The sequence below is a fragment of the Microtus oregoni genome, unplaced genomic scaffold, assembly GCF_018167655.1.
Source record: "Microtus oregoni isolate MIOR12 unplaced genomic scaffold, Mior012 000140F_ref0000409, whole genome shotgun sequence".
Classification (NCBI taxonomy): domain Eukaryota; kingdom Metazoa; phylum Chordata; class Mammalia; order Rodentia; family Cricetidae; genus Microtus; species Microtus oregoni.
The window spans coordinates 1,385,573-1,529,751 of record NW_024544790.1 but is presented as its reverse complement, the minus strand read 5'-3'; the positions used below and the strand labels follow the sequence as shown (position 1 = coordinate 1,529,751).

Genomic DNA, 144,179 nt, shown 5'->3' with positions numbered 1-144,179 from the left:
GAGAAAGACGGATTATTTGATCATGGATATAATTTCAACATAGGGAAATGAGATATTTCTAAGAAAGTAATAAGGAAGTATATTTATAGCATCTTAAAAATAAACCCACGAATCTTCTAGAGGAGATTCAGTGTGTACCAATAGAAAGGTGCTCTGCGTCACCACCCTTCAGCATGTACACCTCCTTCATTCACCTCTTCCTGTCCTCCTCCAGGTCTTAGTGGGCACCTCAGGCCAGCCTATTGCAGCCCTCTGTCCAGTCAAAAGCTGCCTGGTGTATCTTTCATGGTCACTTAATTTTTGCCTTACTTTATATTCTTACAAATGACTATTCTTACCTACTTGCCTTATTTTGGATATTTACATGTGTCTCTGTTGTTTTTTTTTTTTTTATTGTTGTCTTCCCAAACAAACAGTAAACTTCAGGAGGTCAGGAACTTCCATAGTGTCTTTACTCCTATACGCTAAGTGTGTATGATTATCTAATAGATTTATGGGGCATTTCTCTCTCCTGTTCTAGTTTTTTGACATCAGTTAAAAACAATACAGGGCAGCCACTGCTCCTATCACTTATTTTCTCCCTTCAGCTTCTGCTTAGAGTGCACTGCCTGCCGACAGGGCAAATGCACACACCCTATGCTACATCTCAGAGAACTGCCATGCTTTCTGAAGTTAAGGACTTGTGTGAATTTATGGCTCTACAGGGTCCCTTGTTGCCTGGATAAACCGTGGAGCAATTTGTAAGAAGGCTATTGAATTAGCCTGTTGAAATAATCCCTCAAACTTAAACCTGCTTCATTAACTCAGTAAGTATAACCTTCTTACCAGCATGAAAATACAGTGGTTGCTTTCCAAATTGCACATCCAATAGCTACAGTGTGAGCATTTTGAGTTTCCATTTGAATTTTGAATATTCCAGAAGAGCATATTTTTATGCTTACAAGAGGGGACTGAATTTAAAAGTTTGGCCAATCCCATTTTAGAACATGAACTACAAGACATTGTAATTATTAGGAATCACTTTGATGACAGATGAAAGCAAATTCTAGATAGTCTTCGGGTGTATGAGAGCTGAGATTTCAGAATTCTTCAGACTAGATGTGTTTAGAAGATGAATGAGAGGCAAAGATAGAGAAAGGGTAATTTGTAGAAATGTGAAAAATTCACAGGAAAGATCTCACTGTAGACTAGCGAATGAAATTATGCAAACAGACAAGAAATAGATGTGATGAGCGCTCACACCTCAGGACACTCATGTAAACAGCTCTGTTTCAGTCCATTGAGTATTCATTAATACTGGATCCTCATCAGGGCCATTCCATCTCCAACAACACGCTTCCCACCAGTAGGCCATGCTCCTGGGAAGAGGCAGCAGTGACAGGGCCTGCTGGGGTTCATGAGTAGGGCATGACTGCTTATGGCTACTCAGCGGTAAGTTGAACATCTAAAGGCAGAGCGGACAACAGGTGTATCAAGGATGTGGCTTTTGGCTCCAATGGTGAAAGAGCCACTGGAGTTGTTAAACAAACACACAAACTTAAAAAGGATAAAGCATCTGGGAGACACTGGCATTTTCTATTATCCTTATAAAATCCCTTCTGTTGTTAGAAACAAGCATTCCGAGCACAAATAAAGCCCACTGATTTAATTTCTTTTTGTTGTGAGCCTCTTGGCAACTGACAGGAAATAGACAGTATACTACAACATTAGAGGGTAGGAGACTGTCACTTTTGCTCCAAGGCATCTATCTACTAATAGAATCAAGACACACCTTGAAACTGAACAAGTTGTGCATACATATCATATTTTTCTTAGTCATTTGTTGATGACTTTTTGGACTGGTTCCATATCGCAGTTGTGAACAAAGCAACATTAAACATGGATATGCAAAGACCTCTGTGATAGGACTTCATTGTGATAGGACTTCATTGACTATATACCAAAGTGTGGTACATTTGGGGCATAAAGTAATTCTATCTTGAATATATTTTTTAGAAAACTCCACACCAATTTCAGTAGAGACTACAATCATCAACATAGCCAACATTAGGTAAGATTCCTCCTTCAACTCATCCTCAGCAGTGTTTGCTGTCATTTGATTTTTTTAATTTTAGTAATTCTGACTGGGATGAGGTAAAATCTCTAAACAATTTTAATTTGAACTTCCCTGGGAACTAAGCGTGTTGGACACTTTCCCAAGTATTTATTAGACATTTGTATTTCTTTGGAAAACTGTAAAGAAAAATGCAATCATGACATTTGCAGGAAAATGGATGGAACTGGAGATTATATCACACATAAACACAAACACTGTGGTACTTTTACATGGAGGGATCTGTGCTGTTTAGCTTTTATTTGCTTTTGTTTTCTTATGTTTAGTTGGTTTTTCGAGACAGGGTTTCTCTGTGTTGCTTTAGAGCCTGTCCTGGAACTAGCTCTTGTAGACCAGACTGGCCTCGAACTCACAGAGATCCTCCTGCCTCTGCCTCCTGAGTGCTGGAATTAAAGGTGTGCGCCACCACTGCCCGGCTAGTTTTGTAATAGAGTTACTTGGAAAGAGAGATCTTCAACTGAGAAAATAGATTTATAAGACTCATCTATAGGCTAATCTGTCAGGTATTTTCTTGATTAATGATTGATATGGGAGGGCCTAGGCCACTACAGGTGGTTGCAACCCCTGAGTAGGTAGTTCTGGTGTATATAAGAAATCAAGTTGTGCAAGCCAGTAAGCAGTGTTTCTTCATTGCTTATGCATCAGTTTCTGCCTTCAGGTTCTTGTCTTAAATTCCTGCCCTGGCTTCCCTTTGTGCTGGAGTACAACTGTAAGCAACTCCCTACATTGCTTTTGATCATGTTGTTTTATGACAGTTGTAAAAACCCTGGGATAGGATCTTAGATCTCTGTATGAGTGTGTGTGTGGGGGGGGGGGGGTATGAAACTAGAAAGGTTACAGGATTGTGAGAGGAAATGTAAGTGGGGAGAGGCAAACAGTAATAAACTCCATGTGACACGAAAGCGAAAGGGAAGCTGTTATGAGAAAGGACCAGCAGGAGGGGTGGGGTGGGGATGAGGAAGGAGGAAGGGAGAAGAATCAACAAAAAGTATATGAAATGCTATAAAAGACAAAGAGTATCAATGTGAAAATAAATATTAGATCAATGTTGTTACCTCAAGTAACTGAATGTGTAGTCCCCAAATTAACTCAGCATACGAGGACGGGCCTATAATCCTAAGTACTTAGGAGGCTAAAAACTATCATAGCTTCAGGGCTTCCTTGGGTAACCTTTCCCCAAAATAAAAAGAGAATTGGGTATGAATCATAGAGTCATAGAGCACTTGCCTAGCATGTGTAAGGTCTTGGGTTCGACTTTCAGCAGGGTAAAAAAATGAGTGAATAGATAGAGACAGGAAACCTACTGGAGTGGTTCTTCTCAAGCTTCGGCGGTGATTGGATACGGTGAGAACAAGTCAAGTACAATCAGAGGAGACATTCCTCCATTCTCTGGGGCCGCCAAAGCTAGATGCAGACCCAGCTTTCCTCCTCCTGGTGGGCCTTCTCAGTTTTCCTTCTAGCTAATTCTCATTCCATTGTGTCAGCCTCAGAAGCACTTTCTGCCTGAGATCTCCAGGGACCACACCAGGCTGGGACTCAGGAGGCGACTTTCCATCTCCTTTCTTTCCTCCATTACAGTCTCTCCAGTTCCACCAGAGTCTTCTAGCGATTTCTGTCAGGTGCCTTTCCTCCCACCTCAACTCTATTCAACAGAGAGTCAAATTTTTGGTACAGACCCAAAGTCCCCATAGCCCCTTCATCCCTTGTAGAAGTCATTCTTCCCATGGTTTTCAAACTCCCTTGGGGACACAGTCTCTTGTGGTGGATAGAATTTCCCCAGATCTTTCCTGAAGCCTCTCTGCTTTTTCTCCTAGCTTTGCTTTTCTTTTTTTAAATTAAATTCTTTGGGATTTTCACATCTTATATCCAATTTTGCTCACCTTCCAGTCCCCCATATCCTCCCCCTGCAGTGTTCCCTACAAAAGAAAACAAAGAAGACAAGAAACAAAAACAAAAGAAAACAACAACAACAAAAATAAAACCTCTTCTTTCCTGCTTCTCCAACACCTGTTCATTCATCCTAGTGACATTGGGGGTCTTGGTGTGTCACATAGCACATAGTATACCCTTTTGTCCTGTTAGCTTTCCTAGCGACTGTTCGTTTCAATGAGTCACTAGTCTTGGTCAAGGCCTCTGGTTTCTGGTACTGAAAGACCCCCACTCACTAAGCAGCAGTAACGCCATTTTGCAAGGCTTAAACTTTGCAGCAACGCAAGTAATTAGAGCAGGGAAGTTCGACTTGAAAATGAGGGCGGAGAAGCCAGGCAAGATATCCGCGGTCAGCCGGTCAGCCATCTGGCCTCAAGCGATAAGGAACCCGCAGCTGGCCTGCTCTAATGAGAACATCCCGGTTGCTTAGGGAAACAGGATGCCTATAGTCAGTATACGTGCCCAATTTAGAATATCAGTAATTCACAGAAGAGACAACTCCCCCTATGAAAGATCCCAGCTTATCTGCTGTAACGTCATTTCACAAAGCTTTTGACGTACGACTGTAAGTGCAGAGTAAGGTCAGGGTCCCTGGCTGCAAAACAGGATCTATATATCCATAGATTAGGACAGGACATCAATTAACAGGATGTCTGTTCCCATACATCTGTGCTGGGAAAGGGGTTGCTGCAAAACAGGATCTTTATATCCATAGATTAGGACAGGACATCAATTAACAGGATGTCTGTTCCCATACATCTGTGCTGGGAAAGGAAAAACCCCCTGTGCCCCTTGCCCCATTCCAACTGACCACTAACGATGCATTTGCTTCTGTAATCTGCTTCTGCTGCCCTCTTTCCTATAAAAAGACCTTCCCCCAGTCTGCAGGCGCGCTTGTCTCCCGAAAGACTAAGCCGCCCCAGGTACCTGTGTACTCAATAAAAGCCTCTTGCTGTTTGCATCCGGAGAGTGGTCTCGCTGTTCCTTGGGAGGGTCTCCCCGGTCTGAAAGACTGCCTACCACGGGGGTCTTTCAGTACTCCATAATCACTGGATCCTCACCAGAATTCCTCTGGGATAGCCTTTTTCAGCCTCGTGTCTTGGGGATTCTGAGGGTATCATTCCACAGGACCAGTCCCTTCATGAACTCCAGCAGGTCCTAGATGGGGTAGATGTTAGAGTAGGCCAACCTAAGGTCCGGCTGTGGGCCTGGGTGATACCTGAGCTGGTCAGTCCATGCCCTCAGGGTCAGTTTACCCTCACCTCTCCTGAGTACAGAGACCAGTTCTCTTTTGAGGGTTGGGGCCAGTTCTCTTGCTGCAGTGTCCAACGAGAGGCAAAGTCAGCTTTTCTAGGGACATCATAGACCTCTAATTTCATCTCACATGGTTCCTAAGACCCCCTGAGGTGACATGGACCACAGACATCAACGCAGACCCCAGCTGTAACTGAACCATGAACTCAGACATGACTCTCAGTAGCAACTTGGGCCTGGATGACATTCTGGCTCTGAGTGGAGGCACTGGCACCTCAGGTAGGGATGGTTCTGGTGGCCACATGGCCACCAGACACAACCAAGGCCTCAGGTTGTGGCACCAACCCTGGGTTTCTATGTGACCTTTAGTGGCAGTATGAGACCTGGACTTGAACACAGACCCCAGCCATGGTAGGGCCACAGACCCAGACATAGTCTTCAACAGCAACTGGGTATGGATATCACCATTGCCCCAGGTTGATATAGGTATAAATACTTTGCATTGGTATGGATCTTGGTTTATTGATACAAATTTTAGGTCAATTTTGTTATATGTGTATTTCTGCTCTTGATTAAGTTATTGTTTGTGTAGCTCATTTAAAAACGTAATGTATAATTAAGAAATATAGGTTAATAGATAATCATCTATAATAGTCGAGCTTCTAATCATATTAGTTAGGTTTTCTAGATATATAGAGATATATTGCAGTTATATAGGGATTCTTCAAATCTTTCAGAGACTTTCAGAATATGGCATTTAAATTGTTTTAAGAACTTAGGACTTTTCATGACAATGAGACACTGTAACACCTGCGTCTGTGTTACCCTCTCAGTCCAGTTTGCACACCACTGTACTGTATGCGAGCCAGACAAGGGCCTGGAGATTGAAAGAACACACAAGAGACCTGGGTCATTCGAAAGGAGATCAGCCAAATGTCGTTTATTCAAATTTAGGGAAACCTTAAATACTTAGCTGCTGCACAATGTAATACCCCCTAGGCAGGTGGGAAATTACCACGCCCAAGGTGGAGTAAATGCCCTGTAGCTAATCACCAGGTAGGGCAGAGGGAACACAGCAACAAACGGGAAATAGTGGCTGGCCAGAAACTGTCCTCAAAATGAACCCAGGGAGCAGGTGTAGACCCATGGGCCCTACAAGACACATCTGCTCCTGGCAGCACCAATTACTTCAAGAGGAAAATGGGTATTGAAGAGGCTCTTTATGGAATTGGTTAGCCATTTGGGAAAGAAACTGTTCTTGCCTGGACTACTTGATGGTATGCTATGTGAACTGGACATGCAGGACCCGCAGAGAACTTACTGCTGAACTTGCCTAAAGGTGAGACGATCCTTCTGGGTTCCTGCTTCATGAAAGAGTCTACCAGACTTTCCTTTTATTTAAACAGAAAAGGAGAAATGGTGTGGGTGGTCCTTCTGTCTATGTGTTGCTTTTACTGGTTAATGAATAAAGAAACTTCCTTGGCCTGATAGGGTAGAACAGAGCTAGGCAGGGAAAACTAAACTTAATGCTGGGAGAAAGAAGGTAGAGTCAGAAGAGAAGCCATGGAGCTGCCACCAGAGACAGGCATGCTGAAACCTTGTTGATAGGCCACAAGCCTTGTGTTAAAATATAAAATAACGGGAATGGGTTAATTCTAAATATTAAGAGCTAGCTAGCAATACGCTTAAGTAATTGGCCAAACAGAGATTTAATACAGTTTCTGTGTGGTTATTTCAGGAGTCTGGGTGGCCAGAAAACGAACAAGTGGAGGGTGGCCAGGAACACACTAGCAGCCTCTTACTACACCAGGTGGCAGTGCAGGCCACCAGATTGGCAGAGGCCTTAATGCAGTATCCCTCAGATAGCAACATGCACCCTATCTCAGATGTCTGCATGGCCTTTGATGATAACAGGAGCCTCAGACATCAGCAAGAACCCTGACTTCAGAAGGACCACAGATCCAGACATTTCCCTCAGCTGTAACTCTGGCCCAGATGCTATCAAGACACTGAGTAGCACCACAAGCCACTCAGGTCTGCATGCATCCCAGTTCTCAAACACCAACCTGAATTCAGGTAGCTGATCTGACCCTGGCCATCCTAATGGCCACATACATTAATTCAGGCACTGGCTACTATAGGGCCACAGATCCAGACATGGTCTTCAGCAGCAGTCTGAATCTGAATGACATCATGGCCCCAGGTGGCAGCACAGGCCACCCATATCTATATGACCCCTGCTATGGCATAGCTCCCAGATCTCAATCAGGTTTCAGGCTCCAGCCCAGATCCCTGGCCTCTGTGTGGGCCCTAGTGGCAATCTGGACCACAGACTTCAATGCAGACCTTGGTTACAGCTGGGCCATGAACCTAGACATGTCCCCAGACAGAAGCTGGGTCTGGTTGACATCCTATCTTCAGGTACCCATGCCCACTTGGATCAGGATGGCTCTGGCAGTGGCATGTCCCCTGGATACCAACAAGGCCACAGGTTGTGGCCAAGACCCCAGACTTCATGTGGCCTCTCGTGGCAACATGGTCCATGGGCATAAACATAGACCTCTTGGTTGCTGTAGGACTATGTACCCAGATATGGTCCTTGGGAACAGCCTGAGTCTGTTTGTCACCATGGCCCCTGGTGGCCATGAAGATCACCTAGATTGTGATGGCCCAAGTGGCAATGTGGCCCCTGGACCCAAACATGGCCTTAAGAGACAACCCAGACCACTGGAATAAGCATGGCCCTCAATGTCAACAGGAACAATGGACATCAACACAGATCCTAGCTACTATAGGGTCAGAAATCCAATTATGGCCCTTGGCAGCAACCTGGCCTGAATATCAGCATGGCCCCAGGTGACAAGCAGACATCCTCCATCAGTCTACTACACACCACCTTCACAATGGCTCCAGGTGGCAAGCAAGCCTCAAACATCTGTCTATTCCTTGCCTGTTGGAGGAAGGTCATTGGTTAATTAATAAAGAAACTGCTTGGCCTGATAGGTTAGAACATAGGTGAGTGGAGAAAACAGAACAGAATGCTGGGAGGAAGAGGAAGTGAGGCAGACGCCATGCCGCTCCTCTTCAGGGCAGATGCGATGAAGCAAGCCTCCAGGTCAGACATGCTGAATCTTTCCTGGTAAGACTGGTGCTACACAGATTACTAAATATGGGTTAGGCAAGATATGAGAGTTAGCCAAGAAGAGGCTAGAGCTCATGGGCCAAGCAGTGTTTAAAAGAATACAATTTGTGTGTTGTTATTTCGGGTCATAAGCTAGCCAGGCGGCCAGGAGCCAGGTGGCAGGAATGCAGCCCGCAGCTCCATCTACACTTTCCATCTTGATTTCTTCCTTTCTGCATCTTTCCACAGTGCACAAATCATTCTGCTTCTTGTTCTCTCCCATTTCTCCACTACATATTTGCTTATCATAATGAGGCCCACCTGCCTAGCTCTACAAGGCACTGGGTGGGCCCATGGATACCTCCCCATCAGCCAGGGCATGGAGGACCCCAGCTGTCCTAGCCTTTCTTTATTCCACACATCCACCCACCAAACTTGCAGAATCACTCTCTACCAGGCAACCCATAGCCACCACACTTCCATAAGGTCTAGAAAGGGCAAAAGAAACCAAACAATGGAACACTCACACAACAAAAACAAGAGCAGGTATCTCCTGAAGTCATCTCAATCATCCAAACTCCAGGTGCCTAGACACAAGCACAAAAACACAAATATTAACAGGCAAGACAATATGTCTCCACCAGAACCCAGTAGCCCTACTAAAAATAGACCCTGAGAAATGTAATACAACTAATGCACAATACATAAACTTTAAAATAGCAATTATAAATGTTCAAAGAACCTAAAGAGGATATGAATAAATCCCTCAGTAAAATCTGTGAAAATACAACAAAGCAGTAGAAGAAAAAAATGAAAATGGCTCAAGACATGAAATTAGATATAGAATCATTAAAGAACACCCAAACTGTGATAAGACTAGAAATGGAAAACTTACAAATTCAAACAAAACCTTAGAGGTAAGCCTCACCACCAGAATACAAGACACGAAAGAGACAATCTCAAGCATTGAAAATAAGGTAGAATAACCTCAGTCAAAGAAAATGTTAATTCAAAAAAAAAAAGAATCTAGCACAAAACATCCAGAAAACCTGGACAGTATGAAAAGACCAAATATACAAATAATAGAAGTAGAGAAAGGAGAAGAAACCCATATATGCATTACAGCTCAGATGGAAAGGTATCCCAACAGTTAGGAGCCAAGAAATACCATAAAGTCACACACACACACACACACACACACACACACACACACACACACACACACACACACGATGGAGGAAGGTCATTGGCTAATAAAGGAACTGCCCTGGCCCATTTTATTGGTTAGAGGATAGGTGGGAGGAGAAAACAGGACAGAACGCTGGGAGGAAGAGGAAGTGAGGAAGTGAGGTCAGAGTCTCGACCGCTCTTCTCTCGGGAGCAGACGCCTGAGAGAGACGCCATGCCCCGCTCCCGGGATGAAGCTCCGACCCAGGATGGACTAGGCTAGAATCTCCCTGGTAAGCGCACCTTGGGGTGCTACACACAGATGATTAGAAGTGGGCTAAATTAATATGTGAGAATTAGCCTAGAAGAGATTGGGCCAAGCAGTGTTTAAAAGAATACAGTGTCTGTGTAATTATTTGGGGGCATAAGCTAGCTGGGCAGGCGGCTGGGGTGTTGGGGATGCAGCCCCACCACCGCCCCTATTACTACACACACACACACCAGATCTCACATAAAAGATTTATTGGGAGGGAAAAAACAAACAGGAGGGTGGCTGCCTCTGCTTGGGTGAGAAACAGCAGAGAACTGAGCAGAAGACAGGGTTTATGCAGCTTTCCTTGCAGGTGGAGTGGGGCAGAGCTTTCCATGGTAGGGATTGGTGAGATTTCAAGTTCAGAGCTTGGGTATTTTACTCTATAGGGTGGGGGCAGGGCCCAGGCCTTAGGACAGACTGTTCTTCTGTAGGTGAGACCTCACAGTTGGAGGTCCTCAGGGGGAGGGGCCTTGACTGGCCTATGCTAATTACCCCTTCTTTGCTAATTATTGATAATCAGGTTACAGGAAATGGAAACTGTCAAGTTGGGAGCATAAGCCCTAGCCCCTCGCATCTATCCCAGCCCCCAGGCCTGGTCTGGACTCCAAATTCTAGCAGGCCAGGTCCTGACCCCTCCTTGGGGATGGGGTCAGAACCACTCCCCAGGGTATTTAAGTGATCTCCAAAAAGAGGAACAAATGGTCTCCCTTTCTTCCTCCCGGGAGTCACATTCCCATGACTTTCTGGTACCCCCTCAGGGCTACCTGAGAGTGTAGAACTCCCATTAAGCCTGGATATTTCTTAATTTGGCTTGTTTTGATTTGGCTTGATTGGGAATTTTTGCGTCAGCAGGGAGCTTGCCTTAGGAAATATTCCTAACATTTTGGAGGTTCCACCAAGCTAGGGCAGGCACTTTCCACGCAGCAGGCCACGTGTTGAAAGGCCCCTAGTCTACAATTTGAGCTCTCTATGCCATGCTTAAAACCTGCTTCTGGGCTACAGCAGCTGTGTCTTGGTGAGTCCCTTTTCTTGTCTATGCTATAGGGGTTTGTGGGGACCCATTCATACTTATTTTTGTCGTTTTCAGATTCCTCTTGAAGTCGTGAGCTCACACCAGGAATTAGAGTCCCAGGTGGCAGGCAATCCCACGGGGCCAGGCTTGGCTGAGGCAGAGACCTGTCTGTATTGGGACACTGGGCATTCAATCTCCATGCCCCTTTTGGACTTAAGAGCCATTTTGGTGGATGCACTGAAGTGGACATAGATTCTAAAATGGATACTTGCAATTCAAAACCAGATCCGCTGTCTCCCCTAGGGTGCCTTCTACAAAAACCTCTTTAAACTGGGCTTAACGGACACAATTTGTCCCGAATGGCTAATTTCCCTGTGCTCTAAGATTTGCCCTCTATACGACCTTGACAATGGGACACGTTGGCCACCAGAGGGAAGTCTTGAGCTTACTGTCCTCTGGGACCTAGAAAATTTTTGCCATTGTAAGGACAAATGGGCAGAGCTTACAAATATCCACAGGTTTTGGGCTCTGTGCTCCTGCCCTTCCCTCAGTTGCCAATGCCTTGTGGCACTGATCTTGGTCGCTAAGGCTACAATGCCTCCAAATTTCAGGTCATCTGAGAATTGGGACCCTGACAACTCCAGCTGGACCATGCAGCCAGAGGCACTGCCCCCTCCCCCACTTCCTCAAGCCCACACTACCCAACCCCCTCCTATGGAACAATATTCTTCACATTCCTCCCTTTCCTCACCTACCCCCTCCCTTCTTAATCCAGAGGCTCAAGATCAACTTTTACCTCACTCACCTTCTCCTCCCCCTCCTATCTCCTCTCTCCTACCTTGTACCCCCTCTGTGCACTGGGCTAGCCCTCCCAGTCCTCCCCAGTCTCTTCCCATACCAGATCCCACTATAGTTCCGCCCTTCTCTTCCCACTCCAGGAGATGGCAGGAGCTAATGGTCCATGCTCCTTTTTCTCTTCCAGATCTCTCTCAGATAGAAAAGCGACTAGGTTCCTTTTCCACTAACCCTTCTGCTTATATCAAGGAGTTTCATTATTTGTCCCAGAACTATGCTCTTACCTGGCATGACTATTACATCATCCAAGATTCTACCCTCACTCCTGAGGAGCGAAGTAGAATTCGGGTAGCAGCTAGGCAGCATGCAGAGCAGACTCATTTAATAGACAGTACAGTCCCTGTGTGAGAAGTGGCTGTGCCGGCCACAGAACCAAACTGGGACTACCAACCTGGCCAAGCAGCCCACAGAGGCGGGACATCATGGTCCATTGCCTCCTTCAGGGTATGGAAATGGTCTCAGAAAAAGTGGTTAACTTTGACAAACTCCAAGAGATTACACAGTTAGCAGATGAAAATCCAGCCATTTTTTAAAATCGGTTACAAGAGACCATGGTCCAATTTACCAGGTTAGATCCAGCTTCCCGAGCAGGAGCCATGGTCTTGGCCACCCATTTTATTTCTCAGGCAGCACCAGATATTAGAAAAAGCTAAGAAAGGTTGAGGATGGTCCCCAAACCCCTATATGGGAATTGATGAAAATGGCCTTTAAAGATTTTAATGCCTGGGAGGAATCAACTGAGTCTTTCCAACAGACAAGGCTACATACAGCAGGCAGCTAACCTACAGGCCCAGGCCTTAGCAGCTGCCCTAAGGTTACAGGAAGGGGAATAAGGGGAAGCCAAACACAAGGCTCTACCCTGGTGGAGCCCAGACTAAGGTAACCTCTCAGGCAAACTGCTTCAAATATGGCCTAAATGGTCACATGGCACAATATTGCACTACACCTAATCTGAGGTTGTGCCCTATCTGCCAACAACCTGGACACTGGAAATCACAATGACCCCATGTGGGCTTGTCTTCTCTACTGAGACATGGAGGTCTCAGCAAGTGAAACCATTCCAGCTCTCGAACTTCTCAGCCTTGCAGAGGATTAACGCTGCCCAGACTTGGTATATCCCGTAATCCTCTCCGAGCCTAGGGTCATGCTACAGGTAGCTGATACGTCCATTATTTTCTTATTAGACATGGGAGCTACCTATCCTGTTTTAACATCTCACTCGGGCCTTAAGTTTCCCTCACCAATTTCGGTTATGGGGGTAGATGGGACCCGTTCCTCCCCACTTAAAACTCTGCCACTGCCCTGCATTCTTGCAGGACAATTTTTCTCCCACTCTTTCTTAGTGATACCTGCTTGCCCAGCACCTTTACTGGGTCAAGATATCCTTAGCCACTTCTGGGCTACTCTCACTTTAGTCCCCCCGACACACACACTCTCCTGAGTCACACTTTCTTCTTACTTTAACAGCCTCTCATGTTTCTAACCTAGACAGCTCTGTCCCTATACTCCCTTATCCAGTAAATCCCCAGGGATGAGACACCTCTACTCCTGTATTTGCTACTCACCACCAGCCTGTGCTAGTCTTCCTTAAAGACCCTTCATCCTTCCCTTCCAGACCCCAGTTTCCCATTTCTGAAACCCACCGCTGAGGCCTTAAGCCTATCATCACTATCTCCTGTCTCAAGGACTTTTAATTCCTACCAACTCACCTTGCAACACTCCAATTCTTCCTGTGCGAAAGCCCTCTGGCGCTTACTGCCTAGTTCAAGACCTCCGCCTCATAAATGAGGCAGTCATTCCAGTTCACCCAGTAGTTAACAACCCTTACAATCTCCTGTCTAACGTTCCCCCTACTATCTCCTACTTTACAGTTCTAGACCTAAAAGATGCCTTCTTTACTGTCCCTTTACACCCTGACTCATACTTCTCTTTGCCTTCCTGATTCCCAGTCCTCCAGACAGCTTACATGGACTGTTCTCCCTCAAGGTTTTCGAGACAGCCCCCATTTCTTCAGCCAAGCTCTGGCTGGAGATCTCTCAAACTGACGCAGCATGCTCCTCCAGTACGTGGACAACCTACTTCTTTGCAGTCCTTCATTGTCTCTGTCCCAACAGGCCACCTCTGCACTCCTGAACTTCCTCGGATCCCTGGGATATCAAGTTTCACCAGACAAGGCTCAGCTATGCTCTCTTACAGTGGTTTATTTGGGTGTTCAACTTAGCCCGGGGTTTAAGAACCTCACCTCTGACAGGGTCTAGGCACTGCGGGATTTACAGCCTCCAACCACAGGGCTCAGATCCTCTCATTTTTGGGTTTGTTGGGGTTCTTTCTCCATTGGATTCCTAACTTTTCCATTACAGCTAAGCCTCTGTACCAGGCAACTAAAGAGATGCCCACAGGATCTCTCACCTATCCGGCCATCATCCATCTCCACTTCTCTCTACTGTGAGATGCCTTTCTAATAGCCCCTGCCCTTGCTCTTTCAGACCCCACAAAGCCTTACCATCTCTATACAGATGAGAGGTCAGCAGTGGCCACAGGAGTTCTAACCCAACAGGCTGGGCCTTCAAATCGGGCAGTCACCTTTTTATCTAAACAGCTAGATGTCACCATCTGTGGATGGCAACCATGCCTGAGAGCCCAGGCGGCGGCAGCTGAACTCACTCAGGAGGCTCTCAAGATCACCTTGTCTGGGCCAATCATGGTATATTCCACCCATTGCCTCTCAGACTTTCTGAGACACCCTCTCTCTCCTTCCTTGGGCCTTCATGAGTCCAGACTTTTCACTTACTGTTTTTAGAAAACCCCCAAAGTACTTTGGCTTCCAGTCCTGCCCTAAACCCTGCAACTCTCCTCCCTGTTCCCTCCCCCTCTGGTACCTCCTCTCACTTGTGCCCAGAGGCTGTAGAGGCTTTAGCCTCACCCTGGCTTGGTCTCCTAGACCAGCCACTTACAGATCCCCAACTCACCCTGTTTGTTGTCGGAAGTTCCCTTATAGATAAATCAGGAAACGGGCAGGCAGCGTATGCCGTGGTCACTTCCACAGATATAGTTGAAGCCACCCACCTGACAATGGGAACCTCCTCACAAAAGGCTGAATTAGTTGCCTTGACCAGGGCACTCCAAATAGCTAAGGGCCAACGGGCTTATATCTACACTGACTCTAAATATGCCTTCTTAATAGTCCATACTCATTCTGTATTCTGTACTCTGGAAGGAAAGGGGCTTCCGTACTACCAAGGGCACTCCCATAGTTAATGGACCCCTTATACCCAACATTTTGGAGGCCTTCCAGCTCCCCACAGAAGTAGCCATTATTCACTGTCGGGGACATCAATCCTCCAGGCTGACTCAGTAGCCTGGGGGCTGGCCTCCAGCTCCTCGGACTCCACAGAATATATTTTGTACTTAACTCCCTCCTATCAGCCTGGTTACCAACCTAAAGAGAGGGATGAGCTTATAAAAAAGGGGGCCACAAAAACAGTTTAAATATTTAAATAACCGTCTCATCCTTCCTCAAGACCAGGCATTGTCAATCATTTCGAATATTCACCAGACCTTACACATAGGTCCCAAAGCTTTGTTCCGCTTCTTGGAGCCCCTTTTTGACCCCACCCATCTCTGAGATCGTATTTTACAGGTTTACTCCTCCTGTCAGATGTGTGCCCAGGCCAACCCACAAGGGGCTCTCCACATATGCCAGTCTCTACACCAGCTTCACCGACACCAACCAGGTGAAGACTGGCAGGTTGATTTCACCCATATGCCTACTCAAAAAAAAAATCTTAGTTATCTCTTAACACTTGTGAACACTTTTACAGGATGGATAGAAGTGTTTCTGGTCTCCAGGGAAGCATCAGATGTGGTAGCTCAGGTACTCTTGGACCATAACATTCCTCAGTTTGCTGTCTCACAAACCATCCAGACAGACAATGGGCCAGCCTTCACTTCCAGAGTCATGGAGCTCGTGTCAGAGGCTCTCAACATCTCCTGGAAATTCCACACCCCCTACCATCCACAATCCTCCGGAAAGGTGGAGAGGGCCAATGGACTCATCAAGCAACAGCTAACCAAGCTCTCCATTGAACTCAGGTTATCTTGGCCCTCCCTTCTCCCCATTGCCCTGACTCATCTCAGGGCCACCCCACGCCTGAGCCCTTTTGAGTTGCTTTATAGCAGGCCCTTTCTCCTTAACCATCACCTCCCAGTTCAAACTCCTCCACTGGCGGGATACCTAACCTACCTCTCCCTTTTAAGGTCCCTTCTCCATTCACACAGTGACAGTTGTCTCCCTGCCACCACACCAGTGGACCCTAATGCCCCAAACCTGCCCCGCTCTCCCCAGGGGACAGAGTACTCCTCAAACAGTTAACTCCTAGGTCTCTTGAACCTCGATGGACAGGACCTCACACCATAATCCTTACCACACCCTCAGCTGCCAAGCTCTTGGGACACCCATACTGGTACCATCTCTCCAGGCTCAAACAGGCACCTACTCAGGACACTTGGTCTGTTCAACAGACAGGACCTTCCACCCTCCAGTTTTAAAGGATGAAACAATGAAGGCCTACCTGCTCATTCTGGCACACTCATCTTTAGCAATAACATTTTTTTTCCTAGACACCTGCCATCTCATCTCCCCAAGGAATGACGCCTGCCTTCTCCAGGATGACAGTTCATGGGATGCCTTTTCAGCCATACCTCTTGCAAAACATGGACACCCTTCCCCACGCCACCCCCTGCCCTCAGAAGGTAGCCAGATTTGAGTCTACGCCCTTTTTTTTCCCAAAGAGAGCCTAAGTGTTTGTCATAATTACTATTCCAATTTTCTGTCACTCCTATATCCAAAGAGTCTGGAATGGCAAGTTGGGAGCCTAGGCCCCAGCCCCTCGCATCTATCCCAGCCCCTAGGCCTGGTCTGGACTTCAAATACCAGCAGGCCAGGTACTGACCCCTCCCTGGGGATGGGGTCAGGACCACTCCCAGGGTATTTAAGTGATCTCCTGAAAGAGGAGCACATGGTCTCCCTTTCTTCCTCCCGGGAGTCGTGTTCCTGTGGCTTTCCGGTTCCCCTTGGGGCCACCCAAGAGTGCAGAACTCCCATTAAACCTGGATATTTATTAATTTGGCTTGTTTTGATTTGGCTTGATTGGGAATTTTTGTGTTGGCAGGGAGCTCACATTAGGAAATATTCCTAACAGAAACAATATTATCATTAGGCTACTTCCTGTTGAATTGGGATGTCAAAAACCTTTGGGCAAACCTGATCTTCACCATTAGAGGACAATTGGAAGTTGCTGGTCCCTGGCTCTGTAGCCAGGGGCTGGAAATCTTTTAAGAGCAACTGTTTAAAAATCTGGTTAGAAATCTTTTGAATCCGTTGCTGAAGAAATCCAGATAAGAAGTTTAAAGGTAGCGTGCAACTAGTAAGATTAAGAAGAGGAGAAAGGGGTTAAGAAGGGTAGTATCAATGCCATAGTAGACTGTCAATGAGCTACCAGCCAGAGGTATCGTGCTGTTTCTTATGCTTTTGGAGATCCATCCATAGATGTTGGATCTTGTCATTTACCATACCTGATTGGTTCACACACAGAAGCAACATTCCTCCCTGAGGAAGAGACAAAGAGTACCTTTCTCTGCTGTTAGTAAAATCTCCTTACTGATTGGTGACTGTTTGGCCCTTTGGAAACCCTGGGTGAATGAGGAGGAAAGCTGATGGCAAACAGCTAGGGAAGTAGTCAGTTCTGCTGCTCCAGCGGGGACTCCAGCAGTTATACCCAGGACTGCCAGAGAAGGTAGCACCTGAACCTCTCTTTTGTCATGCCATGCCACTACAAACCCTTTGATGGGAATCGGCAAGGGTATTCACCAGATCCCTACCACCTCTAGTTTTGGGAAGATGGCACACCAGTGTACGAGTCCCAAACCACCCAGCAGGTAGCTTGAGTGGCACAGGAGAATCGAAATATTATGAATGTTTGGACATAGGGGCCAGGTGATAGTACTAAGGGTAAAGGTATTGTGGCAGTCTGTGGAATCTGGGGTGCCCACAAAGTCAGTTCCCGAGGAGTTAAAACAGTCTAGAGGAGAGATAAGGGGTAGTAGTGATATTTGACTCAGAGCAGTTAACGAGAGGTGGGGTGAGAGAATCTACTAAGACAATGGCCGAGGCCACAAATGGTAGTCACGAGTTTTACCCAGGAGGGACACACAACCAGCATTCTCCGAGGTGGTCAGGGAAAGAGAGATACAGTATACCTTCAGAATGTTCATTTGCATGCCCCTCCTGGGATCTCTTTAGGAACTTTAGTCCCATCACCCAGTGTCAAGTCTCAGTTTCTCTCCATGACCCCTTTGCATCATTTTTTTAATGGATACCACCTAGGTTACTTTGATATTACAAAGTTCGGTTGCCAGTATGTTCCGTTCCTGTGTGAGTACATGGAGGTGCGGTTCTAACACCTTATGAAACAAGCATTGTTTCTTAAATTTTATAAACCCCGTGTTTATGACTTTTGTTTTCAGGATAGGAATTATCATGCAAAAATAGAGGAAACAAGTCTGGGGGAAACACAGAGAAAACAGGGCTGGGGGAAAGCCCCGGTGAAGGAGAGATGAGTAAGGAGGTGATAGGAACTGAGTAGGCCTTTGACAGCCTGAGAGAGGAATTTCCTGACCCTATTAGGACAGGCTATTATTGGCTAAAGGCGGGGGTCTCTCAGGCGATAAGCATCCATTTATTCGTAGGAGCTCCCCTGGACAGGCGTAGGTAAGAAGAAATAGAAGAGAGAGAGCAGGTTTGGATAGAAAAGATGTGCAGAGCATTTGATCCTGCAATTGCGGAAGTCAGGGCCGCTGAGAAGTGAGCAGCACTCTAACTTCTGGCCATCGAAATGCACTGTGCCCAAGCTCTTCGTAGTCACGGGGGGAGGCTTTGATGAAATTTGAGGCTGTGGAGGAAGAGAGGCAAGGTCACAAAATGAACTCTGCTGATTTGAGCAGGTAGAGGGAAGAAGTAGCTGAAGACGTAGATTCCAGATTTCGAAATCAAATACGGTGGGTGGCAGAAGGCTGCAGTAACAAATGGTCCATGCACACCTTAAGAGACTCAGATCAACAACTTGAGTCAGTTTGTAATGTTGAGACATGGGCCTGGTTGCGAAGGAAGTGCAACATCTTCTACCAATGCTACCGGAAAAGAGAGAACTCTGGAAGGAGTTGGAGACACTTGTATGTGAGGAGATTGGACAGGTGGTGAAAAGAGAGAATATTAGTGGGTGACCCAAAGGTTAGCCCTTTTTTGTTTGCATATAAGAAGTTCAACTCTGGCCAGAGCACACAAGCCAGGTGCCCATCCTTGGAAACCTTGTTCTAAGTTTTGATAAGTATGCAACAGGTGCAAATGAGCGTCCCAGCTGGCAACCCAGGACCTGGAAGCCATACCCCTCCTTCTGTGTAGCCAGGGAGAGAAGGAGTAAGCTAAGTCCAGAAGGTGAAGGGCCGAGGCCTGGAGGAGGGCCTGTTGAAGCTTACAAAATGACCTAGTAATGGTGCAAGATGGGATTTGTGTGAGGGGCTGAGGGTTGCCTCATCATATAGCAGGCAGGTGAGAAGAGAGAAAGGAATCCAAGAGCATAAGAAGCTGGAATTTCATCCTTGGTGGCGGGGACTATGAGTGACTGAATTAAGTGTTTTCTTTCGACGGTAATGGCCTTGGAGCAATAGCTAATCCCAGAGAAGTAACCTGAGGGGCAGACAGTTGGACCTTAGAGGTTGAGACCCTATTTCCCTGGCTGGACAGAATATTTGATAAGGTAGAGGTGTCAGCCTGGCTGATTGGCAGGCGTGGACTACAGAGCAGAAGATCAGCTATGCATTGCATGAGCTTGAATTTAGGAAGAGACAGAGAGAACAACTGAGAGGCTAAAGTCTGGAACCTTTGGGGTAGGACAGTCCAGATTAGCTGGGTAAAACTGTGAGTGTCCTGGTCAGACCCTTCATGACTGGGGATAATGAGGTATGAAAAAGAAGGCAGCCTTGAGGTCTGGGAGAGAGAAATGAGAGATCTCTGAGGCATAATGAAGAGATGAAGAGGAGAGTTTAGGGCTTGGGTGTTATGGGGTGAAGGGAAACCACTGCTGAGTTGAGAAGTTGGAGATCCTGAACCAATTGGTAGATTCCATTCTCTCTCTCCCCCCTCCCCCCCCCCCGTGTGTGTGTGTGTGTGTGTGTGTGTGTGTGTGTGTGTGTGTGTGTGTGTTTGTGTGTTTTAACACAAGTATGGGGTGTTAGAGGGGGAAGAAATGGTGTGCAGAAGATTCTTTCTTAGAAGTTAGGGCTTAAGTGCCCTGAGGCTGTGGAGAGAGTGTGTATTGAGCCTGGGTGATATATTTGATGTGGTTTAGTGAAGGTGGTAAAGCTGTCCCACCCCTGTTCTGACAGTAGAGGGACAAGGTGTGGTGGATCCCTAAAACTCCATCAGGACTGGGTAGGTTGCCCCAGTGTCCAGAAGAAAGATGATAGATTGACCTGATACTATGATGTCTATCCAAGGCTCCTGGCCAAAGATGGTGGTGGTCATGCCAAAGGAGCCCAGGGCCCTCTTAGTCATCCATGGCCAAATCTAAGAGGCTGGCTGAAAAGAGATATAGGTTGATGTCCCCATGCCTCAATGGACATGGGGGCAGTCAATACTCCAATACTCCTCTTGATGACACCTTGGATATGGTCTGGGTGCTTTACAAGGGTTCAAAGAGGCCCAGGCCCAGTGACCACCCTGACTGCATTTAAAATAGGGGACCTGATGTTCTTAGGCTGTGGGAGGCTGATGGAGGAAGGTCATTGGCTAATAAAGGAACTGCCCTGGCCCATTTTATTGGTTAGAGGATAGGTGGGAGGAGTAAACAGAACAGAACGCTGGGAGGAAGAGGAAGTGAGGTCAGAGACTCCACAGCTCTCTCGGGAGCAGACGCCTCAGAGAGAGACGCCATGCCCCGCTCCCAGGATGAAGCTCTGACCCAGGATGGACTAGGCTAGAATCTCCCCGGTAAGCGCACCTTGGGGTGCTACACACAGATGATTAGAAATGGGCTAAATTAATATGTGAGAATTAGCCTAGAAGATAAAGGGCCAAGCAGTGTTTAAAAGAATACAGTGTCCGTGTAATTATTTCGGGGCATAAGCTAGCCTCCGAGCGGGCAGCCGGGGTGCTGGGGACGCAGTCCCGCTGCCCTTATTACTTCAGGAGGCTAGGAAGCCTAGGTAGTTGCTATGGCTGGTCAAATGCCTTAGGTATTTATTTTCTCAGGTTTTTTCATCTCACCCATGGTACACCTTAAAGACACTGATAAGACTTGTGCCTGTGAGTCTTCAGACATATATGTTCGGTCCTAATACCAGGGAAACTGGCAGAAAAGGTAGGTCACCATAAGGCATTGTTTTCCATCTGGGGTCTCAGGATTCTGACTGGTATATTGTAAGAGGGCCTATGTGAGGCAATCTAAGAATTGAGGTGGATTATCATGTTTATCCTGGATGACCTCTTGGATTTTCTCATGATTTACCACTTTCAGGGTGGTCTTGTAAAGAAGAGCCAGGAGGCAAGGTCCAAACTGATCCCTAGGAAGGATGCCACCAGGGATAATGTAATTCCATTCAGGGTCTTAGTCAGGGACTCCCTCAGCGATGACTGGGTGGGCAGCCTATCACTGAGGTGGGAGATAGGGATACCATAGAGGCTGGAGAGAAGGGATTGCGGGTTGAGGCTGATGAGGGGGAGGCTTGTTAGTGTTATTGAAAGAAGTGGAAGAATCATTTGGTTTGGGCCTCACAGATAGGAGGAGTTGTTTTGGTTGGCTTATTCCAAGTGATCACTTTTAATCAAGATCGGAGTGAGGTCACATGGAAAATTTCCTCCTTTCCAACCCTAGCAAAGATAGCTGTCAACCACATGGCTGCCTCCATTCTGATGTGGAGACAGCAGTTAAGATGGCAGCAAGTCACAGGCTTTCTTTAAGATTACTTAGGTACAAGGACACAGAATGAAATCCTCCAGGAGCCAGCGCCAGAGTGTACCATCATATCAAGTGCTGCCCAAGGTCTCTAGGTACAGGCACAGGAGAAAGGAAAGGCTTCAGCTCTGCACCATACCTTGTGACTAGTGTAGGCAATAATGAGCCAAGCGCTACCTGTGATCCAATCAAGATCCCAGGAGCTGGGCAATCAGGCAGTGTTGTGGTGAAAGTACAGAGTGGGGAGGTAGAAGAGAGGGAGTGGCAGAATGGTTCATGCACAGGGAGAATGGTGGATCTGGAGAGGTAAGGGGGCGAGGAATGGGCTGATGTGGATAGCCAGTTGACTACTTGAGTCCAGGGAGATGTCTGAGCCTAAAATAAGTTCAAGGGCTAGGACTTGTTCTGGGGTTCTGGGGCAGCCAAGGAGGCCTGTGGTGATGTCTATGGCTCTTGTCACTGCTGGGGACCATACAGAGCCTGTAGTCTGGGCCATGTTGGTGTTCAAGGGCTGTGCTTCTCAGAGGAGCCATGACAATCTGGGTAACTAATACAGCCACCTGAGACCATGGTGAGAGCTTGGCCCAGGTTTCTGCCAATAACCATGTCTGGGTCCTTGGTCCTGCCATGTTGCTGCCAGGGGCCATGTAGTTGCCCAGGGTCTGGGTCATAACATGTGACCAATTTGGTATCTGAGTGTTGTGCCATTGGGGCCAGCCTGATTTTGGTGGCTGCAACTGAGGGCCATGTCTGGGTCCTTGACCCTGCCACAGCCAGGGTCTGTGTTGATGTCTGTGACTCCTGAGACCATCAAAGACCATGCTGATTCTGGGGGTATGGGGTGCCACCTGGGGCCTCACTGGTATATGAGTACCACTCTGTTTCAGGGGTCATGCCAGTCTGGGTGGCCTGTGCTACCACCGGTGACCATGATGATATCCAGGCCTATACTGCTGCCATGTCTGGGTCCATGGTCCTACCAAGTCAGGGTCTCTATTGATGTCCATGGTCTATGTTGCCACCAAAGGTCACATAGATGCCTGGGGTCTGAACTGGCCAAAAGATATCACCCCATAGGGAGCAGCCAATCCCAAGTCTATGGCTATGAAAGTTTGGAATTTCCCAAGCATGCCCCTCTTTGCCTGGCCACTATAAAACCCCCCTTCCTGTACTGCTCCATGGCTCATTCCCCTCCTCCTCCTCTTCTTCCTCCTCCTTCTTCTTCTCCCCCTTCTTTCTGTTTCTTTTTCTTTGGAAGGAGAGGCCCGAGTTAACTCACAATAAACACTGTTTTTACATCAGATTTGGTCTCATGGTGGTATTTTGGGAATCCAAACTTTGGGCATATTAACAGCAGCCAGTGTCTGGGGTGGTGTCTATGGCTCCAGTTGCAATGGAGAGGAGGGCCTTGCAGATGCCTGAGGTCGGGTCAGCTACCATGAACCATGTTGGTGCCTGGGGTAGGGGAGCATGCTGTTTCTGGAAAAGTGCTGATCTAGGCAATCTGGGAGGACACGGAGCCATGGTTTCATCCAGGCTGGATCTATGAACTGTCATAGCATGTGAAAAGGATGAAATTACAGATCCAAATCAGCAGAATCTCCACAGCTCAGGGCAACAACTGCATATCCAAGAGCAGCCCCAGTGAGAGCCCATTATCAGTGGTATAGCAGAAACCAGGGGCCTGGAGCTGGACCAATGATGTGTGGCAATGATACTTGCAAGAAAAGATAAATGGACTAATGGGTGAACTGTGTGACTCAGTGGACCACATTACAGCTTCCACAAGATTCTTTTTTGTGTGTTTTGTTTTTGTTTTGTTTTGTTTCTCTTCGTTTGGTTTGGGTTTTTGTTTTTTTTTTTTTTAAATTTGGTTTTGATTTGGGGGTGAGGTTGCAGGGGCAGAGGGCAGATTTGAAGAGATAGGGAGATCAGTGAGATTGGAATGCGGGATGTGAAATCCACAAAGAATCAATAAAAGTTATAATTAAAAAAGATTGCCTATGTATAGTTTTTTTTGTTTGTTTTTTTGTTTTTTGTTTTTTGTTTTTTTTTTTTTTTTGAGACAGGGTTTCTCTGTGTAACAGCCCCGGCTGTCCTGGAATTTCATCTGTAGATCAGGCTGGCCTCGAACTCACAGAGTTCTACCTGCCTCTGCCTCCTGAGTGCTGGGGTTAAAGGTGTGTGGCACCACCATCCAGCTCTATGTATAGATTTTTAACTATCAACCCAGCATTATGAATTCTAAATTAATCCCTTTGTTACAGATATTACAGAGTTTTCATCATACTCAATATACTTACAAATCTTCAAGTGTGGAAAGTTTACATAATAGTCTTACAAATCTTGAAATAAGATTTATACCTTAGCAGAAGTTTTAGAGTTATACCAAACCAAAGAGTATGAGATGAGCAGCAATCATACCCACTGGGAATAGTTTGTTCCTTTATTTTGTTTTACTCTTCTTTCTCTGTCACACAGTCAGTTGCTTCACCTAAGATGGAGAAGAGATTTTGGAAGAAACCTTTAAACAGACCTGCTTGTGTCTAAAGGAGGAGGAGCCATACTCCAATCCTAGAGCTAGCTTTTAACTGGACTAGAGACAGCATAAAACAACAAAATGCCATTCATACCTACAAGACACCTGTGATGGAGGAAGGTCATTGGCTAATAAAGGAACTGCCTTGGCCCATTTTATTGGTTAGAGGATAGGTGGGAGGAGTAAACAGAACAGAACGCTGGGAGGAAGAGGAAGTGAGCTCAGAGACTCCACAGCTCTGCTCTCCGGAGCAGACGCCTCAGCAGAGATGCCATGCCCTGCTCCCTGGCAGACACACGTGATGAAGGTCCTACCCAGGATGGACATAGGCTAGAATCTTCCCGGTAAGCGCACCTTGGGGTGCTACACACAGATGATTAGAAATGGGCTAAATTAATATGTGAGAATTAGCCTAGAAGAGAATGGGCCAAGCAGTGTTTAAAAGAATACAGTGTCCGTGTAATTATTTCGGGGCATAAGCTAGCCGGGCAGGCGGCTGGGGTGTTGGGGACGCAGCCCCGCCGCCGCCCTTATTACTTCAACACCTGAATCCCCGTCAAACTGCACCTAGTGAGCTGAGAACAAGGAAGTCTTAGAGACAGAAAATTTTGGAGTCCTACCTATAGTCAAAGGATGCTGCAGGAGGGAGCTGAGAGAAACAGCAGACAGTGAAGAGTGTGTTCAGGGTGTGCGCATTTGTAGCTGGCCTACTTCAATGCTTTCTCTCCCTTGGGATAGGTCTGGCTCACAGCTCCCGCTTTGTAACAAACTTACAGATCCATCTATGGGAGCTGAAAAGATAAGGTGTTTACACCCTGGCAGGTGGGAGAGACCAGACAAAACCAAACAGGGTTTGGAGCAGAGACAAGAGAAATAGGGAACGGGGAATGTCTTCCACTTTCCCATTCACAGTATTTGTAAAGGCTCCAAATAATATTAGGAACTAGGGTTTCCTGAGGTGGGCCTTTGGATTGAGTATCTAAGGGGTATTGAGGCCAAATTTGATTGCAAAAGATAATAAATTTAGGGCCCTTCAGGTCGGATGTCAGGTGGAGAGGCTGGGTTTATCTATAAGGTATCCTAAGGGAGAATGAGAGGGTATGGAAGACATGTTCCCATAGATGAGAGAGGGAAAGGAAAACGTCACTGCAGCCTGTAGTTGTGGGCATCTCCAGGACTCAAGGAGGACTGAGCAAGGACCAAGCCTAAGAGGGTCATTACCACACTCAATGGGGTCAGGGACTTAGCCTGGCTAAGTCAGAGGAAGGACTCAGTGCCTGGAACCAGGGCTTCTGTGGAGGCCAAAAGGTAAGAATGAAAAGCGAGGTCTAGAGGAAGGGTCACATCAATAGGAAAGGGCTAGAGAATGGAATAGGTGGGAGGGCAGAGAAAAGGGCAATTGCAGCTCCAAGGGTGGGGGGATGGGGTCAGGGGAAACAGGTCAGCTCTAGCCTTAAAGACCATGATTGGGGTACTTCTGTCTCCAAGAGTAATAGAGGGGTGCCAGATACTCAGTGGTAACTTCCTCAGACTCAGAGTGTTCCGTTAGTGGAACCTGGTGGCAGTTGGAGGTCCTCAGGGGCAGGGGTGTGGACACTCACGTGCCTTGAGGGGCTTACAATCCAAGTCAGAAGCAAAAAAAACTATCTTCAATAAAACCAAAGAAGAAAATTTCCCAAACCTAAATGAGGTGCTTATCAAGGTACAAGAAGCATATAGAACACCAAATAGATAGGGTCAGAAAAGAAATTTCCCATTTTACACAATAACCAACACACTAACTGCACAGAATGAAGAAAGAATATTGAAAGTTGTAAGTGAACAAAATCCAAGTAACATATGAAGAAAGACCCATTGGGACGGTATTTGACTCCAAAAGTGGAGACTCCAAAAGTCAGAAGGGCCAGGACAGGTGTTCTACAAACTCCGAGAGACCAAAACGGCTAGCCTAAACTACTATACTGTAGCAAAACTTTAATCACAATAGAAAGAAAAACATTCCACAGTAAAATCTGTAAACATTATCTATCTATAAATTTATAATTGCAGAAGGTACTAAAAGAAAAACTTTAGTCGGAGGAGGTCAACCACACCTGAGAAAACACCCGAGAAATAAATAATCCCAGAGCCGTAAAACAAAAAGATGGAGGAAAACACACACTATAGTAACAAATGCATTAGCCTACTCTCGGTCTGGCCATTATTGAAGGGTTCTTATAATCTTACTTGACTTAATTAGCGTGATGGTTGGCAACTATCGTAAGTAGTTCCTTTCATTTGGAGGGCCTCAGCAAGATCCCCCCCCCCATGCCTCATGGGACTCAGTCTTGGTCTGGGCCTTCCTGACCAAGGAGATATTTCAGGGGAGGTAGCCCCTGACAAATAGTCTGGGGCCCCACTTCTCTCCCTGAGTTCATAGAGGTCCAGAATGACTGCTATGTTCCTGGGCACTAAAATGACTAGAGTCCTTCTCCACTCCTAAGTCTGTATACTCAATTCAGTTCTGGCTCTGGTTGAGGATGGCAAGTCCAATGAGGATCCTTCTAACTAAGGATAGGCCCTTTCTGGAGAGCCTTCTTCTGGATAAGAGGGGTAAAACTTTTGGGGGAGACCCTTTCCTGAATGGAGGATTTGCCTGATGAGGACCTTGCCCCAGTCTTTCCAATGCTAATTTGGGACTCTAGTAGCAGAGATCCAGTTTTCTGGTTCTGCCTCTCATGAGAGATCTGGTTGCAGTTTTCTTTGAAAGGGCGGCCAGCCAACTGTGTGAGTGATGGAACGCATACTGGGCGAGTTTGGCCGAGGAGGTTATGTAATTGATTTTCTTGATTTTGTTGCTGGTGTTTGTGGTTTGAATGTAATTGGCCCCCTAATCTCATAGGGAGTGGCATGCTTAGGAGGTGTGGCCTTGTGGGAGTAAGTATGGCCTTGGAGAAAGTATGTCTGCTGCTTGTGATTCAAGATCTAGAACTCTCAGCTCCCTCTCTAGCACCGCGTCTATCTGCATGCCACCTTGTTCCACCTGATGATAATGGACTAAACCTCTGAAACTGTAAGCCCAAAGGGGAGATAAGACCTCTGCACAAGTACTATGGGACATCATGTCCTCCACATCTGAGCAGGACTCTCTATTACTTCACAACTCCTCTCTGCCAGGGTCCCTTAGAAGGGCCATGACTCCGTATGGGCCTTAAGATCTTCCCCTCTTGCAGGCCCTAGGCTAGAAACTCCAGGCAGCACTTGGTTAAGTCCTGTGCCTCCCCTCTTCCCTGCCAGCCACATGGCATGGCCCAGAACTCTTACTGTTATCTTCTTGCTGCCTTGGTGTAGGAGGTCCTTCTGTCTATATGTTACTTTCATTGGTTGATGAATAAAGAAACTGCCTTGGCCTAGCTGATAGGGCAGAACTTAGGTAGGCAGAGAAGACAACTGAATTCTGGGAGTAAGAGAGCAGAGTCAGAGAGATGCCATAGATCTGCAGCCAGAGGAAGATAATGTTGAAACTTTTCTGGTAGGCCACAACCTCATGGTGCTATACAGATTGATAGAAATGGGTCAAATTCAGATGTAAGAGTTAGCCAATAAGAGGTTAGAGCCAATGGGCCAGGCAGTGTTTAAATTAATACAGTTTCTATGTGCTTATTTCAGTGCTAAGCTAGCCAAGCAGCTGGGACAAACAAACCGCCTCTCCTTGCAACACCACTGCAGGACTAGAAACCCTGGGCAGTGTACAGGGATGCCAGGGGTCTAAACTGCAACCTGTGGCCATGTGGCAGTTCAAGTGCCGTGACACTGCCAGAACCATGCTGATATGAGTGGCCTGCACTGTTACCAGGGCCATGGTGTCCTCTGGCCCAGGGCTGCACTACTGAGGGCCATATCTGAGCCCACGGTCCTACACCAGCCAGGGTATGTATTGATGTTCATGGATTCTGTTACCACCATGGGCTGAGCAGACACCCAAGATCTGGTCAGCCACCTAAGACCATGCTGGTGTCTGAGGGCTATGCCACTCCAGGGACCATACTGATCCAGGGGCCTGTGCTGTAGTAATTGGGATGTGGGGTGATGTCCGTGGCTCCTGTTACCACCAAGGGCTCTGCAGATGCTCAGGGTCTGTCTGGTCAGCCACCTGGGACCATGTTGGTATCTGAGGGCCATGCTGCTGCCATGGCCTCACTGATCTAGAAGGCCTGTGCTGCCACCAGGTCCATGATGATGTCGGCCAGAGCTGCTGCAGAGAGCCATGCCTGGTTTCATATTCCTGCTGCAGCTGGAGTCTATGTTGATGTCCATGGCCCTTGTTGCCATTGAAATATTGGGAACCAGGCATGTTGAAATCCAAGGGCCACAGTGATCTGGCTGCACCCCTCACTGGCCCTGGCATAACTGGCCTTTCATGCCCTCCCCCTACTGGACACTGCAGCAGGAGAGCTAGCCACTGCACTCTGGCAAGATGGAACCATCCCTCACTACGGGGTGTGTACCTCACCTGGGCTATTGTTGGAACACACAGGGGAGCTGGCCCTGAGGTCAAGAGTGGTGTGGGAGAATTGTCTATTCTGTCAATCATGTTTTAAATAAACGCTGATTGGCCAGGCAGGAAGTATAGGTGGGAAAACCAGACAGGAAGTGGAAATGATGTAATGAGAACAGGAGAATTCTGGGAAGGAGGAAACTGATTCCTTCCTCTCCTGCCCAGACCACCAAAGCAGCAGGATGTGATCTGCCCCACTGAAAAAAGGTACTGAGCCACATAGCTAACATAGGTCAGAAAAATGGGTTAATCAAGATGTGAGAGTTAGCCAGTGAGAGGCTAGAGCTAATGGGCCAATCAGCTTATAATTTATGGAGACCTATGTGTGATTTTCTTTGGGGCTAAACAGTTGTGGGGTACCAGGCAGGACAGAAATCCCAACAACAAGCAGGCCCAGCCCCTCATGTTACAGAATGGCACCCACGTGGATAACTGCATCCACAGAAAGCCTGAGAAAGCTTGGGAAAGACTAGAGTAAAACATTTCGGCTTTCAGCCGTAGCAGGAAAAAAGCTGCTGTTTTATTTATTTATTTATTTATTTATTTGGTTTTTCAAGACAGGGTTTCTCTGTGGTTTTGGAGCCTATCCTGGAACTAGCTCTTGTAGACCAGGCTGGCCTCGAACTCACAGAGATCCACCTGCCTCTGCCTCCCGAGTGCTGGGATATGCCGGCTTTCTGGGCCTTCCTGCTAGGGAAAACTCTGACTCTTTAAAGCGGGCAGTCCGGACTATGGAGCTATGGATACATTGTTGCAACTTGCTTCCTGGCAAGGACCTTAAAACGCCATAGAGTTGTGGCAAAAAAAACTTCTCCATATTCCTTAGCACATTAAAGACCCACGTGGTCTGGAGCAGGAGCAGCGAGCCTGCTTCTCTGAGTTTTGCTCCACTCCATGCAGCAGTTTGGATCCAGAGTGAGTGTGGCTGGGGCCAGAAGGCAGCTGGAGCAGAGCTTTGCCACCACAGCTACTGCTGCCGGACTTGCTCTCTCACAGACTGTGCAGACGGCTGAGACTGTCAACCAGCTTGCTGAAAAGAGTCAGCAATGCTTTGCACATATTCAATTAGGCATATTGACCTTGAACCAACAAGTAGCTCTGGTTCAGGAGCAAGTGGACTATCTTTGGACTTTTCAACAGTTAATCATGTTATGTGTGTTACTCATGGCACTGTATTATTGCATGCTTTTGCATGCTTCTGCTACTGTTATGGAACTCAACCATCATATGAGAGGGATTTGGAATACTGCTTTTGTTAATTTTACCACCCACTTAGTGCATGCTAGATGGTTGCAGTGCTGGTCTGGCTCCTTGGCACTGTCAGTCCTGGGGATACTTGGTTTAGGGCTATGTGTCTGGGTAGCCACAGACAGTCAATACTATGGGGGCAGGATGCCACCTAAGACAGGGGATATTAGAGGGCTATTCCCCATGACACACAAGGTATTATAAAATAAAATGGGGGGAGTTGTTATGATCCAGCTGCCCTCACTCCCTCTGACAGCAGAACTTCCTTGTGGTCTGTAATGTTTGTGTAAGGATGTTTGTGTTCTTTCTGGCCGGTGGGTCTCCACAGGAGTAGAGGTATAAAAGGTTGCTGGGCAAAATAAAGGTTGCTGTTCTTCCACCAAAAAAGAAGCCTCTGTGTCTCAATCCCGGCACTCCCCACCAGTCTTGGCATCTAGGCTGCGCTGGCTGCAGCAAGAGGCTAGAGCTAATGGGCCAATCAGCTTATAATTTATGGAGACCTATGTGTGATTTCCTTTGGGACTAAACAGTTGTGGGGTACTGGGCGGACAGAAACCCCAACAAACAAACAAGCCAGCCTCCATGTTACACAAGAGCAGCAGAGATGGCCCTGCCCACGATCTCTCATGTGGCAGATTGGGTGAGAAAGACGTCCCCCACCTCTATCCCTTGCTACCTGTGGTGGGTGAGAGAGCTGGCCCTGGGGTCACAGGACTGGGAGAACTAGCCCTATCCCTCACTGACTGCAGCACATAGGAGAGGGGGCCATACACCCTGCCTGGACAGCACCCTAAAGCTGACCATGCTGGTGGGGGCACAGGTGAGCTGGGCAAGGGTATGAGAGCAGGGGAGTTGACCCTACCCCTCCTTGTCTGCTACGTGGGAGAGAGGGCCCTGTACTTTGGCTTGACAAGGCAGTAGATCTGGTCCTTGTGGTATGAGTGTGAATGAGCCAGACCCCGGTGCTGCTCCTTGCTGCAGGCTGCCATGGATGGGTTGACTGAGGCAGTGCTGGAGAGTTTGACTTGGTGGTCAAGGTGGGGAAAAGCTGGGCGGGCTGACCAACCCAGGCCCAGAACCAGGGCTATGAGTTGAACCACCCCAACATCCACCTCATCTACGAACTGTTGGAGCACGAGAAGGGGACAAACCTACAGGTCCAAAACTGCAGGATCCCCACCACACAGGACAAGAGAATATCCAAGAGGAGCACCGGTGAGATTCCCTTAATCAATGGTGTGGCAGTAAGAAGAGACCTTAAACCCGACCAGTGACTCACGGCAATGAGTACTTGCGAGTGAAGCTGGAAAGATGAAAGGCTGAAATGTGTGACTCACCATGCTATGCTTCAGCTTCCGTGACTAGATTCTTCTCCTTTTTTGTTTGTTTTGTTTTGCTTTGTTTGTAGTTTTCTTTGAGTTTTGGTTTTTCTTTTAAAGTTTGTTTTGTTTAGGGGGGAGATTGCAAGGGTGGAAGGCAGATGTGGCAGGGATGGAGAGATAGGTGAGATTGGGATGCATGATGTAAAATCTGCAAAAAAGTCAACAAAAGTTAAATTTATAAAAAATTATCTTTCTTCTCCTTCTCCAGAGGCTACCAGGCATTGTACATCTACGCACTGGGTGCTAGATGCGCATCTAACTAACCAGGGCCCTTATAGAAGCCTGCCACCTCCAAGGGGTTCTGGTCAAGGAGCCATGCACACTTGAGGCTTAGACACTTTCATGTGGGAGCAGGACCTCCCCGGGGGGACAGCTGCCCTCAAGAGGACATGACACCTTTCATATCTGCCAAAGGGGTTTCTGGGTCCTGTGTATGTATGTATGTATGTATATATGTATACATATATATACACGTATACACACACACACACACACACACACACACACACACACACACACACACACACACACACATGTCTCAGGGCCTAACAAACTTGTCCAAGGGCTCCAAGATTAAATTCTGCCTTATTTACTACAGGGGCTAGTGCCCTTTCTTCATCTGCACCACGGTCCTTGGAACCTCTACAGTTCCTGCAAGGGCCTCTGACACTGTCCATACCAGCAGACTGGTCATTTGCTTTGTCTTTTTGTCTGCAAACTCCACAATTGATTCTTTTCCCCGCCTATATGGGAAATCTCGTCATACTCAACTGCTCCTGGAGTTGCCCGCTCTGACTTGGCTTCTCGCTTGCTCTCAAGGCAGAGGGGCCCTCTGACAAGTCTAACTTGGGTTTGCCGTCTCTTCATTGTCAGTGCTTCTGGCAAGCTATTAGTCTTCTATTTCTCTGAGTCACATAAATTCTCTTCTAATATGGGGACTACAAAATTCAAACTCTCACCCCTCAATGTATGGTAAAAAAAATTGCTCCCAAGGATCTGGAGAAAACTATGAGGGTTCACTCTCAAAGGAAAAGCTGTTCACTTCTTGTGAGATTGGCTGACCCTCCTATGAAGAGGACCATCCATTGGTCCACTGAATCATTTTGTGAAATCAGTCTGGCTCAAAGCACAGGATCCCCAGGGCACCCTGATCTATATTGGTCAATGGTTGAAACTTGTTCAATACCCACCCAGCTGTCTGAAGGTTTGCACTTTAGGGATTATCCTATTGTTTTGCTTTCTAAAATGTTTCCTGTCACCTGCATCCTGCTGTCTGTCCTGAGATCCTCTGTTGGTTTTTCTCCCCCAATCCCACAACTCATGTTCATCTCTCTCCCCTTCATCTGACCTATCTGCTCCAAATTCATTCCTCTTCCCCCAACGTCAAGCTAGTGTATTCTGTCCTGCCCTACTTTATCCATCTCTACCCCCATTCCTACTTCCCCACTACCCCTTCTGGAGCTATAACCCCTGTTGCCCCCTCCTTCACTTTGTGACCATCACATTGCCTCCTGAGGAGACATCCAGTTTCCCCCCATTCTCTGCACTTCCTTAACCAGTTTGGCATCCTTCTTGAAGGTCTGCCATTCTCCAGATTTGAGTCAGATCCCAGCCTTTGTCTTTCCCTTGCAGGAGGCCCACTTCTTCCTGGAGGTGAAGGCAGAAACTTTGGGGAAGGGCACCACTCTTTCTTAGTCTCTGTCCCTTTCTCTACTTCAGATTTGCATAACTGGACAACAGAACCTTCTCCTTTTCTGACAAACCCTAAATCCTAACTGCCCTCTTGAAATTTGTTCTCCACAGCCATTATGCACCCTGGGGTGATTGCCAGCAACTCCTGATTGTATTTACTCCAGAGGAAAGGTAACATATTAAAGTAGAGGCAAAAAGGCATTTTTTTTTTTTACCTCAGTCATCGGTATAGGTGCTGAGGCAGCTCCCCAATTCGTTCTGCTGTTCCCAGGGCCTGGAAACTTTTACCAGTGACTTATGACTGGAATTCTGGGCACAGCTCAAAACCCCACTAATTTATCTAAGCCTACTGAGGTTCTCCAGGGCCCAGAGGAATACCAAGGTATTTTTTTGAGTGGTTACAACATAGACAGTTTTTTTTTTAAAAAAAAAAATTCCATTTTATGCTGGGCATCCATTCCGGTACCCACTACTCCTCTGTCTCTGAATCCCTTCCCTGAAAGATAAGTTTCAATAACCTTGACTCAGTGATCCCCTCCCCCACCCTAAAATATACAGCTGTGACTATCTACTTGTTATGCTATGATTAACTGCTCTTTGGCTTCTGTAATCTGCTTATGCAGACATTTGAGAACTATTCTGAGGTCACCTTGACTACCAAATCTTGGGTGAGGAGAACAACAACTCTTGGCTGGTACAGATACTCAAGGTCTTCTTGTGTTTTCCTCCTTTAAAAACACCCCACTCTCTTTCTCGCATCAGTCTTAAATTTGGCTCAGAAATTATTGTCTTGTTAGTAGTTGTAATAAATTTAACTCACTGGATTGAGTCTATGTTTTTTTCACTGGGAATCACAAACTCCATAACACACACACACACACACACACACACACACACACACAGGGAGAGAGAGAGAGAGAGAGAGAGAGAGAGAGAGAGAGAGAGAGAGAGAGAGAAACTTTCTGAATTTCCTTTACCCCTTTTGACTCACTAGCTCTGGAAAACGCTAGGACACCAAATTTTCCTTTTGTCATCCAATAAGCCCCAGATAGTCTTACACACACACACACACACACACACACACACACACACACCCCACCCTCAAAAGCTGGAGGTCTTCTCTGGAATGACTGCTTCCCTGCTCATTGGAGTGGTTCAAAAGTTTCAAATAACTGACATACTGAAAATCAGAGACAAGGTGCCCTGATTGCCAGCTAAGCTGCCAGCCAATGTTTTGATGTCTGCTTTCCAGTCGACTAACCCCAAGTTCCCCACTGCTTGTCCTGAGGCTGGATCTCCCAAAACAAAAATGGGAGAAGTCCCCACTAAAAGCAGATCAATGTAGTAATAGGGGCGGCGGGGCTGCGTTCCCAGCACCCCGGCTGCCTGGCTAGCTTATGCCCGAAATAACAACACACAAACTGTATTCATTTAATCACTGCTTGGCCCATTTCTATCTAGCCTCTTCTAGGCTAATTCTCACATATTAATTTAGCCCATTTCTAATCATCTGTGTAGTGCCCCTAGGTGCGCTTACCAGGAAGATTCTAGGTCGGAGCTTCATCACGTGTGTCTGCCCGGGAGCAGGGCATGGCGTCTCTCTGAGGCGTCTGCTCCCGAGAGGAGAGCTGTGGAGTCTGAGCTCACTTCCTCTTCCTCCCAGCTTTCTGTTCTGTTTACTCCTCCCACCTATCTTCTAACCAATAAAATGGGCCAAGGCAGTTCCTTTATTAGCCAATGACCTTCCTCCATCAGATCAATGTACTTATTGTAAGGAAAAGGGACACTGAAAGAATCCCTTAACCATCCTAAACCATCCCAGCCTTAACCATCCCAGCCTTAATCATCCCAGGCAAGCAATGACCCTCTTGACCACAAGGGAGATGGATAGTGAATTAGAATGATGGACCAGAGGCTCTACCCTCTTAGGCATCCAAGATCCCTTGATTACTGTGTCAATAGAAAATCATCAAGTTAAGCTTTTATTAGACACTGGGACAGAGGTTTCTGTTTTTTAAAACTCCATCGTGGCTGGTTGCAAATAAAAAGAACAGTGGAGGAAGCAGGTCCAAGAAGGCAGTACAGGAAGACACAGGACTGATTAACTATGATCACCTCACATCTGAAAGAACACCTGAGCAATAGACTGATGACTCAGTCCTTTATGATAGTTCCAGGTTGTCCTTTCTCCCTTCTAGGCAGAGATCTTTGAAAATAAGATACCATCATGACCTTTACTCCTCAAAAGCTGAACCTTCCTTTACAGCTTCTACCAACTTAATTGCCCTTCTCCCTGCAGACTGTCTTCTAGCTTATCCAGAATTCTACAGATGAAACAAGTCCAGAACCAGGGATCCTGCTCCAGGACTTGCAATGACAGTTTCTTAAGGTAGCACACTGGTGACCCACTAACCATGGTAAGTCTCATGGCTGCAGCCACAAATATAAGGTCTGGTAATATCTCATAAACCAAAAGACTTGACTGGAAATTACTCTCATATTAAGAGGCTATAAGAAGCTAACAGCCCTGTCCCATGCTAGTCAGCTTGGAATATACCTTTCTTGCCTGTATGTAAACCAAAGATCTCCGATTACTAGTCAGTCCCTAATCTCTGGGATGATGTAGTATTCCCCCTCTGTATGCTGTGACTACCACTGATTAATAAAGAACTGCTTTGGACCTATAGAAGGGCAGAACTTAGATAGCTGGGGAAAACTAAACTGAATGCTGGGAGAAAGGATGTAGAGTCAAGAGAAGCCATGGAGCTGCCGCCAGAGAGAGACACAATGAAACTTCGCTGGTAGGCCATGACCTCGTGGTGATGCCCAGATTAATGGACATGGGTTAAATTAAGATGCAAGAGTTAGCAAATAAGAAACTAGAGCTAGAGCCGGGCAGTGGTGGCGCATGCCTTTAATCCCAGCACTTGGGAGGCAGAGGCAGGCGGATCTCTGTGAGTTCGAGGCCAGCCTGGACTACAAGAGCTAGTTCCAGGACAGGAACCAAAAAGCTACGGAGAAACCCTGTCTCAAAAAATCAAAAAAAAAAGAAAGAAAGAAAGAAAGAAAGAAAGAAAGAAAGAAAGAAAGAAAGAAACTAGAGCTAATGGGCCAAGCAGTGATTTAATTAATACAGTTTCTGTGTGATGATTTCGGGGCTAAGTAGCTAGAAACTAACAAGAGGCTTCCTTATAACACTGGGAGATATATAAGCAGACTGAAGTCATTCACTCTACTGTTCCAAATTCATATATATATATATATATATATATATATATATATATATATATACTCTGCTCAGTCTCCTACCTGCCAGAGTACCAGTCTATATGGTCCTAGACACTAAGGATGTTTATTCATTCCTCTGGCACCAGTGAGACAGCGCTATTTGCCTTTGAATTGATGATCCAATGTCCAATGAGACTAATTAGTTACCCTGGACTAATTACCTACCTTAAGGGTTCAAAAAGTATACAAAGAGACTTAACAGGATCCAGGGTGCCAAGCCCTGACTCTACTGTGCTTCAGTATGTAAGTGATTTTTTACTGGCAGCACTTATACTAGACATTGGGATATCATATCTCCATCAAAAAAAAAAAAGGGCTTAGCCCTGCAAGGGAGAGGTCTCCTCTCTTGGATAAAAGCTTTTTCAAGGTAGGAGAACTCTCAATGTTGTCCAGAAAAAAAGCTATTCTCTGGATCCCACTCCCCAAACCAAGAAACAGGCATGTGAATTCTTGGAGGTGAAAGAATATTGCAGTCTCCGCATTGCTAGGTTTGCTAAAATAGCCCAGCCCCTTTATTCTTCCACTGCAGAAGATCAGCCTTTGAATTGGGCTGAAAGAGAGGAACAAGGTTTTCAAGAACTAAAGCAGGTTCTAACTAGAGTCCCAGATCTGACTCTAGTAGATTTTACTAAATTGTTCCACCTTTTCATCCATGAAATTTGAGGCACTGCAAAGGGCATTTCAACTCAGACCCAGAACCTTGGCAGAGACCTGTAGCATATCTGTTCAAGCATGGCCTCCCATTGGTCATCCTGTTTGTACACCATACTCACAACCACTATACTAGTAAGGGAAGCTGATAAGCTGACTCTAATGGCTTCCCATGCTGTGGAAACCTCCAATGAATGGCAAATTCCTATATTACTCAAAATCAAGAGTCTGTTACTTGATCAGTCCTGCCTCACTTTTATTCTTATACATTTTCTTTTCTTTTTTTAAACAAAATAAAAGGTTTTATAACTTTATTACAGAATTTTATAAATAAATTCCATAGAACATCACAATTTTGTTTCATATCAGAATCAATTGCCTGTCCAGTCTTATAAGTTAATAAATACTGACAGAATAACCAGAAGATTTTTTTCTCAGTTGAAAAAAATTTACTTGTTATGTAATTACAAAGAAATATGTGGGAGACAAAATGTTATTATCATATATTATACAATCAGATAATCAAAGGTATAATTATTTAATACAAACTACTTTAATATTAATAGCTTACATTATCCTAAAACATATTACATTTTCATCCCCATAAAACTGATGTCTAATGTAACATGAGTGGGCAGGCCTGCTTGTTTGTTGGGGTTTTCTGCCACGCCCAGTTCCCCACAACTGTTTAGCCCCAAAGAAAATCACACATACGTCTCCATAAATTGTAAGCTGATTGGCCCATTAGCTCTAGCCTCTCACTGGCTAACTCTCACATCTTGATTAACCCATTTTTCTGACTTATGTTAGCCATGTGGCTCAGTACCTTTTTGAATGGTCAGATCACATCCTGCTGCTTTGGTGACCTGGGCAGGAGTGGGAGGAATCAGTTTCCTCCTTCCCAGAATTCTCCTGTTCTCATTACATCATTTCTACTTCCTGTCTGGGTTTCCTGCCTATATTTCCTACCTGGCCAATCAGCGTTTATTTATAACATGATTGACAGAATACAGACAATTTTCCTGTACCACTTCCCCCTCTTTTTTTTTTTTAAAAAAGGAAAATACCCATAGTCCATATTTTGGGAATGTGGGTGTAGTATTCCAGGCTACTTCCAGCTGGTTGAGGGAGCTGATAATCTTATGGGAACCTAAAGAAAATTTAGAGTTATGATCAAGTCCTGACTGAAGTATCCTGTGAGTCTTGATCATCTCAGGCAGCAATCTTGAACCTGTTCTGGATGAAGAACTCAGACATCTGGGCCATCTATTCCTGTTGGAGATTTCTCAGGTGGTCTTCCTTGAACAAAGCTGATTTTTCTTAACTCTGAATAAATCCACAATCTCTCATTTTCTGTGGGAACAAAAGCAAACTCTCTTCTCCAAAGTAACATACCTTTTGACTTCAATTTTGAAGCGGAGGTATTTTCAAAATATCTATCTTGGATTAATTCTCCAGCATTTATAAGCAAATATCTTTTAGCAGCTGTTGCTCCTTCCTCAGCATTCAAACAATTCAAAGAGAGCATAATAACATACAGTATCAAGATTCTCTGTGTATTTTTCATCTTTACATGGCTTTATTTTAACCTCTATTTCTTTTATTTTTACTTTTAACTTTTGGCTTTTTGAGACAGGTTTTCTGTATATCTTTGTCCTGGAACTCCCTCTGTAAACCAGGCTATCTTTGAATTCACAGAGATCTGTCTGTCTCTGCCTCCCAGGCTACTCTCTTTCTTTTTTTCTTAACTCTGAGAACTTTAACCTTTAGCCTGTATATATTTCTAATACACTGTAAAACATTTAGAGGTTTTCTTACTCTTTGAATCTCTCTTTACTGTATATCTCTCTTTTTCTGCCCACATGGGTCTTTAATGTGCTAAGGAATATGGAGAAGTTTTTGCCACAACTCTATGGTGTTTTTAAGGTCCTTGCCAGGAAGCAAGCTTCAACAGTGTATCCATCGGGATTGCCTGCTTGAAAGAGAGTTTTCCCTGGCAGGAAGGCCCAGAAAGCCGGCATTTTTAAACAGCAGCTTTTTTTCTGCTACAGCTGAAAACCTGAAATGCTTTACTCTAGTCTTTACCACATTTTTCAGGCTTTCTGTGGATGCAGTTATCCACATGGGCGCCAATCTGTAACATGGAGTGGGGGGGCCTGTTTGTTGTTGTTTCTGTCCCGCCTGGCTCCCTGGCTGTTTAGTCCCAAATAAAATCACACATAGGTCTCCATAAATTATAAATTATAAGCTGATTGGCCCATTAGCTCTAGCCTCTCACTGGCTAACTTTCATATCTTGATTAACCCATTTTTCTGATCTATGTTAGCCAGTCTAAGGTGCCTCTTCATGACTGTGAGGACTTGCTGGACATTTTTCAGGCCAGTCTCCCAGACTTCATGGACACTCACCTGCCTGAGGCAGAGGCTGATTTGCTTACCTATGGAAGCAGAGTGGCCATCAACTGGGGCAGTAATAACTACCCAATCGGTCACCATATGGACACAAGCCTTGCCACAGGGCACATCGGTCTAAAGATGTAGTTGATTGCTCTCACTCAAACCCTATACTGGGGAAAGGATAAATGAATAAACATTTATACAGAGAGTAAGTATGCCTTTGCTGTCATCCATGTCCATGGCATTATTTATAAAGCAAAAGAGCTATTAATTGCTGAAGGAAAAACTGTTCAAAATAAAGAGAAAATTCTCTCCTTAAAGTGGTCTGGCTCCCCAAGGAGGTAGTTATGATCCATGAAGGGGCACCAGGTAGTCAATATACATGAAGCTAAAGGAAATTGGAGGACAGACCAGGTGGCCTGACAAACAGTAGAGATGCCCGAGGAGCCCCTTTCTGTCTTTCCTGTTCCACAGGCCCACTTCCCAACTCACCTACTCCAAGGAACAAGAGGGCAAGGCCCACTCTCAAAATATGAAACAAGATTTCAACTGAATGGTATATCTTGCCAGACTTGAAAACTATCCTCCCTGAAGCTCTCAGACAGTTTTTGGTGCATCAATTACACCAGACCACCCATCTGGACATCACTACACCGAGTTATTTTCTTTCAGGTACCAGATTCTGAATTTCTGAGAGATGGCCATATAGGCTGCCTCTCAATGTCTCATGCACACAGTTTAAGACAAGACAGGTAATGGGCATAGGGGAAAATCAAATAATATTGTTTTGCTAAAGGATCAAAGAAATAAAATGGTTCCTAATGACATTCTTCTATAACCATAGTTCAACATCTCACTCAGCCATCCACAGTGAAGCTTCCTCCTGTAGTAGATGGGAACTAACACAGGAACACACAACTGGAAAATATGCAGAGTGAGAGACTTTCAAACAGTAATAAATGGAATGTCTTCATCAACGCCTTCCCCTCAGTGCCCAGAGAACTATTTGAAAGAGAAAGCAGAAGACTGTAAGAGCCAGACAGAATAGATTACACCAAGAAAACAGTGTATTCCAGACACAAAAGGACTGACACACAAGAACTCACAGAGACTGAGGCAGTATGCACAAGACCTGTATAGGTCCAGCCCTGATGAGGTCCCAGTGCTAAAAGGGGGAAATGGACACAGTCTTTCACCCCTTACCAGAAAGGATATCTCCAATTGACAAATGCTTGCAAAAGAAAATCAGTTTTCTCCAATGGAGTCCCACTGGTTTTTATAAACCACACATAAGGGAAGATTCCATGACCAGAAATAGACAGTCAACACAAAACAAACTCAATGGTATTTTTGTAGGTTTTTTTTCCCTAATATGGCTTTTTTGGTCACTTTTTTAACCTTACTTTTCTTTTGCTTGTACAGAATGGTTTCCAATTTTGTGTTTTTATGGTGTGTGTGTGTGTGTGTTTGTGTGTGTGTGTGTGTGTGTATGTGTATTGTGCTTTTTTTGCTGTGGTTTTTGATCTTGGTTTGCTTGATTTTTTTTATTTGCTGGGATGTTTTCTAAAGAGGAAGAAGATATGGATTTGGAGGGGTGGGTAAGTGGAAAGGACCTGGAAGGAGATGGGAAGAGGAAAACATGATCAGAATATATTGTATGAATTTTTAATTTAAAAAATCTAAGACACTGCTATTAATTGTTATAGTTCTTTGGCTTTATTATAACTTGAAATCTGAAAAATACAGAACACTGTTTTTCAAGATCTGAATCATGTTCAACTGTGCATAGTATCTTTATACACTTTGAAGAGTATGAAGTAAGGATTTCTTTATACAAGCAGGAATATAAATGAGTAATCCTCTAAACCACCTATTTTCAGTAACTAGTACACTTTGTTTTCTAAAGAGATAATGTAAATTCTTGCCCTTGGTGAACATTTCATTACCATTTTCAATTAAAAAAACCAATATTATTAGCACCAATTCTTAGTTTATCTTATTTCAAAAGTTATACAATATGATAAGCAATAACAAAATGGTAGTGACTCATGTTTATATTGAAAATTTTAATTATAAATATAAAATTCTAAACGTATCAGACTAGTATATCTTTCAATAGTGAACATCCTGGATGCCTGAAGATGGTAGAAGACAGAGCATTTCCATATATGGAAACCAGCCTCAGCACTGTTTCTGGCTCTCTAAGGGCTAACCTGAGAAGGACTAGTAAGGGCAAGTGGCACATACACAGTTCACAGAATAAGAGCATCTTGTTGATAGCTCATCATTCCCTTTGTATCAATGTAAGGTACCAGTTTAAATTCAAAATAAAATATTTACTTATGTGCAATTTTGGTACAGATATAATACCTGCACAAGGAATAAACACATAAAATAAAATACATATTTAAAAAATTTTTGAGTATGAGTATATTCGTATAGACATTTGAACAATGAATTCTTAGCTAAATATCCAAATTTCATAAAAAAATATAAAGACTTTAATATAGTAAATATGTGTCTTAAAACTATAGTCAGATTTATTCCAAACTACTATTGAGGTACAATTCTTAGGTAAAACAAATAAATACACCTTAAAACCTGTCTAAAAGCTTGGTAAGAATACTTAGTTGTCCGGAGCTCATTAGACATTTCATAAGTTTCATTTTCTCCTTCTGAATCTGAACTAGTATCTCGTTCTACATATGCTATGAAAACCGCTATATTTAGTTGTCTAGAGCTCATTAGACATTTCCCCTTCTGAATCTGAACAAGCATACCAGAAATGTAATAATAGAGAGGACAATATGGCTATTGTTTTTTCTAAAAACGGTAAGAGCATGAAAAGTATGCTAGAGTATTATATAGATAAAATATCCAAGAAGGGTAGCTATATATTCTCCTTTAATATCTCTTCTGCCAAAAAATTTCACCACTTTAATTATGTAAGTTATTAGTTCCTTGTATTTCCTCTTTAGTTGCTTTAAAAATATGTATTAATATAAACCCAAATCAAAGGTAGCATTTTGTTTCTTACATGAAGCATATTTTTAATCTATAAAATGAAAAATCTAAAGAAGACATATGTATATATTGATACTAATATGTCAAATAACTCAAAGCTGACTTTGACTATAATGTATTTTTTCAATTCTAGTTATAACATATTTTACGAGAACCTTCTCCAAAACAAAAACTAATAAACATAGGAAGTTAGTTGTGCATTAAGAAGGACTTTATGAGAACATTTAAAGTTCTACATTGTTTTACGGGCGACAGTTTACTCCTTTTTTAAGCTTTTGAATGTAGCTGATGAGCTTCAAGGCTACTCCCACCTTCATCCTCATATATTTTATCATTATATCAGTGTTGAGCAACAGCAAGGCTTTCCCATCAATGTCCTAGAGAGAGAAAAGGTTTAAAATGATTAACAACACTGTATATTTGATAAGCAGTTGTTTCTTTGTATATAAGAACATGCGAAACTAAAGCCTCTCATAGTTATAAAGTCCCTGAATATGTATCTCTGTATAAAAACTATGATAAATATCATTTCACAGTAATGTATCATTTTAAAATTTATATATTTATATCAATTTTAAGAAAAGCAAATTTAACTTAATATTTAAAATTAGCTATATCAAATGCCATAATTTTAAATACTGCGATGAATAAAATACTGTGTACACATGCAAAAAGTAAAAAGAATGAGAAAAATGAATTTCATGGCTATTAACTTTCTGACAGAGTCTAGGAATATATCAACATCAATGCAAACTGTAAATGTGTTCAATAGTATTGTCTTTATTTGAAAGTGAATTACTTGTCTGAAGCCAATTAGACATTAAGACTAATTATTGGTTTTCTTTCTTTACTGAAAATGGTGTATAGATATTCTACTACTTGACAGTCAAAAGGCATCTTTACAAAAATTCTTTATTGTTTTAATTTACCATCACCTTATGCTACTGAAGTATATATTTTTTTAAGTTCCAGCATAAAATAGAACTTTATTTAATCAGATATTCTTGTCTAAGAAGACACAGAATCTCTTATGATAGGAAATAAAATTAGAAAGTGAAGGAAGTAGAGCTTATTAAAATTTAGCCAATAACAGCAAGTTAAAAGAAAGAACTAAAAATGAATACAAATAGGAAACGAGAAATCAAATTATCTCTATTTTCTAGTCATAAGATCCTATACGTAAAAGACCCTAGAAATGCCAGCAGAAAACACTTAGATCTGATTAAACTTTCAATAGTCACAGAATATAAAACGAGTAGCTTCCCAGATGTGTCAGTTCATCCTTCCTTAGGTGATTCCCTGCTCCCAGGAGATCATCATAAAGATGCCCAACTTAGTGTGGGCATTCAATGGGCATAGCACACTACAGTACAGAACACCTGGACTCAAGAGATCCTCCTACTCCAGCCTCCCAAGCAGTTGGGAATATAGGTGTATTAGTGTGGATGTTATGGGAGTAGCCAACCACTTTCATATTGGATTAAAGCCTAGTCCATAAGACAGAATTTCATCTAAAATCTTATGGCTGGAGAGTTCATAGGATCTAGGGGAGAAATTTATTATTATCATTATTATTATTATTTTATTATTATTATTATTCAAAATGAACATAGCAATAAACTGCCTCCTTAGTTCACATATGTATATGTGTGTGTGTATATATATGTTTATATATTTATATATTAGTACATCCCTTGACCCTCAACAGAAAAGTTTTTTTCCAGAACATGGTGATCAATAAAGAGACCCACAACTCATCCAGGTGCAGAGATTCCCCCATGCAGCCACCCTATCATCCAAGACTCAGAAATCATCTTGAAAGAGTTGACAAAAAGAGTCTAAGGACCAAAAGTTGTGGAGATATGTGGCGAAATTCTCAAATCAGAATAAAAGCAGCCTGTATTCTCATTTAAAAAAAAAAGCAGTAGCTTTTCTATGTACTAATAAAAAAAATCTTGCCAAGGAAGGAATTAAAGGAATTAGAGAAAAACAAAAACAAAAAACGTATTCACAAATATTTTTAAAGGTACCTGGGAATAAACCAAGCCAAGAAATTAAAAGACCTCTGCAATCAGAATTTTAAGTTACCAAAGAAAAAAACTTAAGAAAATACTAGGAAAAGTAGAATTTAACCATGATACCGCTTTGTAAATTGTCATCACCATCACAGTTGTCAATAGTCACATAAGGGAAACAGAACTGATCATCTGGAATTAGTTTCTGGATATCATAACAAGAAGGCTACTCTCGTATGCACTGTGGGTAAACTCTTCTTACTTATAGTCTCTAGTATGGGAAGAATTTGTCCTTGCAAGGAGAGAGGTCTACCTAAGACTTGTAACCTTAAACCACCGAACTTGAGGCTATTTAGTGTATTAGAAATTTAGCTACCCATATAAAGAAGAGACAATTAACCTAACATTTAAGCACAGAAGGATGGACAAGGCAACCTTTTCACAAACAAAAATTAAATCAGATAATAGGGTTCCCCTACCATCTCAGTTGGTGACTCAGTATCCAACTGAAAATGCTCAGAGGTCATTCAACAGCATTAGGGTAGCAGGAAAATTGAATTTAAAAATACATTACATGTTCTCTGATGGTGGAGTAGAGTTGGTCTGCCAACGGAGGATCTAAACGGTTCAGAAATGTTACCACGTCATTCACAGACCAGTTTAAAGGCTTTCCAAGGCCTTTCATAACAGCCTTGGTACAACTGGATGACAAACCTGCAACAATGAGTGGGGGAAACATTTTTAAAAGCCCGATCAGCACCTTGAAAAGAAGAGATGTTAGGTAAAAGTAATGGTCTCACTCCTGGAACCTTCTCTTCAGTACCTAATTAAGAACTTAAGACTCCAACTGTAAAATCTCCTGAGAGCCTTAACGAAGATGCGCTACACAGAGTATGTCACTGGACCTCCCCAAAGAGCAGAACAGCTTTACACTAGAAAGTACAAAGCTTCCATGGTCATGAAACACGTGTAGCAATCCAAGGCCTCTTAGGTCACAAGCAAGTACAGGAAAAGGTGCTACTTGAATTAAATTGGGATAAACTGAGCTAACTCAGTACTCTCTTAGTTTAAGGGTTTCAGTGTATTTCTTGAAAATCTCTCTTAAATGTCACTTTCTCTAAATTAATTTATTGTACTAAATGTGGTGGAAATCCCTAAAGTTTACACTTTAAAACTGCTTAATTTTTGGTTATACCAACTAATTTCAATAACCTTAGTTATCTTAGGGTAACAAGTTCTTTGAAGCAAATCTGTCTCTTAAATCCAATATCACAATTTTTATATTCACACCTCTTGTAGTTTAAATGTAAATTTGAAAATAAAAATATTTTCTGATGAGTTCAATCAGAAGTGATTTTGACATTTTATGCAATTATTCTTTCATATTTAATTGAATAGCAATACATATTTTGGTTGAATATTTTAATAAAGAAATGATACATGAAACAATGTAAGTGCTCATATCTCAGCAGGTTTTGCTGAACTATTCACTAAGTGGCATGGAAACTTCTCTGTGCCCAAATATTACCTTCAGCAGAATGTTTGACTTCCTACAAGTGATATATGATGACAAATGAAGGGGGCTTGGTCATTTGTTGGGAGGATCTTTTTTCTAACCAAAGAGAATCAACAGAAATTTCATTTTTTCTGTTTGTGATTTATTCAAAAGTATGTCCTTTCTTTCTTAGCACCTTATCATCATGTTGGGCATTTACTATGGGAAAGATAAAGAAAATAGATTTTATAATCACAATGGTGTCATTTTGAAGACCACCAGAGACAATCCATGTTAGTTGATTAGCTCACTGCCTTACCCATAATACTTACTCAATAAATGCCCACCATTGTACATATAATTACAAACCAATCATCAAAATAGGAAACAAGAAGGATGTTAACCATTGGTACCATTCCAAACTCACCAAAAGTATTAGGGTCAATCACAGGTGTACTCTGGGCCTCCAGTAAGGCCAATCGCTTCATTTCAGGATTCCTAATGGGCATAAGCTCCGCTCGAGGGATGTGGCTTCCTCTCAATATTGTTGAAGCAGAAGAAATGGTGGTGTGCAAGTTGGGATTTTCAAAGTCACTGTAGTGGGTCCTTGTAGAAGAGCCAGGAATTCTGCAATGGTAGTTTTGGGGAGTATATACAGGACTCTGTGGAGTTTCTGGACGGTTACTCTCTGGTGAAGAACTGATACATCTCACTCCCAGGGAATCGTCAGAATGGAACACAGCATCGTTCTCAGTGTTCTGGATACTTTCGGTGTTGTCCATAGAATCAGCATACTGGTATGTCTGGGCATTGTCAATAGAATCAGGGTTCTGGAACATCTGGGCGTTGTCAATAATATCAGGGCACGGGTGCGTCTGGGTGTAATCTATAGTCTCTTCGTTCTCTACATCAAAGCTCACTTCATCCCTTGTGCGGACTGGTGAAGTTGGACTGTAACTTTGAGGGTAGGAGAAGGTATCATCATGAACTACTTGGCTCTCTTTCTGGAGTTTAACTCTTTTAGATGTCAGGTAATTGTATCTTCTAGATACTAATTTAAAAGGCTTCATAAGAAAAAGAGAAATAAAGAGTAGTCAGGACATTATGGTTTCCATGCAACATTATTTTACATTGGAAAATGGTGTTGTCTTTTGATCACATGATTTTTCTTTCTCTTCTGACCTACATTTAATTTAATGTATATTTTATAAGTACTTTTTAAAATGTATATTTAAAAATGTATTTTAAATATATATTTTTAAGATGCTCATTGCTCTATATTCATTAATCTTGAACTTGATTATTCTTTCAAAAAGAGTTGCAGTCCTCATCTGCTCCTCCAGGAAGTACAGATCAACCTTGATAAGCCCACATTTACTAACTCTCTATCACTTGAACTGACTGGCATCTTTAGACAGAATATATTTATTAAAGTTGTGATAATGTTTTTGTATACTTACAGGGTAATGCCAAAAGGATCTGGCACGAGAGTAATAAATTCTCGTTACTTTGTTATCTATGCCATCAATCTTTTTTTCCAGCCTTTGAACAGTTTTAGAGATAACCTGTTATAATAAAAGGCATTAGTAGTTGCTGTTCAAAATGCATAAAGCAAAGAGATAATTGCTAGACACAATGGAAGTTCTCCAGTAGTCAGAAACATCATGTTTTTATTTGAGGCCTGGTTTTAAGGGCCACAGGACACTGGCTGAGATACTGTCTCCTCCACCTGCCACTGCAGTAGCTGATTCATGCACATGTGCAAGTTTCTTCAGTGCCAGAAAGTGAGTGCATCACAACTCCTGATAACCTCCCACCTGTGTGTACTGCAGTGCTTCCCACTGAAGAGGGTGCTCACATAGGAGACAAGCATTCAAATCTGGTGACCATAAGAGTCAGCATCCACACCACAGCTTGTGAACATATAGTGAGTGTTCCACTCTGAGAAGACTATAGAGCCAAATAAAACATAGGTGATGTAGGGCTCCAAAGTATTCTAAAAATTAAGCATCCAGTGTTGATCTCACAATGGCACTGAGTACACCTTTATATGCCATACCAATGAGGAACACCACTGATAACATGCTGATGGGTTTTCTTGAAGCACTCAAAAGTTTCAGAGAATATATTTATAAAATACCATAAACTTTTTTTTCATTCAAGGATGAATGCCTTCCTCCTGTCAGAACTTCTTTGCTAGGTGCTAGGATCATAAATTTTAACACAAGCAAACAAACAACAACAAAAACTAAAAAAAAAAAACTGTCCTGGAGAAATGCTCTTTGAGAGAACTGCAAGCAAAGTGAGTGATTCTCAAAATGTGTTCTGGGAGCCCAGTCCCAATGAATACACGTATAAAAGAACTCCTGTGCCTAATGCTCAGGGAACATTGTGGAAAATGAGGCAGAAAGATTGTAAGAGCCAGAGGATCAGGGGTTTACTGTGATACCATGTCTCCTAGTGATGCCAGATGTTATGGTGTAGACCCATAACATCTCACCAACATCACCCGAACAAGAAGGATACCAATAAACATGCCAAAGTGGACAGGGGAAGCCCACAAGGCCTCAACTCTGCACAAAGAAATATAGGAAATTAAGAAATACCAAGAGTGAGAGCAATAGTCTTCCCCAGGGAAGAAGACAACAAATGTTTGTCCAGTGCCAAATGGTCAGCATTGAAAACATGCATACAAATAACACTGTACAGGCTGAGCAGGGTGTATTTATGAATACACACACGCATATATATGTATATACATATATATAAACATATGCATGCAATAGCAATTGATGAAAAAGGTCAAAGGTCATGAATTTGAAAGAGAGCAAGGAGAGGTCTATGGGAGGGTTTGAAGGTAGGGAAGGGAAGGGGGAAATGTTTTAATTATATTATAATCCCAAAAAGAGAGTAAAAACAATACGCTTTCACCAAATATTAAAAGACTCCTTTGCTTCTATGTTTTTATTTTTTGAGACAGGGTTTCACTGTGGAGCCTTGGCTGGCCTTAAACTAACTATATAGATCAGGTTGGCCTTGAACTGTGGCAATCCTCCTGCCTCTGAGATTGCATATTGTTATTGTTATCATCTCCTACACGTGTAAGAAGTGCATGCATATCAGCACACTCAGCAATGTGACAGGATTCTCAAGGACCCCTAAGGAACACAGCTTGGGATCCAAAGCACTGCTCATCCACAATACCATATCCCTTGCACAATTACTGGTCTCTTGGCTGAACACTACACCCTAGGCTTCAGGTTTGCCAAGATTTGGGCACTGCAGGTCAGGCAGCCTTACCCACCCACCCCTACTCCTGCACAATCTTAAGACCAAGGCCTGTGAGCATGGCTTCTGTCTTCACTAGTGTCAGTCTAAAAGGTAAGACACACATAAACTTTTACTTTTCAAATTATGTTAGTTCAGTCTATTCTGTAAACCTTATGGGACAAGAATCATTTATTTAAACTCTTCCATTGCCTCCAAGGTATACAGCTCACAAAATCCGCAGTAATTAGATATTTTTATCAGTCCCTATCCACGAGTTTATTTTTATGATTTCCCCTCAAAATTATATGAGATAAATTCATTGTAAGACACGAGTAGGCTGCCCTTTCATTTCAGTTGTGATATTAGGTAATTAATTAGGCACATATTAAAAGTGAATCCAAATCTTCCATTTCCTTTAAAAGTTGTATAGTGGAAATTAATACTAAGCAACATAGATGGAAAAAACATAAACCTGATAAATGATGTTTTTAATGTTCTAGAATACACATACTGATATTTCAAATTTTCACCTGAAAATATTATTCTACATAGAAATTGTCAAAATAATCACAACGATGTGAATAATCACAAGAAATTTGGTATGGCAAAATTTTGATTAATTATACACTTTCCCCTCATGTAAAGTAAGAAATGTTTACAATTTAACATTCTACAAAAGCATACTGAAAAGAGAAGTTGTCACACCTGGAAATGGTTCATGATATCCACAATGGCTTTTGGTTCTTCAATTTCACGAATTTCAGGTGGCTGAGGTTCTTTCTAAAATAGTTTTTATACCACAAGTAGTTAATGCTTTATTTCAGAAGGAGTCACATCAAATAGTGACCATACCTTATATTTATCTATATAAGTTGTTTTTAATTTTTACCAATATTTCAAAAGCCTTAATAAAATCAGAGATGAAATAAAAATTAACACTACAAGGAATGGAAATAATTGCCAGCCAAGTAAAAGAGAAACGAAAGACTTTACCAGAAGGATCTAGGTTTAGATCTCCAGTAAAATGTTGCTCAGAATGTCCTAATACATAAGAAAAGGGAGCATGCAAAATGGCTAAGATTTCACCGTCTAAAGAGATTCAGGATAGAGTATGTCCTTGAGTGTCAGTTTGGAGAAACTCCAGAAAGTAGTTGAGATTTAAACTTTTCTTATTAAAATGGTAAACCCTGATGTACTGTACAACCAGTTGCTTAATATTACTTACATAACTGAGATGTGTAATCTTTGGTACATACTCATAAAACATATTATCATTACCATCCTAAGGAGGCATTCATATTTGTATAAAATAAAAATTTCTTAGCAAATTAAAAGAAAATATAAAATAGCAAAGAGAAAGCTGAGGACTTTAATTTCACTTCACAGAGGTTTTGAAAACCTGTTGTGTTATCAAAGGACCTATGTTTTAAATACCATGCCTATGTAGAAAAGCATGTGTGACTAAAGCAAGTGGGCGATGAGTTCAAGAGCAGCCGGGGTGGGTCAAGGACCTTGTTTCAGGAAAACAAGAGAAAGAATACTTGCAGAACTATGCTCTCATTAATCTAGCTACACCAGAGCCCCCTTTTCCATTGAGTTTAACACCTTCTTACTTTAGGGCAGAGACATTAATCTTCAGTGTTAAAAATGCTTTCAAAGCCAAACAAACAAACAAACAAACAAAACAAAACAAAACCAACAATCACAACACAAACTGACCATGGTCAGAGCATTGCCCTGGTTTTGATTCCTAAATAATCCAACATTGCCACCATGTGGTCAAACTAGAAAACAGTTAAACACATCTTAACTAAATTAATTTCTAAAACACCTTAAAATGCTGTTGAAATAAGACAGGGTATAAATAAGAAAAGTTACCATAAATAACTGCTACATTTCCACAAAATAATTATTCTAAGAAATGAGGCAAAGAGATTTTAAAGTAAAAAGACTTGGTAGCTCTGTATGTGGTTAGCCTTCCACTGATTAGGTTACTAAATTAACACACACTTGTGTTATATAACATTCCTTACAAAAATATAGTAGTTTACCTTCACATGGTAGCTTGTGCTTTCAAGTAAATTGTCCCCACAATGACTTTCAATAACTGACAGTGAGCATTGTCTCCAATGATGAAAAGCATAGCAGTTGATGTAAGTTGAAAGCTGCCTAGATTACTTCAATGGCATTAATATGCGTGTCCTTATGTGACTAAAGAAATGTATTCACTGCTATGCAAGATTAAATATAGTGTAATAATTTCCATTTAGGGAGGGGGAGGGAAATGGGAGGAGGGGAGGAGGTGGAAATTTTTAATTAAAAATAAATAAAAAAATAATTTCCATTTGTGTTCAACTTCAAAGATTAAGAAACTCAGAATATGACAAAATTTTTAAAAGGCAAACCAATTTGCAAAGATGTTTGTCAGATTCTTATAAAGTTGAGTTTTATATAGACTCTACTTGTTTGCAATTCAATTTCAGAGTACCCAGAAGAAATGTTAAGTGTATGTTCTTAAATTTATACACAAGTGTTCATAGAAATTTTATATAGCATTGTCAAAACTGCACTTATTACCTAGTACATTTCACTTTATTTAATTTAACTCAGTTTAGCAAAACTACAACACCAGGCTAAAGAACAGAGACGATCAATTTAAAATACAAACCACAGCCATTTCTTTGGAGGCAGACATCACTGCTGTGCGGCAGGTTAGACTTGCTGGAAGGTTTACTTGTGAAACTGTTTAGTCATCTAAGAGGCAAACCTTCTACTCCTGAAAAGAAATGCATAAAAATGCTACTTCATGTACCTACTATCTACATCAACTTAACATGGGTGGCTTTACAGGGCGGAGGGTGAAACCTAGGATATTATCTATGGTAGGTTAGTGCCTTATTGCTAAGCTACATTTCCAGCACTAGAATAAATCTTTATACATAGAAGAGCAATGACTGGGAACACACAATGAATGAAGTTTAAAGAAAGTGCAATCTGTGAACAGTTGCTTCCAAACTACAAAATGAGCACTAAAAGCCACCCAAGAGAATATACTGCTAACACTTATGTCAAGGAGCTCAAAGGGGTTTTTGCTTAGGGAGACAGAATGCCGCCATACTGCCCCAATAATCTGTTATGATCTAAAGGCAGCTTCCACTGCCACCCTTGACACCAATGCTACGGCCACTACTGTCTGGCCACTAGGATCTCTGCTGCTATCTCAGATGCTGCTGCTGCTGCTGCTGTCACTTCAAGTCTCCATCTCTGGTGTCTCTATTAGTGATGCTGGTGGTGGTGCTGCTGCTGCTGCTGATACTGAACTGCTCCTGGTGGTGAGGCTTCTGCTTCTGGGCTGCTTCTGAACTGCTCCTTCTGTTAGGCTGTTGCTGCAATGTGAGTAGAGTCAACCAAGGAGGCTCCACCTCCTCACCTGCCCTGTAAACCCTTCTGAGGCTCCCATCTCCAGGGCCCACCGCAGCTCCAAAATTATGACTGCTTTATGAGTTAGACTTTTAACATTAAACCCAAATAAAGAAATGCATGTGAAATATAAGATGAAAATAAATTCTAGAATTTTTAAGGCTGGATTATAGCCCTGAGTCATTCAATATGGAACCAGAACCAGGCATGTCTACAATCCAAGGAATGACTTGAATTCCTGACGCAAAGTTACTAGAGGGACACCCTAGAGCAAAAGTTAATTCATTTTATTCACTCTGAGACAGAGCAGCAGGGAAAGACATAATAAAGGGACCAGGGTTTCATCCCTTTCCTGTTCTCCTTTAGTCTGCTGTGGGGAGACTAGTGACCAGAGTCTCTAAGGACGAAATTAAAAGGGAGATTAAAAGATGGGAGAGCTAACTCTCAAGTTAGACAAATGCAAACCAATGTTGCATAAAATTTTCAAATTGTAATATGCAACATGATTAATAAAATCCCAGAAACAGATATTGTGGTTCAACCTGAAGGTCAGAAAAGCCAAACAGCCAGCCACTGTCTCTTACTTCTACCTCAGTTTGAAATGGCCATCCAGGAATCTCAGAATGAGACTGTGTCTGAGAGCTGTCTCCTCCCATCTTATATTCCTTTCTAGGGTTGGGATTAAAGGCATGCACCACTACCACCCAGTTTCTATGGGTGTGGCTACTGGTTTTAAAGGCACGTGTGTCATCACTTTCTGGTCTGTAAGGCTGACCAGTGTGGCTGTTTTACTCTCTGAACTTCAGGCAAATTTTATTTATTATTAAAATACAAATGAAATATCACTATAGTAATGCATCTCAATTTGACCTATAATTTCTACTACATTTTATTTTTGTTTAGGATTTCCTGACTCTAAGATTGTCATGAGCTGTAAGTAATTAACCTGTATCTATAACCAAACAAAGAAAACTTTATAATGAAAATAAACTACTTACGGCTATTGCCAACAAGGATGAACTTCACAACCACAACCTTGAGAAAAAGAAGCCAGACATGAAAGATAACACGGTATACAATACAACTCAAAGCTCAAAATCAGGCAGAAGTAGCCTATGGTAGGAGAGGCCTTTCCAAGCTAACACTATGGTCACTTTAACAATTTCCTAGTGTTCTATCTTGGGAATAAACCATAAAATTACTTCTAAAGTTTTACTCTTACAATGAACGTTGTAGAACAGTGTTGCACTGGTACAAGTACTTCTAGAAGAAAAATTCCTAGAAAACAAAATAATAAAGTAAAAAATTTAAAAAAAGACTGACACATTTGAAAATCCTTTAGTACTTTCTAAACAGCCCAATTAAAGATGACTATTGGAGTCAGCCAGTTGTTTGAAAACATAATACAATGTTGACTCTACATCTTGAATCAGAAAAAAACAAGTATCAGATAGTATCAAATTATTTTTACCCTATGACTTCTTAAAAACACACAAAGTAAATCAAAGCATCAGGATAACTCCAATTCAAGTTATAAAACCCTAAACAGCCCAAATTAGGAGAGTCATCTGCCAACGACACATCCCATAAGGCATAGCTCACAATGTCTAACATGGCTCAAAACAACCTTTTACATGACAATTCATAAAGACACAAAAGCCAAATCAAAGCAGCTAGAAATTTCTAAGAAAGGAAACTCCAAATAATGCCAAACTGGAAGAGTGATCTGTATGAACATATCTCATTAAGTATAGTTGTAAATAATTAGGATGGCTAAAGTCTACCTTTTACCCAAGACTTCTTAAAGGACAGCAATTCACAACAGCAAGATCTTCCTAAGAAAACAACAACAACAACAACAACAACAAAAAAAAAAACCAAAAAAGTCAAAATCCACACCATCACCTGCTATCAACTTATCCCATAAGGCAGAGCTCACAGAGAAAAGGATGCTTAAAGATTTTTTTACCATAAAATTTCTTAAGAACCCACAAGGCAAATACATAAATTTCAAGTTTCAAAAATCTGAAAATAGACACCAAATTGGGGGTGGGTGGGAGATTCAAAGGCCACCAGTTGATCCCATAAGACATAAATCACAGGGGGTAGGATGGCTTAAAACCATGTTCTACTCAATGACTTCTTAAAGATACATGAAGCAAACCAAAACAGGTAGATATCTCCAAGTTATAAAAGACCCAAACAAATTAAACTGCAGAGTCACCTGCCATCAACTTATCCCATAAGGCATAGCTAACAATTATTAAGATGACTAAAAAGTACATTTTCTCCAAATAATTCTTTAAAACACAAAAGGCAAATCAAGGCAGTGAGATTTTTCTAAGTTATAAACCCCACACAACTAAATTGAGGAGTCACTGGCCATCAGTTTATTCCATACGGAATACTTCACAAATCTTGGATGGAGGAAAACAAACTTTTATTCTAAGACTTCTTTATTAAAAACACAAAATTCAATTTATAACATATAGGGTCTTTCAATGTTATACTAAAACAGCCCAAAATGGGAAAACTATATCCCATCAATGTATCCCATTAAATATAGGTCACACTGACTAACGGGCTGAAATCAACCTTCAACTCTTCCTTAACAACATACATGGCAAATTACAACAGTAACCTGAATTCGGAAAGAATCAGGAGAGAAGAAAGCCAAATGATTCCTAACAGATGAGAGCCTTTAAAACAAAACAAAAACAAATAATAATAATAATAATAATAATAATAATAATAATAATAAAAACAACCAAAGGAGCACACAGCACTCAGCCAGCCTCAGAAGCATATCCGGAAACTACTGGGCCTTACAGGGACGCAGACATTTTACAGTTGTTCCAGGATGCCATGTCTGCCCTCTGGATGCTTAAGCTAATGATAAACACAACACTCTAGAAGGTGCCCTCAACACGCCGCTACATCTTTTTCTTCCTTCCTACTAACATATTTACTATAAAATGGTAAGGTTTTACTGTCAACTAAAAAGCGGTTAAGCACCAAGGCCACTAACAGATCCCAAGCACTGGTAGCCTGGAGACATAAAAATTATTGAAGAAAAATCATCCAACCATAGAGCGTTCATCATCTGAGGCGTCAAAGTACAGATTCGCCAAACGTATCTTCTCACTCCGATGGCAAAATACTTCCGATTTACCACATTACTACACACACTCTCTCTCACACACACACCCATGACAACAAAGGTTAAAGAGGGGGCTAAGATACTCATAACTTACGTATTTTGATGGCACACCAGTCTCTAGAAAGCTGCCGGCAGGCCGCTGAGGAACCCTCTCGACGTCCGCCAGCTGGGAAACCACCTTCGATGGCCGTTGACGCCTTTTAACCGTCCGCGTGCCAGAAACCAGGTGCGCCTGATGCACTGCGTGTCGCAAAGCGCAGCACGGCAAAGTGCCTGACCGTAAAGCGATACGTGCTCACGGCTTGTGTGACTCAACAATGGCCCGCAAAATCCCTGAGTGACCAAAAGGATGTATAGACCCGGAGATTTTTCACACTGTAGACGGAGATAGGGAAGGTTTCCAGAGGAGAGGGTCTTTCTGCCTACTGAGAGGCAAGACCTCTGGCTTCGAGGGTCCGAAGTTGGACCTCTGCTCCTACACTTAACTGTAGCTGAGACAGTTGGCAGACAAGGAGCCTCTAGAGCGCTGTGGCAGACATTTTTTTTTTTTTTGTGGAGACACTGGGGCCTGGGCTAGCTAGTACAACTTCTAGCCCCAAAAGTGATTCAAAGGGCCAGCTTCCTAAGTGTGTGGCAAGCATTTTCGTTTGGTTATTAAAGCATGTTACTATTAACATACAACCATATACCCTTTTCCACCTCCTGGAATCCACTAGAGATGTCCAAGATGACTGGGCTCCGGGGATACACAGTGCTAAAACCTGAATGGGGCAGAGGGGCTGGCGTCTTAACACATTTTTTTTTTGTCGCCTGGGAACACTAGTAGTGTCATTTCCAGTCTCCAATAAGCACAGACTGCAGTATGAAACTAACATATTCCAGTGTCATAGTTGTTGGATTTAAACATCATGAATAAGTAAGTAACATAACTTACTTATTTGTGCAAGCTAAATCATAGTCGTGTTGCGTGTTGTCCAGTATAAAATGGGCTTCTCTTGGGAAGTATACACATTAGTGAGCTCAAAGCACATAGTGTATGATACAGGAGTTTTGCTATATAATAAAGTTGATGTAACATTAACTAGTGGCAATTTACCATATATATATATATCATATATTAGTGCTTTTGGATGTACAAGTATAATAAACTTTGAAACAAAGCAGTCAAGTGTTTCAAAAAAAAGTCACAAACCTTCATCTAGTATAGAAAGGAACCACAAAGTAGCTTGAGTATTGAACATATGTTGTTCTCTATTAAAAATGAAGCTAGATTAGTGTCCATTATAGATAACATGTCTTCCTGCTAATAAACCCCTTTTATATTTGGGTGCCTATAAAACACTTCCTGCTTGTGAAACCTCCCAACTATAGTTACATAACAATAAAGAAACAACGCAGCTCTTTAATTGCAGTCACGTTTATTTGCAGTCTCTATACACACTTTCTAGGGAATCAAACTGTTCTGATACATTTTTTGAGAGGGGTTCACAATGAAACTGTCACCGTTTTTCCTACAAATAAATACAAGACTTAAAGTGTTGCACAGCTCTAAAATATACAAAGGCTTGGATTGAATGTAAACGTTGAAAACATTTTACAAAAGAAACCATCTTTGCAACAATTTAAAAAGTTCATATTTACAAATGTTACAAAAATACAAAATGGATGCAAGTCCAAAAACCATTGTCTTTTCGGCCAGCACGAACTGGTTCTAGTACCAAAATAGTTACACCATAACCTTCAGAATTCAAGCTTTGTTACCTCAAGCTTTGTTACCGTCTTATCCTCTCAGCATCCACCACTAAAGAGATTGTACTCACTGGCGAGAGCAAACGGTGTATTTTGTTTGCTACTAGTCCATGTCCTCTACTGAGCCAAAACCAAAACAAGCAAAATCAAACCAGAATCACCAGAAAAGCAAGAAAGTAAAACAGAATTCCCACACACAACATAACCATGTTGGATAAACACAGAAGAAGAAAAAATTGCATCAGTGCAAACAACAGAAGAAGTTTCAATTGGTCTTGTTTGTTTTTATTTTTTAAACAATAGCTAATGTGTGTACCCTGCTTCAAGCTGACAGTGATGTTAAAGACAGCCCTACGTCTTGGTCTTGTTTAGTATATTATAAAGCTGTGAAGACTAATTTTTAAGGATTTGCTTGCTTTTAAAACTTTCTTATTCGATATTCTTGTCCACAGTGAATCTAAAATCCGTCTTTATTTGGGATTTCTTTAAATCTATGAAATACAAAATAGAGAAACTCTGATATAGATTTTTAGAGTAAACAAAATAAGTAAAACTATATTATAAGGGTGGTTCTGTGATCATCACATAGACGGTACCTTATTGCCTCACTATTCAAGTCAAATATGTATTTTAAAAATATATGATATGACTACTTAAATTAATGTCAATAATAAAAGGTGACATTTTTATTAAAGCCAATTTATGTTTTTCTATTCAAGATTTAGAATCACTTTTAAAACCCACATACCTTTCTTCACACTAAAAAACCCCCTACCTACACAAAAGCCATACTGCAAACGAACTGCTTTTATGAAAATTACAAATGATCACCTATTGTGACTGAAAACGATGGTTCCTTATCACATTTGTCTAAAAACTTTTATTTTTAAAATTTTGTGGAATGTACTTTCAAAGCATGAGACAGATTTGTTCATGACCCCACACGATGTCAAACCATGCTGGTTGTGTGTGTATGTGTATGTGTGTTGCTTGTTTTTGTTTTTTTAATGAGTTACATGTTCCAATGGTAAATGATGCTCAAATTTCTTTTAATCCCCAACATTTTCTTTTAACAAAAATTTAACACTTTGTATATGTTCAAACCCTTTACCAGGTAGTTTATCTATCCCCAGCACACACTTGCGCTCTCACTCTTGCTCTCTCTCTCTCTCTCTCTCTCTCTCTCTCTCTCTCTCTCTCTCTCTCGCTCTCTCTCTCGCGCTCTCTCTCTCGCTCTCTCTCTCGCTCTCTCTCTCTCGCTCTAGCTCTCTCTCATTCTTTCTCCCAGTTCTCAGTCTCCTCCTCTACCCCTCCACCCCCAACACCTATTTTACATACAAGAATGACAAGAAATTAACTAACACAGTTTGGTAGTAAAAACAAATAATAGAAGAAGCCAGACATTTCCCCCCAAACAAACAAAACACCGACAACAGATTCTTTAATTCTTAATCTGTAAATATTATCACGAATTTCTATTGAAAGACAGTGTCTTCTTAGACCATACTTTCTCCTTCATTTATCGTGAGTTAATCCTTTCATACATCTTCCTTTCTCAAATACCACTTGCATAAGCATAAAGCCAGCTGCTTCTCACTTGCTTGGTAACCCTGGTGTGTTCTGCCATTGTCTTTCACAGATCATTTTCTCCTTAGTTCTAATTTCTACTGCTCCCATTCAAAACCTATTCTAAGTACATAGGTGCTTATATTTCTGACATATGATTTCAAACATTAGTATCAGTTCATGTTAAAATCAGAGGTGTGAGAACCACTTGCAGATTTCAACTTGTTTCTATACTTTTTTTTCAGTTTTAAGACAAGAAAATTCAAGTAATTTCAAGTAATTCAGCTTGTTTCCCTGCCTTCATTTTATCAGGGCGCTTGCCCTGACGTTTCTTTTCCCACCCACCACCCTCCCCTTTTGCCATCAAGCAGTTCTAATAAAATCAGACCAAAAAAAAAAATGCTGTATGTAGCATTGTGAACCAGAGCTGCTCCCCATGCCCAGGTGAAGAGTGAATATAAATAATGCATATACACATACTCATTTCCCAACGACATTGTTCACAGTGTCACTTCTGTTAAGTTTTAGGTAGCATGAAGCTCATCAGCACAGAGAAAAAGCTTCGCTGAAAACTCATCACAGGGCGGGTGCTTACTGAGAATTCAATAGCTCTGTGGCATGCTTAGGTTCTATCTCTGTTAGTTTAAGAACCTGGAGCTAATCAAGAAGCTTAATGAGTATAGTCATGAGAGTATGACTGTTTGTCCCCAGTAGCCTTATAGAAAACATGACCTAAAATTAACTACTGGTTTCTCTACTCATTCTTCTTAAAGCAATTCACTGGAAAAAAAATTAGACTCTAAAGGACACTGTTTAACGCTATTGGGAGGGGGGGTTCTTTGCATTGAGAAGGATGATTTCTCTCATTGGTTAAAAAGATCAAAAGCATGCTTTTCATTCTGTTCAAATTGCCACATGGCAAGACACAGCCACAAACTCAGATTAGCTTGTTTCTGCTACAATTTGTCACAACAATGATTAGGTCTGAATTCGTTATTTTAAGTTAATCACAATTCAGTACATGACCTCAATATTTCCATTATTTCACCAGTTTTAAATTCATATTTGAGGTTTATCACTCAGAAATCATGTTGGTGGACATTTAAACATGGTATTTGATATGAAAATGGTATTCACAGAATACAGGTATTATATTTTGTGTGTGTCCTATAAACAGTTGGTGTGTGGTAGATAATTGGCCACTTGTCCACTCATCATTGATAAATCTATTTACACATTTTTATCAAAAATATGGTATTTACATATGTGTAGTTCTTTCTTCTAAATCTTGCTTTAGTTCATTTTAATGTAAAAAAAATACCAAACCTCCAGAGTAATTTCATCTTCTTAAAGTATGACAGTGAGGGCTTTATTTTCACAATAGGCAGCTCTGGGAAAACCTTGTCTAGGTTTCAAGAAAGTTAGATATTTTTGTATTCTTTATTATCACAACGAATGAGATCGGGTAAATCAAACTATGCTAAAGAAAACCACGACAGACAGAACTGCTACTTAAAACATGAAAACTAATAAAAAAGAAATGACTCAATCACTTTCTGTTTTTCCAGCACATATGTAGAAGCTCATGGCCAAGCAACGATGCGATTCCCCCACCCTGTTGCCACTTCTCCCAGTTAGTTCCTCTACGATATCACACAATTCATTCAACAATAAGGGGCTGTACATCTGAGGTCTGCTTGGCTCAGGCAAACTATGTGGAACTCTGGGAGGATCGGTCATCATGTGGGCTCCCGTCAGAGTTTTCAGTCTCTCCCTCGGAGATGGCCTGCATTGGCGTACTGTACAGCCTGCAGCGGACACTGTAGCGGCTGCTGCTGGCCACAGGTGGGACCCGGGAACGTCCAACCCGGGATGATGCTGAGGTGGCAAAGGTTTTCGAGGAAAACCCTTCTGCATTGACTCGTGGAGAGCACGGGGACAGAGGGGACAGCGCTTCAGCCCCGGGTGTGCCCTGGTGGGTATCATCAGGGCTCTGTGAGGACTCTGAAGTGAACTCTCCAGGAGGCTTGGGCAGGATGGGGCTCTTCAGGATTTCGGTGGCAGACATGCGGTAACTAGAATCAGAGCGACTGCCTTTCTTGAGAAGCAGTAGCTTAAATTCTTCGTTGGATGTGTTGGATTTTTTGGCATTTCGGTAGATGAGACCAGGAGACCTCTGGCTAGTCCCAGATGTCACATTGCTGCCGGTTGAAGCGACAGAACTGGCACTGCTGCTACTGCTGCCAAGGGGAACCCTGGATTTGCTTCTAATAGACATGTCCCCAGAATCTTTCCTTCCAAGGACTTTCCTCTTGGATCTTTTAAGAAAAGAGAAAATGGGGTAAAAATCTGAGTCCACATACAATTTATGAATTAATAAGTTTGCCATCTGATTCCCATATCTATTATATTTAAAGAGCACCCTATATAGTAGGATACTAAGCATTAGCACCATACAGAGGAAGCTTAAGATTCATTACTTGCCCCCCTAGAGTTTAAGGAGGGGGGGGGGAACTGCCAACTTCTATTTACAATGTGGGGCAAGACTGTTGCTTTTTCTCATTCAATCTGTTTGTAAAATACAGAGAAATATTCTCACGTCAACAATAAGCTTCCAAATAATACTAAGTACAGCAATTAGAAAATGGCATCGTTGGGACACGACTGGCCTTAGCTTGATACCTGATGGGCCTCAATGATGCATAGTGGAGATTCGTGCTACAGACTAACCTACATTTTACAAATTAAGTCGTTTTAATTCACTGCACATGAAAAATTAGTTTAGTGACTTTTAAAATAAATCAGTTTTTGAATGCAAATGCAGTAATCCTTAGTTACTCAGGGACAGCAATAGTGTATCAAGCAGTAAGTCAACTCTTTGTGAGGAATTGAAAACTCAAACCATCTCTGCAGCTCTTAAAATATTATAAAACCTAAGCTCTCAAGATAGAGAAATAACTCTTGTCACTGGGATGGAAATAAATAGGCAAATCCTCCACAAATACAAATCTAAGTTTACCAAACTCCTTAAATCTACCTAACCTCTATTTTGATCATGGAATTATTGATCTTATTTTGGATTAAGTGCGCCCAAACTCGATGAGTCTTCAGCCTAACTTAGTCATTCCTGACTCTGGTGGCATGTGTTCTCACCAACATAAAACCTTGTGTGGTAAGGAAAACGTGAGCTTTGCCCTTCCAGATTCCAGAGGAGTGTGACAGTGCTCAGAGAACCCCTGTGGTTGATATTTTTACATATCTGTTCTTGGTGTCACCTGAAGGTAGAATTTTCATATAGCAGGTCTTATCAGCATCTATAGTATTCTAGACACAAAATGATTTTTCAACAGAATCAAATATGTGAGGTTAAGTTTAGATGCTTAACTTATTCAAGGCAGCATAGGAAGCAGCATTGTCAGGATTCTGATTCAATATCTTTCTAATTCTACAAATGTGTATTCTGCCCACTCTTCCAGACACATCACATGGTTCTTTGAGGGCTCATTAACTTACATAGCAAATTAATAATTTGTTCTGGGTTTGAAGATACATTGTGAGGGTTAGAGGAATATGATTGGCGTTTAGAGAACAACTGTAGTTGAAGAACATAAACTGGCGATTCTTACCCTGTTTGTGAGGAAGCTTGACTGCTTACAGTATACACAGAGGCTGCTACTAATGGAACTCTTAGGAAAATGCAGTTGCGAAAGAGCAGTGCTCCTTCTTTGAGAAAAATAAAACCAAATGAAATAGCACTACCAGAAAAGAGAACCCTTTTCAAAAGCAGAAGCTCGAGGGGCGGGAAGAGAGATTAAAAACTGCTTGCGACAGCTTGAATTTTGCAAGAAAATGGATGGAGCTGGAAAACATTATTTTGAGTGAGGTAACCCAGACCCAGAAAGATAATTATCACATGTACTCACTCATAAGGGGTTTTTAAACATAAAGCAAAGAAAACCAGGCCACAAATCACAATCCCAGAGAACTTAGACAACAATGAGGACCCTAAGAGAGATATACATAGATCTAATCTACATGGGAAGTAGAAAAAGACATGATCTCCTGAGTAAATTGGGAGTATAGGGACCTTGGGAGAGGATTGAAGGGGAGGGGAGAGGCAGGGAGGGGAGCAGAGAGAAAAATGTAGAGCTCAGTAAAAATCAATAACGATAATAAAAAGCCCTGCTTGAGAAGAGTTTATTTCCCAAATGGTGAGTCTGTGAAAAGGGAAAGATAAACCCTGGCTTCTATCCTTTGGGAATTGCGTCTCGGTCCCCAAGGCCAGGTGGAAGAAAGGACTCATGTTAGTGGAAAGAGCACATTTAGCATCATTTGGTTCAGTGGCTAAGAGTTGGCTTTCAAGGATGAGTTCTGGCTCTGTTTCTCTGGTCAGCAGCTGGAATGGATTGTTACAAATATGGGCCACTGATTATAATGATTATATGGGCCACAGGTTAGAAAGGTACAAAAGAGAAAGTGTGCCTGGGCCAGCAAAAGCACAACCCTGTTCTGGGAAAGCAACCCAGAGAGCATCCGCTATTCATGGGCTATGGCCTTTCATTTTGGAGATAAAAGTCAGCACCATGAAAGAAATTCAATTTTTAAAGAGAAAGAATAGAAGAGAGCAGTTTTCAGTTGTTCCGAGCTGAGATGGGCTCAGATGGTTCTGGTAAATCAACATATGTTTGTATCAGCTAGTGTGAGGTTACGGCTTTGAGCATATTTTATAGACGTGAGGGATTACTTAAAAGCCAGGGCTAAAGAGTGTAACTCCGTGGTAGGGTGCTTTCCTAGCATGTCCTGAGTTTGATTTCTAGTACTGCATAGGTAAATAAGTACAAAATGTAATATGTACAACAGAGGTTATTCTTGAATTTGGGTTTTCACTCCAAGTCATTTAATAATAAATTGTTTTCACAGGTAAATTTGTTTCAGAATATCTTTCCTGGGGGGATCACCCAGTATTTCCCCTTTGGTGATTCTTACTGGGCTCTCTTAATTGAACTTTATATATCTGTCCATCTAGCTATAGCTATCTATCTAGACTCATATTTTCAAACATGCATACAATTCTATGAATTTTATTTGGAAAGATACTTCTTCCTTGGTTGCTTTTGTTTTGTTGTGTGTATTATGGATACAAAATGCTTCCCCATATTTTCATTCAAGAAGAGACACTTCAAGAAGCAAATTCTTTTCTGTGCCTTTTGTTTCTAGGAAATTGGCCCAACTCTCTCACCTGTGAATGACAGCGAATAGATCCTCAGTTGTTCGAGGTTTGTTTGGAGACACAAACACACCCTCAGCTTCAGCTTGAGAGTCCTCACTGAGCGGTGAAGTGATGGAGTCATCACTCGGTGATGATTCTTCAAACAAGAACAGAAACATCTTTAGGAGGGAGCTATACATCTCACCTCCCTGTTTCCCTGATGCCAGGACCAACCAGATAGAAGGAACCTTACCACCATCTTTAAAATGAGAGAGAGATCTGTCAAATATCAGTTCCTAAATAACAATAGGTTTCTTCTAAATTGTTTTAATAAATGAAAAAAAAATGGCAGAGGTAAACCGACACTCAGGGCTAGAGAGAACTACAGGGAATGCAGGAACCACCATAGGACACATTTCCACCCTAACAAAGGTATCATTAACTGACCTTTCAATGAAGTCTCATCCATACTTCCTTGGGTCTCCTCTGCTCTGCTGTTGTCAGAGGCACTTTTGGCTGAAATACCTGAAGCAATATTTTCCTGCTCAGAACATTTTTCAGGGAATGAATTTATAGTTGACATCTCTGACTCATGGCGGATGGTCACAGGCACTTTGTTGTGGTGACGGCTCACAGCTCGTTGATGCTTATGGTGACTGCTCATGTCTGTTACTCTAGTTGATGAGTTGGCTTGAAGTGTGATTCCATCCACAGATTCCAGTTTCACACCTTCTTCCCCAACTCCAGAGGGTGCCTTCGGTCCTTGTTGTGGGACTCCATCTGGGCTAGCTCCATACTGCATCATTTTACTGCCCAAATCAATGGGGCGGGCAGCAGACACCCTCTGAAACCCTGTTGAATAGCCACAGTTTTTACTTGCTATCTTTTCTGGAATAAGCTCACTTTCCATCTGTATTTGGTCTTTCATCACACTTGAATCGGGAGGATTGCTACCAGCTGAGGTTACAGTTTCTGGATCGCAGTGAGTCTTCACATCAAAAGTAGGGTTCTTTTCCAGATGCTTCTCTGGCCCCATTTCAACTGCAGAGGCATCTAAAAAGGACAGGAGGGTGTCTTCAGTGGAGTATTGGCGTGATACTGATTTCCTTGCTGGGTGTGGCCTTGTTTTACCTGGAGATACAGAAGCCGCAGAAGCTACTGTTGCAGTACTCTCTTCTAAGCCGGGGAGATCTGTATTATTGCCCTCCTTTTGTTTAACTTCCTCAGACTTACCGATAGACCGAAGGTTGACAGATTTCAGGACCGTTGGTGTGATTGCAAGAGACGGCGGAGGGTTTGACCTCAGCATATCTCCAACTGTGTTCTGTTTATGAGTAAAAACATGCAGCGGGTGGCGGTGGTGGAATGGTTTGTTCAAAACATTATGAAGAGCACTTAGGTCAAGATGGGTAGGAGGTATAATCGGAAGTTCCAAATCTTTATTCAATGACAGGGCTCCATCTTTCAAAGACGGTTGCTGTAGTGAGGATTTCCTTTCTGGGACTTTAGGTTTTCTTTTGCTACCTCCAGGAGACAATGGACCTGAAAAGAAAGCTGTTGGGAAAGAGGAGGTTGGTGTTTCTGACTGGCTTGAGTAGCCACTTGATGGAGATGCCAAGCCAGCCAGCTTTTCTGGTGAAGCCAGTTTAAATTCATTATCGACAGAAGGAAGAGATGGGGTGGTGGCCCTTGATTCTGACTGGGATGTTTGGGATTCAGAACTCTCCGGAGATTTGATGCATTCGATAACTGTGGTACCCGTAGCAGTGCTTGAATTAGATAAGGATCTGTAAGGATCATTTGTTTTCAAGTCATTTAGAAGCCAGAGGTCTGCATAGTGAGTTGATTCAGCAGCCCCTTCATCTTTGAAAGGTGAAATGTCTGTAGCATCCAGCTGAGGTTCCTTAACAGCGTGTTCACTCTGGTTTATCCAAGGAGAGTCCTGCTTTGCAGGCAGATTGGCATTTTCCACTCGAGAAGGCGTGTTGGAGAAATCAAGAGGCAGCTTCATTTCCCTGGAACTGTGAGGCAGATGCTGACCACTGCTTATCTTTGGTTCTTTCTTCTCAGAAATCTCTGTGTTTTCATCAGACTTTCTCAACGATGAGCTACGCTTAGGTGGAGTCGGCTTTGCCTTTGGTTTCCTGAAAGAAATGCTTGGTCTCCCCTGCCTCCTGTGGTCTAAGTAGTCTTGCCAGGCAGAGTCCGGAAGACCAGGAGGAACTCCTACACCCTGACCATTCTCTGGGCCCAGGCCTGCATAGTGACAGACATAGCTCTTATTACCTTTGAGACCACAGTCAAAGTGCATCGAGGTATAGTATCCTTCTGTATCCACTGAGAAATGAGAGCTAGTATCTGCTTTGTCTGAAGGAGACTTTTCCAGAAAGCTGTCATAGGTGCCCATGCTTGTGAAACTTGGGCAGCCCAGGCTATCTGCCTTTGGACGCTCAGGACTAAAATCTTGGCGGCAGGATGCGTCATGATGGTGGAGATAATTCCACTCACTGTCGCTTGCATTGCTGTTGTTGGGGTCATCCAGCAGATCTGCAACAGTGGAAGTGAAGGAGTTTGTCCGGTGGCCTCTTACTTTATCCAAGTGGTCATTGTACTGTTCTGTCACGAAGACACTGGTGTCTTCATTAGCATTCGGAGCAATGTTCAGTGACAATTCCGAGTCACAGTGCGAAGAGCCAGTGAGGGGAGGAGAAGCTGCAGGAGGGATTGTCTCTGAGGTCTGGGAGGGGCACGTGGAGCTGCTCCCACTCCAATTACCACTGGAGGACTGGTGGTCATCCTTCTGGTCCATGTGGCTGCTGAGGAGGACACTAGCTGTGGAAATGCAATGGATGGGGCTTCCAAAGGTGTCTGAGTTGGAGGAGATGTCACAGCTTCCAGAGTCAGCCGCCATTCGGGACAGACGAGACCTCCCCCTCTCACTTAACTTGTGCTGGGGGCTGTGATGATGCTGAGAGCAGGCCAGGCCCAAAGCAGGCTGGCGTTCCTGTGCACTTGGGCTGCTTGGAGCTTCACTACGATCATTAGGGGCTCTTTCATGGTCACCCACAAAAGGCTTTACTTCTTCATATGCTGAGGGTTTAGCACCAACTTTGGGTTCAGCATCTCCACCTCTATTTCCCTCCCGAGGAAGGCTCCGAGATCTCGTGCGGCTGCTCACTACAGGAGTAAACATGGTTTCGCCTTTGTCTGCCAGGGCAGAGATGTTGCCAGCAGAATGAGAAAGGGAAGCTGCAATGCTTTGACCCCTTTGAGCTCTGATTCTCCTTCTGGATGGGGCAGCAATCAGAATATCTTCAGTTTGGCATTCAGAGTCCCTGGTTCCGGACCTCCTATTGACAGTGTTGGAGGGGTCTGGGTTTGTGTGCACAATCACATTCCTTTCCCTGGCCACGGGTGATTCATCAGAATCTAGGGCACATGGAAAACACTATAAGATATTACGGATCGGCAGATTAACAGGCATTCTAAGGGTTGTTTATAAATCTCTGAGCTACCGTATTAAAACTTTTTCCTACAGAAAAGATTAGTATCTAAAATTAGGAGAAACTTTGAATGCTTTCTGTACCTCATTTGTCTCTGTTTCTATCTACATGCCTATTTGTATCTGTGCACACACACGCATCGTGTACACTTATTGAGAGAAGATATGCTTTTTGTTTTTAATGAATCATCTCTCTTTGTATTAATTTGCTCAAACAAGTGACTGCTTTCATAAAAGAAACATGATTTCAAAATTCAAAAGCCAAAAACAACTGAAATACAAAATCTAAAGCCCTGGCCACTACTTTTCACTGGTGTTTTGAAATACAAACATAATGGAATAAAATTCATAGACTTCATTAAAAAAATCAAAGTCTTATTTTCATGGAGTTGCTATCATAATATTTTGAAATTAGTATAAATATTATAAAATACATTGAACAGAAAAATTAAATATCCCAAAAGATATATTTTTAAGATTCCATATTTGAATATGTTTAAAATTTACTTGAAAAATAATTAATAGCACAAAAGTACATTTTTCTTCATGTGAAGTTAGAGTTTTCAAAAATACTGCATAGAATATTTATTCATATTCCCATTGCAATGAAACATTTGAAATGACAAGATATATTTCACCAGGAATGCTTGAATCTCTAAGGGTAAGCCTCTATATTCGAGAATAGAGTTTTAAAAAAAATGCCAAATCGTTTTCTGAATGTAAAATAAATACACAGTAGTTTAAAATGACCACAAGTTAAAACTTTCAGTATTTCTAAGGGATCTTATAGTTGAAGGCAGTTGAAAGTGGCACCTATTTCCTCTCCTTGTCACCTTCACTAGACAGAAACCATGAACATTTTTTATGCCACACCTATTTCTTGTTGAACTCTTCTGGGAATCCCCGAGATGGTTTTCCTTCTCCTCAATTTTCGTCTCCGCTGTAGGACGGATTGTGAATGAACAAGAGAACAGCGTATACTAGCTTCTCTGTCAAAGCCAACTCCTGCAACCCACAAAAAGGTCTAGTTAGCCTTTAAAATAGCAGACAAATTTTCATTTGCTTGGAACACAGTGATGTTTATTGATTGGAAGTCAGGGAAGACTTTGGATTAAATCTGTGAACCAATATAAGAAAGTCCTTTCACCCTTATTTAAATGATGCTATAGTAAGATTTACTTCTAAATTCAGCCTCCCACAACAGTTTGCAAAGCCAAAAGAAAGATGCAAAAGAGGAAAATGAAAAGAAATATAGAGAAGAGAGAGGGACATCAGCAAAACCCTCTCACGCTGACCTGGTTATAACCTTTAGTCAGTATTATTTTCTGTTCTATTTCTGGGCTCTTTGAAACTGATACCTTTTAATAGTAGATCAGTACCCAAGATGTGAACCTAGTGCATCCTAACCCATTTCTTTGGGTCACAAAGCGTCTTTGTGAGTTTTTCTCCCTTCACCTCCTATGTTCAATCTTCTCTAAGCATACACACACACACACACACACACACACACACACACACACACACACACACTGCTGTGAGGAGGAAACACAACATCACAACAGATTAGGGTTTTCTTCTTTTTGATAATCTTCTAACTCTACTTTTGACTTGTGAATAAACTGGATGCTTTTGGTTTGGAAATAAATATAAAGAGGAGTCCCCAGTCCTGCACTTAAAATGTCTCTACCTCTGATGCCAATCAGCTATATGTCAGACTCCCCTGTCTTCAAAGCATTGTTTGTTGTTATGCATGCAGGAACCAACCATGACGATTATTAGTTCTTCTCTGTAATCACATTAAGTAGCACTATATGTGGTTCTATTAAATTAGAACAATAAAGAGGAAGGTAAGGAATTCAAACTCTGTCTGGCACAAGCATGCACTGTAGAGTTTCTAGTGCAAGCTGTGGCTAAGGAGTCTGGAACGCTGTGCTTCAGGATTTGATCACCTCATCATTTTTCCTAGCTGTTAAACCTTGGGTCAGCTGTATAGCATCACAGTGCCACCAGTTTCAAGGCCCACTTTGAACTCTATCTGCCTTGTGATGAATGATTACAATGTTATCAGAGAATTCATAAGCATGATATTTTCCTTTCTTAGTTCCAATAAAAACTTAAATCCTCCATTTGAATCATAATAATTATTGAATACATGATCTACAGACACTGTGTGTTATATGGATGTCATTAACATTGTTCTCATTGAAGCTCTTGAAATTAACATCTAATGTGAGCCTTCATCTTGAGAGTTCCTGAAATAAAACTGAAAGAAAAAAATCTTCTCACATAAACCTCAAGGTCCAAATCAGGAGCAGAAGGAGAGAGAGCACGAGCAAGGAACTCAGGACCGCAAGGGGTGCACCCACACACTGAGACAATGGGGATGTTCTACTGGGAACTCACCAAGGCCAGCTGGCCTGGGTCTGGAAAAGCCTGGGATAAAACCGGACTCTCTGAACATAGTGGACAATGAGGACTATTGAGAACTCAAGAACAATGGCAATGGGTTTCTGATCTTACTGCACGCACTGGCTTTGTGGGAGCCTAGGCAGTTTGGATGCTCAACTTACTGGACCTGGATGGAGGTGGGGGTTCCTTGGACTTCCCACAGGACAGGGAACCCTGATTGTTTTTGGGCTGAGGAGGGGGGGGGACTTAATTGGCGGAGGGGGAGGGAAATGGGAGGCTGTGGCGGGGAAGAGACAGAAATCTTTAATAAATAAATAAATTTTAAAAAAAAAGAAAAAATCTTCTCTTTTTCCTAATCACAATATGATGGCCCATAATCACAGCATTACAGTTTGAAAACAAGAGTTTACTTACAGTACCAGAAAAAAAGCAGGGGCTGCTAATAGTCAGATGTTCCCAGGCTGAAAAATTAGTTAAAGGGGTGCCAGAATGATTCAATTTGGCAGATGAACTCCTCCAAAGCATCTCATTTAGATTATAGAGGTCCGATAAGTGCAAATCTTTAGAATAATTTATCCCATAAGTTGAATAGGTCAGCAGGAAAATTAAGTCTCAGCTCACGGCACTGGCCAATGCATTAGAGTATCTCTCATTCAGGAGGGAAAATAATATCTGTCCCAGATACCGAGTCCATTTGTTCCCCCACTCTAGGTGAGAGAAATCTGTGTGGAATTAATAATAGCAATGTCTAAAATGCTTCTCAGGGGACTTGCAATCTTTAGTTATGGGGAATCAAGGTGAAATCAGTCACAGCGTGGCTATTTTAAATTTTTCATTACATAAATAAGGTAAAAGGGAACTAGAATAGGTGTTTAATAAACATTAATGGGAGATCATTTAATTGGGGGGGGAGAATGATTGAGAACAAATATAACTCTCCCTCTCTCTCTCCTTCCCTCCCTCTCTCTCTCCCTCCCTCTCTTTCTCATACACACACACACACACACACACACACACACACACACACACACAAATCACATTATTAAACCTATCAGATTTATAACTAAAATTCCAAGCTCCAGCTCCAGAATTCACTCCCTCTGCTATCAGAGTCTGAAGAAAAGTCCAGCTAGGCTTCCATCCTACCTAGACTAATATGCAAACTTTGAATGCATACAATAGCAGAAAGTGAAAAGAAGTCAAGCTTGCTGGTTTTAAACACAATTCACCCCTCATCTCTGTATCTCAATATTTTCAGATCAAAAATCCCTAAAACCAATACAGAAGTCTAAATGGTCTTTTAGCAAAGCCTACCTTTATCCAGGGAAGCATAAAAACAGATTTTTTTCTAGTTGGTCGACAGGACCTTATTTGCAGTTTTAGAAACCTGGGTTTTGCTGTTTTCTTTCTTGCGGTGGCATACATCATTATCATGTGATTAATCACTGCCAACGAGCTATTTGGTGATTTTTTTTTCAAAAAGAAACTGTCCATCATTTACATAACAAGCAGTCCAGCAGAATATATGCAAATTGGTGTTCAAACCTGACAAAAGCATACTGAATTATCTCCTGACTTGTATGTTGACGAAAGATTTCTTGCTCATAACAAAACTATATTCTTAGCTGATAGGGAAGCTAACAGCACAGGTTTTGACCACACTGAATACATGGAATATTCAGACCCAACTACCCCTAAAGGAAAGAAAGAAAACGATACCAGTAACATTGATGGGAATAATGCAAGAAGAAATCACTTGAGCATCCTGTTTCATCTTCTCCTCAGGAGTTGGGAGAGGTAGCGCTTTGTTCCAGTTGGTCTGCTTGTCCAGTGTAGAGGGGACATTGTGTATTGGGTTTTTCGGTCTCTGTCCTAACATGACATCTGTGTCTTCATCCTCTGCAGAGTGGGACTGCAAGCAAAATATATTCAGATTCACATCCCATACCTTACATGCATAAGGAATTTCATAGTTCAGTCTTTTAAAACAAGGCTAGAAATAAGCATGTAAGACAAAGGAAACAGTCATAGAAAATAGTAAACAGAACTAATAGGAAGTTTTATTTCAATAGTGAAGAGGTACAGAAGGAAAAAAATGAGCCCACAAAACATGCTTTTCAGGTGAAACGGGATAAAGAGAAGAGACAAATTAGTCAGAAATCCTGTGCCTTCAAACTGAAGAAAACTGCCTGTCTCTAATCCACTGAAAGGTAAATCTCCTTTCTGTATCTTTATGTCACTATAAATTCCCGTCAAAAATCTTGAGAGCTCTAGACCATGCTGATCAATGAAGGCAGATGAGCTGAAAGCCTATAAAATTCCTCAGAGACTACGAAGAAAACCCGGAGACAGGAGACAGTCTGGAACACACCACCTGGAGGATAAACCACCAACATAATCCAGGAGGCCATCAAAAGTCCAGGAGTTAATTGCACTGCAGAAAGACAGCTTTGGTGAATGACATTTCATAAAGTCAGTTTAACTGACATTAGATGGCTGCAGAAATGCCAAGGAAAAGATGTGCCCCAGTATCCAAGTACAGTGGAATATACAAAGTCTGTTTCTGGAGGGAAAGATGGAAGCAAGTTTCTCTTTCGGATTTGGACTGGTAGAAGAGTTCTGGTTTATTTTCTTGCAGCTTTGTTGTGCAAAACTTTTCTTCCAGCTGTGTGAGTTAGAGGCTTTGATTTCTATATGACATTTGAAAATTGTCTGTCCAAGCCCATGATAAATATTAATGCCGTCTAACTTTTCTTTCAAGCTTGGGCTCCAGGCCCAGATTATTCAAGAGGCCCCATCCCACTTTGGGTTTCGGGGTTGGCTTTCTAAACCAGAGTCGTAAAAGACCCAATTTCCACCACTGAACCCAGTTCTCTTTCTTTAAACAGTTCAGAGGGAGATGGGTAACTGTGTAAAATAACTATTTCATTTCCTCTTATTTCAGTAAGGTTTTAATAATACTCTGTCCTAAAAATCGGGATTCAAAAAACAAAACAAAACAAACCTCTCCAGTCTTCTTCACATTGGAAACTGTACTATTGGCTCAGGGTCGCATGTATTGTCAAATGAACTGTCCTCAAGGCTCCTTAAAGAGTAGGCTCCCAGAGCCCCTTATTTAAAGGAAACCCCAGCATTTACTTACCTTACCAGAGATTTCCGCAAAGCCCCCTAATACACCCAACAGTCTAAGATATCCCCCCCCTTGGGAAAATTGTGTTCACCACGAACGGTTTAGTAAAATATTGAAACCTTCTTTCTCTCTTCAGCTTTTGTGCAGATTCCCAGAGAAGTGAATAGCTCAAATAAAGTTGGAGCACAAAAGACTTTGTTTCCTAGGTAACTTTCCAAAAAAAAGTTTTGTGTATGCAGAGAGGGAAGGAGAGAGAGAGAAGGAGGGGGGAGGGAGAGGGAGGAAGGGAGAGGGAGAGAGAGAGAGAGAGAGAGAGAGAGAGAGAGAGAGAGAGAGAGAGAGAGAGAGAGAGAGAGAGAGAGAAAGGTAAAGCTGAGCACCAAGGAAAGAAAACTCCCACCACTAGAGACCTCATTTTGCTGGCAATTCCTTCCTTGAATAACAATGGACTTGAAAGGACTAGAGGATAGTGACTTGACTCCAGGTTCTGACCTGCAGCCAAAAGTGCTTTTTATTTAATAGTGACAGGGACAATTGGCTGCCAGAGGATCCTCTTGTTTTGTTCTCTCTCTCTCTCTCTCTCTCTCTCTCTCTCTCTCTCTCTCTCTCTCTCTCTCTCTCTCTCTCTCTCTCTCTCTCATTTGAGAAGCTGAACCTTCACTGATCTGATAAATACAGGGGAAACTGTATTTTCCCCAAACTACAAAATCAAGAAGCAGTGATAGAGGATACCTATGCTTAGCAGAGCTGCAAAATGCCAGTCCAAGGGGGACATTAATGGGGACAAAACCAGTGACAGGGCTGTCCTTAATTCAAGTTAGGAAAAACCGTCCTTTAAATTGACGTAAGAGAAAAATGGTTAGTTGAAAATGGGTTTGCAATAAAGGTAAAAAGAGAGAAGAAAGGGAAAGAGTCTGAAAAAGAGCAGGATAAGGCTGCAAAGCAATGTTCTCAGAACCAATACCTTTCTACTCCATGGGGTCATGTGGCAACATTCAGTAGGGGAGGGCGAGCGGGTGCTGTTAAACTATGAAGACGGAATGCAAAAGAAAAAAATTAAAAATGTACACAACAGAATGCCTTAGTTAGACCAAACCTATGATCCTAACAAATACAGTTCTGGGAGACATTCTCTCTTAAATGATTCCATTTTGACTAGGAGGACAGATTCTGGACCTAGAGTTCTTCAATTCAAATCCTGACAACCTGGTATTTCTCCTACATGATCAGGTGCAATTCTTTAACATCTGTAGCAAGATAGGTGAATAACAGCCTCTACCCTCCAGGGCTATTTTGAGGAATAAATGAGTAAATACACAGAGTATCTTTAGAATTTGGGTACTTGGCATGCTTATATGTTAGTGCCGGCATGTGTGGATGTATTTTTGCATGTGTGCAGGTAGGTGTGTGTAGGCATACATGCATGCAAGTATGTACATGTGCATGGGGGGGGATAGAGGCTGGACTCAGGTATCATCATTTCTCATGAATTACCCATTTTCTGTTTGGTTGTTGTTTGGCTGTTTTTTTTTTGTTTTGTTTTGTTTTGTTTTGTTTTTGTATGTGTGAGGGTCTTTAACTGGCCTGAAGCTTGCCAAGTAAGCTAGGCTGCTTGGCCAGCGAATCTCAGGAATCTGCTTGCTTCTACCTCCCCAGGCCTGTAATTATTCGTGTGTACCACCACACCAAGCTTTCAGATTTAGGTCTTCGTGTTTGTAAGGCAAGCATTTAACCTACTGAACCATCTCTACAGATCCATAACTTTCTCATCTTTTCTATCTAAGTCTTGCCAAGTTGGGAAAGACTAAATTTTTTTTTTCTTCCTGTAGAATGACTTTCTTTTCCCATGAATTCTTCGGGGGAACATTGTCCTCTATGTCTCATCTCCTCCATACTGCTCCAATTTGCTTCTCTCTCATTCAGAATATTTAAAGATCATTGCTTCCCAAGGACTGCCCACCTCTATCCAGGTCTCGTAAGGTGAGCATCCAAACTGCCTAGGCTCCCACAAAGCCAGTACGTGCAGTAGGATCAAAAACCCAGAAATCAAAAAAAAAAAAAAAGATCATTGCTTCCATGAGAGTTTTTGCTTCACACCCACACCCACACAGGGTTTAATGCTGGGCTGCCAGCATCTCACAATACTTAAATTGAGGAAGAGAGCCTGTCTTTCATTTTGTATTGGATGAAACAAATCATATTGCCCATCTTGCTTGGAAAATAATTTGGTAATCAGTATTCTCTCTCCAGGATCTACTAAGACACTGAAGCTCTTTTTGTTTCTTTGTTTGTTTTGAGAGAGAAAGATTCACTATCCTGTCCACGTTGGTCTCTAAACCACACTCATCCTGCCTAAGCCTTCCAGGTGCAGGACTTACAGGCTTGCCCTACCGTGCGTGCCTGAAACTCTTGACTTCACCAGGTAAGAAACCCACAGGATGATTATGGGCAAGGATAGCTAGTTATGAATGTAGCCCAAAACAAAATTTTAAACTTACCAAAAATATTGTGATTTTATTATTATTATTCTCAGTAACTTTATTTGTATATCTGTGCAAGGACTCTGTAGATAGCAATGCCATATTTCAATGTCAAAGGCTAGACAGGCCTGTGAGTCTAATCTATATCAGCTTTAGATTCAGTTATGTAGATATTATAGTACTTACCTTATAGCAAGGCTTTAGTACAATACAAATTATCATTGAACACACACATACTGTGTTTATCTAGTAGATTGTGAATTCCTGTATTTAACTTTTTCTCTCAGTCTTTCATGATACTAATTGTGACCCCTCATAAGAACTCACCAAAATATTTGCCCACTCAAATGATATCAGAGATCTGTGTGTTTTAGCAGTTATGAGAAATACAACTAAAATTAGAGTCATGTCCAAGATCTCAGGAGGGATCAAATACCATGGAAACCTCTGTCTTACTAAAGTAAACACAGAAAACCAGGCAGGAAACCACCAGAAACTTCTGGTTCCATAAGTGGATTGGTATGGGTGGATATTGAACCTGGTTATTCTGAACCCTATGCAGGTATGCACTAATTAGTAATATGCAGGTATATTACTAATTCTAATTTAAGTTTCTAAACTTTATCTGGTAAGGTTGTTCCATTAATTTTTATGTAGAGCAAATGTCATTTCCTCGTGACCACTTCGTTTTGACTAGATCTTAAGACGAATGAGTTTAAAGAGTCTAAGTCTCCTCCACTGAAAGATGTACTAGGTATCACCTGAGCTCGGATTTCACTCTGGCTCTATCCTGAGACTCAGCCATAGACAACGTATATGTCTCATCTAAGAGACTGGGATATCTAAAATAGAGGAACAGTTCATAGAAGCAAGCGAAAGGGAGCCTCAAAGTATCACGGTGATATGGGAAAGGAATTGCTTCAAAGTAATTCAAGGCTCTGGTAGCTCATGAAGAAATTTTAAAAATACATAATAAGAGACTGCTTGCTGTTCAGGAAACATGAAGGATATTAATATTGACAAATGAATTTTGTTAGTTCATCATGAATCCTCCAAGTACTCTCTCCTGCTGAGTATTTTTTTTTTTCAGGAGTGAGAGGTGAGAAGTAGATTTTATTTTTTATCTGTTTGCAAAGCCCACCTACACATTAAACAAGTAGGAGGTAAAACCTGGCAGTGACTAAGGGTGGCCTTGACTGGATCCAGGCTGTGAAGACCACTGGTTTGGGCTACCTTAATCAAACCAAGGTCTCCTTGGATTCTACTCCCCAGCAAATTCAGCTTCAGTTAAGCATCTTTCTTTTTAGTAACAGTCCTAACCTATGGCATGCAAAGGCTGACACCGGGAAACCTTGAGCTTTGGAATGGAGAGGTAGGGCTCTTTGGGTTCTCCACCTAAACCTAATTAGGCTCCCTGTAGCATTAGAGTGTCCGTGCGTGTAATATTAACTGGACTGCGAATTACACACTATTTGAGTCTTGTATCTGAAACTGTCCTATCTCCTGGAGGTTGGTCAATGGAAGTAAAATGACTCTGAGTGTTTTGAATTATATTTTATATGATGAGTGCCCAGAGAATTTTTCTCTAAATTATCTAATAAATCATATTGCAAGCCATTGCTACCTCGGGGCATCTCTATTTGGACGAGAATGCCATTCCTTAATAGGTACTGATGGATAAGTTGAAGAAAAGCTGAGAATTGATCAAATTTGTATAAACCAAATTATTCTTTAATGGCTTTATGGAAATGTATCACATTGCTCATTCAGAGATATACTAGCCATTACTTATTCATAGCTGCATTACCACTGACTCGGTAATGTTTTATAAATATTTGTTGTGTTGCTAGCACCTTAGTGTGCCCGATATTAAGAAACAAGCTTCCTCTTAAAGAAATAAAATTCCTCTTAAAGACATGACATCAAATTATTTCCACCTACACATCCTTTTTCAGCATAGCTCTTAGTACAAAGTTAAAAATGACATAGCATAGGGGAGAATAAGACAGCATGAGAAAGATGCCTGTAAAACAACAGGTAATGAAAGAATACCCATTGGGACCCCTGCTTTTGGAAGAATCACTCAGTGCGGAAGTGGCAGTGAACAACACTTGCTTCTTTAAAATAACTGTGTGGGAAGAGTATTAGGAGACCACCATTTCATTCACTTAAGAGCATTTTTCAGATGAAGGCAAAAATCAGTTCCAGTGTAAACAAACTGTCAGACTCAAAATAAAAATAGTTTATTTCTCATGTACAGTGTGCTCGCTGTATAATTCTTTTAACTTGTCTATACTATTGATGTTTTCATAAAGCATGCTGGAGAAAAATGAAAAATCCATTTCCCTTTCCTTTCCTAGGCTTTCATTTTGCCCCTCCCACCATTGATTTTGAGAGGCTTCAGACTAAATTACTACATTGTTGAATAAGCCAGGATCAATCATGTCTATCTTGTTCCTAACAATAGATTCTTCTTTGATGCCTCACCTCCATTTTGTTCTCTGTGGGTGCCATTGTATTTTCAAGCCGTTTCCCCTAGCTTTTCATAAGATTGCCTCAACCAAACCCAGAGTTATACTTATGAACAGTGCTCAGAACAAGAAATAACAAATATTATACTCAAAAGTAGTCAAGGAAATTTCTCTAGTGAACACTGAAAGAATATTTTCAAAACCTTATCTTTTTTTGTGTGGTATATGTCAGAGAGAAAAGTTCATGCCTTGACTTTTGTGGCTGAGAGCAAGTATTTCTCCAAAGACTTCGAGATTTCCCCAATCTGTCTCTTAATGGCAGCAGGAGAAGAAAAAAAAAACCCTCTACTCCACATTTTATTTTCTGTTGGGTTTTATTTCATATGCTGATAGGGGATTATTTTGCTTCAAAACTTGCCAAAAGCCATCTGTTAAGATGTTGTGGGTATTCCAGCAGGAAATGTTTTGAAAAATTGGCTTTGGTTTGTGATCTAACTGATACCACATGGCATCCATAGCTGTCGAGTTTCAGAGCTGATTTACAGCCATCGTGCTATCTTAAACCTGAGATGTATTTACTGGAGATGAGGTATTGCTATATATTTGAACACAGGAGTAAAATCTTAGAGTGAAGACATCCTTTACAGTCCATACCAGAGTTCTAGGGAGCTGACCTGGACTTTTAATATCACTCTACCGCAGGTCTTGATTGTCCTTAGACCGGTCTGTGCATTGATGTACATACTGTGGCCCATCTGGAAGATGGAGAAGGCCCATCTGCCTCAGATTTTTCTGTGTAGGAGTGGTGTGTGTGTGTGTGTGTGTGTGTGTGTGAATGTATTGTACATAAACATGAGCCACTTTGATCATTCTCTGAGGCTTAAAGAAGTTTGGCGATGCCTTCTTTACATGTTACGAGCACAGTCTGTCCCTTGAGACTACCCCAGAGTCTTCCACTGGCTGGTAATGTGATCATCTTTCCAAACATGTTTAATAATATTATTTTTAATACTCATCCTGGGCTTCTTTCTCCCCATGTCTTCAACTCCTACAATCACAAAGCTGAATAAGCAATGGAAAGCAAAATAATGAATGAGGAAGAGGCTTAGGGGGCATCCTCTGCTTTTGTAGGGCTGAGCCCCACCCCAACCTTCAGTTTCCTCAAATGCATAACCACCACCTAACGTGCCACCCTGAACCCCAAAAGTCCAGACTCATTAGTCCATACTCCTAGCCAGCTCTGAGATCCAAAGCAAACCATACCAGCAAATACACACTTAGTAAGGTGTTAAAAACTCCCTGTGAGAACATGAGCAAAGAAGTCGGGACCACGAGGGGTGCACCCACTCACTGAGACAGTGGAGCTGATCTATTGGGAGCTCACCAAGGCCAGCGGGACTGTGACTGAAAAAGCATGGGATAAAACTGGACTCTCTGAGCATGGCGAACAATGAGGGCTGATGAGAAGCCAAGGACAATGGCACAGGGTTTTGAACCTACGTAATGTGCTGGGTTTGTGGGAGCCTAGCCAGTTTGGATGTTCACCTTCCTAGGAATGGACAGAGAGGGGAGGACCTAGGACTTACCACAGGGCAGGGAACCCTGACTGCTCTTTGGACTGGAGAAGGAGGGGGAGAGGAGTGGGGGGAGGGGGAGAAGGGTGGGAGGAGGGGGAGAAGGGTGGGAGGAGGGGGAGAAGGGTGGGAGGAGGGGGAGAAGGGTGGGAGGAGGGGGAGAAGGGTGGGAGGAGGGGGAGAAGGGTGGGAGGAGGGGGAGAAGGGTGGGAGGAGGGGGAGGGAAATGGGAGGCTGGGAGGAGGTGGAAACTTGTTTTTTTTTTTCTCCTTTTCTCAATAAAAAAAAATGAAAAAAAAAAAAACTCCCTGTGAAAAATCCAAGTGAATGTCATTGAAGCAGAATTTGGTACACAATTTTTGTAGGTCAGGAAGGGAGATCTTTGGAGACAGAATCTCACCAACTTATTCTTTAGCTACTTTGTGCATTCATATTCATATTTGGAAAAAGAAAACATACAAGATAAACAAGTGTTTACATTCACAGGGCAATTCGAATGTAAACCACAAGTCACTATGTATAATAAAGGGATTGAACTCAAAAGGAGTGGTAACATCTAGTGTTGGCAAAGATGGGAAGCAACTGGAATGCTTCTAAATTGAAGAGAGTTATTTAACATGGTACAAACCCTTTAGAGTGTGTTTGGTAGTATTAGTAAAGTTAAACATAAATCTATTTTTAATTCCCTGCTAGATCTATGGATGGAAGAAAAATGCGTATATCCACAAGAAGCCTTGCATAAAAATATCTACAGCAATTATATTTGTAAAAGCCAAATAACCAAATAAAACCCTACAATTGCAAACAACTAACCCAAATACCTGCCAACAACAGAATGATAACCAGACTGCGGAGTACTGTATTTATAAAATTGTAATACAACACAGTAATCTACAAAGTACATGTGGGCTGAAGAGATGGCTCATGCTTCAAAGCCCAATGACCTCGGTGCAGTCCTCAGTGTCCATGCAGTGAAAGGAAAGAAATGACTTGTGTGCAGGTTTTCCTCTAGCCTGCACATGCATGCTGTGGCATGTGTACCTATGTGCATGCATGCACCAAAATGAACCGAATATAAAAACCCACACTAATGATAGTTCAGCACAGTTTTTGAGAGTGTGTGAAACAAAGCTAAACAAGCTAGGGCCATATCAGTTACACAGCACTTGGGTTGAATATGTACAACTCTGGATTTAATCCTCAAAAAATAAAATAAGAAAAAATAAGGACCTGGTGCCAAAGAAACCACACACACACACACACACACACACACACACACACACACAGAGAGAGAGAGAGAGAGAGAGAAAGAGAGAAAGAGAGAAAGACGGAGGGAGGGAGGGAGAGAGAGAGAGAGAGAGAGAGAGAGAGAGAGAGAGAGAACGAACATGTACTCACTCAGTTTTTAATTACATTCTCTTGGGAGACATTTGGGGTGTGAAATCTACCCACAGTGAGAAAAGTTTGAATGACAAGGGCAATGGTGCAGTTTTTACCCAAAGACTGTCTCTCTGAAAGCAACTGGCCAAGCAAAAAACAGTTTGTCCTGGCTGAAAGGGAACAAAAATTTCTGGGGTAACAAAACACGAAAAGTATTTCAACGTTCAAGAACACTTTGTTTATTTGTGTGCTATTAATGAAATACCTTAAACACACGGAGCTTAACAAAATCATATTTGGAAGCATTTGTGGAAAGCAGTCCCACATGAATGGCAAGGAGGTCTACAGGGAGCCCAGGCAGGAGAACACTTTGTACCTAGCGCTCAGCTAAGTCATTTACTCTCAGGAATTGCTCTGAACTGTCAGGAACACAAAACAAGGCTCACTGACCATGATGACTGAGAAATTGGTGCCAGTAAGTGTCTTATTCATTCTCTGTGACCAGTTCTGCCAGTAAAGGGAGCCCCTGCCAAGGGTCACACAGCTCCATCAATCCACAAAGGTTGCTAACAGCAAATAAAAGAGATGAGGAAGGAAAAGGCAGGCCCTGCTTTGAAGCACTTGGAAGAAAGAGTCTTTGAACGGCTGCAAACACCACAAACCCTTTCACCCAAATCAGAGAGAGCAGCCAGGGGAGTCGGCAGAAGAAGCCAGAAGTGGGGAGATGTTACCCCATTTGGGTTCCATTCCCACTGAAGCTTTGTACAGGGAATTCAGGGCAGGGCAGACGTGACAAAAGCTCAACGAGTTGGCCTCGCCACAGCCAACTTTCAAAGAGTGTCAGAGGTAAGACCTTCTCTCTCCCACGCTCTGCACCTCCTACCTTTGCTCAGTCTACTATGCTGTTCTACTCCTACTCTACTATGGGTGGTATCGTGTGGATATACCCATGGAGCCACTACCATTAACGGAGCACAAACCTATTCTATGACCCATGCTGTGACTTTATAGTCACAATGTCCCCCAATTCTAACCCCTAGCAGCCCCTAACTTGCTCTCCATCACTTTGATTTTGTCAATTTGAAAATGTTATATGAATGAAACCATAGAGTATGTAACCTTTGGAGACTAGGTTCTTTCTCCCAGAATAATACCTTTGAGATCCTTCCAAGTTGCTGTGTATATCAATAATTCAATTTTTTATTGTGAAAACTATTCCATTGTCTGCCTATATTTTGAATAGTAAAAAAGTCTTAGGCATGCAAGATAATTCAACCCAAGAATATTCTGTAAAATGATGTATACAGACAAGTAATTTTATTGACAGCTCCACAGCCAGGCTAATATTTTAAAAAGAATTCCAAAACTAAATTCTGCAGCAAGGCATTTTCTTTCTTTTTCACAATGCTTAATGTGAACCAGGCTCACTGGTTAAAGCTTTCTTTTATCAGCTATTGTGCTGCCGAACAAGCGATTGTCTGTTTGCTATGAATCTATTCTCCTGTATTCTGCTCTATGATGCAAACGGTTCTGTCTTGTTAGCTGCTTCCCATTAGGTCATGCCAATATGCTACCAGAAAAGGAAGAGGAGACTTTCTACTCCCTCAAACACACTGTTCTTGTAGTGTCATCCTGGCAATGATCCCTCACCCTAGGCTGGCAGTTGGTTTCAGCTATCATCAGTAGCTGTGTCTACATGCCTGGCACTATGCTAATTTCCTTCAATACAAACACTACATAAGAATAGCAAGTACAATAACAGTCACCAGCAATTCGCAGTAAGTCTCCGAGATTCATCTAATTTCCGAGGCCAAAGAGGTGAGTTAGATGGGAGGGGTAATAGGCATCGCTGCTCCTGCAATGCTATATTAGACTAATACCATGCTCTTCTCTTCATGTTTATTACCTTTTTATTACTGTGACAAAATTAACTCAGCAAAACAATGTAAAGGATGAAAGGTTTCTTTTTTTTTTTAAATCTGGCTCATAGTTTCATCCCTGGTGGGCTTGGCATGGCAGAGTAGAATGCTCAGCTTATATCATGACAGACAGGAGGGAGAGATGCATGAATAGGAATAGGAATATGCCCCTCCCATTTATTTCATCTTAGCTTGGTTGGTGATGGAGCACTAGAGCTCAGAAATCCCGAGTGAAGCTGGAATGATTCTGAGTAGTGGGGCCTGCCTTGAAGATACTAATGTATCAGGAGCTCAAAAGGACTAAACAGAACTGGTGGGCCTCTGAGAGAGTGTCACAAAAGTGACTGGACTTGCCTGCTATCTCCAAGGAGGTGGGGAGACTGGCCATGGGAAGTACAGAGACAGATGACAGATGCGACCAATTGCCAGTCTGGGATGAGGGGCCATAGCAGGGAAGGTATAACAGTAGGCTCATGGTTTTGGACACTTGGTCCCAGTTGGTGGTGTTGTTTGCAGAGGTGGAGCTTTGTTGGAGGAAGCACATGGTTGGGATGGGCTTTGGGAGTGTGTAGGCTCGCCCCACATCCTGTTCTCTTTTTGCTTTCTCTGAGTGAATGAAAATGTGATCCGTTTCCTGCTCCTGTCATCCATCATGCTTTCCTTGATTGTTGTTATATCTTCCCTGCCATTATGGATGCCATCTCTCTGGAGCCATAAGACAAAATAAACCCTTTCTTCTTGAAACTGCTTTTGGTCATAGTATTTTATCACAGCAACAGAAAGTGACTAACAAAATACTTGTCATGTTCTCCATCATCTTGACCCATTTGGCTTGATAGAACTGTAGAATGACCTTTAAAAATACAGTTACATTGCCAACTAGGTAGCAGTAGCCTGGATGGTTGGACCAGGGTTCTGCAGAAGGCTGCCCATGCTTTAAATCAGTATCTAGTGTATAGTACGGTCTCTCCCATAGCCCCAATTTACAGATCTAGGAATAAAAGGGTTGATATGAGAATGGTTTTATTTACTATCACTCCTAGTTACCCACTAGGAACATTTTGCTTCCTATTCCTGGGACCTTGAGTTCCACTGGCTTCACAGTTTTGATTCCAGAAAGGAAAGTGATTCTACAAAGAGACACAACAAAAATTCCCTCCATTTCACCGAATAATACTTTCCACTTTGGGCTTCGGATGCCCTTAATTCAACAAGCTAAGAAAGGAATAACAATGTTAGGAGGGAGGGTGATTGATCCAGACTTCCAGGTGAAAATTTGATTGCTTCTCCACAGTGGAGGTAGGGAAGATTATGTCTGGAGTTTATAACATCCTTATGATGTCTCTTGGTGTTAACCAAGTCCTATGATTAAAGTCAATGGGAAACCACAATCTAATCCAGGCAGGATACCAAATGACTCAGACCCTTCAGAGAGGAATGTGTGGGTTCTCTAGGAAAAGAACCAAAACCTGCTAAGGTATTTTGCTTAAGGTAGAGGAAATATAGAATGGGTAGTAGAGATAGGTAGTCATAAATACCAGGTAAGGCCATGTGACCAGTTTCAGAAACAAAGATTTTAATGACATGAGCATTTCCACCCTATTTTGTTAAGAACATGTTTGTGCATATAGATAGATATATTAAGAAGATATCTGTGTTATATGCTGAAGCTCCAGGAAGACTATGCTGCTTCAATTGTACAGGGATGTTTTGGAGACAGTGCAGGTCATAACTTGGTGTTGCTCTGTTCAGCAGCAAATAGCCTAGAATATCATTATGTTCTGATGCTTTAAGGTTTCGCTATAATCTATCACTTATGGCACATATTTCTGGTCTCTTGTATAATACAAACAAGTACAGTAGGCAGTGAAAGTCAGAGGACATCCCTTCAAAGCAAAGATACAGAGCAAACTAGTTCTGAAATGAGGCTGGTGGCCAAGAGACCTAAAAACATGAAATTAAAGCCAAGCTGGTCTCTCCTACAATGTTTTGTTTCAATAAAAGAATGAAAAATACATCTGCCTTAACTAAATTGACAAAGATTCCATTTCAATGGGATATAGCAAAAAATAGGTAGATAAACACATACATGAATATGCTCATGTATGCATGTTTCCCTGATAAAGTCATAAAAATAAAAGATTAAAAATAAGGGTAGGGTAGTTATTTATTCTTTCTTTCTTCTATTTTGTTGGCATATAATGCAACACCAATTGAGATAATATCAGTGGTTAAGTGTTGTAAATCTATAATATATTAGGTTAAGAACTACTGCTTGAAATAATCCAGTTTTCGCATTCATATCCCCTTTCTCACTTGGGATATCATCCATGATCATCCATTGCACTTAGTTTTCAAACTTCTTTTATCTTCTTCAATTTTAGAAGTTCTTTAGTCTTTGTCCCAGGCCTCCATGCTACTATTAAGTGAAACACTTGTGGGGATCAAGAAAGATATCTGCAGTCACATTTTCTGTCTCTGCAGTTGTGCCATCGCCAGCCTGGACAGAGAGGAGACTAGGACTCTTAGCTGGCAAGATGTTCTGTAAATTCCAGAACTTGGCCTTAACTCACTGATCAGAGTCCTCTCTCCAGATGTGGAAGACCAGGTGAATTTCTTTGGATTCATTAGAATTTTGACTGATGTATGGACCATTGATGATGGCACAAAGAATAAAGATGCTAATGGGTCAGAAACATTCAACAGGGTAATCAACATTCTCCATTTTGTATTGCAAAAATGATCTAAATAGAGATGCCATGATAGCCATTAGTGAGCTATTTCAGGTGTTACACATGTTGAGATGAGAAATTGGGCATCACTGCAAACTGGATCATCCAAACGGCTGATTGGACAGACAGTTCCATAACTACAGAATTTGTTAGGGTTTTGGAAAAGGTAGACCCAGAGCAGAATCTGATCATCTAATTTATTTTGTTAAGATTTTATTTTTCTTTTTAAATTTTATGTTTATGTGCACATGAGTTTGTTCATGTGAGTGCAGTGCACAGTAGACAAGAGTGCAGAATCCCCTTGAGCTAGTGTTAAAAGTGGCTGTGGGCACTGAATGTGCTGGGTGCTAGGAAACAAACCCAGAAGAACAGCAAGTGCCCTTATCTGCCGATTCCATCTCTCCAACCCCTGAACATCTACTTTCTTGACCAAAAGATTGAAACTAAATTGTTCTTTGGGAGTAATACTTAAGAAACAGAGCATGAGAGTTGTCTTGTCCGGCCATTAGTCCCCTTCTCTTCTTGCTATTGCTGCCCCATATTGGCTCCAGATATGCTCTGGGAACACAAAGTCACTTTTAGTGTAAATAGGGCACATGGAATGATGCTCCTGGTCTGTTTTCTCTTTAGTATCAGTTTACTGGCTCTTTATTTACAAATGCTATCTGACCTATTCTGCTGATAAATGTCACATATCTACATGATCTGGGCAAATGGGAGAGGGAATCCTTCCAGGATCCATCCAGCTAAGGTCCTTCACTAAATATATATTATAAACATGATGCCTTCCCTGTAGTGATCAGCACCTCCTTCAGCCTTTTCCATACATCTTTTGCTTCCTGTTTCTCCACCATCTCCACCCTTCACCTTGGTCATTTAGTCTCCTGGATTCTTAATAATCCTTAAAAAAACAAAACAAAACAAACAAAAAACCCTCTATTCTATGTGGCACTCCCAAGCTATATCTGCTAAATATATTTCTAACTTGGCAAAATTCTTCTGTAGTCTACAAGTTTTTATTTACCTTCGCTCATGTACAAGTCTCTATGATATTGTCTCTCCAGAAGCTTTTGAGAAACCTAACTTCCCTGGGGAAAAAATGTGACCGTGTTTTGGTTCTCTTCCCTCTCTCTGCCATCAAAGGACTGGTTTTGGGAGATGTTGTGCTTGACAAATGAGAGGTACAGAGCCAAATGTTCAGGCGACTTGTCCAAGTCCCTCTATCTCAGGCTTCTGAGTCTGCATGCACACCTCAATACAGCACAGCTTCGTGTTGCACTGCTGATTATCAGGAAGCAGCCATGTGCCTAAAGGTTTGCTTAGTCTGGGGACACCACAGTCACCAGAATGGCTGCTCTGACAATTTGCTTGAGGACTTTCCAAACCCCCTGAGCTCATCCCTCTGTTGTATCATTTATGCCTCAGAGTTATGTTCATTAGAATGTTTTTCCCTTCATGTTTCTAAATAAAAAGATTGCTGCCTAGCGGGTGCTTAATTTCTTCTATTCAAAATTTATAAATGATTTTCAGAGTCCTTAATATTTTTATACTTGGCAAATGACTATGCTTCCTGTGGTCAGCTCCTAACAGCAGTCCAAAGCATCACATAGATTGTAGCATTAGTTACCTAGCTACACTGGCTTTCTTGCTTCTTATGTAGACCACTGTTAATCCCTTAGAAACGAGGCCTGCCACTGATGGCACAACCAGATTTGGAATGGCAAGCCTTTAGAAGCCAAAGCAGTGTCTTTGCCAAAGTCAGTTAAATGTAAACTTCACTGGACAAGGCTGTTGACATCCAAAAATCTGTCTGCATTGTCCCTTTTTTCACATACCTGCCTTCAACTGTTATTCTCGGTCTCACTATTTACTTACTTATTTCCTTGCTTATGAAGGAAAATACATACACAGTTCTTCAAGCAACGACTGAGAATGCCACGGAAAATCGATGGAGAATGGATAGCAAATGGGGAGCATGAAGGATGACACAGTATAAATGCATAAGGCATTCACTATGAAGCATCACTCAGACTTTATGGGAGGTGAGGTGATTAGAAACCGTACGAAATACAGGGATTGGCTAATAAGTCATGTGTTAGTCAACTGAGGCTCCTTAATGTGCACAGCATTCCTAAGTTTATTGCTTGCCCAATTTTAGATATATAGCAATACATTTTAAGGCCTGGTTGTGCTTGGTTGTTCCATTTAAAATTATAGCTGTAGCTCCATAAATAAATTAGTTTGATTGCCATGAAATGAAGCCAAACCCACATAATATTTTCTACAGCTATCAATATTAGGTATTTTCTTTCCCCTCCTCAAGGGTGGGTTTTCTATTCATTTGTGATATAGTTGGGTTTATTCATTACCATTTGCTTTCCACTTGGGGTTCTCCTCACATTCTAGTTGATGTTATTTATTTATGGGTAGAGGATTCATGAAATATTGCCTGGGCTCTAAGACTACAAGGCATGAAAAAAACAAAACAACAGCAATAAAAAAAAAAAACATATGCTCAAAGAAATGTCACTCCTCCCCAGCCTCACGGCTTCCTTACTATTCCCTCATTCTTATCTTCACCCATCCCCTGTAGTTAAAGCAACCTCATTTGTTCTGATTTATCTTTCCTCTCCAGCCAGTTCTACTGTGCTCATTTTGAAAACCTGCATTAGTTCCAAAGCAATTGGTATCTTAGGAGCGTGATTTGAACATAATGTAAATGTTGTGTTTGCTTATGCATGATTTCATACATGAAAAACTCTAAGTGAATGCAGGGATCACACCTAGCTGAACTGAGCTGCAGAAGAATGCAAAACACATTGCGCACATCCCCCAGCTACCACGTTCACTTTGTGGGATCGGGAGCTTATTCACGTGGAGGGTTCCAGCCTTCCCTCTAATTTCAAATCAGCCTCATTCTATCCTGCCCCAGTCACTCACCAATTGCAGCCCTTCTAGCGCTCCTTCTCATAAGAAAACTTCCAGACTTTTGTTTTTCTAGATGGAGTATCAGTTTGTTGTAGTATTTGTGTATTTCATAACCATTTAATATGATTTCTGGCCAGGCTTGTGGAGTAGGCCTATAATCACAACATCTCAGGATGCTAAGGTGAAAGGATTTCAACTTCAAGAACATCTTGGGCTATAGAGTGAGTTAAAGGCCAGAATGAACAACTTAGCAAGACCATGTCTCAAAATAAAAAGTAAACAATGACTTGGAATACAGTTCAGTGGTAGAGTGCTTGCCGGGGCTCACTTCCTAGTATAATACACATACACACCTACTCCCATACCCTTTTTAGGTTTCCTTTTCATGTGGGTGATGGAGGTCTATGAGTGTCATGTTCTTAACTCTGTTTTAGCTATAATTTTTAATTGTCTTTTTTGGCAGTTTGGAGGTTTGTGAAGATTGCAAAATTGACTCATGCAAATGTATGACCACTTATGTATTTCATGTACCTTTCTAACATGGAGAATCACATAAGGTAGATATTGTTTGGGGTTTTGCTTGGTTTTCACTTAAGAGAATGTCCTAGAAGCAACTTTCTTTTGGTTCATACGTGTCTTCCTTATTCTTTTATATCTGCATAATATGCCGCTGTGTTGATGTCCTGCAGCTTCTTCTATCATTCTTTAACACGTGCATATTTTGGTTGTTTCTAATATCTTATAAACAGTGCTCCAGTGAATCATTTTGTACCATCAGAAGTGTATCTTTACTGCAACCACTAGGGTAAGAAGTGCTTAGGAAAGTTTACTAGATATCGCCAAATTCATAAGGTAAATCAAATCTGAATTTCTAGCAGTAATACCTAGAACCAATTGTTTTCCCCAGTTTCACCAACAGATCATGCTGCCCTATGCTGTCTGTATTTCTGGTTGTGGGTGAGTTTGAACAACTTTTAAAATAAATGTTTATTAATTCATTGAAAATTTCAAACAATGTATTTTGATCATATTCGCCCTCAACTCCCTCCCTTATTTAATATATGGTACTATGTGTTTTTTCTTGATCATTTTTTAATTTTATTTTAGAGATTCTGCTACATAATACCTGCATTATCATTTTTTAAGAAATTGTGTAGTATCACTTCATATTCTTTCTTTTGCTAAATGTTTTATAGGAAGTTTTAAAATGTTCAGGTAGGAAGGATTTTCTGATGCTTTGGCTCTCTCTGTTAGTAATCTAGAGCTTTGCTACACTGTGGTCAGCAAGTGTTGTTGAGAATATTCTTACTTTAGGGAACAATGACATTTTGAATCTAGGTAATAATCAATTTTTATGATCCAAGGGTATGTTTGATAGTATTGTGTATTATCATGGCTTGAAGTCTCCTGACAATGGTTTTTAGCTTTTCTGTCTCCTATTTTTTATCTTCTTGCTCCATCTGCACTGAAAGTGATACGTTAAAGTTGCCTACTGGTACCATGTTTCTATCTATATCTATATACCCTAGAGTTTTTGCTTCATAAATGTAGCTGTGTTGGTCACATTAATACTCATGAGTTTTATATTTTAAGCCACTACTGATTTCTTATTTTATTCACTCGTTATATCTTTGTTCCTTCCTTTATGGAATCATCTTGATCATTTTATTTTTGGCGTGTTTCGTGTTTATAGTGTGTAGTTTGGTGTTGCTTGATTAAAATAAATTGAAAGGGCTTCTTTTAATGTGCAAATTAATCTCACATTAGTTGATATGAAAATTCTGATTATTTTGTAATTATGTGTATTTTGTTACATTTGTTCATTTCTTTCTCTTAGAAATGTGCCTTTGTTCTTCAGCTTTATCAAGCTGTTTTGTAGTATCTGTCCCTTTTCTATCATTTGAACTTTAATTACTAGATTTTTTTGGTTGTTTTTAACATCTTTTCAAATCTACTCATTGCCTAGACAAAAAGCAATGAGGCAAATTTATTTTCTTAGTTATTCCTCTATTTTCTCATGTTTAAGTTGTATCACTTCTGTTGTCACGCTTAACCTTTGTACATGAGCTCACTATCCTCATCCTCCCCACACTTGTAGTTCTGGATCTACATTTACATGTATTAAGATGCATACCAACCATCCTTTTGTTGTCCTTTTCTCTGTTTTTCCCTAGAAGGATGAAGCCTGTCCTTTGGTAGATTCCCCACTAAGAGGAATCTTTGTCCCATGATAATCCTCAGGGATACAAAATTGTCTAAACTCCTCTATGTTGGAAGCAGCTCTTTTTATAGTGTAGTAGTTGAAGAAGATGTTACTTTGCTATAAAATCCAGACCTCCTGCATTCTTTCACTAATATTTCCAGTACTTACATAGTTCTTCTAATCTATTTTATTCACCTATGTAGCATTAGCGTGTTTCCCAAGATTCCTGATTTAATGGCAGCATATTTTTTTTCACTATGCCCAAATCCAAATATTTCAGTATCCTAGTTTTTGCTCTTAGCAGGGCAGCAGTTACATGTCCTTCTAATCTGAGGTTTGATTTTGGTTTCTTTATCTCTAGCTGCTAAAGGGTGTGTATGCCTTTCTTTCTGCCCTTTCTCCTCTCAAACTTCCATATATGGATGGATGGCAGCTACTGCATGGTACACATATTTTAAAATTCATTTCCTATTGATTTGTCTATTTGAACAATGTTTTAGAAGTATTTTCAGGCATAGGCTAGATTGAACTTTTCTGGAGGGGGATTTCAACCTCCAGATGCACTCTAGTTCCATACTTCCATGCAGTTTTTTATTTTCAAAATTTATACTCCATGCCTCTGTGACAAGACGAAGACTTGGTGCTTATTTTTCTCTTTTTAATTCATACTAATTTGGTGTTTGGGGTATTCTCTGTCCTAAAAATTTTGATGGTGTGTTTTTGGTTGTGTAACGTTGTTTTTCAACCTTGCTGTTCTGTATCAATTTTGAAGAAAATACTGGGAGATAAGTACTTCTTATATCACCGTCCTCAGTTGCATGGAAGGATTAGTATGCTTTTCTATACACACTAACACACTGGTATACAAACACACACACACACACACACACACACACACACACACACACACACACACACACTATGAACTCTCTCAAGCGAGAAGTTTTCCAATCAACAGCACTTGAGCACTTAAAAAATAATACTGCTTCTTACCAAAAATTTCTGCAAGGACCATCTTGAATTCATTTCTCTGGAATGGCTTTGACCAAGATTGCTAACCCTCGTGTGTATTTGCAGAGAAGAGGCTACCTGCTTCAGTTCTGACAAATGTCTCATAGCCTGATTGCCACTTGATTGACATTCCTAATTTGACTACGACCTAGGCAAGGAGAAAATTCCTCAAGCATTCTACCTGAAGACAAATGAGTTTCAGTCACCGAGTTTTTGTTCAGTTCACAAACACACATCTCGGTGCCATCCTTCTTTTCTTATTTCTCCTGCCCGCAATAAAGAGTCACTAACACATACATTTGTAGACAAAAGTCCACCTGTGTGGCTAAAGAATTGACCTTAGGCTATTTCTCTTTCTTATCGATCTGGATATATATACATAAACTTTATACATTTGGCTGCCAGCTATGTCCAAACAAGTCTTGGGGTCCTTGATCAATGAAAAACTGTATTTTTCCATAGAGAATGAATCAGAATGTTGAGATGCTATGTGAAGATGTGGGTTTGGAGAGGGTTGCTTTGGTCCTCTTTCTGCACCTCAGATTATGAAGAGAATGTCTAAAATTAATTTCCTAAATTTTGCTTTCTTTTCATTATCAATCATTTATTAAAATTGATTACCCAAAGTTGAATTCATAGGCAAGGCTGGTGCCTCTTCCAATAAGAAAGAAATACACAGTTGCTAATGGTAGAACTTCAGATTCAAGAGCAGATTGGAAAAGATACTCCTGTTAGAAAATCAATCACCTCCTTTGGCATCCTGATGACAGAGGGTGCTGGTATTTAGGGACACTACTTAAATTCTCACCTAATAGTGGGATTTAAGCTAAATTTAACCAGTTCTTTTTTTATGTGAATTCCTCTTGAAGAATCTTTTAGGTAAATTAATTGATAAGAAACAGCATCCCTTCTTACTTATAGGAATTGTGGAGTTACTTTAGAATCACTGGCAGGTGTCACTGGAGTGAAGACACTGTGTCACTTGAAAATGTTCTAGTATCCTGTGGCCTTTGTATAAGTTCATGGCACTGCCATAGGACATCTTAGTTAACAGTTTGGGAAACAAAGTTATATAGCTTTTTTAGTAATTTATCTACTGATATTCTCTCCTACACATGGTTTGAGATGATACTCTGTTTAAAAATCCTCAGTAATAAAGTATACATTTTTTCATGTCATTAAATATTCTTATATAATACTATGATTTTTGTTAATTCCTATAGGATAGAATGTATATAAAAATTTGTTAAAGTAAGCTCTTTTTTGGACACTTGGGATGTATATATTTATTTATATTTTCCTATTAAAATTTTGATTTGATGAACATATTAATGAATAAATCTTCACATAGACTTAGAGTTAATTCCCAGATGTGGAATTGCTGGAAGAAAGTGCATGAATATTTAGAGTTTTCCTTCTCCTCTGGAAAGAGTGTAGTGATTTATATTTTCTCTAATTTTATGAGGTTATATATATTACGGGCCTTTCATTTGATGATAAGAGCTTTATTAAAATTGACTATGAATATAGGTTCATATACTCAAATATTTTAGCACTGTGCTAGGGACTTGCATAAACATGATCTAATCTTATTTATATAGTATCACATGAAATATACTTAATGACCTTGTAAAGTTGAAATGATTTATCCCTATCTTACAGACAAAGAAACTGGAATTTAATTATAAAAAAACAGAAAGAAACCAGGATTCAGAAAGATACAACAACCATTTCCAAATCACAAAATTTAAACAGTTGGGGTTTAAACCTACAATCATGTCATTAAATGACAGACACATTAAGGACTTGATGACAAGCTATCATCATCTTCATTACCATCATCAACCATCATCCTCATCGTCGTCATCAGGCCTAATATTTACGGAGTGCTTACCACTGCTCACAAACACATTCAACTTTTAGTGCCAAACCTATAAGGCGTTATCAATTCTTATGGCTAAGACAATGATTTGAAGGATGCACTGGTCTAGAATTGCACAGTTTATATGGTAGAATTAGTGTACCAGTTCAGGCAGTTTGCCACTACAGACCATGCCATTGTTAACCAGAATGTATTATAGTGCCCAACATAGCAGTGGGAATCTATACTGGAGACTTATTATGGATATTTTTTAAAAGGAAGAAGAAATGGCTTAACTAAGTCTTATAGATTAAAAAAAGAAAGCTACTCTCTAATAAAATATAAATCTAATAGTTCTCTAAGAAAATGTGAATCCAGGGTTTTGTCTACAAAGTTCCTATCCTTATTCCTGTAACCTTTACTCTTTAAGCAACATATGGCCTTTCAAGCTAAAAACATAGAAACATATTCTAGCCAAGTCTGTGAGGTCTAACTTGAATGGAAAATCTTCTAAGGAAATTGATGACCCAAACTCAACTGTAAACAAAATTCCCCCAAGTGATTTGGACATTTCAAGAATTGAGAAATTCAAGATAGGCAAACTTTCAGATGTTTACCAAAGTATAATCTAGGATCCTCTTATTGCTATCTATTGGGTAAACGAAGCACAGTTATTGCTAGTCACTACTTAAAGTCTTTTTCCCAGCATCTTATTTAGCTATTTAGATGTCATTAAAAATTATGCAGATTATAAAAAGGATTATATTTTCTTGTCACCTCTGTAAGCACTGAAAATTTTTGTCTCACCTCCTCCCCAAGAAAACCAACTTAATGAGCCGCAAACATATTATAATGAATGGGAAAATATTTTTAGCATTTTTATGCAGAAAATACCTCATTAGAAGCAAACACTTTGGGAAGCGTATTTAAGCTTAGTAAGAACTTGTATCGAGTAGGGACTTTTATAGCACTTCACTACCATGTATAGCATTCTGTCTGATGGATCAGAAAATCATAACCTCCTTCTTATTCTTGAGTTACATCACAGCAATGTGGTGAGTACAGTATGGTGCCCAGTACATACTCAACTCAAGGACACAGTGCCTACTAGCTGACTGCAAACAGGAAAAATACCTGTAGGGCATCTAGTCTCATTCAAGTTCTTATGTGGATGTTATAACATGCAAATTCATTTAGGTGAAATATGTTTCCATCTGAATTTTTGACATCATGGAACCTGGACATTTTGCACTATTTTGCATATTGCATACTGCTGCAGTGTTTAGAGTCATGCGGTCAATTTCAAACAAAATCCTCAATTCTTCCATGCAGGGCTGTAACTTCTTTAGACGTCAGGCCTCGAACCCGAAATAAGAGAGTAGGCGCGCTGGCAAGCTTGACGACAATCTGGACTGGCTTGGTCGTGAAACCATAATTCCTGACTTCGATGATACAAGTACACAGAAGCAAATGTTTACTTCTCCCCACCGAGGCCCCAGAGGGCGCATGTGGGATGAAGTGTTCGCAGCAGCTGCTGATGGAGTTTGCAGGTGTTTCCACTCAGGCCCAGCGTCATCATCTGTAGTCCACCCTTGAGAGCTTGGCCTGAGTTACAGCCACATCCCCCCAGATTAGGCTCTAACCACCCGCAGTGATGATGTCAGTGAGCTAATAGATTACCCTAGGGAAGTAGCCTCTTACATTGAATGGGAAAGCTTGAACTTATGATTGATTCTAGTGGTAACTTTTCACATCCCATAAGTTCTTTTCCAGCTTCTCCTGTGGAGTTAGACTGGTAATAATGGCAGTAGCAGTGTGGTTAACATTTATAGGTGTCTTAGTCTGTGTCCGTCAGTCCCTGTGCGAAGCTCTGTACATATTCAAGCCCTATTAAACTATATAAATAATATCCTCTTATTGCAAAGGAAGGAACTGAGGGAAAGAAATAATCCTAAACTCTAACATATAAGAAGAGCTGGGATTTGAAGTAAAATTGTCTTCTGATTTCAGAGTCCTTAACAATTATTGATTTTCTGTATTACACAACTAGCAAGTGTGTGTGTGTGTGTGTATACCCCAAAAGGAAAAGAGTTCCTACATGCCTATGCCTGCTCAAACAGCCAGCCCAGCTTCCCTCACTGAGCAGAGAGGGACTCAATGCTCCAGAAGAGCAAATGCAGGCAGCTAGCAGCCACCATGCTTACCGTTAGGAAATGGCGGTCCTTGGCCTCACGCCTCCTCTGGCTGTGAGCAGGAGGGTAGGCTGGCAGTGGTGGAGCAGCTATGGACAGGGGAGCAGCAGGTCTTTGCTCGCGACGATCACTTCGGCTCCGGTGTTCTGCGGGCGCAGAAGAGATAAACATAATCAAACACACTTGATAGTTTCAATTGTTCTTCCCCTCTCGACAGTGTTAACAAAGAGCTGCAAAAAAAAAAAAAAAAAAAAAAAGGTGAACTTTCATTAATCTAGTTAATCTATGTGCCGCATCAGATTTTTAGACTGGTTCCTAACTGAATGTTCACTGTGAATATGATGGCAGATACACCCATCTCTATGGGTCCATCTTATAGTCTTGGTACATGGTGGCTTACTTTTATAAATTCAACACTTCTAAGTTCAAAATCTCACAAGGCTAAGAACAATGGCGGAAGGCTTGCCAGCACGAGGATTAAAGTGCAGAGAAGATGCAGCCATACCATAGCTGCTGGCCCTAGGTGCCACTAGCTCCAGGAAGGGAGATTTTATGAGTCAGTTTTTCAACTATAGATACCTGAAATTGGCTATGGCGACTGTATTTATATCACAGAAACTGACAAATGTTAGGCACTGGGTGTTTTATTTATCTTCTATGTTTTCCCCCAGGAAAGTGGGTAAGAAGCACACCAATGCTGCCATCTACATCCTCCTCTTCCTGCTACCCACAGAGACTCAAACGGTTTTATAATCTTGTGCTCCCAGAGAAAGCAAGACAATCCCAGTGGCACCATTCTTATTACTCCAGGATAAAGCTGCCTTTGTGGGAAAGCTAAGAAATATCGGGGGGAGGGGGTTAAGTACTAAGAATCACTGAGATAAGGTCCTGAGTTGGATCATCAGCATCACCAAAATAAATAAATAAATAGATGTCACAGAGATGCTCGAAATACAATTTAGGTTTCCAGTATTTCATGTACCTTAGAACACCCCTTGCTTACACTAAACGTTGTCTATCTTCTGAAATATAGCTTACACTCACCCTCAGAGCTTGAAGTTTTGTCATGATCGAGGTACAAATTTGTATATCCCAGTTTTCATTCTGTCTTTGCATTGTTTAAGGTTAGTATCACTCATATCATGTACAATATTATTCCCAATTCCCAACATTTATTGACATGTGCCAGAAATGCTTTGCTAAGGCTTTCATCTGCAACTTCTCAGCAACCCCACACAAATGGGCATCAAGCTGCCCCCTCATCTGCAGATGTGGAAACAGATGCAGGAAGAAAGGGTCACTGTTCTGTGGTGAGTGGTACAGACATAGTTCTTGTGTCATCAACCTTGATACAGCTTGACCTACGGGCATTGTAAAGGACAAATATACATCACTTGTTGGAGCAAGACGTTTGGATTTTGCAGTATTTGAATATAATTATATTTTGCTGCAACTGAATTCTTTGACCAGTTACAACACTATGACTTATGAGGTACCATTTGCCTCTTTTTGCCTGTGGTTGATGGAAAGCAAACTAAGCTGATCCTTTCAGGTGATGTCAGATGTCCTTTCTTTCAAGGCTGTATAATCTCCATTTGCATGCTTGTATTGATTTTACAAAAATACCATCTCTCTAGTTGTCAGTCTTTTGAACTGTATTTAAGTGGACCCTGGAGCAGTTAGGTATGTGTGTGGGCGGGGTGGGGTATGTGATTATGTTGTATAGGTTTATGCTACTATGCTATATTCCTAGCCATTTAGTATATTTTCTTGAGACAATGTCTCACTAAATTGTCCAGGCAGGTCTTTAAACTCGGCAATCCCCTTGCCTAGCTTCTTGAATTCACAACTGGTCTGTGCCATAAGGCCAAGTTCAGAAACAAAATTAGATTCATCTTTTGATCAGAGGTCTTACAGCACCTGTGAAACAGACTATCATTAAATGCTTGTTGAAGGACTGGACAGCTTCATGCTTTACTAAGTCTAGGTTTCTGAAAAGAGAATGCATCCTATTACCCTACATTTATGATGAACTGTGTTGTTGACATAATTAGTGATCCATGTTTCTCTCCATCTTATTACTTGTCTTAACTGGTCTCTTTAAGGTTGGTCCCATCTTTATTTGCTTCATTCAATACTTTGCTGCCAAAACTAGGAACTGAGTTCTCTCAAGCTCTCTGACTTCCACCACGGAGTTAACTGCCTTTGGCCCTCACAACCTAACCTCTTTCTTAGAGTCACAGGCTTAGTACATAGGTTAGGAAAACATGACAGTATCCCTCGTCTTCCTTTGTTTGAGATTCTTCAAAAACAACAACAACGACATTGGTTTTCATCCACAACTAGAGACAGGTCCTGAAAGAGCCCAGCCCATGGGTGGTTTTTGCTACACTGCCCTGCCTCCAAAGTCAACGTCTATCAAGAAGAAATTTTGAGATAGACGCCTTTCTTGAAAAAGTTCCCACCGCTGGTTTCACCCTCATTGTTCTCTGCAAGCGAACGGTGGGCTTTTTCTAAGGACAGCAGCACAAGGAAATCTTTTACGTCCTTAAATTCACTAGGCAGAGCAGACAGGCTGCACTGCTTAGGAAGAATGGAAAGGGAGCAGAGTGAGAGAGGAGGTGGCAGCTCAATTTCCCTTTCAACCACTTCTCTCCCATACTGTCTTAAATATATCTTCTCCTCTACTCAGGCCGAGAGCAGGCAGTCTAAATTAATGGCTCACTAATGATACTTCTCGCCACTGGCGAGGTAAGAGACAATATCAGTCCACCAGGGCCTGCAATTGCAATCCAATTTTCATCCTTACTCCTTTAGACCAACGGAACTTAGACACCAGCCAGAAACTTGAAAGGAAAGGAAATATAAAATATAATTATCTCTTTATAGCCATGTATTAGTCTCTCTGTGTGTTTTATGAACATAAAAGATGGTATAACTTAGAGTTATTACTGGTGCTGAGCATTAAAGAATTGCTAAGAAAAAGGGAAAGCAATAATTGCATTCTAAACAACTTGAAATGCATTTACGTGCCATTTTCCCGAGGCTCCATAGCATGATAGGTACATTTCTGCTCATTCCCCACAGCACTGGATTGAACTTAACTGCTTACTTTTCCATCCTCCTTGCTACGCCAGAAATTCTTTGAAGGCGGAGACCACACTTGATTGCTCTTTCAATCCTATAATCCAGCATAATGCCTGGCCTTCAGTACGGTTTGTTCAGGGTAGGGGGCTGACAATAAGGAATCCAATTTAAAGTTTCGTCTCAGTTCCCAAATGAGCACAGATCTGCAACCAACCAGTCTTACTTGCCCATGCTTCATCATCCTCTCCCTCTCCACGAAAGCGATTCCAGCTGTCCAAATAGAGACTCCCCACAGGGAAGCTCACTGCCAAGGTTAGGGAGCCAAGCCCTGGTCTGCAAGTTTGGTATTAGTCCCCACCACCAGATGGCAGAAGTGGATTATGCTGTTGGATACACAGCTGCATTGCTGTTTCTTAGGCAAGGTTTTTTATTTTATATTTATTTATTTTTTAAAGTCGCTTTCTAATTTTAATTCTACACCACTGCATGTTTTTAATTCTATGATGCCTATAATTCCTGTTTATGGCTCTCTGCAGTGCTATTAAAACTACTACACCCAAGATTTGCTATTGAGCCAACCACAAAACAAGCCAGTCTGAACAGGGCAAAACAGGCTCCAGAGTCTTCCATCTAAACCCCAGAAGACCTTATATTCATCTCTCATCCCCCAGGCGGAACTGCAGAGAAAAATTGATATTGGTACTTGCTGTTCTTCAGTTCTGCCATTAAGTCCAAACCTGATGAAGCAGTGAAAGATGACAGCTTATGAGCAGCTCAGTGTTACCTGCTTAAATCTGTAAAAGATCTAATCAGGGAGGACTGGTTAATAATAAAATGATAAGAAGAACGGTATCTACTAAGAAAGCATTTAGTGAGACGGCTAAAATTCCTCAGTAGTCATCTTGTGCCTTCGATGCTCAAGCCACCTTCTGCGGCTTTCATTCCCTTCCACACAAATCCATTGAGGGCCTACCATATGCTCAGCGTGTGCTATGTGCTCTTAATAGAATAAATTAATAAGGCACCATCCTTACCCTTGAGTTGCTCGCAGATTAGCGGTGGAATGCAAGCGGGACCATAGTGGTCAGTTATGACAGATGACTACATGTGCATGTCGGGAGGAAGCACAGGTTATTATGGGAAAGGAGCTTAGGAACAGAACAGTAGAGAGGAAGATTCCAGAAGGAGGCCTGCATGAAAAATTTATTTTAATTATTTTATTTTAATTATTTTTTTTGCCCAACCATAAAATTGAAATGAATAGTAAACATCCTTTCTCTATTATAAGTATTATAGTATCTTATCACTAATAAGTTGCACAAAAACTTTTAAACAACTGCTTTGGGGACAGTTGTATGTCAGTTGTTTCATTAAAAGGAAAAAAGGCAGAAGTCATAGAGATGTGGACGAAAACAATATTTATTAGGGCTTTCTGAGTCTTGAAAAGAGCTTTAAAATATTTTATTTGCATTGTAATGTGTTTTCAAACTATCAATCCTTAAATAAGTCTAGGGATATTGAAACAAATACAGTGATTGTATAGACAGCATCTGTTTCCAGAGCAAAAACCTAAAGGCCAGAAAATGCGGCATACCATCTTCTGATATCCATTTTGGGGTTTTTAAAAGAATAATGAGCATTTTGAGTCTTATTCTCATAGGTTTTAAGGCACTGGGAAGTAAGGAAAGGTTCATTTTCTACCTGGGCTATTATATGCCTGCCTTTGATGCTCTCGATGCTGTGACAGAAAAGCAAATATGAATATCTATTTTCATGAGACACGGTATATGGAAAGGTAGGAAAGAGCTCTGGCTGGGGGATCAGAGGATCAGGGTCAAGTACTTGTTCTGAAGCTAGCCTGCACGACCCTGAATAAGTTTCCACACATTTCAAGCCTCTATGAGCCTCCCTGTAGAATGAGGGCATTGGATCAGCTCAGAGATTCTCAATAGAAACAGAAGAGCACTTGAGGGCCTTACTGTGATTGTTAGAATGATTGAGCAGGCGCCAAGCATAACAGCCATCCTGTAAGGCGCTGAATGGTCAGTGAAAAGGTTCCATGTCCCACACAACAGTTAATTGCCTTATCCAAATCTCCTATAGGAAGAAGCCAGGAATCTATTTCGGACTCAAATCTAATTCCCTTTTCATTATAAGCCAAAGTCTTACTTTGCCCATATCTAATAGATGGTGAATACACCAATTTTCATGGTTCTTCTCCTTCCCCTGCAGCCAGCCTCCTTCATTTCTCCACACTTTTTGTTTGCAATGGCTTCTGTCTTTATTGAATTCAAATTTATTTTTGAGTGGTACAGACATCTAACTGCTTTCATTATATCATCTAATACAATTGTGAATTGGCACTTACATATTGAGATACAGTATTATTAATACTTTTCCTTTTTGAACTCTGTGATCATATTTAGGCCATAATGGTAACTTTAATACACATGTACATGTAGTTGATATTATGCATGGATTTCATGCAGGGTAGAAATGGGAGCATTTCAAAGTGCTTGCTTTAACTAAGGAGGTGACAGGATTGATGGGACAGAAAATTCCTAAATGGCACAGCCTTCTGCTAATGTCCCCGAACCCCCCCAGCCTGGCATCAGTTACCTCTGCGCAGGGCTTGCAGACTCTGTCTGGCATGGCGGTGCAGCTCCTCCACACAGGGTGGCCTGGTAGCTGGAAGGAAGATGTTCCGCTGCTGGTGCCATGGTGCACGGTAGTATGCTCTCAGCTTACTCTCGGCGTCCAAGTTGGAGACAGCTGCAAGACAAAGAGCCCACAGGCCATTAGGCATCAGGAACTCTATTTGTTCATTTAGTGGGTTCTGGGGCAGGGTGGGGGTGAGCCAGAGATGGGAAGCATGTAGAGGTGAAGTTCAGATTGCTTGATCCCACCAAAAAACCTGACTCAAGGCTGAAAAAGCTTTGAAGCCGATAATACATATGGGGACAACTACACCCTAGGACCAAGAGATGGAAGATCACAGAATACTTCTGCATATTGTTCTTGCTATCTATCTGAACTTTGGTCTGTATTTTATGTTGGTTTTTGTCCCTTGTGGTTTCTGGTTGCAGGCTCCTGGTTGTGCCCTCCACCTCCTGACTCCACTGACTGCCATTTTCCTCTGGTTTCACCAAAGGTGAGTATGAACATTATAGGAACTGCAACAAGTGCGCTAGTGGGTATGGGAGTGGAGAATCTGTAGATAACACGATTCTTACAACTCATCTGAGAAGTCAAGGAAGACTTTCTTCCTCCTAAAAACAGCATCTAACTCACTATTGTCTCCTTCATTACAGCCCAGGACAAAATGAGTAGAGAATGCATAGTTGTAGAAAAACATTCGGGGAATTAGGGGACTATGAATGAGAAATGGCCACCCAGAGAAACTCATGAGCACTTGGCAGCCTACTAGCCTCAAGACTGCTGAGATCAGGGACAGCTGACTTCACCTTCAGACTCATGACCCAGAGCCAGACTCCTGGCTCAGGAGCATCCTGCTCTTCTCAGTCTCCGCCTTCTTCCCGTTTTGTTTCACTTCCCCCGTGCATGGTTTGGAGACAGTCTGCTCCCCTGTTTATCCCTATGCCCCACATAGGCTTCTGCTTAAACTCTGAGCCTTTTCTTTTAGGTGCCATTCCACTTGGAGGAGTCTAACCTGGAACAAGGTAATCTATGGAAAATGTCGAGAGGAAAATGAATACTTTGTGGAAAGGGAATCGAAGAATGAAAGCTGTGGAAATACAGTCTTCTGATGATTGAATTTCCCCCTCACCATGAACTCAAGTTATTTTTGTTTTTTTAATACAATATTTAGCAGCACTGTTTAGTCTAGAATAAAGTATTCATTACTACAAGAATCGCTAACTGAGGGCTAAGGATGTAGTTCAAGGGCAGAACACTTGCCTAGCTCATGTGAGACTCTGGGTTTGATGCTTAGCACTATAAAAATAGAAACAAACACATATCAAATGATGTACTGAAACACGTGCAGGATAAAGAGGAATATATCATCTACCTAAATTATCTAATAGAATGTTCCATGCTGAGAAATTTCTCTATAGCTGTACTATACAATATAGTATTCCCTTTGTCCTTGGACCAAGAGATGGGTGACCACAGTGGCTACTGAGCACTTCAAAAGGGATTAGGTAGTGTATGAGGAACTAAATTTTTAACATTTATTATTAATTAAAATAGTCATATGTGACTAACATATTAAACCCTGTAGTTCTAGGGTGACCATAAGTAGTCTATCATATTTTCTCACTTTTATCCACAGAGATTACTCCCAACTGTCTCTTTATTTTCCTAGATGCTTAATCTTTAAGAATTTGAATCAGAACGCTATTTCCCTGGATAGAGGCAGCACTCTTTTGGAGGGAGGAAGAGGGTCGGTGGAACCATGAATGAAAGAAGACAATTTTTCTTTCTCAAGCTAGTCTATAGCCTCAACTTTCTCCTTAGGAACTGTGAGTGCTTGATGAACCAGTCAGGGGTCACTGAAGCCTGCAGGCAAGAACGGGAGGACTCACAAAGGGACAAGCTGATCCTTTCAGGCCTGAGAAAATGTGTGGGAGGCCTTGGTATAGAGGGGGAGGGGCCAGTCTAGATCTGGGTGCTCCTCTCCAGTGGACAGTAGGCAGAGCTCTGAAGACAGAAGCCTCATTCAGTTACCCTCGAAGGAACACTCCGATGCAGTGACGAGACTGGCTGGAAAATCAGCCCGTCTTTGGACACAGATGTCAACTCTGCTCACCAGGCTGAGGTCACTGCTAAACTCAACAAAAGTGGCTGTGAACGCACGTGCTGGTGACAGCTGGAAGAAGGGACAGAACAGAAAGCCTGACTGTGAAATAAAAAAGGAACAAGAAACTCAATGGGCAATTCCAGAAGTGTGTGTGCAGCTGTGGGTACCACTCCTATCAGGCTTGTCTCTTTAGGGGCTTAGAGTCATAATTTAGGGTTGGGCCCAGGTGAGTGGAGGCAGATCAAAAGACTTACTTCCCCCCTCATACTATCTATGCTGTTGACTAGACCTGGCACACCCTCAGAATAAAAGACCAAGGGCCCATGACTTTTCAGTCTTTAGTCCTGCTATTTGCCTTTGTGTTGGCTTGAGGAAGAGACTCATCAGCTGTGCTTGAAAAAAAAAAAAGAAACCTGAAGATGACTGAACCCTTGAACCAGAGTTTCCAACACTGTGTCGATACCCTGCACATAATAAGAGTGTTCCAAGGTTGTGATTATCATCAGGAAAGTTAAAGAAATGCAAAACATTTTCTGATGATGCCTTGGGATCTTGGAGGAGTGCGAGGGATTGGGTGACCTGGGTGAGGAGAGGGGAATTCTGATAATGGAAATACCTATTCACCCATGAACATTATACTGCAGCTATTAGTGTCAGGCACAATGCTAGACAGAGCATCATGCACAGAAATTCCTATCATCTTGAGGCATGTGCTCTGTAGTTTTGTATGAAAATGTTGATGTGATTCTTCCTGAAAGCAACAGATTAAGAAAAATGCTGTCTGGCGCATACTTCTGGCTGCACTATAATGCGGTCTCCTAGGAATGACCTAAAAACATCAAACTCTAGAGGCCCTACATCCCTCCAAATGTACAGTTCCCACCTTTCTGAAGTAGGTAACTATCATCTCAGAAAAGACCACATAACATAAATAAAAAAGAAATTCAGCAATGTTTCCTCATTACTGAATATAAACTTATCATTTGAAAGGAAATATTATTTTTAATGACCTTCCTTCGCTGGAGCCCTAAACTCATTCCTACTATGGTCAATGGACAAGCTAGTCCTGAGGTTTTGGACTACTAAACTGCTTGGTACTAAGAACAGATTCCAGGTGCAAAGATTAATTTCTGAATTCCAGTGTGGCTACCCTCATCCTGGTTCCTCAAAGGAACCAACTATCATACACAGTGGCTGCTTTTACAGCCACGGATCCACTTCCCCTATCCTTTCTCTTCTGAGAAGCTAGAATGGGTTTAGTCCACACATTAGCAGGTGATAATGTAATTTACTTGTTGCCACAGTGTCATCTGTCACTGCTCAGCTATGTCCTTTAGTCACAGAGTATTAAGTGTATGGTGCATCTCCTGGAGGCAGAAAAGGGCACTAATGGAACACTCAATGAAATCATCCCATTTTCCTAGTTTAAAAAAGTCATTTCTGGGCTTGAGGAAGATGGTTCAAGCAAGCATGGGGATCTGAATTGAGATCCCCAGTTCCCATGTAACAAGCCAGCACACTATGTGCCTATAATCCCAGCACTGAGGGAATAGTGACAGTGGAGTCCCCAGACTTTGCTGGCCAGCCCATATAACCAAATCAGTGAGCTCCAGATTCAGTAAAAAATTGTTCCCCAAAATAAGTTATAAAACGATAGAAGTCGGCACCCGATGTTGTGGAAAATTAGTTTAAGGTGTGCTACGTTTCTGCTGTGGAACATTTGTTTAATGATGCAAAAAAAATGTGTTGCATTCTTTCATGTTGCATTTGTTTAACTCTGTGAAGCTGTGTTACTTTGCCTGTCTAAAACTCTGATTGGTCTAATAAGGAGCTGAATGGTCACTAGCTAGGAAGGAGAGGGATAGGCGGGGCTGGCAGACAGAGAGAATAAATAGAAGAGATGAGAAAGGAGTGAGAAAGGGAGGAAGGAGGAAGCCAGGGGCCAGCCACTCAGCCACCCAGCCACCCAGCCACCCTACCACTCAGCCACCCAGCCACCCAGCCACCCAGCCACCCAGCCACCCAGTCACCCAGCCACCCAGCCACCCAGCCACCCAGTCACCCAGTCATCCAGCCACCCAGCCACACAGCCACCCAGCCACACAGCCAGCAAAAGAGTAAGAAGGAAAGAAAGGTATAGAGAATAGAGAAAGGTAAAAGCCCAGAGGCAAAAGGTAGATTGGTTAATTTAAGAAAAGCTGGCAAGAAACAAGTCAAGCTAAGGACAGGCTTCCATAAGTAAGAATAAGCTTCTGTGTGTCTTTATTTGGGAGCTGGGTGGTGAGCCCCCAAAAGAGTCAAAGAGTAAAAAGTGCCACATTGTGGAGAAAATCTGATGATGGGAAACAACGGGTAGCCTATAGATACTGAGAACCCAAGTTCTTTATCCTCCAAAAGCCATTTTTTTCCCAAGAACTGTTAGGCTTCAAAGAGAAACCCAAGCCTCAAATGGCAGCATAGCAGGCGACACCTTAATTTTTAGCCTAGTGGGACTCTGAACAAAGGACACAGATTCACACTGTTGACACAATGTTGCAAGATAATATTGGAGGGGTTGTGGGTTTTAGTTTTGTGGTACTGGATTGAACCTAGGGCTTTACACTTGCTAAGCAAATGTCTGAGATGTATCACCAGCCCTCTTTTTATATTTTATTCTGACACAGAATCTTACTAAGTTGCCTAGGTGGACCTCAAACTTGTGAGCCTCCTCTCTCAACCTCCTGCTCACTAGTATTATAGACCTGTGCCACTAGGTCTACTTAACGATGGTTGTTTTGAGTTGCTAAGTTTATAGTAGTTTATTATGGAATAATATCATAGTAATAAGAAACTAACATACTCCCCCATTAATGTGTCTACTTCCTTCAAGTAAGCCACTTATTTGCCTTCCTTTGTGATCCTCTCCTCTATGTTCGTGCTGCATAAGGATGGAGCAGATAACAGCAAGCATTAAACTTGGAGGTAGGACTAGATGCTTCATTTCTTCCTTTAAAACAGAAAAAGGGCTATTCATGTGCCTCATTGCAAGGCAGGGGCTTCTCTTCATAATACCATGGCCCCTTCACTCAACTCACAGAGAAAAGCACTGACTCAATTCATAGATAAGCTCAGAAAAAAAGGACATTTAATATACCTTGTAAGTAGAATATCTGAAGTGAGAGGCCATCTCTAGCTTCATAGCTGCTTCTTTATCTCAAATCAATACAGAAATAAATTAGCTAAAAGTGATTCGGGTAGGGAGAGGGAGTCATCTGCCGCACTAAAGTTATCTAGTAAAGGACTCAGCACCTCCACCTTCTGTGTCTTCCACAGAATTAGGTACAACCAAGAACCAAGAGGATGTTCTGGAGAGTGACTAGAGGAGGTTGGGAAAGATTTACTGCATTCAAGAAAGACAAATAGCACCCCAAAACCAAACAGCTAAAGTAAAAGACCATGTGTCTGTAGGGCAGTGGATTCTTGGTAGACTCATCAGAGTTCATTCCCCTTATACACCTCAGAGACAGTGAAATTGTCTAGATATTCAGTCATAGTGATTTTTCAACTGCATGGATATTTGGATATTGTCATTCACTTGGGTCCTCAGAAATGACCTGACTTAGACATAAGATTTAAGATTCTCATCTGGTGTGTCTCGTGTGTGTGTGTGTGTGTGTGTGTGTGTGTGTGTGTGTGTGTAAAATGTCATATATTTCATCACCCAGAGGCCTGAGGCAGAAAGACTGCTGTGAGACTGAGATGAGCCTGGGATATATAATGACTTCCACATGATTCTAGACTATCATAAAATCCTTTCTCAAATACCAGAAGAGGTGAGAAGTGGGGGCTCTTAGACTTCCGCCTAGGAGGTTTGCTTCTAGGAACTATTGGGAAGGAGTTAAGATTGGAAATACATATAACCTTGCCCAAGCTCTTTGAAACTCCCTTTATCCCCCTGCCCTGATAGAATTAGTACTTATTTGATTTCATTTTCCCTGGCTGACCTTATGAGTTTCTTGCTACCTTAAAGTATAACCTATGGGCAAAGAATACAATGCTTGTTCTTGGGACTGGAGAGATGGTTCAGTAGTTAAGAGCCCTGACTGCTCTTCCAGAGGAGCAGGGTCTGATTCCCACCATCCACAATCATAGGGGCTCACAAACATCTGTAACTCCAGTGTTAGGGACCCTGATGCTCTCTTCTGGCTTTTGTGGGAACCAGATATGCAAATGATGCTCAGACATACATGTAGACAAAACACCCATAATGCATAATATCCGAAACAGTTCCTATCCTAGAAAGACATTACACCCTACCATAGGTTAATCCCAGGTTCTCTCTCTTCCCTCTCCCAGGCTCTTCAAAATTGAAAGTGAGGGAGGGAGCAGACAGTTGAAATCAAAGCCTGAATTCTATTTGTGATAAAAAATTCAACAAAATGTGCCAAGTTACTCAGATATGGATTTTTTTTACTCCTTCAAAGGACAGGGAGAAAATTTAAAAACACATTCTTAGAGTGTCTACAGGAAACATTTACCTACAAATACCTTTGTTAGCCTTCCTTCCTGCCCATCTGCTGATCATCCCCACCCCCACTACATAATAACTTTTCAGCCAGAAACACATCACCACACAGCCCATCCATTCTGACAGCCTGTGATAGAAAGCAGCGAGGAACATCACACATTCGTATATTAGGAAGCATCTGAAATAGTTGGTGTTGCAGATACACAGTCGGATAGCTCCCACTTCCCTGCTAAGCTGAGTCCGTTCCACAGCAGCCAACAGCTTGGTGAGCAAAATGGAAATGTAGTCAGTCTGGAGCTGCCTGCAGAATCCTCAGAGCAGCTGGGAAGACAGGGAGGGGAGTTCACCAAGGGATACCGTTCATTCCCACCTGTTCTTCTTTCTTTGGCACCCAGCCCTTCGCCCATTCTGCTTGGCAACTTGGAGGAGAGAGTAGGGCAGCATACAAGAACAGCAAGAACTACAGAAGGCCTGTCAACCTGCCCAAATCCAGTCATGTTTCTTGAAACCTTCCTATTGGGCGATTTTTCTGCAGAACCATAGTAATTCAGATCTGCTCCTAACTCTGGACAGATTATCAAATGTAGGCATCTCAGCATCAGGAAGATGAAGTGAAAGTTTCCTAATAAGTTTCAGCTCTTTAAAATATCCCAACTTCTACTGAACAGAACACTAAAAGAACGAAGAATTTTTTTTTCTCAACTTCTATACCAAGATGAAGCTTCATAATAGGAAGACAAGTCATTACTGTTACTGCTGCTTGTTTATGTAGTTGTAGCTATTCAACCCCGTGGCTGTGTGCAAGTAATTGAGCATTCCTAGTATTTCAGATCCCTATCTTTCCATATGAATGATTAGGAAATGTCCATCTCTGGGTGCAGTTCTGCTCTGTCTGATACCTTTGTTTCCTACCAGCCACCAAAACCTACCTTGAAAGATTCTGCATTAAAGCAGTGGAAGAGTGGGTTGGTGAGAAGAATTTGGGCTCTCTGTGATTAAAAAAAAAAAAAAAAAAAGATTGGGCTTTATCACTGGAGTGAGAACCATAGTAATAAACCATGAAACTATTTAATTTTGATCCCATACTCGAGAAAAATGGGATCATAGAGCACTCAGTGTGGTTCTGAGGCCCCAAAGGAATGATGCTCCATCGACTTATCACTGATTAATTAAAAGTTACTCTTTTCCCACAGTAGGAAAACAAAAGAAGACCGAGAGTCTAAGGTCTAAAAGAAGAAAGGGTAGAGTTTTCTATGTTTCTTGAAGCGATGTCTCATGTGTAACAGCACTTCCATATGAGTGTAAGAACTTGAGTTCAAATCCACAGAATCCATCTGAAGTCAGCTGTGGTAGCCAAGGTCTGTAATAACAGTGTTCCTTCAAGATTGGCATACACAACCAAGGACAATAAAGAGACCTTGTCTCAAACAAGTTGGAAGATGAACACCTGAAGTTGTTCTCTGACCTCCAAATGCACAACATGGCATGAAAGTGACCACACTCACACACAAGAGTGTGTGCATGCACACACTTACACATCATACATATGCACAAACACTCAAATAAGACAAAAAGTTCCCAACTTCTGTATTCTTAGTAGATTAAATATAAATGAAGATGATGCTAACACAGGTTATACTTTGAGGCTCTTATGCTGGAAACAGAAGTATGCCCATAACCAAGGAGCTTGTGACCTCCCTAACAGGTCTGGCATCCCCATCTTTGATGGCTGATGATTAGAGCAGTACTTGGTGTGACAACTTGGAGATCCTCTTAAGAGTTATTCTCAGAGGTGCAGTATATTCTTAGAAGTGGTATATGGTGACTTGCTCATCTTCAGGTAACTCACCTGCCTTATTCTACACCATACACTTCTTTCACAATGTAAGCGCATTGTCATTTATCACAGATCAGCTATTGTTTTCAGAATATTCCTGTAAGCATGGCACAGAATCATTGTATTCTACTTCTGGAAGGGACCTCGGAAATTACAATGTTCTGGGTTTTTTGTTTTGTTTTGTTTTTGTTTTTTCAAATGGCGGGGCATGACCCATTAGTGGATTGCAAAACCCATTCAGCAGGTCAAGACTAGCATTTTTGAAAACAATGAAATAGAATAGTGTAGAATAGAATATGCTCAAGTGTACTGTATTGTTCTGTGAAGCTTTTGTTTGTTGTTTCTGCTGGGCATGCATGCACAAATTTGCTTGGTCATGATCTAAAAACACATCTTACTCTGAGCAGCAGTCAACACACTATAAAAACGATGGTTAAGGTCATCCTCTCAAATGTTGATAAGGGAACCTAAGGCCAAAGATATGATCCAAAAATCACAGACCTGAGTTTAGACAGAGGCAATAATAATAATAATAATAATAATAATAATAATAATAATAATAATAATGTAAGTCTCCTGATCCTGGGTTCATGGACTTTCCTGGCTGGCTTCTGTCTCCACCACTTTTAGTCAGTATTTGCTACTTACTACTTATGTCTAGTTGCCCCTCAGAAAAAATGCTCTACTGCCCTGCTTTTCTATAAAATCAATTTCTTATTTTAGGATTCCAGAATTATTTCAATCTAGGGAGCAAACCTTGTGATGAACAGGCACATAAACCAAACTCATACCCAGTTGTCTTAACAGATCGTAAGTGCCCTCAAGAGTACCATTGCCAAGAGCTCTATGGAAATACCATGGCTAGAAGAGACAGCCCTGTGCACTTAACTATAAAACATGAACTATGTTGAAGTTTAGAGTAAACATGCAACCATAGAGAGGTGACATTACTGAAGAACGTTGGAACAGCAACAACAACAACAAATAATACAAACTCCTATTGTAGATAAAGACCTGGGTTCCATGTGGGTACATGATGGAGGTGGGTCTTGTATCTTATCTGTTGCTTTCATTGGTTAACTAATAAAAAAAACTGCTTGGCCCTGATAGGACAAAAAATTAGGTAGGCGGAGTAGACAGAACAGAATGCTGGGAGAAAGAAAGCCGAGTCAAAAGTTGCCATGATTCTCTCACTCCAGACAGACGCAGGTTAAGATCTTTCCTGGTAAGCCAGCTCGTGGTGCTACACAGAATATTAGAAATGGGTTAGATCAATATGTAAAAGCTAGCCTATAAGAGGTTAAAACTAATGGGCCAAGCAATGTTTAAAAGAATACAGTTTCCGTGTAATTATTTCGGGTATAAAGCTAACCGGGTGGCAGGACGCAGCCCACCGCTCCTATCACAACAGGTACACAAGATGGAATCTGAAGGCTTTGCATTTCTTGTATTCTGCCCTTTCTGAAATCTGTTTTCATACCAAGCAACCCAGAAGAGGATTGCCCAGGGTAGCAGGCCGACTTAGTTTGGTTACCCTGATTTGTTTGTGGATAGAGAATAATTTTACCACTTAGTCTCTACCCATCCTATAAGGCTCATCTCCAAAAATAACCCTACCACCCCAGGCTGCACTCTGCTTCCAAGCCGTTCACTATTGGCTCCCTCTCTTTTGTACTCCTCCCAGACTTCCGTGGCCACCTAGCCACACTCACGTTCCTTAGCTCTGGAACCACACCTCTTCATATCCCTGGCAATGGCACACACCGTCCCAAGGAAATGTTTGGTGGAGATGTGTGCGCTGACTGCCGCTGCTTGTTAATGACTCCATGTGGAGGTTGGCAGTGAAATAGAATAGACAGAAATAGTTGAAATGGGGTTTTGCACCAGCTACAGGTTTTATTCATCTGCAAAACCACAGCAGATGAAATTTACATAGAATGAATTCACAATCATGGGAATTTAGGGAAGGGACAGGCTACATTACAATAAGAGGTTAGGGAAAATGGGTAGAGAGGGGCATTTTTCAGGAGGGAAAAAAAGAAAAAAAAAGATGAAGTGGTGGGGTAAATTGGGAAGAGCATGATCTTACCACCTGAGTTCACATTCTAAGGCTTAAAGATGTTTTCGACTCTCTATAGTTAGCAGTATTAACTAGAATTCCCAAAAGGAAAACTTTGCATGTCTAGTAACCTGAGGGGTCTAGACATTCATTCATACCTCCCCATGCTTACATTCAGCAACTGCTTTGTAAAGCCACTGGGCCAAAAACCAGGGAATGGGAACACAGATGTGGTGTTTTCATGACTGTTGTGCCCCTGTGCTCAAAATACCTAACATTGGTGATTTCAGGGAGGAAAAGTTTGTTTTTGCTCACAGTTCCAGAGAAATTCAAGTCCAACATGCCAGGGTAGGCCCAGCAGCAGGAATGCTACATCATCAGAGACTAGGAAGGAGAGCACTGTTAGAACTAGGGACCAAATTATAGCTGGAAAGACCTGCCCCTAGTGTCCTTTTCCTCTAGTCGGACCCCATCTTCTAAAGGTTCCACAGCCTTCGAAAATCTTCTGGGGAATAAGCATTCAAGACAGGAGCCTGCGGGGACATTTCAGATCCAAGTCATAACAGATGTCTCTCATAGGGTCCTTGTTGTCGGAGCATTTGTTGTCTTATATCCATTCTGTCAATACATCTTTCCTTTTGTTTCAAGGATTTATTATTTAGTTATTATAAAGTAAGGAAATAGCTAAAGTTATACATTTCTCTCCCTTACAAAATCACTCAATAAAATGTAAATTAACCCCCCCCCCCAGTTCCACTAGAAAATCTAATGTATACTGTGGTGGTTTGAAGGCGTAAGTCATAGACAATCCCACACCAGTTTGGAATTATGATTAATAGGGTGGTATTTATTTAAAGGGGAAAAATTTACAGATAACCATCCCAGACAACAGCCCTCTGCGCAATCAGGAAGAAGTCTAGTCGCTGGAACCGGAGCAGGAAGCAAAGAGCAAGAAAGGAAGTAGCCACTTTTTTAAAGGGAGAGAGACCACGCCCCAATGGGCTGGTATCTCAGCGGCTATTGGCTGGAGGAGCGGAAGGAGCTCCCACAACAGTGGTTTGAATGAGAATGCCACCCATATAGTCATATATTCAAATGCTTAGTCGTTAGGGAGTGTCACTAGTTGAAAGAATTAGAAAGATTAGGAGGGGTAGTCTTGTTGGAGTAGCTGTAGCCTTGCTTGTTGGAGGAAATATATCATTGTAGGTAGGCTACATGCTAGCTAAGCCTAGTCTCTCCCTCCAGCTCCCTCCCTCTGCCCCCTATAGATCAGATGCAGCTCCCAGGCTCTCAGCTACTGCTCCAGTGCCATGCTTGTTGTCACGTTTCCTACCATGATGATAATGGACTAACCCTTTGAAACTGTAAACAAGCCCTCAATGAAATGTTTTCTTTTATAAGAATTGCTGCTACCCCTGGACCCAGCAATACCACTCCTGGGAATATACCCAAGAGATGCTCTATCATATGACAAAAGCATTTGTTCAACTATGTTCATAGCAGTATTATTTGTAATAGCCAGAACCTGGAAACAACCTAGATGCCCTTCAATGGAAGAATGGATGAAGAAAGGATGGAATATATACACGCTAGAGTACTACGCTGCGGTAAAAAACAATGACTTCTCGAATTTTGCATGCAAATGGATGGAAATAGAAAACACTATCCTGAGTGAGGTGTCCCAGACCCAAAAAGATGAACATGGGATGTACTCTCTCATAATTGGTTTCTAGCCATAAATAAGGGCCATGGAGTCTACAATAGGTTAACCTAAAGAAGCTAAGTAAGAAGGTGAACCCAAGGAAAAACATATAGTTATCCTCTTGGCTAAGGGAAGTAGACCAAATTGCCGGGGAGAAAATTGGGATCTTGGGGGTGGGGTGGGATGGGGGTAAGGGGAGATGGGGAGAGAAAAGGTAGAAGGGAAGGAGGGGGGACATGGGAAAACAGGAGAATTGGGATAAAGGAAGGGTGGATAGGGGAGCACGGAACCACAATTCTTAGTTAAGGGAGCCATTTTAGGGTGGGCAAGAGACTTGACCCTAGAGGGGCTCCCAAGTGCCCAAGATGAGGTTCCCAGTTAGTTCCTTGGGCAGCTGAGGATTGGTAACCTGAAATGACCCTATCCTAGAGCAATACTGACGAATATCTTGCATATCATCATAGAACCTTCATCTGGTGATGGATAGAGATAGAGACAGAGACCCACACAGGAGCACTGGACTGAGCTCCCAAGGTCCCAATGAGGAGCAGAAGGAGGGAGAACATGAGCAAAGAAGTCGGGACCACGAGGCGTGCACCCACCCACTTGAGACAGTGGAGCTGATCTACTGGGAACTCACCAAGGCCAGCTGGACTGTGACCGAAAAAGCATGAGATAAAACCGGACTCTCTGAACATGGTGAACAATGAGGGCTGATGAGACGCCAAGGACAATGGCACGGGGTTTTGATCCTACTAAATGTGCTGGCTTTGTGGGAGCATAGCCAGTTTGGATGTTCACCTTCCTAGATATGGACGGAGGGGGGAGGACCTAGGACTTACCACAGGGCAGGGAACCCGGACTGCTCTGTGGACTGGAGAGGGAGGGGGAGAGGAGTGGGGGGAGGGGGAGAAGGGTGGGAGGAGGGGGAGGGAAATGGGAGGCTGGGAGGAGGTGGAAACTTGTTTTTTGTTTATGTTTTTTTTTTTTTTCTCAATAAAAAAAAAAGGGGAAAAAAAAAGAATTGCTGCCAGGGGGTGATGGCACAGGCCTTTAGTCCCAGCACTCAGGAGATAGAGGCAGTTAGATCTCTTTGAGTTTGAGGCCAACCTGGTCTACAGAGTGAGTTCCAGGACAGTCAGGGATACACACAGAGAAACCATATCTTGAAAAACAAAACCAAAATAAAGGATTCCCTTCGTCGTGGTTTCTCTTCACAGAGGCCCTCTTGGACAGTTTGTTAGATTGTGAAGCAGTAAGGTAATTAAGACATGATTGATTCTCATTTATATATGTTAAGAAATCTCTTCTACTATGTAGAGGTTAGTTTCTTAGAATTTAGAGATCATCATTGATGGTAGAAAAATTTAAATACAAAAGGCCTTTTGCATACCACCTTCATTACACTTAATTAGAATTAGTACTTGCTAGTCAGTATCTTTATCGGTAGAAGAAAATTGATGTTTTTGTTGGGGAATCAAAACACTACGACTACATGAGAGTCCAGGTCAAATGGAAGTCTCTCAAAGGAGCTTTCTAGCCTAGAAACAAAGATATTTGTAATGGGTATGCCAGAGCCTGAGGAGTAGGGAATACTGAACTCATGCTCAACCCAGCCCCAGAGAAGACGGGTTCTTTTTTGACTCTGTTACCTCTGTGTCTTGCTAAGTCTGCAGAGATACAAAGAGAGATATCCCAGATTAATCTTATATATTCATTGCCCCAGACCTGGAATTAGTCCTGGCTCCTCTGAGATGGAACAGCCTTTTGTATACCACAAGTATTCTCTATTATGGTATTGCCACCAATTCTTCTAGGCTTCTTCAGTAAACAGAATTGGAGAACACGAATGCTTCAGAAGGTGAAAGTCAGTCAAGTTTAAACTGTCACTTCCAATTGAAATGTAAGATCGTAGCTTTTAGTTTAAGTTCCTTGATTTTATACTTCATCTCTTTTTCTCTTATGCTGAAAATCTCGATTCCTAATGACAATGTCGCAATTACTTACTTCAAAAGCTGCAAACTGACTGCAGTAAAGGAAGTGAACTCAATTTGAGATCCCCCCTTTGTCTTTGGGGTGTTTTCTACTAGTATTATAGAATAAAAGATACTCTGCTTGAAAGTTCCGTGAAATGGCTGAAGGTTCTAAATACAATAACGCTACGGCCTTGCGTATTTGGTGGTGGTGGTGGTGGGGGAACATGAAGGGGAAAGCTTTGAGATACTCACAGATACCTACCTATCCAGGTATACCTGGCTCATAAATAACCAAAAATCCATTGAAAGTTCCTAAATTTTTAATTCATAATTGTCTTGAGAAAAACCTCCCAGCCTTTTGCCCTTCATGTTCATCTCCTCTACATGCCAGTTATTTGGGAAAGTAAGAGCTCCCGCACTTTCTTTTCTCATCTCTGTGAAGTCTGCATACTGGCCCTCAAAGGAGCTGGGCAGGCTTTGTTGGGGAAACAGTACAGAGAAGCCTCTGTGGTGGTGAGGAGAGCTTTTGATCTCTAGAAATTTGAAAACTCAAGCCTGGAGGTCTTGGCATTTATCCCAGAGATCAAACACATATGTTGGCACCTGTAGGGAAAGAGGAAATGAAGCAGCCTTTTTTGAATCCAGAGCTTCTAATGAAAACTCCAAACTATTGCAGAATCCAGCAAAGGCCACGGGCTCGTCAGAAGCTACAAGGAGCCTCCATAGGAACTTCACTATCATGGACCCAGGGAGTAAATCACACATGGGGATCAGACAATTTCAACCATGAGTAACTGTGCATGAGCCAAAATATTAAGAGTCTGGTTTGAATGATGTGAAATTATGATTTCTGCAGGTTAAAATAGATGAATAAGGCAAACTCATGTTTCAACTTTATAGCTCTTGTGTAAGCAAATGAAGACCTCAAACCTCAGCAATCTTTCAAAAAAAAAAAGTGGTACCCTATATCTCCTTCTCAGGTTCAAGATATTTCTATTATGCTTCTCTTCTCAGGTTGATTTGCTACAGAGATAGGCCAAGATGAAGGGAGAGAGATAAATAATAGCAGAAAACTGATGATTCTATCCACCACACTCTGGTCTAGGGAAGAAAGCCTTTTACCTATTATTATGTTCAAAGGACTACAGGAGTACTTTGAGAGGAAAAGGACACCAGCAGTGCTCTCAAAGAGTGCATAGCCTAGTCGTCAGATTAGGCAAATGAGATGATTATCCAAGGTGGGATTAAGTGTTCACTCTGAAGGAACACTGAGTTCCACACTGGTTCCAGACAAATGCTTTCTGATTCCAGAAGGAGTACAGGGATGAAGGACTATTGAAGTGTGGGGAGTGGGCTGGTGGATAGGTAGGGTTAGTAGACTAGAGGACAGATGCTGGCAGAGATCAGCATCTGGTAAGGTTGAACTAGGTAAAATTTCTATTTTCAGCTCACACACACAAAAAAATGTACTTGAATACGGACAATATCTTGACCTGACCTAAAATGAAATTTAAGAAGAATCTGTTGATAAAAGTCCTAGGAACATGTCATTGTGGATAGACCATAAGTCATATGAAGCACAGAGAGGACAAGCATAATCCTGCTTAGGAGGGAGATAAAAATGACTTAGTAAAAACACAAATGAACCATAATTGAATTTGGCTTTCACCATCAGTCATCCTTCTCCTGAAAGACCTTTATACGTGATAAACTCAAGAAAGTAACAAGATACATTAAAAAAACACAAACCCCAACATTTTCATATACCAATAATGAGCCCACTAAAAAACAAAATCAGGAAATATTCCCACTATAGTCTCAAAATAGTTAAAACACCTGAAAATAACCCTACCCAAGTAAATAAAACATCTCTATAACAAAAGCTGCAAAGCACTAAAGAAAGAAACTGAAGATATCAGAAGATGAAAAGATCATCCATTTTCATGAATCACAAAATTAATATTGTTAAACTGGTAATATTGCAAAAATAATTGACAGATTCAGCACAGTCTGCATCAAAATGGCATCTTTCAGAGAAATAGAAGAGAACCTTCAAATTCACATGAAATCACACAAGACCCCCAAATAACCCAAGAAATCCTGAGCAAAAAGAACAATTCTAGATGGATAAAAAAATACCAGATTTCAAACCATGCTACAGTTTCAGAGTAATAAAACAGCAGCATATTGGCACAAAGAACAGAAACATACACCAGTAGACTAGAATACAAGACCGAGAAATAAACTTATATACCTATAACCATCTAACTCTTGGCAAAGGTGTCAAAAACCATCAGTTGAGAAAAGACAACCTTCTTGACAAGTGGTACTTGGAAAAACTGAATCTCAACATATAGAAGACTGAATCTAGATCTGCAACTCCTCCTGTACCAAATCAACATGAAATGTGTAAGAGACATTAAGTAAGATATCAAGCTTGGAATTTACCAGAGGAAGACATTTTCAACATATCAACATAAGCAATGCTTTTCTGAACAGAACCTCAAAGTTGAGAAATAATAGCATGGATTGACAAATGTAGCTTTGTTGGTAGAGTGCTGTCTTAGCATGTAATGAAATCCCAGCTCCAATCCCCAGCATGGCATAAATTAGAACTTGTGAAGTGGAGGCAGGATGATCACAAGTTCAAAGACATCCTCAGCCACATAACAAGTTTAAGGCCATTCTGGGATACATGAAACCTTGTCTCAAAACATAAACATAAAGAAACTAACTAAGGAGATTGCATTTAGGTTTGATGTATTCTCACAGTGACGAACACTTAAAAACAAAACAACTTAAAAGAAGAAATATTTATTTTGGCCCATAATTTCAGACCCTAGTTGTTTCTCAGCACAATTAGTCAGAATATCGTGATAGTCGACAACTTGGTAGAAGAATTGCTCACCACTTGGCAGCTGAGAATCAGAGCCAATACAGACAAGGATGAGAGCCAAGGATCCCCCATTAACATGCCCTCTGTGGCCCACTTCCTCCAGCTAGGCCTCATCTCCTAAAGCCTCCACTGCCTCCCCAAATAGTGTCATCAGCTTAGGACCAACACATGAGTCTATAAAGGACACTTCATGTTCAAATCATAACAATATCAACTTAACAACTTCTACATGACAAAGGAGAACAATTAGTAGAGTTAGCCTACAGAATGGAAGAAAATCACTGCCTATCCTTCACCCCCTTCATCAGACAGAGAATTAATATCCAGAGTACATGAAGAACTAAAAGAGTAGGAAACAAAAGAAAAAATAAATCAGTAAATGGGCAAATGAACTGAAAAGGCAGTTTTCAGGTAAAGATATACAAATGGTCGATAAGTACCTGAAGAAATGTTCAACCTATTTAGCCATCAAGGAAATGCAAATCAAAACTAAACTGAGATTCCATTCCACCCTAGTTCAAATAGCAGTTATGAATAAAACAAACAGCAATAAATGTTGAGGAGGATGCAAAGAGAAGAGGATCCATTGGACACTGGTGGTAGATGATGAGTCCAGCAGTTCAGAGCCTCTGTAGATTATCAACTGGGGTTCTGCCTTTGCGGCTGCTGCTCTGTACTGACTGTTGCTTTCCAATCTCCACCTCCGTGTTGTCTGTAGGAGTTTGCAGGCAGAGTAACTCTTCATGAACACACATGGTTTTCCAAGTCAGCCTCTCAGACTACCAAAGGAAAGCTGTAAACACCCAGTCATTCAAAATGTTAAACCGGCCTTAGGGGCCAATGCATAGGCCTGGGAGTCCTGGAGAGGGTATACATGAGAACATGGAAGTGATTGTGGCCCATGTTGAGCTGCTTGCCCAGAACCCTCATAGCAAGTTGCCCATAACATCCACTTGTGCCTTCACAATACCCTCTAGCTCTGGATACTGACTTTCTCTGCAGAGCTTTTCTGACTCAAAAACATCAAATCAAGACCAACACGGGCAAATAACAGAACTAGAAAAGGAATGGATTACAATTAGCCTTGAGAAGGAAGAGATTACATTTTTGTTTATCTGGCTTGTAGGCTTGGCTTCATATAATGATAGCAATATTAAAAATAAAGGAATAAAACAAAGGCAACATGACTCATCAGACAAAGATGCATGTCACCAAGGTAGATGACCATGAGTTCAGTACTCAGAGCACACATGAAGGAAGGAAAGAACCGATTGTCAGAAGTTGTTCTCTGATCTCCACATGCATGTAGTGGCATGTGTACCCACATATTAAACAAATAGATGGCTAAATAAATAAATGTAATATTTTTAAAAATTAAAATATGGATGCCAACCTGCAGATCAAATCAAAGGAGTCAATAATATCAACCCAGAGGATAGTTTTCAGGTCATACAATAGTCCAGGACACCCGTAGGCTCATATTGATTGTTCTAACAGCAGATCAACCTAAACAGTAAGCATTTTTGTTAGAATTTCAAATCTTTTCACATTGTCAAAGCAGCTAACTAATGTGATCATCCCAGCAAGAAATAAGAACCATTATTTCAACATTCACACAAACTATAACCACCTCAGTAGCCGGCTATTTCTCAATGTTACCAGTGAATTGAATTTCAAATGTCAGTTTCGTTTTGTATGGAGATGAGCAGACCCACTTAAATGGGCTGTTGGGGGGGGGGGCTCTCCTGTCAGGTTTTCAGGGACTTAAACATCAGGGCAAAGATATTTACATGAAGAGGTAAGAATATTGGCAAGAAGGCATCTGGAAATTTAATTTAAAATAAATTTTGATCATATTTCTGGTTTTTAAGCTTTCTTTAAAAGATTGTGAAGCCAGTAGATTTGGTGAGTAGAAGAACATTTACTTACCTTTTTTTCCCATTCTCAGAACTGTCTGTTCTTTTCAGAACAAATCACCCACAACAAGAGGCCCACAGATGTGTCCAGGTTTCCCAAAGCCCTCACTGTTGTGCTGCCTTTCCAATGTGTCCTCCCAAGTGTTTATGCCCTGTCACTACAGGCTGAAGTCCCCCTGGAAATGCCACTGTCCTTGGTGGTGAGATTTTTCTGGAAGGAGTAGAAAGTAGGAGTCACTGAGGCCATCTAAAGCTGCCTGTTCAGGGACTGCTGGAACTTCAGAACTGCCTTCCTCTTGGGGTAAATGCAAACCAGCAGCCTGGAACACACAGCTCAGAAGCTGGATCAATAGGGCCTTGGGATTTACAGGTAAAGCTTTGGGTCAGATGCATCTACTTAACTCCCCCAAAAGCTCATCTCAGAAATGAACACTTCAGTTGAATATTCAACCCTTGGAGAATGTGAGGCCTTTCCATGGCTCTTTGCTTCCTTGAGTGACACTGTATTCATCGCTGCCTTTCTCTCCTTCCTTTCTCAGTCCTTTTCACATTTCTTGCCTTACAGTCTTTGGCTTTGATATATATCACATTTCCCAATCTGTGAAGACACTCCCGCTGTGTTGTTGCTGTTTCCATTTGGTATATGGAGCAAAAGTAATAGCTATTATATCCACAGCAAAGATGAAATCCCCAAGTCCCCGGAAAAATTAGACCAAGGAAATGCAATGACCTGTTATTCTCTTTATGTTCAAGCACCAGCCATGCCCTCTCATTCGGCCACGCTTATCTTTGTCCCTGCAACTTATTTATGTCTTCTTCTCCTACAGTTACACATGGGCAAGATAAAAGTGATGTCAACAAACCCCTATGTTTCTCTCAAGTCCACTCATTTATGTAATCATTACTGGACATTCAGTACCTAGTCCAAGGCACTGAAGGATATATACGGTCTCTCTCCCTGGGGCTCTCTGTATGGCAGAAGAGACAGATGCTAACAAGTATACAGATGCTATGTCAAGTGGTAGATGCTCTGTGGAGGAGCAGGGAGTAGGGAGAGAGGATCAAGGGTGACAGGGGATCTGTTTTGGGCAGGATGGTGTGGGAGACGCTCAGCATTTTGTTGGCATCCCCTCAGCATTTGCTTCAACACTTCCTGAAGCATTCTACCTAAAAGTGGTTCCCCTACACGTGGTGATGGGAGAATGCTTGGCCTAGAAGCATGGCGAACTAGGTGTGTTAGTCATCACCAGCCCCTGGAAGAACTCCTTGAGCAGATGTCAATCTTCTCCGAAGTTAGGCTAACTTTGAAGTACACGCTACATGGTCCCCTGAGATCCTTAGGAGGCCTGAGTGCCAGCTGCCCACCTGGTGACTGCAGGGTAGCATGCCTCTATCAGATCCCTGCCCCTTCTGCCTTACTTCCCCTGGCCCTTACTTGGCTTTCCTACGTTTATTTCTCAAGGAAACTACTAGAATTTGAAACATTGTCTTGTGGGTGGCTTCTGAGGAACCCAAACTAAGTCCTGTGGTAAGGTTCCATTTGAGCATGTGTTTGATCTAGTGGAGGGGTAAGCTGAGTGAAAATGAGGAGTAAGAGAATTCTAATCCAAGAGAGCCACGAGGCCAGAGTCTCTAAGTAGACTCATGCTTGGGTATGTGAAGAGCGGCAACGCTATACTGCAGGACCAGGGTTAGGAGAGGCACTGGAAAAAGTAATTTCTCCCTCACACCACAGTGCTAACATCTCCCTTAAGTTTGCTTCCCGCTGCTTCCTCTAGCTTCTCCTCTAGCTTTTCTCTTCCCCTGGGGCAAATTTTCTGAATATTCTGACATTTGGTTTAGATTCCTGGTTTCACTCTAGCTGACTGTACCTTTAGGAATGTTTTGGTTTGCTTCTTTGTGGGACGGGTAGGTAAATGTTCTTACTACGCTTCCCACGCCAGCCTTGACCTTGTTGTATGGTCTGGGATAGCACTAAACTCTCTCTCTCGTCCTGCTTTAGTCTCACAAGTGCTAGGGTTGCATCTGTGTACCACCAAACCTGACATTAACTGTGCTTTTAGGGCTAAAAGGCAAGAAATCCCCAACCTAACCACTGATAGATGCTAAGGAGCTAGGAGTCCAGTCAAGGCCCTGCTTGAGGAAGTAGCCTCCAAGGGAAAAGCAGTAGGCTTTCTGTATTGTCTCCCCAAGCCTAAAAATGATGAGAGTACTATTTTGTCCAGTGCCATGGTCATCACCACCGACACCTCTGAGAACTCACTGTTCCCACCTTCATCCCATGAGTGTGGCCTTCATTATTGCTAATCCTTACCCTGTTCTGAAAACCAGAATGTACCTATAGCCTGGCTGCTGTGCTTGCTTTGACACCCTGGGCTCCACATGAGATGCCCAGAAGCATTTTCTGAGGCCACTGAGCCCTCACTGTGCAGCTGCAGGCCCTGCAGAGGCAGCCACTTTGATCCTGAACAGGAGACTCCAGATCACAGGGACTGTGGAGCTGTCGTTCGGCAGCTGCCATGAGCTGAGTGCACATGCCTCCCAGAGCAGGGCTGCTTTGCTGACTCCTGGGAGGTTCATCATCAAAACTCCCTGCCCTGACCCACATTGTGCCTCTCTTCATTTGTGCTTCTGGCTGGAGCTAGCAGGGAACTGCTAGTGGAGTCTATTAGCACTCTGTTCTGCTCTCACGTTCTTCTGGAGAAGATGGCTTCTGAAAGTTCATTAGCAAGAATTGAGCATGGGGAGGGGTTTGGGGGGAGGACAAACAGCAAGGCCTGAAAGGCAGGCCAGAGAGCTCAAGCTCTAGTGGCAAAGTGGTCAGTAATGGAGGTGGGAGGCGGGGCACAGTCCTCAGCAAGCTGACTACTAATGTCTTCAAGATGGAGGTTTCTCCCAGACTGAGCACTATCAGTTTGGGGGACTCCGTTTACCACTTTCTAATTGTCATTAGCTCCTACTAAATGTCCATGGGTTGGTTTGTTTTGTGGTTTCAGCTGGGGCCAGAACTGTGTGCTGGATAATGGCTTTGGACAGCAGAGATATACACCACTTCTGGGCTTGACCATTCAAAAACTCCTAGGAGCCTTGGTCCTTCCTTTCCCTCTATGCTTAGGGGCTAAGTATTCCAGGCTTACACCAAGTTTTGAATGAGAAAGAAACAGAATTTTTATTTTATTAAAACATTCTTATTTGCATATATGTTATCTACTCTAGTATTGTCATTTTTCATTCTGCCTGTTCATTCATTCATTTGTGTACTTGTTTGTTCAGCTTTTCAGCTGACTTTCATTCATGCACTATGAACCGTCTTGTACATGCTTAGCACTGAACTTCAGTATAAATAAATGTTGGGATCTTCCCTTAGAGTAACATGAAATCTAGGTCAGAGGATGGATATAAAAGAGCAAAAATAATAACCAGGTCTCAGAAGAACATACTAGGTACATAAGACCATGCTGTCTACAGAGAAATAAATACTCAAAACTTGAAGTTCTGTTCTTTCTTAGGGACACAAGAGAAAGAGAAAATATAAATCGTCCTATATTTTCTAAAGAAAATGAATTATTGATCAGAACTCTTTCTATAAAGAAAATTCTAGATTCTGGTGGTCTCACCACTAGGAAACAGTACCCAAATACTTAATGAAGCAATGATATCAACTAATATTAATTATTTTAGTGACCAGAGGAGAACCAAATGCTTCCCAAGAAAATATACAAAGCCCCAATGACTTTAATATCAAAACCTGATGAAGGTCATCTCCAAAAAGACTACAGATAATATCATATCATACTTGATGATAAAACACTAAGTGCTTTTATCTAAGCTGGGGAAGAATTCGAAACATCTACTCTTACCAGTGTAAGAAGAAATGAAGCTAGGATAGAAAAGGAGGCCATTGCTATTCAGGCACAAAATGTAGGCAAAAAATCCCTACAGAATCTACAAAACATTGCTACAATTAAAAAGTGAATTCAGAAAAGTATCGTCTTGTATAGGATATAAGATCAATATATAAAAATCAAACAGCTGGGTGTAGTAGTGATGTATACCTATAATGTCAGCACTTGGGAAGTAAAGGCAGAGGAACCACTGCAAATTCAAAAGCGGTATGTTCTACATAGTAAGTTATAGACCTGATCTCTACCCCACACAAAAAGAGTATGTATGTGAGTGTGCAAGCATGTGCGTGTGTGCATGTATAATGAATAATTAAAGAATGAAATCAAGAAGAATACAATTTATAGTAACACCAGAATAATCAACTACATAGAGATAAATCTTTGAAAAAGGTATGTAAGTTTCCTAAACTAAAAACAACCATTATTGATAAGACAAATTAAAGAAGGCCTATATGATGAAGACCATACCATATTCAAGGATTTGAAGGATAACTGTTATACATGTTCACTTACCCCAAATTCAATGGATCTGAGTGACTCAGAACAATACTAGTCAAAAATCCCAACATGGGTTTTTTAAATATATAGGTTTTTATTAATTCTTTGAGATTTTCATATTCACCATTCTCCAGCTGCTCCCAGATCCCTCCATCTCTTTATTCACAAAATTTTATGTCCAAATATTTTTGAGTGTTAAGTTTGTGCTGTAACATAGTTGACTTATCAGGGGCCAATATATATAAAGAGGTTGACAAGCTGCCTCTAAAAGATATATGAAGGGCTGGAGAGATGGCTCAGTGGTTAAGAGCACTGGCTGCTCTTCCAGAGTTCCTGAGTTCAATTCCCAGCAACCACATGGTGGCTCACAACCATCTGTAATGAGATCTGGTGCCCTTCTCTGGTGTGCGGGCATACATGGAGGCAGAATGTTGTATACATAATCAATAAATAAATCTTTAAAAAAATAAAAGATATATGAAAATGCATAGGTTATGGAATAACTAAAATAATTTTGCACAAAAATGAATTTGGAGGATCTATACTACTTTATTTCAAGATTGACTCTAAATCTTCACAGGTTAAGACAATCTGGTTTTGGCAAAGGATAGACAAATGGATCAGGTGAGATTTTAATTGATAGATATAGATCAATATAGATCAATCAATGTCCAGATGCAGAACCAAACATAAGTGCATTTTGGGAAACAGGAGTAAGTCAATTTAATGGGGGGAAAGAAAACATTTTTAAGCAAGTGGTTTTTGAAAAACTAAACAGAGAAACAAAGAAAAATAAAATTTAAACCCCACACTCACTCCATATATAAGAGTTAGTGGACAATAGCATAAAAGTGAGAACCACAAAATTTCTAGAATAAAATGCCTGAGGAAATCTTTGTGGACTTAAAGGAAACAGATTTTTCTGATAGTGTCTAGCCACAAAATAAAATATTGCTGAATTGGACTTTGTCAGATTAAAATTTTCTGCTCATTAAGAGATTATCAGGGTTCAGGATGTAACACAGCAGTAGAAAATTTGCTAATCATGTCTTTTTTTAACTTTACAGGTGCTTTGCATATATATTATGGCTTCCAGTTTTGCGGTTTTATGAGATTCCTGTGTAGGCCAATGTGTGTGTGTCTGAGTCTTTAAGGGTCCCTTGTGCTTTTTTTCCTTTGGCTCTTTTTCTTCTGGTCATTTGTGTTGCCCTGTTCTGGTTTGTTTGTTGTTTGATTATATTTTATCCTATTTTATTATTTTTAGATGTCTTTTTGTATTCTAATGAGAGAGAGAAAGTGTGTGGGGGAAGAATGTGGATTCAGGTGGGTGGGGAAGTAGGGAGGACCTGGGAGGAGTTGGGGGGAGGAAAAAACATAATCAGAATTGAAAAAAATCTATTTTCAGTTTTAAAAAGTCTGGGCTTAAACCCCAGCATGGGGAGAAGGAAGATTGGCATCATTAAAAAAAATCAAGTACAGCATAAAATGCTAGGAATGCTTGTAATTCATAATATTAGCATAGAACTTTTACTTAACATATGCAAAGAACTACTGCAATTTAGTAACATCAATCAAAACGAAAAACAATTCAAGATGAGGAAAAGCCTTAACTCTACATCTCGCAAGACAAGATGCATAACTGTCTTGTAAGCACATGGCACACGAAAAGAACTTCAATGTTATTTGTCATTAAAGAAATACAAATTAAAATCACAATGGAATTACATATGTGCTAGAATGAATCCTAACACATTTAATGTTGGTGACAATTCAGAACTAGAACACTGACAGTTTGCTGCTCTGAGCATAAAATGGTACAACCATTCTTTCCGGATTTTCACTTCCACTCATTCCTTATAAATCTAACCATGCACTTTCTCTATAGCTAAGCGATTTCACTCCTAGCTGTTGACACAAGAAAAAATTATAAATCAATGAAAAAGATTTATATAACAACATTCTTACGAATTTTATTAATAGCCTTAAACTTGAAACACCACAACTTAAATGGATAAATAGAGTGTGGTATGCATATATTTGGTGGGGGTCAGTGGATGGGGTAGACATTGAGACAAGATTTTACAGGTTGCCTAGGTGGCCTGGAACACAGTCAAGGCTGGCCTCAAATTCTTTACCATTTTGCTTCAGCTTCTCTGGTGCTGGGATTGTAAGATTGTGCCACCACACCTGGCAGAACCACGGTATATTCTTACAGCGGATTATTGCTTTGCAACTAAAAACCAAATTACCTCTATATATTGCAAGGTGATTTAATTCCAAAAATACTCTCCTGAATCAAAGATGCCAGATCTTTTTTAAAAAATCATTATGGTCATTCAACTTAGGAAACTTTGAATGGGAAAATCTAATCAATGTGATAAAAGTCTCAATAACGGGTTGGCAAAGGCAGAGAGAGACTGGAAAGGAGTACTCAGACTCAGAGCCATAAAAATGTACTACACTGTGTTGGGGGAGGGTGTAGATAGATGTGTATATCAAATCTCATTCAGCATATAAAGTGTGCACATGACTCAAATCACATTCTTCTCTTCTCCCTTAATAATGTTAGGCTGAAAACTACTATACTGTATTATCATTTATTATTTTCACATATTATCATCCATTTTAAACTTCCTTGGTTCCCTCAGGTAGATCTTGAGGATGCTATTATTTGTTGATTGATTATCAGACAGATTACTTGTTGAATAATAATCAGACAATAAAATGGAAAAGAAAATTATTGTGTAACATCAGAATATGTCCACTGTTTCTAGTCAACCCCGTTGCAAACATGGGTCCTATTTCCAATGAAAACCAATAACCCCAAATCATCTATGTTTTATTTACAATAAAAGAAGAGGCAAGAAAATAAGGGTAAGCTTTTGCCTCCTAGATTTTTGAGGTAAAGCCATGTAATTATTACTGTATTTCTTAACTTCAGTGAGACAGACCAAGAGGCATCTGATGAATCACCTTTTCATTCATAAACCCCTGTTCATATCTTTCATCACTTTTATGCTCCTAGAATAATAGCAGAGAAACAGTACTTGATGGGCCTGCATTATCAGATGCTATTGGAAAGGTCTGGGTAAGAGGGCTGAACCACCTATTAGTATTCGGGATGCAAACCCTTCTCTATAACCCAGAGTCATCTGTATCCTGGCAACCCTCAAAATTTCATTCTCATCGAATTGGTAGATCTTTATCAAAATATAATTATAGCCTTAATTTGAAAGATAAATTTTGATTGTCAGTGCTGTGCCCAAAGGAAGAAATAATCAGGTGGGAGAGTGCTTAGGCACAATTGTTAACCATATAATCAATGTCATGAATTACCTATTCCTAAAGTGTGCATGCGCGCGCGCGCACACACACACACACACACACACACTAGCATCACCACCACCACCAACAACACAACTTTGGGGAAAGTTGTGAAGCATAGAATAATCAGGAGGAAGATCCTTGAGGTACCAGACTTAACCTTTGCTCATCTTCTCATGACGTCACCCAAATGCCAGTCATCTGTTCCTACCTGGAAGCATTTGGTGAGGGGCTAAGCCACATTCTTTGTTTTCTATACATGCCCATAGTGGTCCAACCTTGACCAGGAAGTAGTTTACAAACTCTTGAGTCAAGTTCCCTGGAAATAGGCCTGGATATAGACATTAGTGTGGAGCAATCTTGCTAGGAAATGCTCTCTGGGTTCACAACTGATAAAAAAATAACTGAGTGAAAGAGGACTGGATACAAAAAGAAGTCATAACAAAAGCTTGGACTAGTGTTCCAGGAAGCATGGAAGTGTTTGGAAGTGAGATGGCTCTGCAGAGTTGTCCTAAACTCAACGTGACCAGGCCTTTATAGACTTGTACTGCCCAGTCAGCATCTGGGAACGGGCATGATGTTGGGTGAGGTGATTTCAATGGAGAAAATTCCTAGAGAAGGACTCAGCTGTGACCCATCATTATTCAGGGCTGGTGAATAAGTGACTGGGCTCTAGGTGTTTGGGTCTCACTGACAATAAGAAAGTGGATAGTGTGTCGAAGTAGCTCTTGCACCTCCTTTGGCAAGAGTGAACCTGGAGTCTGGGGGAAATAATCTGAACTGGACCACACATGAACTGAATCATGAAAGCAGCTCTATTGCCTAAGGCAGCAAGGGCTTCCAACGTGCCTGCTAAGGCCCCTCACGATGTGTAATTTGCTCGGGAAGATCAGAAATAGACCTACCTTCTCAAGCAGTTGATACACTTCAACTTTCTAAAACTGTAATTTCCTGGAGAGTTGGTACTGTTATCTCTCTCACTGCTAAAGTGGCCAAGAACCTGAGACCAGACAGGTCATGGGACCCAGCAAAAGCCTACTAGTACTATTCTGCTAAGTAAAGCAGCAATAAAATAACTCCTAATGACATATTACTATCTCCATTAATAAGCGCACTGCCCATCTTTCATCAGAGGAGCCTCTTCTAGTCATTTATGGGAATTAACACAGAGACCCATGGCTGGACAATGTGCAGAATGAGCAACTTTGGAGCACTCATCTTTAAGTGGGATGTCTTCATCAAACCCTTCCCGTCAAGGCTCAGGGCTCTATGTAGAAGAGGAAGAAAAACTGTGAGAGCCAACAGTAGTTGACAACATCAAGGCCATGCCCTCCAGACACAATATGACAGAAACATACATGAACTCAAAACCTATACAAGTTTAAACCATACCCCCCCAAAAAAATCCCAGTATGGAGAAGATAAAGTGTATAGAAAACCCAACCCCTTACCAAGAATTTTTTTGCAATCAATACCTTCCATGAGAAGGAAAATCAATGTTTTTCAATGGAGTGTCACTGTATATATCAACCACACTCCCGAGCAGAGCCCACGTCCAATAGGAATTGCCCAACACAAAACAGAGTCCATATTTTTATGTGCTTTTTCCCTTGTACGTATTGGGGTTTGTTTTGAATTTCATTTTTGTTTTATTGTTTTTTGTTTTTGAGAGAGAGTGTAAAAGAACATGAAGTTGGGTGGGTAGGAAGGTGGGGAGGATCTGGGAAGAGATGGGGAGGGGAAATAATGTGCTCAAAGTACATTGTATGAAAAAATTAAATAATGAAAATTATATATTTCATTTATAGATGTGTGTGATTGAGTGTATACATGTGCACTCCATATGTGAGATGGCATTGGATCCCCTGGAACTGGAGTTACAATAGATTATGAGTCTCTCTATACATGGGTGCTAGCAACTAAACCCAGCTTTAGCAAGTGCTCTTAATCTCAAAGCCATCTCTCTAGTTTCCTGCTGTGTCTTTTAAGATGAATACCTTTGGGACACTATGTGAGAGGAGGCAAGAAAGCAGAAGTCACACACTTCAATTCCTGTCTTCAGGCTTCTGTGCTTCTTTAGGGTAGTTTGTGGATGGAGAAAGACCCAAGCATGTATAATAATCTTGTTCACTGAGTAGAATGAATGGATTTTATTTTACACATTTTGCAATGTACAGTAATCTCTTCTTGAGACCTTTTGGAAACCTTGAATTTGTAAATTCAGAGGTTTCACCTCTGTAACAATATTTTTCCATGCCCCTGGTATTTATAACCTCAATTAATTACTTCTCCTGAACCTGGGACTTGCTTCTTTCCATTGGCAAAACTAGCCATGTGCTCAATCAGAAGACCTAGTAGCTTCTGCCTCTATATTCTTGGGGACAGAATATTAGCTGGCAGGCAAGTAATCCAGCTACCCTACAGGAGAAGTAGGTGAGGAGGGAGAATCCTGCAACTGTACAGAAAAAGGGACAGAAGCACAGTCAACTGGGCATCTTGTGGGAATCTAACTCCCAGGTGACATGCCATTTGACTAGCCATTTACAAGCCTATCCAGAATGGCTAGTTAAATTCATCCCTGACTGCAGAATTCAACACCAACAGATAAGCAGCTATTGCTTAAGCTTGGGGTAATTTCTCATGCTACAGTAAAAAGAACATCAAATAGTAGCAATCTCAAGGTCAAGCACCCACCTCACTACGTCTGCTCACTACCCTTCAACATCACAAGAGTCTTTTCTCATTCCATGGCCACTTCTCACAAATAAACAAACTCTGGGTTCTCTTACAACAGTTACTACATACACAATGATGACTAGATAAAAATTGTTGAAAGAAAAAAGGAAAGAAGGAAAGGAGGGAGGGGAGGGAGGGAGGGAGGGAGGAAGACAGGGCAGGAGGAAAGGAGGAAGGGAGGACAAGGAGGGAGGAAGACAGGGAAGGAGGGAAGAAGGGGAGGAGGAAAGAGAGGGAGGGAGGGATGGATGGAGGGAGGGAGGCAGGCAGGCAGGCAGGCAGGCAAGCCTCACTAGGCTGCCAGAGCTGGAGGCTAGGGGTGGAGCTTCTTCACTAGGTAGTTCACTACTTTGTGTTAATTTCATAGGCTTGGGGCTCAGAGCCTCAGTTCAACAATTTGCAAATGACCCCCTGCCACCCACTTTCAAGGTCACTTACTAGAACTAGGAATGTTAAACCCTGAGGATCATGGTTTATGACAATTACATACCCCAGAAAGGACTGGACAAGAAACGCACCAGATCAGTGAGGACACATAGTAAAAGAAGCCAGAGCGGTCCTGCTCAGAATCGAACTTCCCATCCGCCACTTATTTACCAAAACACCTCTGGGAAGCAACTTCCTTTTTTATGCCTCCATTTCCTCATCTGTAAATGGGAGTCATAACACTTCCTACTTCCTAAGATCATTGTGAGGATTGAATGAATATATGTATAGAGCCTAGATAAATTACTCTTTGCCTACCTGTAAATGATTGTACTGTAGATATTGGGAAGAAGTGCACATGGATTTTAAATCATATAAATAGTTCTTTTAGTGATTACACACGAGGAAAGGGTGCCAGCTTTCAGAAACTATATCCTATATAATTGCTCTCTTAAGAGGGCAGGGTCAGTATGGCATGGTGGAGGCAGTGCGAGCCAAGAAATGTGGATCTAGGTTCTCACTTCAGCCCTGCTTTAAATTAGCTACACGATGCAGGAAAAGTTATCTAGAATATGGAACCAACGACAGAGACTATCTAAAGAGGCTGAGCCAGGTAGTCCCTCTCAGAGCCTTTTGTTTCTCCACCTTTACAAATCTCTTTGAGGTGGAAAGAGGGAAGTATAATTGCCATCAATTTTAAGATGGAGATCCGAACTGAATTTGGTCAGACTCAAAACACCAAAGCAGAGGTGGAAGAGACAAGGGGATTCCTTTATTCAAGAGAATATATCAGTCAGGCACAGACTGCACACAGACTATACTTCCCATAGCCCTGGCAGTTAGATTGGTCATGTGATTGAGCTCGGGCCAGGGACTTGGATGAGTGCTCCTGCCACAATCTCATTTTCTTCTGTTGCAGAGAACCCAGCAGGGACTCCAAGCCTCCAGAGAATGGGAAAGCCACAAGAAGGGACAAGATCAGGCTGCTTATCACAGGAAAGCCCACAGCTGATTAGATTTTCTTTATATCAGAATGTTGTGTTATCTGTCTGAGGTTTAGGGTTTATATGTTGCCTTCCTTGAATGATATACTTTTATGGGCCCCTAGTTAATTGCTAATCCAGGTTCTGATTTCAAGAGGAAACTGACCTACGTGCTAGAGATCACTGACATATTATTTGTTACAGGTTGAGCCAAACAAATGACATGGACTTGGGAAATCTGAATTCCAACTCACAGTTTCCTAAGCTTCTACATCTAAGCCTCTCCTCTTGTAAGCAGGCCGAAAGAGGCTGTCCCCACCCTGGGTCGCTGAGTCGCATTTCATTGTCATTTGTCTTGCGTGTTTCTTTAGGGAGTTAAACATGAAAGCCGTGCTTAAGAGGAACCAGTTGTTATTTAGAGACCAGAAGGATGGATTTCTCAGGTGTCCTGTTGTCTGCCCTTATCCTTTAGATAGATCAAAACTGTTATCTGAATATTTCCCAAGGATTACGGTTGTGACCTACAGAAAATTAAGGTAAAGTTTCAAAATCAACATTCACTTTGAAAGAAAAGCGAGAAATTACCTGAGAGGTTCTGGCTCTAACCCGTAGCCAGGGCTGGACATTTACACCTTTGCTTTTTAATCTGTTTCTTTTCTGCTGTACTTAAATGGCCATTTGGATTTTTCAGCAATTACCAGTGAAGTCTTGCAAAATAATTCCCATTATTCAACCAAATCAGGAATACAGAGTTCATTTTATTTAAAGCTGGAATTTGCCACTCTTGCACCGAAGAAAAGTGAACGTGGGAGAAATGGAGGCTTTTGAAAATAAATAATCGAAGAGGCCCAGCAGGGTCCCAAGCTCTAAGACTCCTAGAAGAGTCTTAGACTTCCTATTAGCTGCCACCATTACTGAAAATGCCTCAGCCCCTTTATGAATCCATTCCACGTGGCTCCTGCCCCAGGAGCTGAAGGCAGGCTTCCTCAGAAAAGCTGAGAACGTCTGGCACACCAGGAATGAAAGGAGTGGTACCCTGGCTACACTATGAAGCTGGCATGATTTAAGTGCTACCTGGACCCGTTGATACCCCTGTATTCAAAGCCCAACTCCTTTAAGGTGGGGGGAGTGGCCTGCTGGCTCCTGAAACACAGAGTAGGAAGCCCCATGTATAACGCTGGGTGCAACTCAGAAGGAATATAAAGCCCAAATGTCCACGAATGGGGGCAGGGAAGGAATCCCTTTCCAGGTTCCCATCCTCCAATCCTGCAGCCCAGTTGCTCTGGGTCTCCCACAGGAAGGGATGAGGCTTGGAGGGCTGCTGCCCTTTTGCACAGACCAGCACTCCTGTCTCCCAGCCTTGACCCCAGCCTGGAGCCTGTGTGGCACCACTCTCAGGTTATCTGGCAGCTCAAGTTTGGCTCCCACCAGGCAACTGGGAAAGGAGACCCCAGCCCTGGAATTGTGGGGTCAAAGCAAGCCGCATCTCCAGCCGCAGGGCTATTTTTAGATGCTGTTATCTTTGCCTTGCTCACATGCAGCTGTGAAAAACAAACTGGTGGCCGAGGGGCACACAACTGCAAAATAGAAAACCCGTAAAACAAGAGCTTCCAAACTCAAGAGAATATCAGGCTATGACAGAACACTATTCCACAATGGCCAGGTCTGCCTAGCCTTCCCCTGAGGGAGGCCAGTAGGGCTTTGCTCCTTTATTGCAAACGCAATCCTGGCTTGGTCCAGCTTTGGCTCACCAGCCGGCAAGGCTGATCAACCAGGCAGCCATACTTATGGCCACGGGTAGTGACCTCCTGGGACAGGTATTCTAAGGGAGCAGAATCGATAGGGTTAACACTGCCACAAACTGAAAAGCTCCAGCTCTCTCAGTTCTTTCCTCCAGCCCATCCTACCAGTTCCTCTGCCTTCCAGCGTCACAGCTCCATGACAGTGAAAGCCCTGCACAGGCAAAATGTCACCCAACATTAAGTAGCAAAGCAGGAAAACAGGAGAGAACCCCAAGCGGGATCCCCTACTTCTCTCAGCGGTTAGAACACCCTCCCGCAAGGCCAAGCCTCAGGGCGCTCCTCCACTCCCAGTGCCCTCAAGTCCCCATGTCCCCTTCAGGCAGCCCAATGCCAGACACCGCAGCCTTTGCCGACCCCTCCACCCATCTGCTAAGGGTCTGGACAACAGCTTGGAAAAGTGGCGCCCCGCCCCAAAACCCGAGATGGGGGGGTAAGGAGGGTGGGGAGGCGGCGGCAAACTTCAAAGCTGCAGCTGCAATATGCTTTTTTTTAAAAAAAATAAAAATAAATGTCCCTCGAAAACCAACAGGGTTTCATTTGTCCCACCAAGCTATGTGTGGTCCACCTTGACCGCCCGCTCACCCTCACTCAGCTCTGCCAAGGGGATCAGGCTCTCTCCGACCTCAGCTGCGGGGATTTCCTCTCCGGCTAGCGCGCGGCTGAGCTGCCGTCCATGCCTCCTCCACCCCCAAGTTCACCCACAACCCAGAGGAGCGAAAAATTAGTTTAAAAATTGTCAATTGCCTAGACCCCTTCCCCCCAAGCTGGTCCCCTCTCACACACACCCGAGTGGCCTGGGCTGCGAGTCATGGAGCATCCCGGGGGGTTGCGGTGAGGTGCCGCGCCGAGGCTAGCCTCCCCCGGTGTCCGCTCGGGCTCGGGCTCGGCCCTGGGCAAGGGGCCCGCGCATCTTTCACCAGGTGCAGCAATCCTACCGCCCGTGCGCCCTGGGCGCGCCGCCGGGCCCCGTGCCGGTTCCCCGGGAATGCGACCGTCAGGTGAGGTAGGCATGCGTGCCGGCTCCGCAGCGAAGCAGCAGCTGGCTGGGGCGCTGGGCTGGGGATCTGCCTCTTCTCCCTCTCCCCGCAAAGGAGAGGCCTCTCGGGGGCGGGAGGGGGGCTTTCCAGCGCCTTGGTGCGTTACGACCGCATTCCCCCTTCCTTTTTTTTTCTTTTATCTTAGTTTCTCCTTCAGATGCAAGAAGAGAGATCACAGGAATCCATGCCCAGTTTCAGTCTAACTCGGTCCACAGGCAGAGAGAGAATTATGAATGGATGCTGCCTTCTGATGAGGAAGTCGACTGGGGAGGTCTCTGCGCACGGCGCGCTCCATCAAAGCAGGGGCATTGGCCCCTCCACTGCTTCAATGCTGCAGGCTGAGCCACCTAATTGACCACTGGGAAATCAGGTGCCGGGAGACCTGGGCGGGACGAAGCCCCGGGTCCACGCTGGGATCGAGCTCCTGGCCCGCATAGACAGCTTCGATTTACAGTCCAGTGAATGGGGAGGACTGCGGCAGCCAAACCTCCCGGGCAGCAGGCAAGGCTGCACCAATGCTCCGCAGACAGCCGCCCGGCTCCGCGAACATCTCCCTTCTCTGCTGGGCTAGAGAGAACCTGGCTAGAATCTGTCCCCTGCTGCCAGCCGCAGTGATCTGCAGGTCTCAGCCCCCAGCCTGAAACTCGGCGACGCGCGGGAGCCGGCTTGTGCGCTTCCACGAGCTGGGGGTTGCGGAGGATCCCGGATCCGGATTTCTTGTACCTGTGCGATAGTGCGACTGCTGGGGCTGCGCGTTACCCATACCCAGAGTGGCAGCAGACTCTGCACATCACCAACAGGCTGGACCCACCGCGGTTGCTCAGCACCGCACCCCCCGTGGCTCCCCACTCACATCCCTGTCCCTAGCCCCTGGCCAGAGCAGAGGAATTGGAGACGCTAACCATAGCAAGCCCACCTTCTAAAGCAAAAGGACTGAGCTATAGCTATCAGCTATAGCATGTGCTGGCATATAACAGGGGTTGAGGGGCAGGGGAAAAAATGTGACACTGCATCCCCTCCCTCCATTCATCTCTGGACTCTGAAACCTCACATCTAGACACAACTCACTCTTCCCTGGCTTAAACACACTGCAAGGACAATGCCTTTGCAGCCGTGTATTAATCTCCAGGGAAGGATGATTTACTAGACCAGCTCCGAGGTTGAATCAGGATTAAAAACCATGACACTGTGTGTCCATGCCTTAGGCGGGCAGGTTCTATATATAACAAGTCAGTGTAGAAGGCAGAGTCATTTAGGGCCACTTAAAACAACGTTTATGAGATACAATCTAATATATAGCAAGGAGGAAAGCAGTGAATGAAATTATCCAAAGATGCCTTGTGGAATACCCAATTTTGTTCATTTGTCTTGAGGCTTTTGAAACTCATTTAGGGGAAACTGGTTGACTATTTTCTGACTGGGCTGTCTATTTGTAAATGGGGAGGTTGATGCCCTGGGCAGATTTGCATGTATGAGCAACATTCTGTCCATGAGGCCTTTAACTCCTGCATAATTCACAGTTGTGGTGAGGCACACATTTTGCCAAGGTCACAAGAAATCACGGGGTATGCAGGAGCCCTGAGTAAAGAATATTTCCTAATTGGCATTACTATGAATTAATGGTTGTGGTCACATGAAGAATCACATTGAACCCAAGTTCGTCTGTGTTGGCAGCGCTCCTTCAACCCTGCTCATGCCAAAAGGCTTGGAGGGCCTCCAGCAGCCAGCAAGGGCAGGGAAGCTGGCAGGAGTTCCCATGGAAGATGGTGTGTCCATGGTAAGGAAGATAAGAGAAAGAGAAGGTGCAGCCACCTTCCTAGTTTAAACCCCAAAGTTTAAAGGGTGAGTAGGCAAAGGAAGAAGCGGCGGAGAGGAAGAGATGAGTTCGAGAAGCAGGAAGTCAGGATGGGGATAAGCCCCACATCAGAAGGTCGGGAATGACAGAGTTGCAGGATCACAGTGTGATCAAGAATGCAGACACCATATGTCACCGCGGACAGAGGAGGGCAGACCTGGATCTGGGCAGTTTTGGGAGAGGCTGGGGAAAAGCTACCCATAGGAGGATTGGGATGGGGAGAAGAAAGGATTCTTTTCTTTAGCCCTTCTACTAGAAGGACCAGCAACAGCAGCAGAAGGAAACAACGGGTGGGGGGTGGGGGGTGGGGGGAGGCTCAGAAATGCTAAACACAAGCTGCCACCCAGGCTTGCTGCCTCACACTGAGGGTGAGGCTCAGTGACTATCTTTGTGGTTGCAAGCTCTCAGACCAACTTCAATAGGAGCAAGGCTCCATCGTGTGTGAGCTCCAGCTTCCCAGGTATTAAGAAGAGATTTATGTAAGGGTGAACAAAATGACTGCCCTCCACAGCAATCCCGGACAAGACTGCAGGTAGCTGATGCCCAAGTCACTAATCACACAGTTCAAGCAAATGAGCTTCTTGCTCTAGGTTTTCAGGGCTGCTCCATTAGTGGAGGGGAACCTTGACAACGAAGAGAGCAGAACTGCACATGGTGATGAAATTAGACAATTCTTTGCTCCTTCATATTGAAATCTTCAATACTTAGGTAGTTCTTAATAGTGGTGATGGAATTACTATGATGAAATTATTTAAATTTGAACAGGGTTTTAGCAAGTCCTACAGAGTAAAGGAAACAAATATGAGCTTTGAACTCAGACAGACAGATGTCTTTTTTTTAATCTTTAACCCTTTAATAAAATAAGATTCTCAGAAAGAATCCTAGCTTCTATATCCATTAGCAAGTGTGGCTTTGATAACATTCTTTAACATCTCTAACACTTGTAAAATGAATGTAAGGATATCGAATTTAGAGGAATAAAACAACAGTCATAAAGCATGATTGGGTGCCTGACATATAACAGAAGGTCAGTGAAGGCAGGGAGGGTCTTCCTGTGTTTGAGGCCTTCATTCACAGTGCTCATACTGTATGTGTTTCTCCCCATGTTCCCATTATCTGTGCTGTGGTTAGGGTACCTGAAGTTTTCTATGGCTCAGTGGTTCAGGTGGAAACACTGATCAAGTATTGTGCTAGCTGCTAGAAGAGACAGAGCCGAGACCAATACCCTTTGGAGCTAGCATTCTAAGGACTTAGTTTATAACCAAGTCCATGTGGGTATCATGCTTATTTTTTTTGAAAGCCAAAAATACCAGGTCTCAGGAGAAAGAATTGCATATGTGTCCTCCCTTAGACTAGACTAGTAAAGATATACAACAAATTTTATCTGGAAAGGGTCAGACAGAAAGTATTTTGGGCATTGCAAGTCATGTGGTCTCTGCTTCAACCACTCTTGTCTGCTGTGGTAGCTCAAAAGCAGCCAAAAGGAATGCGTATATTCCAATAAATTGTTGTGTTGTTCACACAAACCAGGGTCTAGGTGGGATTTAGTCACGGACTCTAGTTTTTGAATCTCTGACTGATAGTGTGGTTCAAACACAATTCTTCTTTTTCACTGGTATTGTTAATCCGAGGTGAGATATAATCCTTTCGCCAGCACGAGGTAGGAAACAGAAGAACTGACCAATGGAAACTGGCAAAAGCGATGTGTGTCCAGGCACCGCCCATAATACTCCTACCCTTTCCCTATTATAGTTTTCTCTGCTGGCTGAACAGAGGCTCCACGGGGGCGGTGGAGCCCCAAGATGGGTACTCAAATGTCTAGCCAATGACCTAGACTTAGCTAAGTGAAAAATAAGCCACTGAAATGTTAGAGATTTTATTCCCGAATTTGCCTACCTTGAGTAATTCATTTTCCTATCTCTTTAATCAGACGACAGAAAACACAATTTAATGCTTTGCTGATTACTTAGGGTCTTTATTAAGAAGGCTTATTATTGGTCTCTATGGTAACACATTTCTAAGATGCTCGTTCTTTGATATTTAGTTCTCAGCTGTCATTCCTCTCACCCTCTTCTTAGCTCCTTCCCTATAGTTGAAATCCACAGTGGGATTAGTTCACCTCTCCCTCCACCATATATACCCTCTCCTTATGTTTACCTGGAGCTACTTTCTGGCTTCAAAATCTTTGACTACAAAATGTACCGATAGCCAGGTGACATCTGCCTACTAAGAAACTAATCGTCTGAGCAAGAACCTTCAGAATGAAATGCATGGGCTCACGGACAACTCTTTACAGCCTTGAAAAACTTCCCTCTCAGGAAGCTTTTGCTTATTTCCAGGCTTAGGCCTGTGTTCCAGAAAGCTAAAGTCATTGGAAGCTCAGTAGCTCCAAGAAGAACAAGCAATTCTGTACTGTCCACTCTATGCTTTTTCCAAGCTTTATTTCTTCTCCCAGCTATGTTTGGGGATTCTATAGCCCAGGCTCAATCAACTTCTATCCCTTAACATTCACGGAATATCCATCTTTAAAATTCACCATTTTTGCTTAATTGAGTATTTCATTAGTGCCAACAGATCATAGTTGGAACTTACTTTGTAGGAGCTGAGAAAATGGATTGTAAAATGCTACATAATTTTACCTAGTTCTAGAGGTGGTATATAATCCTCATACTTACAGAGAATTTACCAAGAAAATTCAGCCATGTGTTAGGCCTGGAATCTGAATTATATTGAAGTGTGAGAATATGGTCTTCTCCCAGCATGAAATGGAAATCTGAAGAGGAATCAGCGAGGCCTGACCAAGGAGAGAGAGAGAGTAGAGAAGACCAAGGGACAGTCTGATTTTCAGGGTTAGGTTATTGTTGAAAGAAAAGGTATGATCCAATTTAAAGATCCTCTGCTTCCCCCCCCCCAAAAAAAAAACACAAAGAAGGGTAGAGATCATCTACCAGTTTTTCTCTAAGTCTTTTTTTCTGACTATTATTCCATGAGACCTGGAGACCAAAACATTTTCCAAAGTAATTCCCAATTAGCAGTATTTATTTATTCTTCACATTTCTGCTTAGCGTTTGTAATTGACAACTATGCCCATAAACATCAGTGTTTGTGAAGTCAGAAACATGTTCATATCTGGAAAAACATTTTATCCCGAGCAGCCTTTGTTAGTGACCACAGGGATCCCAATTCCAGCGCATTCACCTGCTCTTCGGGTTTGCCTAGAGCTACTTCTCAGCCTTATTTTCTTTGGCTCTAAAATGTACTAAGACCCAAAGTGGAGACTCAGTGTTACCTCCTAGGCTTATTTCCCTGGAGCTATTCAATGTCTCCTCCATCGATATGGATGTAGCTACATTTTACTTCTTGTCTATTCTAGTAGCAGCCATTAGAACTGCTGCTAGCCTACTCCTGTTCACAAGACATCACCAAAATATAAAGATTCATGAAGGATTATTGTGTATTCGTACAAATCTTATACAACAACAAATGTTTTGTTCTGTTTCAGACCAGGGATTGAACCCTAGGCCTCACACACGCTAGTCAAGTGCTCTAACACTCATCTTTCTCCTCAGCCCTTATCACAACAAATGCAAATTCATTTCAGAGCACCAATACCTAAGTTAGTATCTATACGGCTGCCTGGATAGATTTTCTCTCTCCAGATTCTCCAAACCATCTGGAATAAACTACTGTATTGTGACCTGTTAAAATAAGTAACAGCTGTGATAATCCCTCTGGATTTATAGCAAGCTATAAAACTTTGCATATAGTAGCAATGCATATAATATAATAAATAAAACCATTACCATTCTGTGTTGTTTTGGTGGGAATTATGATGATGTAACCAAAATGGAACCCTATGGACTGCATCTGAGCAGAAGTATTAAGCAGAGGTTTTGTCCAACCTGGCTTCCTTTAGCCCCAGAAGACTAAGCTTGCTACTTGGAACTCCTGGTTATTTTCAAAAAACCTTATCCAAGTGCAAACGCAATGCACTCTTTCTGAAATAACGTGATTACAGAGGCTTTCCCCAACTCCTATTATTTCAAAGGATTTTTATGACAGTGGGTTCCCCAGATATCTCATAGTATATCTATTCAGAGCATAAAGAAATAAAAGCTAAGCCCAATTTAAAACTATAAAATAATTTATGGCACAAAATCTAAGGTTTGGGGTTTTTGTTTGTTTGTTTGTTTGTTTGTAATTGTTAGCTGTAAGTTATGTTTGCAAACACTGCCAAGATTCCAGGTTAAAAATATTTTATCAAAGTCATCTCTCAAATATAAGTAACACATGGGTAAAAAGACAGGCTGGTGTCTGGCAGGGAAAGGAACAAATTTGCTTTGATTCCAACAAAAGACAGTTACCATGCCCACTGCACGTGGATTTCACAAATGTACGGAGACAAAGAAAGCAATGGCATGACTGACATGAGAAGGCTCTTTACTAGGTTCTGGATATTACACCACAATCCCGTTTAGTCCTCCCAACAGTGCTATGCCTTAATAATTATCATTCCTGTTTTATGGTGGAGGAAATTGATGCTCAATGAGTTTAAGTCACTTGCCCACGGGCATCTAGACAAGGTGGCCATACAGAGTGTGAAACTCAGTTCTATGTGATTTCCAAGTGCATATTCTTTTCCCTTTACTTCACCTTTTTGGATAGCTCTGCATCTGCTATGACCCATGGAAATTTCATGGGCAGTGGTCCATTGTTATTGTTGTTCCTTTGCAGAACTACAGCTCCCAGCGTTCCTCTGGACCACGGACACATTTCCCAGAAGCCTTTGCATTCCTCGTTAAAAAGCGAGGGTCGCTACGACCCCGCCCCTTTTTCTCTGTTTCCCCGCCTCTCCTGTTGTGTTAGCACACCTTTACCTGCCTGTTGTTACCCCTCCCCCATTAAAAGTGCACCCACGTGGGACCTCCGCGTGTCTGTTTTCTTCCCCGCTTAACGTCTTTACCCTCTAACCCGCAGACAAGAAAGCCAACCAGAAATTAGGAACAACAGTTATGGCCATGAGAAAGGTCCACATTGTTCTTTCCTATTTGAATGTAGGCAGGAGATTCGTTATTATCTGAAGAACTTGGGAGTCATTTTAATTTACATGTATAAAAACTTGCAGACAAATTACTTGGTTATTATGGTAGATTTCAGAAATGGCCGTGGTACTTTTTAGTTCTTCCCATCAACAGTCTATTTCTGAGCAGTTTTATTTGACCAATAGAAATGATGTTGCACACATTCTGACCCTGGACCATGGAAGCCTTAGAATTTCTGCTAACTGTACTTGCTGCATCACTACAAAGGATTCAGGGTGCCGGGCAATGGTGGCTCACGCCTTTAATCCCAGCACTCAGGAGGCAGAGGCAGGCAGATCTCTGTGAGTTCGAGACCAGCCTAGTCTACAGAGCTAGTTCCAGGACAGGCTTCAAAGCCACAGAGAAACCCTGTCTCGAAAAACAAAACAAAAACAAAAAACAAAGGATTCAGGGCAAGCCTTCTGGGTGATGAGACATGTAAGGCCCAGCACACTCACTCACACACACACACAAACACACACACACACACACACACACACACATCTTGGATCACAGCCTGCTATCAACTAAGCAAGTGTAGGAGTCCACCCTAGGTCTCAAACCTTAGCTGACCAACTCCAGTTGCTTAGGCATGTGCTATAGAGTTTGAGCCAAGCCACCCCTAAGCAGAAAACCTACCTGTCAGGTCGCAAAGAAACTCAGAACAAATGGCTAACTGGGCTGCATATTTAGCATACCAAAGTGTCTGCTTGGCCTTGGGGCTCACTCAGTCACTGAGGCTCCTCTCAGCACTTATCACCCAGCACCCTACCCTTATCCTCTTCAGCCCAGGGGCTCCCCTTCCCTTCCCCCAGCTTTTCTTTCCTATATAACCCTGCCATTTGGGCCATGTGTTCTCCTGGGTCTTCTCTTATCTTGGCTCCTTTTTTTTTTTTTTTGGCTCCCTAGGTTCTCTCTTAGCCCTCTTGGCCCTCTCTCCTCTCTCTTCTCTTCTCTTCTCTTCTCTTCTCTTCTCTTCTCTTCTCTTCTCTTCTCTTCTCTTCTCTTCTCTTCTCTTCTCTTCTCTTCTCTTCTCTTCTCTTCTCTTCTCTTCTCTCAGTCTCCCCACGTCTCTCTCCTCTTGTGGCCTGGTTCGGTCTACTGGCCATACTTAGTTCGCTACTTTCCCTCTCCAAATGCCTCTGGCTGTACTCTCCCTCATATCTACAATAAAAACCTCCTCAACCATGTCTTGCAGTGGTCATGTCCTCATTTTTATTCGCTGTCTATTAAAAGAATTGGAGTGAAAGGTTATGTGGAAAAAAGCTGGCTGATACAACTTTTCAAAAATAAATTCCTGGTTATATCTTCAAACAGATACTAATGTTGAAATTATTGGTTTTGAACAGGACCATGATAACGAAATGCATTATACGACAAAAGCCAAATCTTTCTGAAGACTGGAACTTTTGTCAAACCTCAAAATCTTCACCTCCCCTCAATAGGCCCCATGAATGTCTCTGTTCAGACACAGTTCTGGAAGTGGACCTCCCTTCTCTGCTCCTGTTTGCCAGGCTGATATAGTTTGAGGTAAATAATCAGCAAGATGAGGGGACCAGAGCCACCCTCAAGAAATAATTGGG

General features: G+C 42.0%; 2 protein-coding genes and 2 long non-coding RNA genes across 5 annotated transcripts; 1 reads left to right on the top strand and 3 right to left on the bottom strand.

The window, feature by feature from the left end:
• Positions 1-25,003: 25,003 nt before the first annotated feature.
• On the bottom strand, positions 25,004-34,754 carry LOC121444767. The gene is made up of 3 exons (XR_005973823.1): positions 34,710-34,754; positions 31,436-31,628; positions 25,004-25,104 (listed from the first exon to the last, which is right to left on the bottom strand). It is a non-coding gene; the product is annotated as an uncharacterized LOC121444767 (long non-coding RNA).
• Positions 34,755-42,773: 8,019 nt separating this feature from the next.
• On the bottom strand, positions 42,774-56,798 carry LOC121444775 (sex comb on midleg-like protein 1). Its single transcript, XM_041646691.1, has 7 exons — positions 56,765-56,798; positions 55,986-56,164; positions 50,017-50,091; positions 47,502-47,606; positions 46,469-47,105; positions 45,121-45,260; positions 42,774-42,908 (listed from the first exon to the last, which is right to left on the bottom strand). Exons 1-7 carry the CDS (start codon positions 56,796-56,798, stop codon positions 42,774-42,776), a joined length of 1,305 nt encoding a protein of 434 aa, XP_041502625.1.
• Positions 56,799-59,572: 2,774 nt separating this feature from the next.
• Positions 59,573-135,510, bottom strand: LOC121444780 (Nance-Horan syndrome protein). Of its 2 annotated transcripts, none has more exons than XM_041646698.1 (8): positions 135,409-135,510; positions 101,914-102,066; positions 96,220-96,353; positions 72,046-72,238; positions 68,791-68,922; positions 64,863-67,844; positions 64,446-64,572; positions 59,573-61,524 (listed from the first exon to the last, which is right to left on the bottom strand). In XM_041646698.1, the coding sequence occupies exons 1-8, from the start codon at positions 135,431-135,433 to the stop codon at positions 60,918-60,920; spliced, it is 4,353 nt and encodes a 1,450-aa protein (XP_041502632.1). In that variant the 5' UTR covers positions 135,434-135,510; the 3' UTR covers positions 59,573-60,917. The 2 variants fall into 2 exon arrangements, with proteins under 2 accessions (XP_041502632.1, XP_041502633.1); XM_041646699.1 differs by lacking the exon at positions 135,409-135,510 and adding an exon at positions 74,421-74,483 and having other exon boundaries at positions 101,914-102,100.
• On the top strand, positions 82,073-104,808 carry LOC121444782. The gene is made up of 4 exons (XR_005973824.1): positions 82,073-82,207; positions 102,381-102,445; positions 102,938-102,974; positions 103,622-104,808. It is a non-coding gene; the product is annotated as an uncharacterized LOC121444782 (long non-coding RNA).
• Positions 135,511-144,179: the final 8,669 nt, after the last annotated feature.

What these genes read in the sequence shown, in the direction of transcription:
- LOC121444775 (XM_041646691.1), bottom strand. Translation starts at nt 56,798, where the DNA reads ATGTTTAAATCCAACAACTATGACACTGGAATAT. An exon ending in ATATCATGAACCATTTCCAG is followed by an intron (nt 47,607 to 50,016) that starts GTGTGACAACTT and finishes TTATTATAACAG; the next exon opens with GTTATCTCTAAAACTGTTCA. An exon ending in ACTCCACCATCAGAGAACAT is followed by an intron (nt 42,909 to 45,120) that starts GTAATGTATTTT and finishes TTCTCTCTCTAG; the next exon opens with GACATTGATGGGAAAGCCTT.
- LOC121444780 (XM_041646699.1), bottom strand. Translation starts at nt 102,100, where the DNA reads ATGCCTAATGGCCTGTGGGCTCTTTGTCTTGCAGCTGTCTCCAACTTG. An exon ending in TATTCCCATCAATGTTACTG is followed by an intron (nt 68,923 to 72,045) that starts GTATCGTTTTCT and finishes TGTGGGTTGCAG; the next exon opens with GAGTTGGCTTTGACAGAGAA. An exon ending in AAGAGTTCAACAAGAAATAG is followed by an intron (nt 67,845 to 68,790) that starts GTGTGGCATAAA and finishes CATGTGCCCTAG; the next exon opens with ATTCTGATGAATCACCCGTG.